The 144,179-nt window shown below is 36.7% G+C and overlaps 1 protein-coding gene across 3 annotated transcripts; it reads left to right on the top strand.

The window, feature by feature from the left end:
- Positions 1-52,799: 52,799 nt before the first annotated feature.
- Positions 52,800-117,392, top strand: LOC149531719 (ATP binding microtubule motor family protein). 3 transcript variants are annotated; one of them, XM_089807931.1, is made up of 19 exons: positions 52,800-52,887; positions 53,063-53,195; positions 53,316-53,418; positions 54,482-54,525; positions 54,609-54,638; positions 66,094-66,216; positions 66,418-66,443; positions 66,723-66,804; positions 67,191-67,232; positions 67,300-67,333; positions 67,481-67,556; positions 114,837-114,985; positions 115,072-115,133; positions 115,275-115,366; positions 115,579-115,727; positions 116,069-116,145; positions 116,227-116,433; positions 116,607-116,706; positions 116,815-117,392. In XM_089807931.1, exons 2-19 carry the CDS (start codon positions 53,082-53,084, stop codon positions 117,006-117,008), a joined length of 1,704 nt encoding a protein of 567 aa, XP_089664057.1. In that variant the 5' UTR covers positions 52,800-52,887; positions 53,063-53,081; the 3' UTR covers positions 117,009-117,392. The 3 variants fall into 3 exon arrangements, with proteins under 3 accessions (XP_089664057.1, XP_089664055.1, XP_089664056.1); XM_089807929.1 differs by lacking the exon at positions 52,800-52,887 and adding an exon at positions 54,872-54,907 and having other exon boundaries at positions 52,888-53,195; XM_089807930.1 differs by lacking the exon at positions 52,800-52,887 and having other exon boundaries at positions 52,888-53,195.
- The last annotated feature ends 26,787 nt before the right edge of the window (positions 117,393-144,179 follow it).

Raw genomic sequence — 144,179 nt, 5'->3', positions numbered from 1 at the left:
CATTATACAACTTGTTTCCTATTATTGGAGAATAGGAACTCAAAGTCAACCTATGAGTCTAGATGGCTATATATGAATGTAGATGAGTTTTGTAGGAAATTATGGATAATGTAGAGAAGGAAGTAGTAGCTAAGGATTGAAGTATTCGAGTTGGTCTATAATCTAGAAGGTATTAGCCATACCAAGAAGGCCTTACAAACCAACATGTATGATCTTCAATTAATGTAATTCAAGATATGTTGTTAATAAAAGAGGTTATTTTTAATTTTATCTTGTAAGGTTGAGAAAATATATATTTACATACCAAATATTAAGCACTTGGTCCCCGTTAATAGAGGTATGGCTCAAGATGAACTTTGATGGGGCATCTTGAGGTAACACAGGCCAAGTGGGGGCTAGGTATGTGGCTCGAGATGCTTAGGGGTCCACCATCATGATGAGAGAAAAGAGATTTCTTGATGGAACAAATAATGAAGGTGAATACAAGACAACTTTTGAAGCGGTCAGGATGGCACAACAATTGGGAGTAAGGAAACTTCATCTAGAAGGAAATTCACAATGAATTATCAATGGAATCATCAAAGGATCTATGGATACATGGTAGATCAAGAGGCACATTAGGTGTATTTGGTTTTTTTTGGAATCCTATCAGGAATTCAAAGTCACACATGTGTTGCAAGGGGAAAACATGGTGGCAAATAAAATTTCAAACGTGGGAGCAAATTGGTCCCTTGCAGACAAATTTGAACTTTTTCAAAATCCTCACCCAATGGTTCTAAATGAGTCACCATTATAGTACCTAGATGTTGGCTGGGAATTTTGTACCACTTTAAGGCATGATTACAACCTTCGTGGAAATGGAGGCAGGAAGCACTATCGAAGTTAAGTGATGTGACCTCAAATTTGTATAGAGAGGGAGGGAGGTCAAGGCAATAATAGCAGTACATGAAGGGGCATCCATGGATTTTTTTGGAAGTGCATTTAGTGTTGAATTCTCTTGGTGCTATAATGGAAGCTAATTTATCTTTGGAGACTTTGGGTCATATCCATGGATTTATTGGTCCCATTTTAGTTTTCAAGATGCAGAGTGTTTTCAAGATTGACCAGTTGAAGTTTTGGGAAGCGATGATCAAAATGCTCAATTTAAAACAATTTAAAACATTATATGAAAATTTAAAACATTTTTCCTCTTAAACAATCTTGACCATTCAACCAAAGTAAACAACAATCATAAAGAGATGCACATAAATAATTTCACTAGATATGTTGACTAGGGGAACCCTTGATTAGAGGGAAAACCCCGATGGGAATAATGCCCACAAAATGATATACTAAAATGAATATTCCTTGTTAGAGGATGAACACTATTAGGAGTCTATTACAAAATTTAGTACAAAGAGTCCCTGTTAAGAGACTTTGAATCCCTCTTAGGAGATTCCAACCTTGTTAGGAGTTATGGAAGGCAATTGAACCCACTATCCAAACAGCTTCAAGATCATATCAACGAACCCACTATCTAATTGAACTCAGTACTATTCCTTTCAGAATAATAGATGTGTAACAAGCTTTTATTCTTCCTCTATCTAGTAGGTTAGTCTCCTTCACCTTTAGATCATGGAATCAGATATGGAACTTTGAACTCAGTAACAATAACCCTTAAGGTCACTTACATGCATAGGTAGGTTACTCTACTTTTGTATCACTTTGTTGCTTAGTAATTCACAAGTCTTCTCTATTCTATATATGTAAAACATCTAAAATTTCTTTCCTTTATACCATGCTCAATATTAAATTGTTGAGTCAAATTTTCACACATTAATTAAATGAAATACACTTTTAATTTATGTTGTCAACTCATAGTTATACACAAACTTTCACATGTGCAACTTCCATACATGCACACTCTCTGATACCATCAACGGTTAGTATACTATCTCCAGTTAACTGTGCAACCCTTCACTACAATTATAATGAACTATAGAAATCATACAATAGGAACTTCTTTCCTAATACTATGTTTGCATATAGTTCTTTGTAGATCAGCCATATCTTCCATACATTATTACATTAGGTTCAACACACTTTCCTTTGTAACAAATACACACTATAGTATGTGTTGGTAACTACACATCATTAGATAAGTAATATAATGTTCTCATTACAAAAATCATAGTCTATTGCTCTATCAGTCTTTTACAAACTTATTACTATATTTTCATCAATGACAAATACAATCATGAAAACATCACATCAATGTTCTTCAATGCTCCCCAATAGCATCAACATTCATGCTAACAATGCTCTCTTTTGAGTAGTTCTTGAGGTTTCTTCCTTGCTAGGACCTCTTGTAGTATACCCATATGCTCAATTATTATTGCTACATAATTCAATTTAGGTAATAAAATCTCTTTATCGAGGCTAAAATCTCCATAATTAATTATCTCTTCTACCTTGGATGAGCTAGGACTCGACACTGAGAATTGCAGAGGTGTTGTATTTGTGTTTGGCCTCTAAAGAGTTTGACTGGAAGGAGTTCTAGATTTTGGTAATTTCACTAGTGCTTGAATTGCTACTAGCTCCTTTGGCTTGAGTCTCAAACTTGCCTCTTCAAACTTGTCCTTTTCTACCTCATTGATTTTAGTTACACCTTGATCTTGTATTAGAGGTGCAGGTGTATCTACCTGACTTGTTTGGCTTTGTGTCCCATCATTTACTGGTGTTTCCACCTTGTCTTCACCAACTATCTCAACCTTGTCTTTTTTCAAGTTCTTGTACATATTTTGAGACTAGAGTACCTTCCATGAGTGTATTGATAGTGCAACCTACTATCTCCTCCCTTTGATATACAACTAGGGGTTGTGAATGTTGCATACTTGTGACTTGAGGAGTGATTGTAAGTGTTTCTTATGTTTTCACTTCCTCCCATATAGTCATAGTCTCTAACTTATGAATTCATCTAAACTTATCAGTATAGGGTTGTCACATAATTTTTCCTATAGAGTAGATTGGATGAGTATCCTTTTCAAATCTTCCTCTATTAGGAGATTTATGTTCTAATCAATAGTATAAAAAACATCCTTTATTTGATAGTTTCAGTGTTTGCACTTATCACCTATGGAGATTTGGCACTTGCCATTTGTGTATCTTGTACACCCTATTATGGTTACTACTCATCCTTAGTTTTTTCTTAATTATCAACATCCATATCAATGCCCCCCTCAATTGTGCCTTGTTCATTATTGTCTTCTTCATCTTCTCCTACCTCAATAGGTGTTGGATCATCTTCTTTTGATGTTGTTAGTCCATATGTTAATTTCCACATTTGTTTTAACTTCTTTGAAACATCCTCTATATTGTTTTGTAATCTCACAACATATTTCTTTATGTATTTTGACTTTTCAACCTTACAAAGTTCTAGCATAACTTAGGCAAGGGATGTCTCCCTAATTTGTCTTTTTGTGTTCAAACAATAATGCCATTTTTGCTCAACTCTTTCATATAAACTCTTAGGTATGGAGTTGGCAATTTCTAGAGAAGCTTTCTTAAATGTAGCCATCATGGCATATATTGCCTCTTCTACTTGACTCTTCTTAATCTTTCTAAGATTATCAAACTCAATGTGAGAGAAACATGATAAATCAACATTTTTTCTAATTTTCTCACATAAATTATCTAGGTTTGAGGAGGAACTGTGACTCACCACTTTGAATTGGTTGTTGTCATCAGATTCAATCTTCTCCTCATCAAATTTAGCCTGAGCAACATACTTTCTGTAGACACCTAAATTTGATTACACTATTTCAGTAATCCTATTTAGTTATCTAAAAAGGCATTATTAATTAAATTTCTATTTAATTAATCCTTTGTCATCCCCTAGTTGATTAATTTAATTAATCATCTATAGTCTTAATTGATAAATCAAATAATCTATTATTTATCAATTAAATCCTTTTCTCCTATCTAATTCCAAAAATCCCCATTTATTAAATAAATCTATTTGATAAATGAAATCCTCAAATTCAAAAACCCCTAACCTATCTCTAAACCTCCATTTAGCCTAATCCACCCCATCCACCCATACTAACCAAGCTTAGCCACTAACTCACCCACCTTCATTAATGCCATCCACTTGCACATCTCTAACATCCCTAATATAATCCTAAACCCAAGCATAATCCACCCCCTAATGTTGTCACATTCCTTAAACAAGTTTAAGACTTTCCTAATCCAAACCAAAGTCTCCCCTCAAAAAACCCAACCACTAAGTCATGAGTTCTCTTACAAAACATAAAAGACTCTTACAAGCCCACTCATGACTCTTACACCCATCTTCCACACTCTTCCCTCTTCCACACTCATTCCTCTTACATCCCTCTTACATACTCAACCCCACTAATCATGCCTTTAACCAACCCTTTACCCTACCCTCTCACACTCATCCTCCTTGTGACAAGTGTCACCTTCCCATTGGTGTTAAACAAGCACAATCCATGTGCTCTCCTTTGAGTGCATCCTAGCCCTCCTTAAGCCTTCATCCATCCTTGCATCTAAGCCCTCCATCCCTCTACCCCTTAGCCTATAAATTGAATCCCATCCCAAGCCATTTCATCAACAATCTTTGAGCTAAAGTTACCATGCTATTTTGAGAACCAAAGCCATCAATCTTACCCTTATAATGCCAAATTGAGAGCTCACAAAGCTACTAATTTGCCATTACCCATCTCCATTGAAGCAGCTTTTGAGCATCTTGAGCATACATCTACAGCAAAAGGACACATCTACAGAATCAAGAAAGCATGGAGTATTTTCTCTTGTTAAGTTTGCACTTCTTTGTTTGCTTTCTTTGTCTAAGCATATATGTGAATTTAGTTTTTGGTTTGTGAATGTTTACTTTATTTGTAAATGTTCTTTGCATACTAAATCTTTTTCTACATTTTGGCACACCCGGTGGGACCCCACTATGGGTCATTTAATCATCTATTTTCATCTATATGTCATTTTTCTAACCATCTAATGTTTGTTGTTGTTTGAGTGTGTTGTGAGGGTGTTTTGCTTGTTTTTGAAGGTTAAAGAACGCACTTAGGAAGAAGAAATACCATCTAAAAAAAAAAAATCACGTTTTTCAGCTTTTTTGGTGCAGTTTTGGTGTCTGCAACCTATTCTGTCTGCAAAAATTGATGTCTGTGAAAATCCGCGTCTGCACAAATCGACATCTGCGAAAATCCGCGTCTGCAAAAATCGACGTCTGCGAAAATCCGCGTCTGCGCAAATCAACATCTGCGAAAATCCGCGTCTACGAAAATCGTCGTCTGCGAAAATCCGCATATGCACAAATCGTCATCTCTGCTTGTCACCTATTTTTTGTGCCGCAAATCTGTTCTATCGTCTTCGAATACTAGCGTCTCTGTATTTCAGCGTCTTCGTATTGTGGCGTCTCCGCTTGATAGACTATCGTCTCTGCCTGCTTATGTTGCATTTCTGTTTAAAAATCTTTATTTCTGCACTTTGTAGCATTTAGACTTTTAGTGGTTCCGTAGGATTTAGACTATTTTAAGCATTTTTACGTGTAGAAAAAACAACAAAAAAAGTTTAAAATTTTTTTCCCATAGTTAAGCTCTCATTTTTGAAGATTTTGGCTAACTAACTAAATTGCTTTTTTTTTTTTTGTCTCATTGTAGGTTGGAGCACATATGGAACCACTAACCATGTTTCTTGCAGGTTTTCATGTTGCTAAAAAATGAACTTGAATGTTTAACCATTTGTCTTTGAATGCATGTTGCTAAAAAAATGAACTTGAATCGTTAAACACATTTTCCATTGAATGAATGTTGCTTAAAACACACTCTTGAATGTCATGGATTAAAATCAACTTTTCTTGGAATGCATGCTTAAAACAAAAAATCCAATCTTGAATGCCAAGGATCAATTAACCATTACAATATCAAACACTTCATTTGGAGCTTCTAAAATTGAACAAAACAAATCTCTTTTTCACATGCAATCTAGGTAAAGTTTGATTTTTGGACATTTAAGAAACTTTGTTAAAATACAAATTTACAAAAATCAATTTGAGTAGTTCCTTGGACTCACCTCTTTTCTAATCACCCATCAAATATTAACCATTGGTTGCAATCTCAGCGCCATTTATGGGGATGGGTCTACTTGAAAAAGGTGTTAAATGTTCCACAATCTAACTCACTCACTTGGTCTTTGAACATTTTCTTTAACTTTATCAAAATTCTTAAATGGCCAAAACTCTAGATTAAATCGATCACACTTCAAGTTTGGGAACTAAAATTGAACAACAACTAACGTGGAGAGCTTCCGGGCGCGCGCTTGAAATCGAATCTCACACACTTTTGTTTTGGGCTTAAAACAAACTCACACTCAATCTTGAATGCCTTAAAGAAAATTAATCGATACTTGATGTGGAGGGCCTCCGGGCGCGCGAGTTTTCTTTTGTTGACCCTAACTCTTCTTATTGTTTGCATTCTTCGATCGATTTACTTTTGTTGGCGCTTCAAGTTGGAATTGAACATTGTCTCTTAAACATGAGTGCTTGCAAAGTCTAGATTAGCACACATAAGAGTCAGTTGGTAAAAGAACAAGCGTGTTTTTTAGCCCAAGGTCATCCGAGTCTTCTCTCCCCTTGTCGTCTTTCGAGGCCATCTTGGGTGCATAAGATTAAGATCCAAAACCTTGTTTCTTTTTAGGAGGCCTGCTTGGGGATTTCATCACCCCTTGGACGACCTCAACTCTAGCGTTCCGGCGGAGTATAAGAATCGGGAGGTGAATCGAAAGACACCTCTCTTGGGATCAAGATTTTTTCATTCGGGCTAAGCCTCAAGGAACTTTATACCCTTGAGAAGTGAAAGAGGAGAAGTGGGTTACCGCTCCTCTCGGCTGTGTGACATCCTTTTGGTCTCATCTACGAATTTGGGCCTCACGTACCTTGCGTATATCGAGGACTCCCTAGCTAAACCAATTGTCTGCCTTGCAGAAAACCATCTAAGATGTTAATGTGTTTGGAGTGACTGATCGAAACATTTGTAGAACATACACACTCCTTGGCGCAAGTATCACATTCTGAGAACCACAAACTTCTATCTAGGTGTTCCTATCTATTGCTTGTTTTTATTTTACTTGTTGAATGAATGTTTGCCAAACTTGGTCAATCCTAGCTTAGGGCACACTTAGCATAGTCACTGCCTATTTTGGAAGTTGAAAAAGTTGAAGCAAAACAACTGAGATTTTTCCCAAAGCCAAGAAAATTCAAGAATTTATGTCGGAACAACCCAAACCCAAACAGAAGTTTCACAAGGTCAAACTCAAGCCATCTCTAGCATACCAAGAACTTTCAGCCAAGAGAAAAGAAATAACACCAAGCCCACAAATTTTCAAACTCCACAAAGCAGAGGACAAAGCTACCGACGAAGCACTTCAAGAGGCCTAGTTAGAGCGCACCATCAAATTTAGCCAACATCCAGGAGTTAATCCTGCTTATGCCTTACCAACTAGGCATGATTTCTATGATTAGACACCATTGTTTCTCCACATCTTCTTGGATAAGCTTCACTCTAGAGTCATCTTTGTAGAAAAGCCAGCCATCTTAGGTTATCCCCTTAAGCATTATTAGCTCATCCATCTCATTTAGAATCATACCATCTAGCCAGTAATCAAAAATCTGCACATCTAAGCTTTCAAAATTGTTGTCACCTTGCTAAAAGTTTGCCATTCCTAAAATCTTCCAAATCCACCAATCTCACCAAGGTTATCCCTTTGACAGAGCTTTGTCTAGGGTAATCTAGCTTTGTCACTTGTTATCCCTCATCACCTTGAGCTAAAGGTTGGGATTCACAAGTGGTCAATCTCGTGTTCTTCCTAAAGGATCATCAGTCTATCCTTAAGTTGACACAATCACCACCAAGCTTGCACATAGGAAAGCAGACCTTTTGTGCTTTGACAACATATCTTTGAAGTTAGAATCCCCAACCTAATCCTCCTTAGGTTTTTTCATATAGCTTTGCCTCAACCTAGGAAATCATTTGCATAGAAAAGCCTTCCCCCTTTTGCATCCATCAGCATTATTGCATCTCATCCCTAGGAGCATTTTTCATGCCACCCATCACTCGCTTAGCCAAGAAGAAAGAAACAATGGAGCCCTATCATTTGGATCGAACAGCCTCACCCCCCTTGAGCACTCAGCCATCCTTCAGCCCAGAGCAAGCTATGCCATCACCTACTGACATTGAAGCTTTCATGAATCAACCAGGAAATGCAGTATTGGTAAACGCCATTATAGACAACAACAAAGAGACAATCATGGCTAATTTTCAAAGGGACAATGTAGGAACCTTTGACTTTGGAAGACCCCCTCCATTATCAGATCCATCTCACCCATTGTTTGGGCAGTTGCCACCACCCATAGGCTCTTATGATCCAAATTATCCTCAATATATTCCAAAAGAAGAGCCTCCAGCCAATCCATATGACCCAACAGACCCAAACATACCATCATCCACCCAAGTTGAAATATCCATGCCGCAAGCCAACCCAGCCACCACCACTCCATCCTTGGTTCATACCTCTCCGCTCCAAACCCCCTTTACCCAAAACACCTCACCGTTCACCCCCTTCACTATTGCTGCTGCTCCCCAACCCAGCCTTCCAAATCCACCCATCTCCCAAATTAGTGCTAGCATCTTTGGCCAACCTCAGCAATATACAATAGGGATGCCACCCATGGGGCCAAGTAATCAACCTTTCATCGCCCCCAGCTTGTTCACCATAGCCCAAAGTACAATCCCATCATTTCCATTAAGTCTTGGGAGCTCAATACCACCAGCCACAAATCCACAAGCTACTACCTTCACTCCACAAAGCTATCAAAACCCACAAGCTACTGCCAATCTTCTACCAAGCTCCCAAGTGACCCCAGCTCCCACCACCACTCTACCAAGCTTCCAAATCCAGCCACAAAGCTATCAAACCCCATCAGTTCCATTCCCAAGCTTTCAATTCCCACCACCTCCACCACCAACTAATCCATTACCTCCAATTACCAACTACTTTTTAATGCCACTTCTAGGAGGTAATCCACCACCCCAGCCAACCACCAATTATTTGCAGATACCATCCCAAATGGGGGAACAACCCACATATATTGGTCAAACCCCACAAGCCCTCCGATCCTTTCCCCAAGCCTCACAACCATCTTATACCTTACCTCCACAAAGCAATCCATTTATCCCATAGCCAGCTTATGTTCCTCAATCCCAACCTCAAATCCCATATCAACAGCAAGCCTCGCAGCACATGCAACAATATGCGCCACCTCCCCCTCAACAACCCGTCATCCACCATGTAGCTGCCCAAACAATGTACAATCCCTATCAGCAAATCCTTCACATCCATCCATATTCAGTGGCCCCATCCAACACATACCTACCTCAAGGCACTCCTACATTAGGGGCACCCCAACCATCACCTATCAATTCAGAGTGGGAGCAAATGAAGACAGCTCTGAAAGCCATCCAAGAAGGGAATGATCCAAAGACATTCAAGTTTGAGAATGTGTGTCCTTACCCATTTGACAGAGCCATTACCACGACACCATTTCCCAAACACTTTGAGGTACCTAAATTTGACAAATTCAGAGGAAAAGGAGACCCTGTCACACATATCAAAGAATTTTACATGCATTGCTAGGACGTGGCATACAATGATGTCTTCCTCTTGTGCCTTTTTCCCAAAAGCTTGGCTGGACCAGCTCTTGAATGGTTTTATAAAATCCCCTATGGCATAATTAAAAACTTTGCTGAATTATCTGAGGCATTTGTAGCCCACTATGCCCATCTTATTGAAACAGAGCTATCAGTAGTTGATCTTGTCCACACCAAGCAAAAAGGTGGAGAAAGCCTTGCCGAATACCTGCAAAGATGGCAAACCCTTACCACCCGCATATCCTACACCTTGCCAAAATTCCATGTGGTGAAAATGTTTATTGATAATGCACATCCCAGCTTGGCTCACCACATGACCATGAACTGTTTGCAGACCTATAAGGATATCAAAGAGAAAGGAATGATTCTTGAGCAAGGACTCATCAAAGATGGTGTGGTAAAGATTTACAAAGAGGCCAACCAAAATCAATCACATTCCAATGACAAGTCTAGGTATTGGAACAAAAACAAGCATGTTGCAACAGATGGGGTTACTTACACCAGACATGTGAATATCGTTGGTCCTTCTCAAAACCAGTCTAACCCACCATATCAAACAAACAACCAACAAGCTATCAATTACCAACAACGAAATAACCAAAGCTATCAAAACCACAATACAAGACCCAATTTTCAAGGGTCTAACAATCAAGCTAATGCCATCAATGTAGCTGCAGGGCAAAAGCCCAGATTCCAACCTGCACCTAGAAACTATGCACCCCTTGGTGAGCCATTGGATGTTATTTTTGAGAAATTGGCTAAGGAAAACCTCATCAAATTTCCTCCTACCCAACAAATTGATCCAAGCCAATCCAAAGCTGCATGGTACAAGGACAATGAGTATTGCAAGTTCCATAGGGTAAACGGTCACACCACCCTCAGATGCATGAAACTGAAAGACTATGTGCAAGACCTCATTGATCGGAAGGAAATCACTGTTGGTGCCCAAACCTCTCCCAATGCAGGCTTACAGATTTATCAAAATGCTTTTCCTCCACACAACAACCAAAATCCTGGAAAAGCACCTATCCAAAACAACACCAACAACCGCTAGCCAAACCAACATCATGAGAAGAACAATGACCACACTTTATCCTATATAGACTATGGTAGCCTTATAGGTTGTATATCTGACAAAGAGCCTTTTGTCAATGTTATCAATATCCGAGGACCAGACAATGAGTGTGCGGTAACCACTCGAAAAGCGCGATTTAACATCGCAGACCCACCAGTTTCATCAACACCATCAGCTCCATCAAAAAGCCAGTACAATATCTTGGAACACCTTGGGAACATGCCAGCCCAAATATCCATTTTAGACCTTCTCCGCACTAGTCCTGTGTACAAAGACATCCTTGATAGTGCTCTCATAGAATCCCGTGTCCCTTCTGATATCAATGCTACTGATTTTTGTAATCTTGTTGGACACCTTTCATCCTCATGTGCCCTATCTTTCAAACCCACTGACATACCCGCGGTTGAGCCAGATCACAACCTTCCACTTCGCATAGCCATCATGGTATCCAATTTTTTCATGAAAAGAGTAATGATAGATAATGGATCAGCCTTGAACATTTGCACCCTAAAATTCATAAAAAAAGCTGGGTATACTGAGGCAGATATGATCAGTGAGGTTATCACCATCAAAGCTTATGACAACTTGGAAAGGACCACAGAAGGGACTATTTTGCTACCAATCAAGGTTGGGCCAGTCATTCAAGAGACAGTTTGCCATGTTGTTGATCTAAACCTACCATTTAACATCCTCCTTGGTCGCCCATGGATTCATGCTATGAAGGCCGTTCCATCCACCTACCATCAGTGCATCAAATTTCCGCATCAGGGCACTGAGGTAACCATCCATGCCGATCCAGAACCCTTTGCTTACTGCAATGCGGTTGAAGCTTCATATACAAACCATTGCCCTGGAATAGACATCGGCACAGCCATTGCTAGCTCATCCCACACTTGTAACGACGTAGAAACCATCCTTGCCTCCACCCTATCTACCGTAAAGATCAACAACAAAGGTTGTGGAGAATATAGTCTGTCAGATGCATTTGCTGTCGGAGCAATCCCACTTGATCCACATACCCATGGACGACCGACATATAACAAAGCTAGGGAAATTCCACCTCCTTGATACAAACAGTTTGGCCCAACCACCTTTGTGTCCTCAAAAACCCCTCTTCATGAAGAGCTCACTCCAGATATCAACAATTGGTTACATAAGGATGCACCTCCAAAAAATCAAGCACGCCTTGATCACTTTAGCCAAAAGTATCCCCAGCAACATAAGCTCATCACTGAAAAATGGAACTATCAAGGAGGTGGACTAGGACCAGAAGAAAGGGGCATGCAATGTCCCATCGAAGCACATAATTGGGAAACAAATTCAGTACTTGGCTTTGGCATACCCACAACTGGGGGCACCAACGAGAACGGTCACGCTTTTTCGAACATCCACCGTGACCTTGTCAAAATTGAAGACATTCCTGAGGAAGTTGAAAAGAGAGCCTACGACGATATCCCAGACCAAATCTTCCTAGGAGACTTTGTTCTCCGAGAACTATCCATCCATCTCATTGACCTACCACTTGCTCATCCACAACTCATAGATTGGGACCAACCAAGTGTCATACATATTGATGAGTTTGCATCAGAGGAAGCGCTTCTAAGATTCATTGGAGTTGAAACTCCTCATAAGAAGACAAAGCCAGATTCTGCCTACATCTACAAGTTAGATCCCAAGGGGTATTTTGGAGAAAATCCCCAACCTAGTTTCGATACACCCAAAACTGGAACTAAGGTAAATCTAGGACTAGCTAAGGCAGCGAAGAGAACCCCTCAGTAAGAAAATCCAGAGCCACAAACAGAACATGAGGATTTAGTATTGCCTCCTCAAGATAATCGACCAGAGGTGTCTTCTATTCTAATAGAGGATACTAGAGAAGTCAACATTGGTTCTTCAGAGATCCCTAGAATTGTTCACATTGCTGCATCCCTATCACAAGACCAAGCTGACCTCCTCTTTGAGGTTTTATGAGAGAACATTGGCCGATTTGCATGGTCATATCAGGACATGCTAGGACTTGATCCAAAGCTTGTAGTTCATCATCTTGCAGTCGATCCAAAGATCAAGCCCGTCAGACAAAAGCTTAGAAAAATGCACCCCAAGGTGGCATTACTAGTCAAAGTTGAACTAGAGAGAATGTTAGTTGCTAAGGTTATCTGACCTATCGACTACTCAGACTGGATCTCCAACATGGTCCCTGTCACTAAGCCTTCCGGTGACATCAGAATCTGTATTGATTTTAGAGATCTTAACAAAGCTTGTCCAAAGGATGATTTTCCCTTGCCCAACATAGATATGATTGTAGATCTTACAGCTGGACATGAAATTCTGTCCCTTATGGATGGATTTTTTGGGTATAATCAGATCAAGATTGCAGAAGAGGACCAACATAAGATAGCATTCACTACCCCTTGGGGAACCTTTTGCTACACCATGATGCCTTTTGGCCTAAAGAATGCTGGGGCTACTTATCAAAGAGCTATGACAGCCATTTTCCATGATCTTATCCATAGCATTTTGGAGGATTATGTGGATGATATCCTAGTCAAATCTCACACCTTCATGGATCATCTTGCTGACCTGGAGAAAGTCTTTGATAGGTTGGCCCAATATCATCTCATGCTAAATCCCAAGAAGTGTGTCTTTGGGGTCACATCTGGCAAGCTTCTAGGCTTCATAGTTTCTAAATGAGGTATAGAGATTGACCCCAAAAAGGTCAAGGCTATCTTAAACATGCCTCCTCCCCAGACACTGCGATAGCTTTGCTCTCTTCAGGGAAAACTTCAATCTGTCCAGCGCTTCATCTCCCAACTTGTAGATAAGTGTACACCATTTTCACACTTGTTAAAGAAGAATGAGAACTTCAAGTGGGATCTTTTATGTCAGCGCAGCTTCGATCAACTCAAGCAGTACCTCACCAATCCCCCTATCTTGGTTCCACCAGTTCCTGGTCATCCCTTGATCTTGTATATATCAGCAACACCTACTGCTCTAGGGGCACTTCTAGCACAACATGATGATTATAGCAGAGAGAGAGCCATCTACTATATCAGTAGAACCCTAGTTGGTTATGAACTCAATTACACTCCTATGGAAAAAGCTTGTTTGGCAATTGTTTTCTCAACTCAAAAGCTTCGCCACTACATGCTAAGTCATACCATCCAACTAGTCTCCAAGATTGACCCTCTCAAGTATATGCTCTCCAGAACAGCACTTACAGGCCGTTTGGCCAAATGGATTACGCTACTAAGTGAGTTTGACATCCAGTATGTGGACAGAAAGGCAATCAAAGGGAAAGCTATAGCAGATCACCTAGCTGATGCACCTCTAGTAGATGCATATCCTTTGCTCACAAAATTTCCAGATGAGAATATCTGCCTAATTGAAGAACAACCCCCATGGAAGCTTTATTTTGATGGCTCATACACCTCTCATGGATCAGGGGCAGGAATATTATTAGTTACACCTCAAGGAGATTACATTCCAAAAGCCTTCAAGCTACAATTCCCTAGCACCAACAATATAGTAGAATATGAAGCTCTTGTAGCAGGATTAAAGATAGCTGCAGAATGGAATATCACTGAGTTACAAGTCTTTGGTGATTCCCAACTCATCATCAAACAAGTCTTAAATGAATATCAAACCAAAGATGAAAAGCTATTACCCTACAAAGAGCTAGTTGATCAGCTGACCCAGCATTTTACAAAGCTTCAGTTTACACAAGTGCCTCGAATGCAGAACAAGGTAGTAGATGCCATGGCCACTATCGGCTCGCTCTTGGAAATTCCCCAAGAAGCTACGCAGTATGAGTTTTTAGTTGAGCAGCTCCTCACACCTGCCTATGCGAATGAGGATTCAAACCATGTTTGTATCTTGGTTGGTCCCCAATCCCCTTGGTACCATGAAATTCACGCTTACCTTAATGATGGTATCATATCCCCTCACCTCACACGCACCCAACGCCAGAACCTTATTCAAAAATCATCCCGCTATGTTATCATAGCCAATACCCTATATCGTCGAGGTTATCACGATACTCTCTCTCGATGTTTAGATGAAAATGAGGCCGCGATGGAATTAAAAGAAGTACATTCTGGACTTTGCGGTGCCCATACGAGTGGTATTGTCCTAGCACGACAAATCCTTAGAGCAGGCTACTATTGGCCTACCATTGAAGAAGACTCTTTTGACTTTGTCAGAAAGTGTCTCTCATGTCAGCAGCATGCAAATCTTGTGCACGCTCCAGCACAAGATCTACAACCTATTGCACCACCTTGGCCTTTCGCTTGTTGGGGCCTTGATCTAGTTGGAACTATCACCCCTCTCTCATCTGATGGACATAAATGGATAATAACAGCTACAGACTATTTCACTAAGTGGGTGGAAGCAGTCCCCCTAGTCTCAGCTACAGGAGTTCAAGTCTCCAAGTTCATCTTGTACCACATTGTTTGCCACTTTGGCATCCCATCCACCATCTTCACTGACCACGGAGGTAACTTTGAAAATCTCAACATGGAAGAATTATGCACTTCCCTCCGCATCCATCACCGCTTTTCTAGCCCATATTTCCCACAAGGTAACGGCCAGGCAGAGGCAACTAACAAAACCCTCCTCAAAATCCTCAAGAAAGTTGTCAATGATTCCGGCTGTGATTGGCACCTTCAAATAAATCCAGCTCTATGGGCCTATCGAACTTCCTTCCGTACATCCACAGGCACAACTCCATACTCCCTAGTCTATGGTGCTGAAGCGGTATTACCTATAGAAGTTGAACTTCCCTCACTACGCATATCTTTGCGAGGGAAAATCTCAAATGAAGAATACAGAGTAGCTCGACTCACCCAGCTAGATCTCTTAGACGAGAAGAGACAACAAGCCTATGACCATCTCACAGTCTACCAAACTCGTCTCAAAAGGAATTGGAATTTCAACAAGAAGGTGCTCCCACGACACTTTCAGCCAAGTGATATGGTCCTCAAAGAAAATATGAAAGTCCAAACAGATCGAGAAAAGAAAGGCAAGTTTGCATCTACATGGCTTGGTCCCTATGTGGTTATTGCCTCCTTTGGCTCTGGAGCCTATCAATTATCTACACCAGAAGGAGAACTCTTGAATGATCCCACTAACATCATTCATCTTGAGAAGTTCTATGCTTGAAGATCCTTGGTATACCCAGCTTTTGAAAAAAAATAGTAAAGAGAAATAAGCGTCCAATGGTGAAAACTTGGCAATTCAAGCGCCTTGGATAGGTACCTTGGTGAAAACCTAGTAATTCAGGCGCCTTGTGTGCTAAAGACTAATCCATTATCTATCACTATCCTATCCCTCATCCATCCACCCACCATCCCATAAGACACCTGCTTGTTCCCTTGGTGTTCCAATCAAATATCCAAAATTTGATGGAGCTTGTCAATACCTCCTGTACAGCTTGTAAATCTTGTACCAAAGCTTGTATTATACCTTGTACATCTTGTACCATACCTTGTATATATTCGAATCTTGTCCAAAGATTTTACCATATTCCAGCTTGTAAATAATCTTGTATCCTAGCCTGTATCCTATCACATGCACACACAGAATCCCATTTTCCTTAAGCTTTTCACAAACCATCTACCTATCCACCTATCAACTATTATAGACATCCCATCCTTCACAAACATTTCCATCTCACAAAAAACCAAAACATGAACAAACTTGTACATTTGTAACATATCTTGGTCCTTCAGCTTGTACATCCTCTTTAGCTTAGAACCATTGTATCTATCCAGTGTTCGTGTCAGTTTGTCCTTGATCAACATCTTGCACACATCGCACACCTTGGTTAGCTATTCCAATACATCCTTTAGCTAGATCTCCTGTCACCAAAGTGTTATCCTTCTTAGTTCAGCTTGCCAGATGCATCACTCATCCTGATCCATTAGCTTAGGTGCTCTCCGATAGGTCCTTGCAGGATATAGCTTTCCTCTTGTCTGATCTTGGTCCGTTAGTACCTCGTCCTACCCATCTCGTTGGCAAACAGTTCTCTTTCGGATTTTCACTTTCTTTTGATTTGGAATCTTCCCTTTTGGGTCTTGAAGTATCTTTTCCAAGCAATCTCCTTGTTCCCTCCTCAAGGTTGCCACGATCTTCCATATCATGGTATGCTGCGAATGGGGCAATCAGAGCGTAAGGTCTTGATCAGGTCTTTTTCTTGTTTTCTTTTTCTTCTTGTGGGTTACCTAGTGTCATTTCCACGCTGCTTCCTCTGGGATTCATGTGTGATACTGGGGCAATCCTTGTGTGTTTGTTTTGAGTCAGTTTGTCAGTCCTCTGGATGGTTGGTAAAAAGGCCTTGATGTTCTTGGTAACCCTGGCAATTAACCAACAGTCCTATAGCAAATCTAGTGCTCAACTACATGGTGGTACTTCTCTTTGAAGTATCCCCCCACTCAAAAAGCTTCAATGGATTCCCTTCATCTCCATTATCCCCCATCCATATCCTACATCTGTCACTCCTACCCCAGCTTATGCATCAGTATCTCTTTGAATCACTCCTCACGCTTAGCTTTAGGGATCCACAATCCTAGTCTTAGGGATCCACCAATCAAATCAATCCACGAAGCCTCATCTTTCGAGATCCACAATCCTAGTCCTAGGGATCTTCGAAACCCATCTTCCGCCAGTCTGACTCTTTGAAATCTTGTTGCATCAGCTTTATCATTCTATCATCCATCTCCCTACCATGGATTCCTTTTATAGCGCTCCGCTCCTCCATCTCCCCCCCCCCCCCCCCAATCCTGGAAAGTCTTAAGCTTGCTTTACTATTGTACCTCTGATTTCCCTTTATCATTCTCCCGTAGTGAGAGTTTGAACTAATTCAGCCCCTTCTCTTCGCCAACCTGCGTCTCAGCTCGTCTCAATTTCTTGTACTTTTCAAGAAGTCGTCGAGCCTCATTTCTCTCCCCGTCGCCTTCTTGAGGGGGCATCATCTAAGTCTAGTCTCTCCTCTTCTTATCCGAGACTGGGGCAACCTTGTTGCTAAAACATCTTCTTCGTGTTGTCTTCATTCAAACTTCTTTGAAATAGTGTTATCTCAACACTATGTCAAAGAGGGGCAAAATGTAGACACCTAAATTTGATTACACTATTTCAGTAATCCTATTTAGTTATCTAAAAAGGCATTATTAATTAAATTTCTATTTAATTAATCCTTTTTCATCCCCTAGTTGATTAATTTAATTAATCATCTATAGTCTTAATTGATAAATCAAATAATCTATTATTTATCAATTAAATCCTTTTTTCCTATCTAATTCCAAAAATCCCCATTTATTAAATAAATCTATTTGATAAATGAAATCCTCAAATTCAAAAACCCCTAACCTATCTCTAAACCTCCATTTAGCCTAATCCACCCCATCCACCCATACTAACCAAGCTTAGCCACTAACTCACCCACCTTCATTAATGCCATCCACTTGCACATCTCTAACATCCCTAATATAATCCTAAACCCAAGCCTAATCCACCCCCTAATGTTGTCACATTCCTTAAACAAGTTTAAGACTTTCTTAATCCAAACCAAAGTCTCCCCTCAAAAAACCCAACCACTAAGTCATGAGTGCTCTTACAAAACATAAAAGACTCTTACAAGCCCACTCATGACTCTTACACCCATCTTCCACACTCTTCCCTCTTCCACACTCATTCCTCTTACATCCCTCTTACATACTCAACCCCACTAATCATGCCTTTAACCAACCCTTTACCCTACCCTCTCACACTCATCCTTCGTGTGACAAGTGTCACCTTCCCATTGGTGCTAAACAAGCACAATCCATGTGCTCTCCTTTGAGTGCATCCTAGCCCTCCTTAAGCCTTCATCCATCCTTGCATCTAAGTCCTCCATCCCTCTACCCCTTAGCCTATAAATTGAATCCCATCCCAAGCCATTTCATCAACAATCTTTGAGCTAAAGTTACCATGCTATTTTGAGAACCAAAGCCATCAATCTTACCCTTATAATGCCAAATTGAGAGCTCACAAAGCTACCAATTTTCCATTACCCATCTCCATTGAAGCAGCTTTTGAGCATCTTGAGCATACATCTACAGCAAAAGGACACATCTACAGAATCAAGAAAGCATGGAGTATTTTCTCTTGTGAAGTTTGCACTTCTTTGTTTGTTTTCTTTGTCTAAGCATATATGTGAATTTAGTTTTTGGTTTGTGAATGTTTACTTTATTTGTAAATGTTCTTTGCATACTAAATCTTGTTCTACACTTTCTTCTTTGTCTTTTTTGTACTCCACCTTCCTTCTCTTTAGACTTAGCTACCTCTTTAGCCTTTTGTGTAGTTACTCTTGTACTAGCCCTTGTTGTAGGTTCTTTTAGTTTGGGTTGACTAGGTTTTGCAACCTTCTTTGGTTTTGTCATCACTTGTGTCTTTGCCTTTCTTTTCTTCTTATCAATAGTTATAGGTGCTTCACCAACTTCTTCTTTCTTGGCACCTTCTACAATTTCTACTTCCTCCTCTTACTGATCTTCTCCATGACCTTGTGTTAGTGCTAATGGTGCTTGTGCTTGTGTGTCCTCTTCTTCTTCTTCCTTGGCTCCTTCACCAAATTTTTATTTTAGTTTGTTCACCTATTTTTTCTTCTTCCTTATCACTGAAGCAGCCTTCATATCCATAGTGATCTTTGATTTGGCCAATTCATCATTACCAAAAACGTTTGCTTCTTTGTCCACTTCTTCTACAAGTAATGGTGTAATTGCTATAGAGGCCTCATCAACATTGATCTCATAACCTAATGGCCTTAGCCATCTCACTCTAGGAATTATTGGTTGAACATATGTGTGATCAATATTAACTAGGAAGAAAACATCATCATAATGTTTCTTCACTAGTGAGACTAGTATCCTCAGTTTTTTCTTCATGGTTTGCTTAATATCTTCAAAATAACTAGTCATTATTGACTCAACGCTATTGCTTAATTGCTCAATAAATTCTCCTATTTGAACTATAATGATCTATTCATCTTCCATGCAACCTTGCCAAGTGTAGGAAATCCATTATGCACATAGAAGAAAATACATACAACAATAGATCCAAATTTACAGTGAGCACTCTTTGTTTTCCTTATAGCTCCCAAATTTTCAATCAATTGTTGCAACTACAACTCAGCAAGATCATAAGTATGATCCTTCTTTACAATTTTGTAGCCCATATTCATTGCAATGCAAGGTACACTATTTAATTTGCTTGATTGATAAAACTTGTGTGCTATTACTCTCATTGTAAAAGCTATCAAGGGATCTGTGATAATATCAATGGTCATTCCCCTTTTATTCCATACAACCCCTATGCTCTTTTCAATGACTTCCTTTGACTCACTTCTCATAGTCTTTGGTTGATCTAGGGTTGGATACCTTGTTACCCTATGAAAAAATTTCTTTGTGATTTTAATTGGCCCATTTTCTAACCAAACTGAGCTATCACGAATTCTACTTAAGACAATCTTAATCCACTTAGTTTTGAAGACATTTGGGAGATCTAGGGCACAAGTTAACCCTTTCTTCTCAACAATCTTGTATTCTTCCTTCAATGATCTATTTTCACATAGCCCCCCATATTCTTCTTTGATTTCCATGTCAACTATGCTTCCAATATTGCAAGTTTAACAATTCCTAACATCTTGGATCATCAAGACTTGTTGTGGTATCATAGCTAGTGCACTAGAGGGATCTTGCTTATAAGCTATATCTAGAATAGTCTTGAAAATATGTTATTTTGTTTCATTTCTAATTAATTGAACATTCAAAACCTCTTTTCCCTCTACACCTTTAGCTTTAGAAGAACTAGATACCATTACATATATCTAGGGTTTGCAAAATTTGAAACTATGTAGCTTAGCACATGGTAAATAACTTATAAATCCTGATAGAATGGTGTTGAAAAATGGTTCAAATATCCTACAAATACTCAGATGAAATTCTCTAGATCACCTTTATCTCTTTGTGTTCTATCTTGAATTCAAATGATGTTAAATGAGTAGAAATCAATCAAATAGCCCTTAAAACATTGCATAAAATGCTAAGTGCTTACACAATTGTAAGCTCTACATCCACATGTCTTTCCATATGCTTGGAAACGACTATGAGCTCAGCCTCAACTAATGAATTTCATTAGCTTGGCATACACTAACATTTCACTTGGAAACCATAAGAAACTTTTTCATGCTCGATAGTAACATGAAAAACTAAAAAAACTTAAAGATTTATCCTTGATTTTTGATAACACATTGTATCTTTATTCATGCATCTATAATCTTTTCAAAAACTAAATCCTTGGAGCTGATGTATGATATATATTTTAAATATCAATCCCACATACCTCTTGATTGCTTAGTTTGATGAGGTGTGATCACCTGACCCATTGGGTGAAGTGATCTTATCTGCACTTGATGTGTTGCAATCCTCCTTTCTCTTCCATGACTTGTTCATCTCATCATTTGACATTTTCAATATCTACCTTTCCTTTTCCCTTGTTGATCTCACAACTTGGTGACTTTGACCTCATTGGGAAATATTGATTGATGTGATTAGTCTTCAAACAGCTAAAACATGTGGTTTGACTCAACTACCTTTTGTAATCACTCTTGAAATGTGTTTTAATATAGTTCTTAGGAACATGTCCATACTCTTGACAATAGTAACAACTATACCTTGTATTATAATCCCAATTATAAGAATTTCCATTGTTCTTTACCTTTTTTTACTTGTTTAATGACCACTTGGGTTTAGATCTGCACTCAAAAGCTCCATGTCCATACTTCTAACATTTATAATAGTACACTTAAAATCTTTGAGTGTGCATAGTCTTGGTTCTATATTCATGTGCCAAATGACCTTGTTTGTTGCACTTATGGTAGTGACCCATGCTCTTCTACTTAACATTATGATTTATAGTCTTGTTTTGCACACATTAGTAGTATGCCCTTTCTTACCACAATCATGAAAAGTAGGTTTTGAGTTCTTACCTTTGTTATTTCTTTCTTTAGCACTTTTGGATGATTCTCCTCCTTTAGTACTAGTGTATCTCAATCTAGATGTATCATTGTTAGATCTAGAAGATCTCTTCAATTATTCAAAGTACTTGATGGCTTCATTTGGTTTATTGAAACTTTCAACAAACTCCTTTTCCCTTTTTAGATCATTTCTCAACTATTCATTCTACACCTTCAATGGTGTTATCTTAATTTCTTTTCTATTTATTTCATGATTAGAAATCATGGCTTGATTCATTGTTTCCAATTGCATGTGAAAAATCTTGTTTACTTCTGATGATTTTTCTTCTAGTCTGCTAGTCAAAACTCTTTTGTCATCTTTAATCATGACTTTGTCTTCTATAGATTTTTTTTTTCTGTTCAGTCACCTCACATAGTAATATGGCTTGTAATTCTTGCTCTATCATAAGATTTTTGATCTCTTCAGCTCGGGTTCTATTCTTTTCCATTAGATCTGCAATTGTTGCACCAAAATCATTGGATTTTCCATTTGTAAATAGTTTAGTAGTGTCCTTCTCTTGGTATTGTGTGTCATTCTCATCAATAAAAATTTCCTTCCTTCTTCTCAATGATTTCTTTAGATCTTCTTGTGCTTCATTCAATTAATGAAGAATGAGTTGTATTTCAATTTATTGGTTCTCAATAACTTTTCTCAACTTGTAGACTTTTTTTTCCAAGACCTTTCCTCAAAGATGTTAGGATTCACTTTTAGAGAACTTTGGTCTAATACCAATTGTTGGAATTACAATAGGAAAGGTAAACACGGGGTGGGGGGGGTGAGGGTGTGAATCAATGCTTTAAACTTTAACCCATAAAAATATTTGTCACACATCCATCTCACATATTCAATAAGTAAACTAAAATACCATGTAAAGCATGTACATCCAAAGTATGTAAACAAGTAAGAATTCACACATATATGACACAAGATATGATTGTTGGAAATATATGATAGGTTATGTTACTGAGAGGAGAGGGGTGAATCGGTAACCAATAAAACTTAATTTTTATTTATCATTTAATCCTTCATGAATATTTTGATCTAATGAAAAACTGAAAGTATTAAAACATTCATGACACTTTGACACATAATATAGTGACCTAGAAACCTTCCAAATAGAAAGTAAAACTAGGGTGGGGATGATACCCAAGAGCTTTAGTACTAAAATATAGAGTTGGTATGTTAAGGCTTACAATGATCACTTTGGATGATATACCCTATTAGGAGCAATAAGGACTGCTAGATCCACCTTGCAAAAGGATTTACAAACATACAATGAAGTATGTATTCGATAAAGAGATTTAGAAAAGACTATTAAGTCTACCTTGAGAAAGAATTCAACTATTCCACCTGTTAGGATGAACTAGTGGTTGATCTCTGATCTACAACTATGATTTTCTAAATGAGATACCCTTTGAGTGTAATGATCACCTTCCTGTGATAGATAAATCTTTGTTGTTCCTTATACTATTGTAGCCTTTTACTTCACACTTCTACTTCATAATGCTTGTTACATATATATTTGGATATGATATAATACATTACACATATACTAATCCAATTTAAAATTCATCAAAGTTGACTAAAATATAAGTTTCACCAAAATACACAAAGTCAACCCAACTATAGGAACTCAAGTTTTGAAGACAAAATCAGTGAGGTTCTGATACTTGACAACCATTATCAGTACTTGGCATCATCATGCACTTGGTAAATGTAGAAGCTTGGTCCATACTAATCACTTTTAAGTAGTCTAAACTTAGTCTACACTGGTGACTCGATGAATACTATGAAACTCAACATATAAACTAAATAACTTGATTCACACTACATATCTCAATCAATACTATCACTATGAGGTCAATATAAACTAAATCACTTGGTTGACATTTCATAGCTCAGTCAACACTAGATTCACATCACTGAAACTGTGAACTCAGTAACCACTGTAGAACTTGGCTTGCATTGAGAAACTTGGCAAACACTAAGAAGCTTTATTTACACTAATAATCACCAACTTGGTAGAAACTACTCAGTGCAAACTGAATACTATTCCTGATACTCAGTAGCAACTATAGAACTTGGTAGAGTCTGAATTACTTGGTTAACACTATTAACTATACAATAAGCTCAGTAGATACTAATCATCTAAATAAGTGTGTGTCACTAAAAAAAAAAGTTGACTATAATGTCAACACTAATTACCAAGAAACCATTCAATGAGAAGATAAAACTGGGGTGGGGATGACACCTACAAATCTTCACTATTGTAAAAATAAAGTGTATCAAATGAAGGTTACAATGTTTGATAATGAGACATGATCTACCTTGTGAAAGGTCTATCTTGTTAAAGGGTTACAAAGATTGTTAGTTCTTACCTTGTTAAAGGATTTCAACACTATGTTAGAAGTGTGCCTGGTTAAAGGACTTCAACTCACAATTAAGTAAGCATCTTGTTAGAGGATTTCAATACAGCCTATTAAGACTACTCTATTAATAGATTTAATTGATTCACCTATTAGAATGTCTCGGCAATGATCCTGTAATTAGCACTCTGTTGCTTGATGTAAGGTCACCTCTATACTGATGTGTACTTGATCCTTCTTGATTAGATGTCTCTTTGTTGTCCATTGTTTCTTTCCCCATTCTCCTTTAACTCATTCTTCAATGCAATTTAGATTATAATACCTTTGTCACCATGAATGTCCTACTTGCGCATGCAAAACTCTCCTTGATCATTCATTCTTTCCCTTTCCACTCATAATAAGTTTAGGGATTGTCCTCCTTAAGAAGACCTAGGTGACTTAGGGTTAAGTATGAATAAATGACTATGATTCATCCATATTACCACTTAAACCTTCCCTTTACCTGATTGGATGTATGTAATACATAGGGATTCCCACTTAAGATTTGTCCTTATCAAAAAAATATTGTAATTCAATCCTTAAGTCAGCCTAAAAATGGTTTACATAGTAGTTTGTGCCAATACAAACAACTATGACAAAACTGTGTTACTCAGCATCTAAAGTCCCTGGTTCTTGACACATACTATGACTTCAATACTATCACTTGTCATCTGAATAACTTAGTATATACTACCTGCTCAGCTCCTAAATCACTCGATACATACTATTTACTTGGCACTTGAGTGACTCGGCATATGAGTGACTCAGCACTCACTAATTACTCAACATGCTTTAACTTACATGTTGTGCTCAGCATATATTACTTGTTTGGTATGAACTAAGTAAAGGTCTTAAGTGTATAGATAGTCACTCAACAAATCCTATCTAAGATTAATAGTTTTCTTTGGTTTCTACACTACCTTTTGTTGTGCTTTTCTCTTCTTTCTAGTTTCTTCAGTTTCCTACTCAGCATCCTCTTCATCATCATCTTTATCCTCACCTAATCCTTGAGTCAATTCCAATGGTGCTTGGCTTTTTTCTTCCTTCTCCTTCACCAAATTTTTCTTTTAGCTTCTTCACCATCTTGTTCTTCTTCCTTATGATTGTGGCATTTTGTAAGTTAATGGCAATCCTTGGTTTTGTTTCCTCATAGTTCCTAAAGGATGTAGCATCCTTATCAATCTCTTCTACTAATAATGTAGTAATAACTACTGAAGTTTCATCAATATTAATTTAATATGGTAAATGTCTTAACCTTCTTACCCTTGGAATTTTTGCCTACACATATGTGTAGTCGACATCAACTAGAAGACATACATTATTATAATGGTGTTCAACTAGTGACACCAGAATTCTTGACCTCTTCTTCATAGACTTCTTAAAGTCTTCAAAATAACTAGTCATTATTGATTCAAAATTATCACCTAATTTCTTGATGAGCTCTCTTATTTGTTGAGTAATAAATCTGTTTGTCTTCCATGAAACCTTGCCAAATGTAGGAAAATGTATTTTGCACATAAAAGAATATGTAAATGATAAATCATCCAAACTTACATGAGGCACTCTTTGCTTTCCTGATAGCTTCTAGATTTTTTGATAGTTGCTGAAGTTGCAGCTCGACTAAGTCATAGTTGGGATCTCTCTTTACAATCTTATAGCCTAGGTCAACGATAATGCACGACATACTGTTGAGTCAGCTCAACTAGTAGAATCTATGTGGAATCACTCTTACTACAAATGCTATAATAGGGTATATGATGGTGTCAATTGATATTTCATGTGTGCTTCACGTGGCTCCACTATTCTTCTCAATAATCTCTTTTGCATCACTCCTCAATGTCTTTGGCTAGTCTAGGGTTGGATACCTTGTGACTCTATGAATGATACATTTAGATATTTTGATTGGTCCACCTTCTAACCATATTTGATTTTCATGAATATGACTCAGCACTATTTTATCCATTTAGTTTTTGTTGGTGTAAATAAGTATTCACTTATTACACTTACTTAAGTTTACTTAGGTTAATGCATTATTTTATTATTTTTATTTGTGAGACACTTAGGAGTTTGCACACCTTTATGAGTTGTCATGTAGACAACACAGGAGTACACAACTCTATTTAAGCACATGGTGTCTAGAACACTATTTTGCATGTCACACCCTTGTAGGCTTATCCTCACATCATCGCACATACTTTCATGCTTAATAGAGGATAACCCATATCTGGTGGACATGTGTTTGGTTGTATGACTTATCATGGTGTTGATTACGAGACATTCTAGATGTATCTCAGAGGCTTTTATATATAGGCACTCCTAGTGTACTTTGACATTGCATATTGCATTAATGATGACATATTGAATACATTGTCATTTTGATCATACTCTCTCTCTCTTTGGTCTACTGTGTGCTTGTGTTTGAGTTCTTAGTTCCTGGGTGAATTTTGCCCTTAAGAAAATTCTTACATGGTATCGAAGCAACTTGGAGATTTTCTCATCACATAGTCATTCGAGACCACGCTTTCTTCATCACCTCAGCCTAAATATGGAGTGCTGCTGAAATTGGGAGCGTCTAGAGCTAGATCTGACCTTGCCATTGCATTCGAAATGTTGAACCGGTGAAAATTGACTATAAACTTGGCTACCTTGGCCCAAAGTTGATCGTGAGGCAAATTTTTTTTGCAAATCGAAACTCGAAGGCCCCGATTTGCAGTATGGGTATGGTCATTTGTAGATCTTATTAATTCATTTTTGAATTTTTTATTTTTCTTTGTATTTCCGTCATATTTTTTGTCAAATTTTTGAAATTATTTTTGCCCTTTGGGCACCCAGAGATTTTTTTTTAGCAAACTAGGGCAATGACACCCTAGATCTGCCATTTTTCCCTTTTTGGAGGTATTTTTATTTGGTCGTAGGGCATCTACAATTAGATCTATTAAATTGGTGGACTACATTTCAAATCTGCAAACACTTATTCCAAATCCATAGTGGGCAAACACTACCGCACTTTTTCGACCACACAACACAAATCGGCGACCTCAAACACAAGCGCAGTGGCCAAGTCCACGCCAGTGAATGGGACAGTTTTTACCCGAAGGCCCATACTGTGATTATCATTTTGCAGCAGTCTGTATATATCGAGCGCACAAGATGCCCATCCCACACATGTGGGATTAAACCCACTTATTCTAGCCCCAGTGATTTGAGATTCCAGCGTTGCTGCATCTTTCCCACTAATCTCAGACTCTGACCTGTGGACTATTCTTTTCGGCCTCAACAGACTTTTTCGTCGACCACTACTACATTTTAGGCAACATTTCAAAATAAAATTTGGGTGCGACTCTGTTTTCCAAGAGGGTTTTAAATCCTACCTGCAGAGTTGCAATTTTTGGCCTGCGCGCAAAAGGAGATTCCAGCGGATATTCCATTTCTTCATAAACATTTCACAGCTCCCTATTTGGTGGACATGTGTCATCTTTTGGGTGGCCTGCACAGTGATTAATTTTCCACGCAGATTTGAAATCTTTGCCACGCAGCCATATTCGCATCCAACACATCATTAGATGCCCCGTCAGCTCTGGGACTGCCATGTTACCCATGGAACCCAATGGTACTTTTCACGTCATCGTACTGTCAGACACATGTACTTTCCATACTGTACGGATAATACAGTCAGCAGCCACATCATCCCAATGAAAAAATTTTGATGACATCATCTTTTTTGAGGTTAAAATTGATGGCTATTTGAATGTCATTCCTAGCCATTTCATAACTGAAGTGACCATTGTTTGACCATCAAATTTAGACTCATAGTTTCTCCTTCAGACCCCTCTCTAGATTGCTTTTCAGTTTCGCAGCCTAACTTTGCGAGCTCATATCTCGAACATTAGTACTCTGATTTAGGTGTAATTTTTTTTGAAATTGGGTAGAATTTCCTAAATTTTCTAGTGGTGGTGTTGTTTTCTAATTTTGGTGCATATATTTTTCAAAAATTGCATTTTTTGGCAACTATACCTGCATAATCTAGCATTTTGCAACTTCAGAAGCTTCGTACGGGAACATCTGATCACTTTTTCAGGTTTTTTTATTTTTTAAAGTGTGTATTTTTTTGTCTACTTTCTAGATTTGAAGTCATATTTTAGGGTTGTGTGGACCAATTTCTCACTTTCAGAATTAAGCCTTCTTTGGCATTGTAAAGCTTTGATTCTTTTTTAGAATTGTTGTAAAACTAAGCTACAGTGCTTAGTGACGGACCTCATAAGGCAATTGTAAAAGTAAAATCAAAAAGTCCACTTTGTTCATTTTGACAAGTGGCCTATTGTAAACACACTACTTATAAAGTGCCACAAGCATCTTTTTTCTTTTTTTTTGGGGGTGGGAGGGGGGGGGGGGGGGGGGGGGGGTCCTTTGGATTGAGTGAAAAGGGGGGGTGTATTGTGTTTTTTGTGTGTCTATTCTGTGCTCTTTTTGTTTTTGCATCATGGGTTTTGAATGTCCTTCTCTAACTTCACGCAACTATTCTACATGGAAAGATATTGCATGGAGTAGATTAATGGAAAAAGGATATAGTCTATATGTTGATGGTACAATTACCAAACCTACTGATGCTAAAGAACTCATTGATTGGAAAAATCAAGACTGATAGGCTTTAGGTGTTATTAGGAGTTGTGTACATAGTGATCTTCTCTTCCACATTAAAAATTGTTTAGACTCTAAAGAAGCTTTGGATAAACTTGAATAGTTGTATGGTAAAGTGGATGAAGAAAAGGGATTTTAGATTGAGGATGATCTACTTCTCTTGGATCCTAAGAATTATGACATAATTTAGGATTATATTATCAAATTCAATGAGTATAGGGCACTTCTAAAAGATTGTGGAAATCCCATGAAGGATGATAGGTTGATTCATCACATCCTGAAGAGTCTACCTTCTGAGTGTGCCAACTTTGTTTTAAGTTTTAATACTCACAGGTTGACCATGGGATCTGCTTACCAGAAGCCTTCCTTTGATGGATTTGCAGACATGTTGATTGTTGAACAATCTCACTTGGTGGATTTTGGACTTCTCAAGTCATCTAAGACCAAAGCCTTGGTGGCTAGTGATGATTACAAATCATGTCAAGGGGGAAAAAGCAACAAGAAGAAGAAGCAGTGGAAGCAGAAAACATAATCTAAGACACAACAATCCTCCTCTCAACAAAGAAATCCTTCTTCAAATAAGAAGGGAAGTAATGAAAAGAAGGACAAACTCTTTTGTGCATACTGCAAAAAGCCAAATCATGACGAGCATCATTGTAAGACAAAAATAATCGATGAGTTAGAAAATCTACTCAAGAAGAACAAGATTCAAGTGCTAGGTACTTCCAAGGATTCAACTCCAACATCTTTGAAGGGTAAAGGTCAAGCACTTATGGAAAACACAAATTCTTCTTCAGAATGGATACTTGACTCTGGTGCCTCCTACCACATGGGTTCTTCAAGGGAAGCCTTTTCTTCATTAAAGCAGTCAAAGGTGCCACACATCTTCATGGGAGATGATGCTAAGATGGAATTTGAAGGGAAAGGACATGTGGAAATGGAAAATGGGGAATTCAGAGATGTTCTCTACGTTCCAAATCTAAGCTCCAATCTCTTATCAGTTTACCAAATCACTCACCTTGGAGATGGTCATAAGGTTGAGTTCCTTCCAGATTCAGTGATGGTGTGAAGTCTCAAAGATGATTCATTGGTAGTAGTGGGGAAAGTCAATGATGACAAGAGGCTTTATTCCTTCTCCCACTTTGTGCCTAAGAGTCCTTCTCAAGCCTTGTTAACTCACTCTACTTCACAAATCAACTTATGGCATGAGCAGTTTGGTCACCTTAACTTCCGCTCTCCTCAACAACTTTTCTCTAAACATATGATCAAAGGTCTACCTAATATCAACTTTTCTAAGGGAGAATGTTCATCTTGTTTAGTGGATATGAATCTCAAGGAGAAGTATGATGAAGGGAAGTCTTCCTGAGCTCTAGTTGTTCTTCAGCTAGTTCACATGTTATTAGCAAGACCCTTTCCAGTGACTTTAGTCAGCTAAGACTGCTACATACTCACATTTGTTGATGACTTTTCAAGATTCACTTGGGTCTTCTTCCTTCATCATAAGAATGAAGTTATTCATAAGCTTCAAGACTTTAAGACTCATGTTGAAAACAAGTCAAGGAAAGCCATCAAAGTACTAAGAGTGGACAATGAGAACAAATATGTTGACAGAAAACTTAAGAATTTTAGCAGAATTGAGGGGATTGATCTTCAGAACTCACCAGCATTTAGTCTGCACAAGACAGATGTTGCAGCTATGAGGATTAGGACTCTCAAGACCATGGCAATTTACATGATAAAGGCCAAGTCTCTTGATCCTACACTAGAAGTTGAAGCCATTAGTACTGCTACCCACATACTTAACATGTCTCCTCATCCAGCCTTAGATGGCAAGACTCCTTTTGAGGCATGGTGCGGCAAAAAACTGGTTGTGAGTCACCTTAGAGTCTTCGATTGTCTAGCATGGGCTAACCTATCTTCGAGGAGTTGCAAGGCACTGACACCTAGGCCTTGTACCTTTATTGGCTATGAAGATAATGCAAAGGCTTACAGACTGATGGATCCAAAGACACATGAGATTTTTGTGGAGAAGGATGTTCACTTTGAGGAAAGTTCTCCAAGCTTGTCCTCTACTCCTCTCCACACATCATATACAGTGGAAACTGATAGTGACACCAGCAATAGTGCTTCAAAAAGTTCACACACGTGGGGTTCTATCGACAGTTGTAGTGAGAGGTCACATCAGTTCAGTCCACATGCTTACATTGCCACGGTGAAAGGTCCATCATAGCATGGTACATCTCATCTTCCAGCTCCAGCTTCAGTTGACTTGAGAGACAAACTTGAGTACTTACATCTTCTCATTGATGATGATTCTTCTACAGTTGTTGTGAGAGCTCACTTTGACCCTCATGTCCATTCTCTACATGATCAATCTAAATAGGTTTGCATGATTGTGGATCCTTATGAATAGAAATTAGTGGAGGTCCCTTTCTCAGTTGAGGAGACAGATGGTTTAGTGGAACAGGTTCAACAGACATCCTTGACTGATCTGCATTCATTCTTTTCAACACAGTTGGAAGGGGTGAACTTCAGCATCAACACAGGGATACTTGAGCAGGTTTTAGGGCCAACATACATCTTCAAGAGTGTACCTTTGCCTTTGTTTCTTCCTAAGGGGAGGAACACCATTCTGTATTCTCAGACCAGCTTCTTCATTGGAGCGACTTTCACTTGTTAGCATTCTTCTTTTGGGGGGGGAGCCTATTCTGTCTCTCTTCCTTCTTTCATTCTCTTATGTATATACTAGATGTATGTCGTAATGGGGGTCTTGATTACTCCATCCATCGATGCATCCTTATTTATCTCTCTTTTTTGGGGAGGGTTTTTCCCATGAGGTTTTCCCTCTTTCCCTGCTTTATGGGAGATTTGCATTTTCATTATGTACATGGGTACCTCACATGGCCTAGTAGTCAGGACCCATTATGCATCTTCATCCTAGTTTCGTAAGCTTAAGGGCATTCCCCTAAGTTGCACTTAAGGGGGGGTGTTGGTGTAAATATGTATTCACTTATTACACTTACTTAAGTTTACTTAGGTTAATGCATTATTTAATTATTTTGCATTATTTTATTATTTTTATTTTTGAGACACTTAGGAGTTTGCACACCTTTATGAGTTGTCATGTAGATAACATAGGAGTACGCAACTCTATTTAAGCACATGGTGTCTACAACATTGTTTTGCATGTCACACCCTTGTAGGCTTATCCTCACATCATCGCACATACTTTCATGCTTAATCAAGGATAATCCATATCTCATGGACATGTACTTGGTTGTATGACTTATCATGGTGTTGATTACGAGGCATTCTAGATGTATCTCAGAGGCCTTTATATACAGGCACTCCTAGTGTACTTTGACATTGCATATTGCATTAATGATGACATATTGAATACATTGTCATTCTGATCATACTCCCTCTCTCTTTGGTCTACTATGTGCTTTTGTTTGAGTTCTTAGTTCCTAGGTGAATTTTACCCTTAGGTAAATTCTTACAGTTTTGAACATTTGTAGGAAATCTAGGGCATGCATAAACCCTTTTCTCTCTACAATCTTGTTTTCTTCCCCAAACACATTGTTCATGTACAAATTTTGATAATTTTCTCTAATTTTTAAATCTCCAACCTTATCTACCTTGTAGGTATAACAACATCATACATCCTGAATCATTAAAACATTCAATGGTATTGTTGATAGCACACAAGATGGATCTCCTTTATATGTGATCTCAAGAATGTAATAAAATGGAGGTTGTCTCACATCATTTCTAATCAATTGGACATTAGGAACTTCCTTCCCCCCTTTCCTAGGTGTTGTTGAAGAACTTGCTACCATCTTGACTCTCCAGGGATTGAAAAACATGAAACAGGGTAACTTGACACAAGTTAAATACCTTTCAAATCCATTATATAATGTCAACTTGCAATAGAATCTAGTTTGCAAATGCTTAAATCTCCTTTCACAAATCGCCTTCATGATCTTCAAAATTTGGTAAGTACAAATGACTAAAAAATTGAGTATATGACCTTCAAAAACTTGCATTTATTGCTTAGTGCTTGTTTACGTGTCACTATAGGGTTTTCCAATATGCTCAACTATCATAGCGAGGTCAGCTATCACTACCATACCTTCATTACTCAACAATAACTACAAAAAATTCTATGCTTGGAAACAACAAAGAAAGTAACAAAATGATAGATTTTCTCCTTGTTCGAATAACTTAATTACATCTTAATATATACTGATAGATCCTTTTCATTACTTGAATGCTTGGAACTGATGCAAAATATATCATTTTAGATGTTAGTTCTACACATACCTTTGATTTCCTTGTTCAGGGTGATGTGATCACCTAATCCATTGGATGAAGTGACCTCATCTTAACTTCATGTGCTACAATCTTCTTTCTTTTTCCATGTATCTACATCTTTGTCTTTTCAACATCTACCTTTGGTTTTCCTTTTCTGGATTCATTTCTGAGTGTAGGTGATCGAGTTGGACAATTTCTACTCACATGATTGGTCTTAAGGGAACTAAAGCATACAACCTCATTCAATCATCTATTGTAATTACCTCTGAAATGTGTCCTAATGTAGTTTACAACAACATGAGCATACTCAACACAATAATGACAACTGTACCTTGTACTGTAATCCCAATCACAAGTATTCCTATGATGATGTACCTTGGTTTTCTTGTTTGATGTCCTCTTGGGTTTAGATATGCATTCATATCCCTTGTGTCCATACTTTAGATAGTTGTAATTGTATCCTTCAAATCTCTGAGTGTTGATGGTCCTGGTCCTACATTCATGTGCTTGATGTCCTTTCTTTTTGTAGCTGTGGCAATACCCCTTGAATTTTTGCTTAGGGTTTTGATCTCTAGTGTTGCTTCTACAAATATTTTCTGTGTGACCCAATATTTAAAAAGTGATGACAAGTGGGCTTGTTGATCCTTCCCTTATAGTTCCTTTGTTCACCACTTCTAGATGATTCTCCTTTCTCAATGATAGAATATCCCAATCAAATAATGTCATTGTTTGACCTTGGTGCTTTTATCAATTTTTGAAAGTACTTCATGGCTTCACTAGGTTTGTTAATCTTTTCCTTTTATGTCTTCAATTCATTCTATGGTAGGATATTCTATGTTTCCAAAGTTGTAAACTCAATGTCTTTCCTATTCAATCTTGATTTGTAATCATCAACTCATTCATCAAATCCAATTGAATTCTTGATAACTTTTGCACATTTGATGATTTCTCCTCAAGTCTATTAACTAGTAGTATTTCTTCTTCTTCAATCATGACTCTATCTTCTTCAACTTTATTTTTTAGTTTAATTGTCTCACATGACAATACTAACTGATTTTCTTGTTCCCTCTTTAGATTCCTCAATTCTTCATTTAGGGAACTATTCTTTTCCATCAGATTTGTAATAGCTACATCAAATTCATTTGAATTTTTGCATGTCCTCAAAAAATCTAGTAGTGTCTTCTTCTTCATATTGAGTATCATTTTGTTGAATGGTTGATTGTTGCAATTCATCTTTTGTCTCATTGAGTTGATGTAGAGAAAGTTGTATTTCAATCTTTTGGTTCCCAATAGTATTTCCCAATTTGTATACTTCTATCTTCAAGATATTACCTCCAAAGCTGTCAAGCTTTCTTTTCTCATACTTAAAAATTTTACTTGTAAAAAATTTCACCATACATCCATCTCATAACTTAACATGTAAAATGAAATATGTAACCATTCATCACATCCAAAGCATGAAATAAATCAACACATAACACATAAGATTTTGGTTACCCAGAATCCCTCCAAGAAGAAGGTAAAATTGGGGTGGGGATGACACCCACAAATGTTCACTACTTTAGTTGTAAAGTGTGGCCTATTATGGCTATAAAGTTTTGATCATAAACTATGATCTTCCCTGTTAAAGGCTTACAAAGATTGTTAGGTCTCACCTTGCTAAAGGATTTAAACTCACAATGAAGTAAGTGCTTGGTTAAGAGATTTACAAAAGCTTGTTAAGACTACTCTATTAAGAGATTTACTTTGTATAACTTGTTAGAATGATTCAACATTTGATCCTTTGGTTAGCACATTACTACTTGATGTTAGATCTCCTCTTTACTGGTTATCTCTTGATCCTCTTGATCAAATCTATCTTCTCTAACCTTCCACTACTTGTCTATGTTCTTCTTATAGACTAATTCTTCATTCCAAAACTTTGTCTTAGCCATCTCATGTTTCCTTCACACCAAAAACTCTCCTTAGTATCCTCCTTCACAATATATGTTACCCTTTAGGTTTACTTCTTTTATAAATATCATTGATATGAGATTAGGTTAAAATCAATGATTGTAGTTGATCCATATTGCCACCTTATGTTTTCCTCAATCAGATTGGTTGCATGCATAGCATAGGGATGCATAATATGACTCCTTCCTTATTTATTATAATAAAAAATTAATGTTCATGTCAGCAAAAAATGATTTACATAAAAGTTTATGCCATTAAAAACATTTATGACATAGACTATTCACTCAACATCAGTGGGTTCTGATGCTCGAACTTCACTGTGCTTTATATACTAATACTCAGCTTCTAAATGGCTCAACACTCACTCTTGCTTGACACCTGAATCACTTGGCACACTCTATTTGCTCAGCACCTAAGTGACTCAATGCACATTGACTTCTCAACACATACTAGTGCTCGACACTAACTATCATATTACTCAACATGTATTGTTTGGAGACTTATGTTCAACATGCTCTATTTGCTTGGTTCATACTAATCACTCGGCTTGCTCTGTCACTTGACATGCATTATGCATTCTACTCACACTATTTTTTGCTAGATAATGACTAAGTATTTTGTTACTAAAATATCAAAACCACAATGATATTAACATAATGGACTAGCTGAAATAACTAAGAAGATGATTCACAAGGTTATTGGCTATCCCACACTAGATAAGAAGAAAACCATGTGAAGTTTGAGTTGTGAAAAATTTGAAGCAAACACAGTGCTGAGTGGAATGGATGAGGGTTGTCCATCATAAACATTTCTAATCCATTGATCAAATTTTCAATGAGAGTGATTGCTCACAAATTTTATTAGTCTAGAAGATTGAATAGTGTGCCATGTATGGAAGTGGATCAAACATGGAATATAGTCATGAAAGATCATGAATATGATCTTGTTGAGTTATAAAAGCTGCAACTAGCAGAAAATCTAACAACTATTAGGAAGGTAAGGAGTTCAATGTGTAAGTTTAGTTCTCTTGTCATATGTATTTTATTTAACATTCAAAAAAAAAAAAATTGGTATTGGAAACATTGTTTGGGAACAAGGAAAACCTATCACAAGAAAAATCAATGAGTATATAACTCAATTAGGAGAGAATTTTGAGAATGTTATGGATACATATTTTGAAGAATTCAAATAGAGAATGAGATTGAGGATGAGGAGACCAAAGGAATTGGTAATGAAACATTATAATGATGTATGTTTCCTAGTAGACACAGATAACAAATATGCGTAAGAAGTTAAGCCAAGGAAGGCATGGCTTACATCATTTGACTATGAAATTGACACCGAGACTGTGAATGCAAATATCATTTCACTATTGAAAGAAGACATTGATGTTGATGTTGAACCTTTTGGGAAGCATGAAGAAGATAAGGCTAGCATTACTATAAACATCAAAACAGCTTCTAAGGAAAAGAAAAGGAAGAAAATGATTGAAGACCTAGAGGCAAAGCTAGGTACCCAAGGAAAGAGAAAGGAACCTTTGTAGGTAACACAAGGTCTTGGAGAAGATGAAGAGGGTAGTGGTGATGAGGAAGAGGAAGAAGAAGGAGTTAAGGTAGATCCCTAGTGGTTGTCACACCACCTAGCAAGAAGGATTAAAAAACTACAAAGAATCTCGTGGTAACACCCCTCTCTCTTCCACCACCTACTAAACCAAGGACTAGGGCAACAACTAGTGCCAAGTAGATTGAAAAACAAAGAGTAGTAGAGACTACTAAGCCCAATGGATCAAAACCAAAGAGAACAATATTGGTCAAAGGACTACCCACAAAGTGAACAAAATCTATTAATGAGGTATGTGTTGACCTTAGAAGATCTTTATGATTATCCAATTTTAGATTTGTGAAATATGACACATTGGATAATACTAATAGAACAAAAGTTGAGGATGCTATGATAGACATGATTGCAAATCATAAGTTAGCTCCAAATGAAATAGAAAAGAAGATACCTAAAAAAAATCTGATAGACTTGAGAGAAGGTGGCAATAGGTAGAAGTAGAAGAGAAAAAGATAAGAACTAATACATTAGTCAAAGTTATGCTTGATCTATCACAAGATCAAAAGGAAACATTTTTGGATAAATACAAGAATAGATTTGTTCCTAAGTATAGAATTTTTATGATATTACAAAATAAATTTTATGTTGTAATTCAATAGAATGAGTTAAACTGGAAAAGGTTTTTTGGTCTCACAACAAAAGTAAAAGACACTAAGACAAGCACTATTCTAGATAATGAAAGTGATGAGATGATTTTGGGTGTGTCAAGTTGCAAGGCACCATGTCACCAATTCATGCAAACACCCCTAACACTCCAGAAAGGCCCTCAGATGCAAACAAGGAGGAGCAAGAGGTAGAAGAACTTGATTAAGATAATAGTGTAGACATTTCTACAAAAGGTCAAGAAGGACCACAAGTGTCAAAACCTCACATTGATGTAAATAAGGAGGAAAATAAAAGAGATTTGAGTGCTACTATTGTTATCTCAAGTGTTGATGTATAGACACGACCAAGTGGTGATACTCCCTCACCATCTCCCAAAGGAGTGTCAAGAAACAACAGTTCAACGCCTCAAGAAAATAAATCAATAAAGGATCTCTCTCTAGATATTGAAGTTAGTTTGGATGAATTTATTGAGATGCCACAATTGGATTTGGAAAATCTCACTCTTGAACAAACAATTTTGCTGCAATAAGTTTTGGCGAAGAAGAAGAGACAAGAAGAATTGAGGCATGAACATCAACAAAGGCAATTCCTACATGATGTTAAAGATATTTTTGTTGAGGAATTTGATATTCAAAATTTTGATGGGCAAGCCCCAATCATTTCTCAATTTGTAAGTATTGTTGAACAAATAATTGTCAGTGATGTAGAGTCCAATGAAAAGTTAATGGATTGGTCTTCAAAGAAATTTGAGCATAAGGTTATAGATAAAGTTTCTACAAAAATTGCCAAGAAAAAATTTCAATTGTAGGAACATGTACAAAATACAACCGAAATAATACAAAGAGTACAACATTTGTACACTATTTTGTGTGATGTGCCAAGATTCATAAGTGATCTTCAAGAAAACATTCAAAAAATTCAGGTTGACATAAAGATGACAAGATACACCATTTTGTAGCTAGCTAATCTAGCACCCACACCTACAATAAGTTATTGGATGCTCAAGGAAAATTTTCCTAGCTACAACCAATTGATAGCAACATTAGATTGTAGTTTATATCTATTCAGACAAAGTTGATACCTCATTTTGAGGTTATGCAAAGGGAAATCAAATCAGCCCAAGATCTTATCAATGAAGATTATAATCTTTTAGTGGCTGATAGTCTAATTGATTTGGCAGCTAGGCTCCAGTTGCAAAATCACACTTTGGAATAAAAAAGAACCATTTGGGATCATGCACTTGCTATGATCACCCAAATTCACAAATCATTTCTTGAAAAATATGGTTTTGTTCCACCCATTCAACCCCAATAGCAACCATAAGTGACAAAAACAAGGGGGAATATAATGATGATTACAAATGAAGAAGAGATGGATAGAACAAGGGGAATACAATCAGAGTTCAGAGTTCATAAGGAAATCAAGGCAAGAAAAACTATAACACTAAATTAATCAGACTATTTAGAGTCATGTGTATATATTGTTCATTGTTTATTTGGCATAAGTTAAAGTTTTTAAGTTATATTTTTGAACTAAGTCATGTAGGCTTAGGGGGAGTACTCATATTAGCATTGTAACAATGTAATGATGACAAAGTGTTTTAGCCACTAATGTCAAAGGCAGATATTGTTGATCTCTTTAACTATTGTTGTCTATTAGTGTCAAACACTTAGTCATTTACTGGGCATAGTCAAATGATCATCACTATGACAAAGCTATTCTATATAGACTGATTCATGTTTATAAATTTGTATATACAGAGCTCTATAGGAGTCAAGCAAGAATGTGGTTGCTAGATATTTTCAATGTAAGTCGAGTGTAATGTTAATCGAGTAGTTCAAGTATGTTGAAGCCAAGTTATATAGAAGGTACTGAGTATAGTAGAGACCAAGTGACAACAACATAAACAATGAGTATCGAGTATCAAAAATAATATGTGCCGAGCAACGCATAATTTACATTTGAGTCAGGAATGATTCAAACTTTTAGGTAAACTATTTCAAGTCGACATGAACATGATATTTAATACTTGCAGAGTTTGTTACAAAGAATTTTATGCATTTTATAAGGTGGATCATAGATCCTTATGTTCTATGATGAACGAACTAGATCAAGAGGCAAAACATGGAAGCATCTAGAAAACTCTTTATAAAATCCTTAAATAGGGCATAACTTGAAGCATTTCGATATAGTTCAATGGTATGATGAAGAGTATGATACAAATGAGTGAACAGATTATTCATACGATTCATGTGTGAACATTACAGAAGAGGAAAAGTCTTATATTAATCTTGTAAGAATTTGGTATAGCTTTGATACCTTGTAAGAATTTTCCTTAGGGAAAAATGATGCCAAGATCGAGAAGCTCAAGAACAAAGCACAATATGGACCAAATGATGTATGATCATAATAACAATATGAGAATGAATTGATGTACATACACACTAGGAGTTTTTGAATATAAAAGCCTCTAGAATGACTAGGAGTTATCAAAATGATAAGCCTCACAACTAAGCACATGCCCACTAAGAGTGGATTATCCTCCATTGAGCATAGAAGTTAGTGTGATGATGAGAGGATAAGCTTACATAGGTGTGTCATGTAAAAAGATGTTGTAGACACCATGTGCTTAATTAGAGTGCAAACAACTATGTTGTCTACATGACAACTTAGATAAATATGCAAACTCCTGTGTTGTAGACACCATGCGCTAAATTAGAATTGCTAGCTCTTGTGTTGTTAACAAGGCAACCCATATGAGTATGCAGACTCCTAGATGCCTAACTAATAAATAATAAAATAATGTGTTAAGTAAACTTAAGTAAAGTTTAATAATAATTAATTATTTACACTAACACCCCCACTTAAGTGTAACTTAGGGGAATGCACTTAAGCTTACAAAAGCTATCATGAAAATGCATGATGGATCTCGGCTACTATGCTATGTTAGGTACCCATGTACAAATATAATGCAATACAATCTCTCTAAAAATGGAGAAAGAGTGAAAGCCTCATGGGAAAAACCCTCCCCCAAAAAGAGATGAAAAAACAAGATCCATGGATGGATGGAGTAATTAAGAAACACCCCCCCCCCCCCCCCCCCCCCAATTACAACATACATCATGTATATACAATAGAGAAGTATGAGAAGGACAAAGCACCATAAGAGGAAAAATTCCCCCCATAAGAGAGAAGAAGAAGAAGAAGAAGAAGAAAGGAGACAAGGTAGTCCCGCCCCAAATGTAGAATTCCTATCAATGATAGTTGCTCGAAGATGAATGTAGAAGTTGATCCATGACTGTTGAATAATGTTCCTCCCTTTAGGAAGAAATAATGTTATAGGTACATATGAGATGCTTCCCCAATGTGTAGAAAGAATCCTAAAGATGAATGGTGTATCTAAAAATTGCTCAACTGTCCTTATATCGATATTAACAGTCGCCCCTTCCAACACCACTGAAAAGAACAAGGTCATATCTAGCAAGATGGATGTAGAACATATCCCAAAGAACCAACTATCTCCTCAAATGATAAAGAGACCTCCTAAAACTATTGTACATAAGGATCCACAATCATATCAACCTTGTAAGATTAATCATGTAGAGAATGGACAAGAGGGTTAGAGTGTGCCCTTGCAACAACTGAAGAAGGATCTTCTTCATCAAAGAGAAGATGTATATCATCGTTGATGTATCCCAAATCTTCTATGTAGGACTCCACAAAAAAACTTGAAACATCCATTATGTAGCCATCCCCTAATTCTTGAAGTGAAAAAAAGTTGTACTCAATTGTACTGAATTACATGGACCTGTCATTGTAGCAATGTATGCATGTGGAATTTTTTGATGCTGTGACCTTGTTCTGCATCTGTCAATAGGATCCCCCATATCTGAACCTGTTGAATCACTATCACTATTGTCACTATCAATTTCCACAATGTATGAAGTATGGAGAGGATTAGAGGATAAGCTAGGTGAACTTTCCTCAAAGTGAACATTCCTCTCTATGAATATCTCATGAGCCTCAAGATCCATAAGTCTATATGCCTTAATAATTTCTTCATATCCAATGAAATTACAAGGCCTTGGTGATGGTGCCTTGCATTTCCTTGAATATATGTGTGCCCATGCTAGATAACCAAAAACTCTGAAGTGTTTCACAACTGGTTTTATTCTGCACCATGCCTCAAAAGGAGTCATTCCATCTAAGACGTTATGAGGAGACCTATTAAGGATGTGATTGGCACTACTTATAGCTTCAACTTCAAGTGATGGATCAAGAGTCTTAGCTTGAATCATGGAACTTGCCATTGACTTAAGAGTTCTTATCCTCATTTCTGTAACACTTGTCTTTTGTGGACTAAATGCTACTAGATTTTGAAGATCAATACCCTCAACTTTGCAAAAGTCTCTAAGTCTTGAGTTCATATATCTACTTTCATTGTCCATATGAAGAACCTTGATGGCTTTACTTAATTGCTTCTCAACATGAATCTTGAAGGCTAGAAACTTATTAAACACTTTATTCTTGTGATTAATAAAGTAGACCCATGTGTAGTGTGAAAATTCATCAATGAAAGTGAGGACATAGAGACCCTTGCTAACTGATGTCACTAAAAAAGGTCCTACTAGAACTGTGTGAACCAACTCAAGAACAACTGGTGCTCTCTAAGACTTGCCTTTATCAAAATTTTCTTCTAGATGCATATCCATTGAACAAGTTGAACATTCACCTGTAGAAAATTTGATTGTAGGTAAACCTTTGACCATATTTTTTGAGCTAAGTTGATGAAGATAGCGGAAGGCAAGATGTCCATAGTGCTCATGCCATAATTTACTTTGTGATTGTGAATGTTTCAACAAGGCATGTGAAGGAGACTTAGGAACAAAGTGGGAGAAAGAATGGAGCCTTATGTCATGTTTGACTTTACTCACTACAACGAATGAATCATCCTTAAGATTTCACATGATTACTAAATCAAGAAGGAACTCAACTTTATTACCACCTCCATAGTGAGTGATTTGGTAAATAGAAAGGAGGTTAGTGCTAAGGTTAGGAACATAGAGAATGTCTTTGAACTCTCCATTTTCCATCTCAACTTGTCCTTTCCCTTCAACTTTGACTTGTGTATTATTCCCTACAAAGATGTGAGGTACTTTAGAGTACTTCAATGAAGAAAAGTTTCCTTTTGAAGAACCCGTATGATATGAGGCACCAGAGTCAAGAATCCATTCCCCTAAAGAACTTGAACTTGCCATAAATGCTTGCCATTTTCCCTTTGAAGTGGATGGATTTGAATCCTTGGAAGCTTTTTGCACACTGATTTTGTTCTTCCTAAGTAAGTTTTCCAACTCATCTATTCTCTTAGTCTTGCAATGATGCTCGTCATGATTTGGTTTCTTGCAATATGCACAAAATAGTTTATCCTTCTTGTTGTTTCCCTTCTTGTTGGGAGAAGAATTGCCTTGTTGTGAAGAGGAAGATTTTTGTGTCTCTGATTGTGATTTGGGCTTCCATTTCTTTTTCTTGCTATTGGTAAAACTTTTTCCACCTTGATTTGTTTGGTTCTCATTACTAGCCACCAATGTTGTAGACTTGGATGACTTGAGAATTCCCATATCTATCAACTTGGATTGTTCCAACATCAACATTTATACAAATGCATCAAATGAAGGCTTAGTGAAGGCACTTCCTAGGGTCAACCTGTGAGTGTTGTAACTTGAAACAAATTATGCATACTCTAAAAGTAGCCTCTTCAAGATGTTATGAATCAATTTATCATCCTTCATGGGATTACCACAATCCTTAAGTAGTGCTCTCAATTCATTGGCTTTGTTGACATAGTCTTGAATTGTGTCAAATCCTTAGGATTCAATAGAAGTAGATCATCCTCAATTTGGAATCCCTTTTCCTCATCCACCTTACCATACAAAACTTCAACTTTCTCCCAAGCACCCTTGGCATCCTTAAAGTTGGAAACATAGAAGAAGAGATCTCTATAAACACAACTCCTAATAAGTCATAAAGCCTAATTGTCTTTATCTTTCCAATCAACTTGTGTAGTAGCATCAGTGGGTTTTACAATTGTACCATCAAAATATAAATTTAAACCTTTTTCCATTAGTCTACTCCATACAATATCTTTCCATGTATTATAATTGTGTGAAGTTAAAAGTGGAGCTTTAGGTGAACCCATGATGCAAAAAAATTAAAAGAGCACAAGAGAAAAAGAGAGACAAGAACACAAGACACCCCCCCCCTATTCACTCAATCAAAGAACCTCCCCAAAAGTGATGCTTTTGGAACTTTATATGTAGTATGTTTACAATAGGCCGCTTGTCAAAATAGACAAAAGTGGACTTCTAATTTTGGTATTTACAACCTCCTCTTAGAATTCAAATCTGGTACTTAGTAATGTAGCTCAGATATACAACAATTTTGAAGTTTGATCAAAGCAATACAATGCAAAAAAGGACCTATTTTTGAAAGTGGTATTTCTATCCACACAAGCCTATAATCTGATTATAGATCTAGAGAGTAGATGAAAAATTAAGCACTTTTAAAAAAAATGGAACCTGATTATGTGTCTAAGTGAGCGTAAACTAAGCCTTTGAAGTTGCAAAAATTGGGATTTGTAATTTGCAAAAAATTTTAGGAACAGAGATCTCAATCGTTTTGCACCAATGCGTAGATCATGAAATTCTACCTCAAAACCAAAAAAATTGTTCGGAAAAAGGAGTCTGTATGAGGGAGATATCACTATTTGAAAATCACCTCTACAATTATTTTTCCTGAATCGCTGTCATCGCACCTCCAAAAATCAATTGACTCTAGATTTCACCTTAGATTTCTGATTTTGATGAAGCAAAAGTCAATTTGGTGGATTTCTAACCTTTTGAATATGATGCCAATATCTAATTTGCACCAACAAGCTCCAATCTTATCCTGCAAAAAATCTCTCCTACTTGCCTAAAAGGCCAATTTTTTCACAGAATTTCAGAAATAAAATGTAAATTCATAAAGAAAAAATGCAAAGACACAAAAATATTCATATCTAAAAAATTAATTGCACATCTAAAGAGATCATACCAATTTCACAAATTAGGCCTTTCAGTGTTGGTGCCGGTTTGCAAAAAAAAATTTGCCTCAAATTTGACTATAGCCTAGGGTAGGCAAAGTTATAGTCAAAATTCACCGAATCCATGCTCCAGACGCAATGGTGAGGTCTACTTTGGCTCTAGATGCTCCCAATAGTTGTGGATACTCCAGATCTGAATCAAGGTCCTCCAAGAGGTGAAGCAAGAATGGTCTCCAATGGCTATGAAATGACGCTCCTATGGCTTTGATACCATGTAAGAATTTGGTATAGCTCTGATACCTTGTAAGAATTTTCCTTAGGGAAAAATGATGCCAAGATCGAGAAGCTCAAGAACAAAGCACAATATAGACCAAATGATGTATGATCATAATAACAGTATGAGAATGAATTGATGTGCATACACACTAGGAGTTCCCGAATATAAAGGCCTCTAAAATGACTAGGAGTTAGCGAAATGATAAGCCTCACAACTAAGCACATGTCCAGTAAAAGTGGATTATCCTCCATTGAGCACAAAAGTTAGTGCAATGATGAGAGGATAAGCTTAAATAGGTGTGTCAGGTAAAAAGATGTTGTAGACACCATGTGCTTAATTAGAGTGTGAACAACTATGTTGTCTATCTGACAACTAAGATGGATATGGAAACTCCTATGGTGTAGACACTATGTGCTAAATTAGAGTTGCTAACTCTTGTGTTGTCAACAAGACAACTCATATGAGTACGCATACTCTTAGGTGTCTAACTAATAGATAATAAAATAATGCATTAACCTAAGTAAACTTAAGTAAAGTGTAATAATAAGTAATTATTTACACTAACAATTCTTAGAATAGAGCAAGCGACCTAGTCAAGCAGTGAATGACAAAAAAATATTATTAGATCAGAGATAATGATCAGATTGGAAAGAGGAGATCCAATATCAACTTATCAGAGTAAACCGAGGATCAGGTACTAAATCAATTCTAATAGATTCAGACAGGGTAAATCTCTTAACAGAGTGGTCTTAATAGATCTTTGTAAATCTCCTAGCAAAGTCCTTACTTTGTTGTAAGTGTGAAATTCTCTAACAAGGTAAGATCTAACAGTCTCAAAAGCTTTTAACAGGACAGATCCCTCACATGATAGATCATTGGATATGGTCAAACATTGTAACCCTAATAGATTAACTTTATTACTGTAGTAGTGAAGATTAGTGGGTGTTTTTTGGGTAACCAAAGTCTTTATGTCATGTGATTACTTTCATGTATGTGATTGATAGATTAGATCTATATGCTATTATGGTTTGATCATATAAGTTGTACATGCATAAGCAATTGTATATGAGATGATAAATGTGGTGAATGCATTTTAGAATTATTGAAAAGGTTATTGTGTTATAGATCTTGATTCACCCCCCTCTCAGTATCCTAGTGTCCAATCAAGACTTCCAACATATTGTTGTTAAAATATATAACTATATTTTTATGAAATATAGTTATATATTTTAACAACAATAGATTATAATTTACAATTGTGTACCTCAATTTTAGCCAAATAAAATGAAATACAGAGAACCTTCCAAAAAAGGGCTCCTATAACAAAAAATCAACTGAGCCAATCAAATTTGCGATATTTAATTTCTATAATATAAAAATTTATAAATATTTTATAAATATTTAGAAATATGTAAACTACCCAAAAATAGTTATATGTGATTGGTAGATATTAATTGAGTAATTGATTGAAGTGAATGCAAGAGTACATTGTCTACAACAAGTACAATAACAATGCCATGAAGTAAACATGTTAATGACAAAAAAATAATAGTCGAATGTAAGAATGCCAAAAGAATGATATGTAAACTAAAAACACATTGTTACCCTAGGCTCTTATACAATAAACAAGGTTTTCATTTTTATGACAAGTGTCACATAAGTCTCGATTTAAGGCACCAAAATATCATGATAGAGACACTTTGAACAAATTGCATCTAAACACATGATAAATAATTTTTTGTTTGATGAATAGTCCTTTTCTATTAATAAATTAATATACTTGTTACAAATTCACAAAAAAGGGGTCAGGGGATACAAGATCACCCCACGAGAGTTCACATGATCGTAGTCAGAATCACTAACTATTCATAATAAAAAATATTAAGCAACCCCTCCGCCCACCAAAGCAATGCTAGTTGAGGGGGGAGGTTCATCTCAATCATTAAAACCCCAATCATCCTTGGGGTTGGCAGGTGGACTAGGAACAATCCAACCATCAGCAAGGTCATAAGGAACCTTATCTTTATCTTTATCTTTATCCTCTACTAGTGGCGGAGAGATAGCCAAGTTCAGGCAGAAATACCACTTTCCAGAAGCAACACAAGGAACACCAGGAGGGGGAGTCACCAGACCTGGGGACAAGACAAAACCACATTGAGGTAGAGAAGCTGAGCGACAACACTGCCAACCACCATCACAACCACTAGGAGATCTTTGGCGGGGAGCCTAAGAGTGTGGTGTGTGTGAGCGGTGAGGAGAGGAGTTGCACCCTTGACGACATCCCTTGGGTAGAGTATGGTCAGCAAAGGCATCAGGAGGCACTCTGGCAACCATACATAGTGCATTACCCCAATGGTTGAGTAGCTCCTGAAGGTGGGACACCTCCAAAGCCACTTTGTTAGCTTTGACATGAATTTGCATCATGCCATAATTACAAATGCATGTTTTAGTGTACATAGCAACATTGATATCAAGAAAGTTGTGAGTGAAAAGAACAACATTCCTATCCTTCGATAAAGTAAACAAAATCTCCATTTAGAAGGTATGCTAGATCTGGGTAAATTTCCTAGGAATCTTGGGGGAATCACCCAACACAACCATATGCCAAGAAAAGGTTTCGAACCTAAAAGGCTTAAAGAAATCATGTATCCAGTGCCAATAATTTTGGGCATGCCTACAGAACCAAAAAATATGTAGAAATGATTCTAGTTGCCCACAAAAAGGACACCGAGGATCAAGAACCCCAATATGCTTGAGTTGTGGCCCAAGGGGAAGCCCTTGAAAAAGTAGGCACCAAGCAAAATGGGCAATCTTGGGCTCAGAGATAACACTCCAAATTGTATCAAAACACAACCTCCATTGATAAAGAGAAGACTACAAATGATATTGCTGATTGAGTGTATCCACCATGGGAAGATGAGGAGAGAGCCATTGATATCCTAAGCATGACTTGTAACTGGTGAAGGGTGTTTTCGGATACCACTTCTAGTCCTTCCACCAAGGTCGAACAGATTGAATTCCCACCTTGTGAATTAAATGATTTAGAATTGCAGAGAGTAGAGATCAAAAGTCTATCGATCTTGACGAGCAAGACGGAACTAGACTTGAATATCCTCCCAAGATCTAAGACTCATAGAGACCCTAGAAAAAGAGGTCTTTAGGAGTTTTTATGTCATGTTTAAAAAAATGCAAAGCACTAGCACCTCGAGTCTTGGCTAGAGGAATGCCCTAAATGGCAAACAACGGGGACCACCAAAGGTTTTGCCGATTCAGAGAAAGCCCATCACGAAACCCATCACCAACCCAATGAAGCCAAGGCTTGATAGCTTCCCAAGCCTTCAACATGCTCTTGATAACAAAAGAGCCCTGGATCTGAATAGGTTCCCACATGACAAGGAGGGTTTGAAAGCCAATCCCCTTCCATGTAGGCATGTTGACAGGAAATCCAGATGTGATGTAGTGTCGAACCCACACTTTCCAAGCTTCATCACCAGTGATAGCACAAATAATCCACTTAGCATAGAGTGCGAGCCCTTGTTTCCGAGTGGAAAGAAGGCCAAGACCTCCAGACTCTTTGGGGAGACAACAAAAGTCCCAAGCAACATAGTGAAAACCATGGTGATTAGAACCAGATGCCTAAAGAAAGTCAAGGAGTAAGAGTAAGGTCCCATGGGCACCTGCTTGCTTAAAAATAGAGCAGGTGTCGTTGAGTTTTTTAAGAAACTTTTAAATGGAAGCAGTCTCATGAATTTTTAATGTGAATCTGCTTTAAACAATTAGCTCCTACAAACAAGGAAGCTAGTGGTTTTTGGTGGGAAAATGAAAACATGTTATTGGTTTTTGGTGGGAAAATGAAAACAGATTATTGACAAGTGGCAAAATTTTCTCCTAAACTAGTGGGGCTAATTCCAACCCGACCCCTTTTTCATCCGCTCAAAATGAAAAAGCTAAAAAGTAGGGGCTCCTATAAAATAGGAAAAGATTATAATTAAAGCTCTAGCCCCCACCAAAAAAATGCATGGGACCTCTAGTTCCCAAAAAATACAGCACAAGCCCCCTTCATGGGACCTCTGCCTAAGTGTTCCAACTTAAGGTAAGATGCTTTAGAAGGAGCCCAAAACGAGGAATAATAAACATGAGTAGCTGCCAACACCTTTGAACAAATCTGGAATTTCCTTGCAAGAGAAAGGAGTTTAGTGAGCCAATAACCAAGCTTCTTTTCAATTTTCATGAGCACAACATTCCATAAGTCCATCGGTGAAGCTTGGAAAGCAAAGGGAATGCCTAGAAAGAGGAAAATCTCCCCATGACCCATTTCCACTCAAATTGAGCAAGCCATGGTGAAGCTGGAAGAAAAGATTGCCTATAACAAAGTGTCTTGTGCCATTAAATAGCCAAACCAGAAGCTTGACAAAAGGTGTCCAAGCATTGCAAGGCATTAGCAATGTTCTCCTCGTCTTCCAAAAGAGTGAGGAAAGAATCATCAGCAAAATGCTCATTGACAAGTTGGGAAGAAGACTTAGGCAAGGAAATGCCATGAACCAAACTAGAGGAAACAGATTGAGCGAGTAAGAATCCAAATCCTTCAGTAGCAAGAACATACAAAGCCAGAGCCGAAGGGCAACCCTTCCTGATGGATCGAAAGAGCCAGAAGGCTTTAGATTGAGAATTGTTAATGGTAATACAAGCAGAAGCATCTCCAAAGAGCATCTCCATAGACTAAAGAAAGTTAGGGCCGAACCCCAATGCTTGAAGCATGGCCAAAATAAAGGGCCATTCAATGCGATCATAAGCTTTGGCAAAATCAAATTTCAAAAAAAAAGTCTGCTGATTGGATTTGCAAGCCAATTTCATGCCTTCCCAAACAACAATGATGTCAAGAATATACCTGGACTTAATAAAGCTAGTTTGCTCTGGCCTCACAATTAAAGGAAGGAGATGACAAATCTTAAGAGATATCGCCTTAGCAATGATCTTGTATGAGACATTCAATAAGGTGAGGGGCCACTAGTTACATATATCCTTAGGGTCATTGGCTTTAGGTATGAATTTAATGTTTCCTTTGTTGGCTCCTAGGCTCTTAGTATGGTAAGCTTCTAGATAGACTTTGTGCAGGTCTAGACCTATGGACTCCCAGAGGTGTTTGTAAAATTCACAAGGGAACCCATCACTCTCAGGGGACTTATCATATGCCATAGAAAAGACAACCTCTTTGAGGTCCCCGATGATGAGAAGTTGCTCATAGAAAGTCTGTTGCTCAATCACTAGGCAGTTTGGAGTAAAAAAAATACACTTTCTGAGAGCTTCCTCCCGAGCAACCGAATTTCCTTGTGAAGAAAAAAACATTTTCATCATGATGCAAAAAAGCTTGCAGGATGTTAGGGAGATTGGAGAGAATAGTATTTCCTTGTTTAATCTTTTTAATCCCAACTTTGGTATGACAGGCTCTAAGAGCCTAGAAGAACTCTTTAGAAGCTTTATGGACAACCTCCAACCAATTAAGGTGAGCTTTGATTTGGGCCTCCCAAGTAGCATAGTTATCCACAATCTATTTATCATGGCAAAGCTTGGCAAGTTGGATTTGTGAGTCAACATCAAACAGGTCAAGGGTAGGAGCTTCATAAGCCTTCTTGAGGGCCTTGGTATTGGTTACATAAGACCTTTTTCTGAAAATCGCTAATCGCCTCTGATAGATGCGAAGAAATATAGTGGTTCTAGTAATAACATCATTCCACCATTGAATCCAACTAGATTGAGAGTGAGGACGTGGCTCTAAATTCCAAGCATGTAGGATGTAACCAATAGTGGAAGAATGCATCAACACCAACATGTTGAAGAAAAACTATGTTCAGACGGCTCGCTGGAAAATTGTTTTCCAAAAAATAAAAAAATAAATGGGATAGTGGTCTGACAATGTCACATCCAGTAGAGGAATGATATGTAACTCTCGATCCTTAGAAAAGGCAAAAAAGGATTGTGCAGTAATCATAGCACAATCAAGACATTTTAATATACAGTCAGAGCCAGCTCGATAATTAGACCAAGTGTGCTAGATCTGCTGGCGGCGATTAGTATTGGGATCAAACATACCCAATTTATTGCGCATATAGTATCACACTTCCCTTTCCCCAGCTATCCAACAAAAAGGAAAAATGCCTTCCTTGTCAGAAGCTAGCTCAACCATATTAAAATCACTATACATCACCCAAGTTGCAGGAGGCAAGTTGTCAGTCATCCAACACCATAGTTGAGATCTTTCCATAGCATCATTAGAAGCATATACATTAACTATACCAAAAGAATGATTATTGAGAGAAAACAAAATCCAAATGATTCTGTGCATGGGCTTAGAACAATGTGAAATAATAATAGAATGAAGGCAAGGTGACAGGAGGGTAATTACACCACCTGTACCAGTTTTATGTTGAGACAAAAACATAATGACGTCTGACCAAATGACACAACATGCAGAATAAAGCATGAAACCAAAGATTTTAACCACTTGCATACAAAAAAAAACTAAATTGCCAAGTCTATGATGGGTATCCTTGATATAGTACTTTCTGGAGAGGTATGTGAGACCTCGTACATTCCATGATAAAAAAATCATGAAAACTCTTCCATATCTTTTTCGCCCTCGAGAGAGGAGTAACTATTTTGTAAAAAAGTAGAAACTAGGGTAAAACCAAAAGGAAACTCTCTAGGAACAATAGCCTATCGCTTCTCTCTTGGTTTCTTAGCACATTTAGAAGGACTGCGAGAATGCCACAAATTCTAAGTCGCAATGGAAGACACGGCAAGCGAAGTGCGAACCACAACAGGAGTGGTAGCCCTTGCAGCTCCTTGATCCCTTGTGAAACAACAGGGTGTGAAACTTGTGAATCAACATGATTTGACTTTGGTGAAACCTTCGTTGACCTTGCAATTGTTGAGGTTTGTGCTCTTGTTTGTATAGGAGGAATGGAAATTGCATCATCACACGTCTTGTTGGGAGCCGAAGAAGCCTTGCCTTTGTGCCCAGTAGTGGTCCATTCCTCCTTTTGTTTTCCTTCTGTTGGTTTAGCAGGAGCATCCTTGGGTGGGGGTTTAACCCTAGGTATTGCCAAGGGGCAATCCTCGATCTTATGTTCGGTTGATTGACACCTATAACAGGTGTTGGGCAGGTTCAAATAGAGCACCTTCTAAGAGAAGGTGTGGGAACCAATTTGAATCTCTACAAAATCCTTGAGATCCTTGGAGAGATCAACCTCAATGCAAATGCGTCGCTGAGGGTGAGCATTAAAAAAACTTCTCGTGCTCCTTAGTAACAGCTTTGCCAAGAGTGTTGGCAATGGACTCAATAAATGACCAACAAGGCAAGGGTAGACCAGGGAACTCAACCCAAACATGCACTCTAAGCTTTTTATCATCAGAGACTGTAAAGTCTTGCGACCATCGTTGGAACACAAGTAGGGAGGAGTGAACCAACCAAGGGTCATTGCTAAAAATTGCATTAGCTTGGGACGGGTTAGCAAAGAGAAATAAAAAGAACCCTTTGGTAAGGTTTTGCACAACGTCAAGGCAGACTCCATGAGGAGTCCAACTCTTGTTAACCCATTTTCAGAGCATGGCTTCAGTAAGAGTCGTACCCACAAAATACCTTATCAAAGTATGTTTCAACAATTCACATGCAGAGTCAAATTCTTGTAGAGGAAGGATAATATCAAGATTACCTTGTGAAAAACCTTTGGGATGAACTTGCGAGGACGTTTGTTCAATGGAGGCACCATGGCTTTTCGAAGCAACAACGTGAACACCAGTATCAACTATTGGGTTGCTGTTGGTTGGAGCCATTATAAACTAGCCCTAAAAACTTTGTGCACTAAATGCGGTATGATAGATGTAGAACATAGAAAGAACGTTGAGACAAAGCCGTACATAAAGAAACTCAAGCGACACAAAACTCAAGCAACACATAAATAATTTTGAATATACATAACTTTTGATTTAGAGTTGCCAACTCAGCCAAATATAAGTGCGAGGAAAAAATGTTTACACTCCAAGTCGCGACCCATAATAACTTCAAGAGTAAGGGTGCATAAAATTTTTACTCCTCTTCCCTCAAAAAATAAATGCATATGTAATTTAATTAAATAGGCAAAGGAATTTTAAATGCAGGTGAGAAAAGCGCACATTTTTATTACCGTTAATTCTAATGAGCCGTTTGCAATAAGTCCAGCTTAGACTTCCAAATTGTGCTCTATTTAAATAAAATATCAAGAACATGTTCAGTGAACCAGCAAAATTTGGCAAACTCTTTCTAAATAATACGTTCCTCTGTAATTGATTGCAGCCACAGTCAAGCTTTAAAGATGTCTAATGTCTCTGTCTGCGTTCGATTCAGGCCACTGAATGCAAGGGAATTAAAGCATGGCGCAGAAACTTCTTGCGTTAGACGCTTAGATGACAAATCTTTTGTTTTCAAGGTTTTCCATATCTTTAGTGTGTGCTTCGGTATCATGATTATGCAATTTCATGTTTTCTGAAGTTGTGTGCTTTCGAGCATAATACATTTCAGGGCTTAATTCAATTGAGAATGTTGACAGGAGGACAAGGAAGGAGAATTCACGTTTTACTTTGACCGAATATACTATCAAGATTCAACTCAAGCCGAGGTCTTCGAGTTCCTCGCTTTGCCTATCATTAAAGGTAAAATCAGGTTTAAGCAATGATGATATTGTCTGCCACGCAGCGGGATTTCTATAAAACTGTTTTTTAAATTTAAATGTCGCTGTTATTTGTAACGAATACAAAATAATTTAGCAGAATTTCTGTATATAGGAATTGCAGCCTCAAAATGTTGATATAATTTATAATGCAAACAGAAAAACGTAGCCGGACTTCTGTATAAATGCATTGTATCCGCCAATTACCACTACTATTTATTATGAAAATACACAACTAGACCAGGATTTCTGTGAAAATGTATATTATACTTAAACTATTGCTTTATTTATAATGATTATATATCGTCAGATAAATTTAGAGAAATTTGCCATTAATAAGAAGATTTAGTAATTTTAAGGAGAATTCATATAATGGTAAGGTAAAATGCTTATTTGTAGGTTTGAGTTTCCGCTTAGGGAAGAAGTAAAATCGAAATATTGCTGTTATTGATTTGAATTTCTAGCGACTATTGACGAAGAGACGATTTGTAAGGGATTTGTATGGTATTCTTCCATGATACGAGTAATTTAGGCGAGGCAAGGGTACATATTAAGTACATGGAATTAAAGAGATCAAATTTCTATAATCTATTGATTAAATATATTGATTTGTTTCTGGATATGATTGTGTAAAGATTTTTACCATCAACATTTCGAATCACACTAAGTGATAGATCCTGATCACGTAGTGTGATTCGAAACGTTGATGGTAAAAATCTTTACACAATCAAATTCAGAAACAAATCAATATATTTAAGTACATAGGAATATTTAGTTGAAAGGCAAAGCAAAACTAAGCATTCATATCTCAGGCAACTTATACGGATGGCTCCAACAATTCAAATGAATTGATTATTTTAGAGGTTTTTGGTTATTTTACGAAACGTAGATTTGGACCCCTGGCTATGGCGCAACCAGAATGCACCTACATATAGTGTTATATTTTTACTTCTATGTTATTTTTATAAGTTTATTTTATTTACACGCGGTAGAATTAGCACAATTGGACTTACTGACGAATTTACGGGCTTAAGTATAATTGACAGATGCCATGAATGCAATTAATGGGACAATCCTCACCTATGGCCAGGTAAATAATTTTTTGATGCTTACATATACACTTTTTTCGTCATTTTATGAACGTGATTTCCGATTTCGTCATGTTTGTGGCAGACTGGAGCAGGCAAGACGCACAGCATGGAGGTAGGCGATTTTATCCATTACTTTTTGCTGAATCCTGCAATTACAAAATAAGCAAGCCTGGTGTTGGGAAACCATTCGATGCCACCACATACAATTTAATTGAACTTTTTTTTTCTCCTGAATTATAGAACGCACAACATTTTCTGTTTTTCCTTGGGTCTGCACCCGACTACATATAATATTTTAGCAAGTGTTTTCTGCCAATGTGATTTCGTGCCTTTTTGATGTAACAGAACATTAGTATTGACATTCGAATAACTTCTGTCCAGGTATTATTTTCCTAATACTAAATTATTCTGGCAAACTATATGTCAAGCATTGAAATTTCATGTGTCAAAAATGTCAGTTTTGAACCTCTCCACCTTAGCAAATCTGATGATCCATGTGGCATTCAATCAGAGTTAGCTGTGGGCCTGTTGCAGAATGTCAGAAACAATGCAAAGTAGCGAATAAAGGCAAGGCAAAGATAAACTTGGAATGCTTTCACCCAGGAAAATACTCTGCTTAGCGAAATTCAAGTTTAGACAGCGAGAAATCATAAGCAGCAGTGCCTAAATTTAATGACTGTATAGTTATTTTTAGGCATTTTCCCCATAATATACAACTAAATTTCTAGGAAGACAATATCAGATGAAAAGGGATATTTTTCGACATTTTCCCCATAGAATACAACTGAAGTTCTAGGAACACAATATCAGATGAAAAGGGCTTCTTTTGGACACACTGTCAAAATTTATATTAGGTTTTTCCTAATATATTCATTTAGTTCGTATATGAATATTTCTTGAAACAAAGTATCTCTTAGAATTTGAAAGGAAACTTTGAATGAACTACCATCACATAAAATTGCTTGCCAGGCAGGGCTGGCCATCAAATTTAGGCCCTGATGAGCACCTTTAGATGATAAACTTAGTATATTTTCTCTTAGTCTTGAACTAATTAAGTTAATTTGAGAAACAGGAGCCTGGTGCTTGAAACCCCTGTCATCATCACCGCTATTTTGTGGCTAGAAGTGATTCTAAACACAACTAAGGCAGAGGTCCCACGGAGGGGGCTTGGGCTCTATTTTTTGGGAACTGGAGGTCCCATGCATTTTTTTGGTGGGGGCTAAAGTTTTAATTAGAATCTTTTCTTATTTTATAGGAGCCCCTACTTTTTAGCTTTTTCATTTTGAGCGGATGAAAAAGGGGTGGAGCTGGAATTAGCCCCACCAGTTTAGGAGAAAATTTTGCCACTTGTCAATAATCTGTTTTCATTTTCCCACCAAAAACCACCAGCTTCCTTGTTTGTAGGAGCTAATTGTAGCATATTCACATTAAAAATTCACGAGACCGCTTCCATTTAAAAGTTCTCAGTGGCACCCGCTCTATTTTTAAGCAAGTAGGTGCCCATGGGACCTTACCCTAACACACCTAGATTATAAACTAATTATATTATCCTTTAATCTTTAACCAAATAATTTGATTTGAGAAACGTGAGCCAGATGCTTAAAGTTCCTGGCGTAATCACTGCTGTTTTGTGGCTAAAAGTGATTCTAAACACAGCTGATATCTGTCACCACCCTCATCCTATATGATGATGCTAGCTGGGATGGATGAAGGTGAAGTCACCAATTCTAGATCTCACAGAATTGTTGGTCAAGACATATATGGGTAGTCGAGGACAAGGAATGAAGTTGTAAAAATATGTGTCTTCTACAGAGGGGGATAAGCCCATCATTATTTGCTAACCTTATTATAGTATAACTTAGATAGCCTACCACAGAAGACACAGTCTCTTATTTAAGTTTTTTGGGATTAAAAAAGACTTTGAGATTTCAGTGGTTATTGGGGAAATTTGGCAGCTTGAACAAGATAGCTTATCAGATAAATTTAGGGATTCTGTAAGAAGCATGTCAGATAAATTGAGGAATTTTGAATGAGGATGTTATTCTATTCCTATATGCCCTATCCTTCATCTCCGAGACATGAGGATTCATGATTCATCCCACCAAGGAAATGCAGGCTTAAAGTCAATTTGTATTTCTTTGAGGGAGGAGAGTGGTGCACATGTCAAAATATACATTCACATAAACAATTAGCATTTAAATCACAGATTTTGTGGGGGCAAACCCTGGATATTGACGCAAACTTGTCATGACTATGATTATCTGTTACGAGATTTAGAGAATTTAAAACAAGAACCTCAAGTTCATTATCATATCTCAGGTTCAGAAAATTTATAAAAAGATCCATCAAACATGCCAAAGAAGCTCAACCATAGCAAGGCAAGAATGGCTATTGTTCTATATCTGAAACGAGAGTAGGTTAAGGCTTCAGAGGTAGGGTTTGGGCTAGACAGGATAAACATTTCCTGTCTAGCAATCTTGGTACAAAAGGAAATATGCAAATAGAAGAAGTTACCATGGTGCCTGAAGCTCAAATGAGAGTAGGTTAAGGCTTCAGAGGTAGGGTTTGGGCTAGACAGGATCAACATTGTCTGTCTAACAATCTTGGTAGAAAAGGAAAATATGCAAATAGAAGAAGTTACCATGGTGCCTGAATCTCAAACGGTTCCCTACAAAATCTGGAAATTGAAGTAGGAAAGGAATTAGAGTTTGACAATCCAGGAACAATAAGTGATTTCAAAATTAACGAATAAACAAAATTTTGAATGTGTGTTTGTGTCAGTCCAAAGCTCCATCACACTTGACTAAGCTCCAAGATGCTTTACCTTTTTTAGTTATTAGGTTTATATTCAGGAATCAGAAATGCATCCTCCTCATCCTCTAGATCTGCATTTGGTAGGTCAGAAAACCCCTTAGAGCCTTCTGCTAGTTCTGAGGATGCTATGGATGTAGATAAAAAGAGGAGAAACGAATCAGGCAGAGAATTGGAGATGAAACAGACCCTGGTCAAAAAAACTTTAAACTAGAGAGTTATCTGAAATTGTAGAGGAATTTTGATCAAGATGAAGTGTTGAGATGAGCTACTAAAACAGTCAAAGCAGGTAAAAAATAACATAGAACAAATACAATCTATGTGAAAATGAATATTATCTTCTCTATGTGCAGGCCTCACTAAATCCTTTCAAGTGATTTATTAGAAAGGAGAAGTTGCAATGGTTTGTGTTGCATGAAACTAAACTGGAGGATGTAGGGATATTTAATTTCACCTGTGGAAATAGTGTCATTGTTTGGTTACTAATTCTCAACATCAATTAAATGGGATTGGTCAATGGTTCTTGTTCCCCGTATAACTATCAATCCCTATGTTAAATCAAATGCAATCATGAGTCTCTTCTTCTTGGTGACCAAACTGTACGCTGCTAAAGAGTTCCAGGAAAGTGAAGTTCTAGGGGAAGACAGAGATGGACAGATCATATAAATCAACTACATAAGGTTTTTTCACTGCTTCCTCTTAGGAATATGGAATTAAATCCCCTTAGCCCAGATTTTTCTCCTATGGCATTACCAGGCCACAGAGTGACCCTTTTGGATGAGGATGTTGGCCCTTGTACTTTGGATTGCAGTATAAATTAGACCCAGATTTGTCTCCAACAGCTTGTACACTTGGATTCACTACCTTTTTCACATTTATTTTGTGGCCTTATCTTTTCTGCCTTTGTGTAGGTTTTTCCTGTTTTGGGTTGAACCCCTATAGTTAGGATCGTCTATTACCATTGTTAGTTTTGAGAAAGAATATGTATAATGTCTAGAATTTAACTCATTTTGTGAAACCTTTACAAGCAGTTTTCTTGGGGTTGCTCACAAACACTTAGAAAGAGGGTGGAAAAGAACATAATTCTTCAAGATGATACTAACATCAACAAAGATTACAAACATGGAATTTTATACAAAATGTGGATAAAATCCAAAATGGTCGACTATGGTAGCACCAAAACTGAGATAGGAGAGGAGCAGTTATAGCCTAAATGTCAACATAAGTAGGAGTGCAAATACATTTTCCATTGTTGCAGCTGATAGGTGGGGTCTTAAGCATAATGCAAACTTTTAAACATTTGTAATTTCGCCAAGTTTATTTTTAATGTTCCCAATTCTAAAAAAGTGTCTCAATTAAATTAATTAAATAATAATATTTAATTAGTTAATTTAAATATTATATAAAGAGGTCTGAATAGTAAGTTAATAAAATAATGACAGCCTGTGATCTATTGTAACTATCTAGATGCTTGAAGGTTTTTACAAGGAGATGGCTGAGAATTGTAAACCATCATGGATTGTATTTGAACTCTTCTTGCATATTTGGAAGTTAGAGGCTGAAGGTTCTTTGTGCACACTTTCAGAGGTGGCGGATCCTCGCTATTCTGTGATCACACTTGTGATGGTTCACAACCACCCCAGTCTTCCATTGGAAATGTCATTCCAATATTTCACATTGTAAGTCAAGTTTGTGAAAGTATTCATTCGAAGATAAATCTATATTGGTCCAAAATTATTATATTGAAAATCCATTCGGGATAATCCAAAGTGCTATCATTATTGCAATTGCATACAAGCTCCTTCTTGTAATTGTGACCCTTGATCTCTGAAGTAGTCAATCATTTCTGTGGTTTTCATTGGTAACGATCATTAGATGCTTACAATTGCCAATTCCTATAAGATACCATAAGTGTAACACACTATTTTGTTGTTTTCCCACCATGTGGCTGCTTCTCCAGAAAGGTGGTAGATTCCCCAAACCACCTTGGAGGTTTCAAAGAAAAATCTGATCTCAAAATTTTGTTCTATTTCTGTTAACCAAGCCTCAGCGGCTTCACCAAATTCAGACCTTGAAAATCTATGGGGTTTAATCTTCTTGATATTAGCGGACAAATCAGTGACTCTTTCTTGTTTCTTTTGCATTTTAGATTGTGTTTAAGGAGTTCTGGTTTCTTGTGCATAGTGAGTAGATAATTCAGGCTTAGTTCTATGATGGGGTGAGGAGTAAGTATCTTCCTGTCCTCGCCCAAGTTGGGCTGCTAAGTCATTCATCCTTTTCTCCATGTTTTCCATTTTGGTTTGAGTGCCTCGTAAGACTTGGACCAGCAGGTCTGTAGAACTCTATTGGTTGGACTCACTGGTCACCTCATTCTCTATGTGGTCATTGTTTCCGTTGGTTGCCATAGCATATGTTTTGTTTTCCTGAAATATACAGTCGATCAATTTATCTATGTCATGTTTTCATAAACATGTTTAAAAAACACAATAGTAATTGTTTGCCCAAAATGAATTATGTACAAAACACCATTGGCTTCCATTATTTATTTATTTTGATTGGTACGAGGCTGAAGCCAAGGTTAATTATTATAATTAGTTGTAATTAATTATCGTGATTCAACTCGAGTAGATTCAAACCCAAGAGCTCCCAGATAAGAGGCTCACAATTTACCATTGTGTTGTAGGCTCTTGCCTTTGGCTTCCATTATTTTCAATAGACAAGATAGAGATGTTTTGCCTGTTGCAATTACAACCATACTTATTTACAAAATTCTCCCTCTTCTAAGGGTATAAAAGATCATAAATTCTTAAGGAAATCAGACACCCTATTCTTGGGTATCCTATCCATATCCTTCCTTGGCTTATCCTTCCCTTTACAAGGTACATGATAGATCATAAGTGGATTAATTTATTTGGTATTCTATGTTTGAATAAGTTGATTTCTCATAATTCTATCTTGGCAAGAGTCCACCTGACTCTTTTTGATCTAGAGGAAGGCATGGGCCAGAGTCTCATCATCCTTATGTACAAAACAGTAGGAATAATTAAATTTTAGCACTTTCTTAATAAAAAAGAAGAATATAAGATGGAGGGGTTTCTTTCGAGGAGTAATTTGGGTTTTCATCCCATCCCATTTTAAGATTACATTTTCAGTTTTCTTGAAAAGACAATGATGAGCCCAAGGTTCAATGTCAAACTGAGAACTCTGATACCATATGTAACATACTATTTTTCGTAACCATAAATAACAATTATTAAATTATTTATAAAAAATACTTTCCATAATCTCATGCATGAGAGACAATTATAACAACTATTTTACATATTCATATGAAAAAGAGATTAATGATTATAACAAATTAATTGAATTTATCAACTGAAAGAAGGAAAGGCAATTTATTTACTTAACTACTTGAAAACATGGAAAAAAAACAAAGCATTAACAAATAACTAACATAACTTCAACTGAATTTGAAAATATGCAAAAGTAAATAACCGATCAGGAGATATGGATGTCCGATCTGTTATCTATCGAGCAAGTCCTGGCATTAGGCGGAGAGGCAAAGCACTGTCAATGGCTTAACCTCTCAACCACGGACCCTAAGTATCCCCTAACAATCTCAACTGAGAAAGGCCCTCCCTGCATGGGATTGGGCATAAGACACCCCTATCCTGCCATTGAGCATCTTGGTGTTAGAGAGTCAACTCCGCAATTGGCTAGGTTGTGAATTCCTTCCATCAACCTATTTGTCTGACTGTGAGCTATCCTAACATCATAGCAGCATCACAGCAGCATCACCCTATTTGTCTGACTGTGAGCTATCCTAACATCATAGCAGCATCACAAGCCATTAAACCTACCTTGGCTAGGGATTTATATGGACACTGTGCTTGATCACCCATCGCTCAACTTGACAACAAGAATTATACCCTTTGATCACCTTGAGCTAACTCAGTTTAATATACTTTCTTATATTCATATACTGATTGGTTTAGTACTAATTATCCACCTTTTGACTTGCATGTTATTTCACATAATCATTTGTTTTCAGCCCACACCCTTCGTCTCAACCTTCCTGGTCTTCTTTGATGAATCTCGGATTGGCTATCCATGATTCTTGATTAAACTCTATTATTTACAAACATAATTTCTCTGCCCGACTTGGGCTTATAACATATTTATAAAATAATGGTTCCTTGGCATTTCATAAATATTATCAATAACTCATTTATAGTGCCTCTCCTTACCTCAGAGACATATGGATTATGCTCGTGTATAAGATTTGCACAGAACTGTAATCTTTCTCATTTATTTTAAGTTCTGAAAAGAAATTATTATAGTATACAGTAGGTGAATTCAATCAATTTTATGCACTTAAGCAATCAAATATGTAATCAGCCTATTTATTTGTGGACCCTAGTTTGTTTGGCTCTACTCATGATATTATAATTCATTTATGCTATGTTCTTTAAAACTCAAAGCTACAATCATAAATAATGAGAAAGAGATGTGCAAAAAGAATGCACGACTTGGCTTGCAAATAGAGATAATTGTCACCCCCGACTGTTGATGGATCTTGTAAATGCCTGGCATGAATCCTTGACTATATGCAACAGAACCTCTAGCTAGGACTATGAGCACTAGTTGTAGAAGAGATAGAGGAAGGCTTGGAGTGATTTGCAACTGCTAAAATAATTGAGAGCGACAATGGCAATATGGAGGTAATTGCAGATAAGAAATAATCACTAATATGGAAGCAATCACATGTATGAAAGCATTCACCATTGTAGAAGCAAACACAGATATGAAAGCGTTAACCAAGATGGATGCAAATTGCAGATAGGAATGGTTAACTGATCTTGCATGCCTTGAACATGCTCGCTTTAGAAAAATACACTCTCTCGAATGGAGTTACGAGCAAGACAATAGAAAGGTGGTGAAAAGGAGTTATCCTCTTGATTGAACATTCAAAAGCCACAACAATTAAATGGCAGATAATAGTAGAAGGCTGATGAAAATGTAATATAAAAACGTTGACACAAGATGAAAATATTAATGTCTTTACACTTCATATTTTTTTATAATGGTGCCTATCATAGTTGTATATATTTGTATGTGCATGTACACAAACACATATATACACACATAATATTCTACATACATGTACATCATATTTGAATATACGCATACATACATATATATGTATGTACATGTACGAATGTATGTAAGTACTACAAGTACCATTATACTAGAACATGTCTGATATAGCATGACTGATTAAACCGTTCATAAAGGTAACATTTGTTCTTAGTTTGTTTTATGTTTAAAGAATACTTTTTATCTTATTAAATGTGTTGACTTGGTTATCTCATGGTGATCACTTGGTATACCCTTGCTTGCCTAGTCCAGTTTTCCCTTGACCAAGGTAATTTAGGATTCATACCTGTTAGCTCAATGGCAGGTTGTGCCCTCATGCCCTTTCCCTCTCTGATAATTCTTCTCCCCTTTGTCACGTTCTTGCAAAAAGAAATTGACCCTTGATAATAACATATTTCCAAGTCATTCTAATCAAAATTAAATAATAATTTTGCTAAACCTTTTTTTATATATCATAACGAAACCAATGTTTATATTTCTCATGGATCATAATAAATAACCAACACTTTCATTTCACATGAACCCATAATGGACAACTAACACTATGAAACCAAAATGAATAACAAATTTAACCAACCAACTCAATTTCACTTGAAGTCTGAACGAAATGTTTATAATTAAGAAAAAATAGGGATGTAATAATAAGACATCGACCTAGTTACATACTTTGCTTCACCACACCCATACAAATCACAGGGAGAAGTTTTGTGCATCATAGAACTATCATCATATATTGAGGCCTCTCACTAATTGAATAACCTATTATACATACCATATGAGTGGAACAAGTCAGTCGTATGGCATTACACTAGAATACTGCACCTACCATACTGGTAAACATTTGTAGGTCCATCATATGGTTGGGCATGATGTCAAACCACTTTGATCAAATTGGGGTGTACAGATAGGACCCTTGGGATCTCTAGAAATGTAGGCTGAACCATATAAACCTAACGCCAGAGTGTAAGGAGACATATGTGCATACTTAAATTGTACAACAACTGACTTGGCCATATGATAGCATAGAAAGTCTATGCATCATCACGAGAAGTACACCAGGTTTGACTTAGTATAGAGGGATGTTATGATAAGGTGACTCAACCATAGGATATGTTATTGGCTAATTGTTTATGCATTTTTGAAAAGATAATAAATGAGACCAAATCCTCTACAAGGTTAGACTTGGAGCAAATATAATTTTTTTTATCTTTTTGACATATTCTCTTGGACTTGTTTTTATTCAAGAGTTGTGCACAAAGGAATGTATAATGTAGATCCTTCAGAAATAGTTTCCTTTTGTATGAAAACTCTATAAATACAATTTGTTTTTGAAGAGATGTGAGAAAGAGATGAGGAGTTTGTTACACAGGGTTATGTTGCCGGATTTTCTCTAAGATGGAAGAAGATATAAATCTCCATGTGAAGGCTGAAAATGTATTTTAACTTATTGTTGAATAATACATTAGCTTGTTGTTTTGGAGTGTGGGTTTTTTTACCTAGAAAGGTTTTCCCCACATATATTTGTGTTTCTTATCATGTCTCATTCTTCTAGTTTTATGGTTCTAGAATATTAAATTTGTATGCTGTAATGCTGCTGAAATTTGTTAAATTTGTAAATTCCAATCACTTTCCTTTAACGTTTTAATTGTGGGAAATCAATTATGTATGTTTCTGCTTTTTATGACATAGTAGGATGTACTTGTATTTGCTTATTAGAAGCTATTGAAGAAATCATTGGTTATTGGATTTACATAGTGATATCAGAGAGCTTTCTGGGATGCTCTCATTTCCCTTCAAGGGACATGTATTGCCTATCTTGTGTCTTCTACATGAAGTGTGGTGGACATTTCAGTGGTATCAAAGCTGGTGACCTTGCCAGTTGGTTTGGAATTGAGATCGATTCATGGTATTGAGTGATGGATTGGAAGATGCATTGGGGGAGCTAAGAAGAAGTCAATAGAAGCTTCGATAGAGCCTTGCAAGAAGGTAGGAGTAGATAGAAGAGACGCTCAACCTCTTGATAGAAGCAATTCTTACAAAAATCCTAAAATCCACCATATCTTTGCTGAAAACATTTTTATATCCTCATGTATTACAACAACATCTTCCCCTTCTCCTACTCTACCTCTAATCTAAGGAACAAGAGCTAATTATATGTCTATCTATCTATAAACTTGTCTTCTCTAATCCGATGCATTACAAATGAGAAGGCATGGCTAGTTTAAATTGAAACAACATCAAGGCCCTAGATATTGCCATCTTACCCCTAATTAGGGTTAGCGAAAGAGAGAACCTATCTTTAATGAGTGGGTTCAAATGGACCAATTAGAAGACAGGTGTCCACTTAGTGGGAGAGTGGTCAAAGATTACCCATAATGGTTGAAGGTTCCCATCAAGCATTAAATAACCATCTTCCCAAAGCAGCCTACCCTTGATTTTGTTACTTGAGTGTAGTGAATTTGAATTTGTTGACTAGAATACTCTTGATTGGCTAGTGAAGGTGACTGGGCTCTATGTTAGCATGCTGGGTGCCATGTAGACTTAGGTATTTTCTAACTGCATCATTTTTTGACCAATATCCAACTTTGATCACTTTTGAAATTATCTCCTTTTGATCATTTTCTTCTTGAAATAGGTTGGACCTTCTAACTTTTGACCTTGGATTTCTAGAGAGACTTTAAGATGTTGCACGTTTTTCTTCTACATTTGTACTTGAACTTTGATCCTCAAGGTCTTGAATCTTGAATGCCTTGAATTGGATTGCTTGAAACTTGGACATTTTTAACTCTAGAACTAGAATTCTAAAGCTTGAATGTCGTCCTTAAACATTTGGAGTCGTGATTCTCCATCCTTTCTTCTTAAAAGCTTGGTCCTTCTCTCCATAAAACTCTTTCTCTCTCTTCAAAATTTTCCTTTCTCTTCTTCCAAAAAGTGACATTTTAACATAATATTATTTATAAGCTCCCAATAAAATAATATTTCACTTTTAATTTCTCTATTAATGTTGAGGCTAGCATTTCATTCATGATATCTCCGAATTATTCCACTAGGATGATGAAAGGCTAATAACCTCATTGAGTGATGACTGAAGAGAAAGGGACATTCCGCATCCAAGTTTGATCTACCATAACAAAGATTGTCCCACTAAGAAATAAAGTGCCAAGCAAATCTCGATTGTTTTTCATTATGTGATATTTCTCTATTCTAGTTTTTTCCCTATATTTTCTTTATCTAAGAAGTGGAGCTGGTTGAATAAGTTTAATCTCCCAAAAGCTAAATTTCCCATGATTATTATCTTCCGTGACTATAAGAAGAAGAAAATTTCAATGGGAATTGTTGATTTTAAAAGGGAATGTATTGAGGTTAAAAAGGCAGAGGTACCAGTAGCTATTTTAGGTACTAATTTAAATGCCATCCTAGTAAAGAATGTCCCAATACTAATTAAGAGTAATGTGCAAGTTCTGTTTGATTTACATATATCCCTGTTTGAAAAACGTGGAAAGCAGATTGAATTCTTGTGACTTGATAAATGTTTTACTTTTTTAACAATATTGTAACTTGATTTACTAAAGAAGGAGAATAGTCTGACATGGAAACAGGGTCCTAGTATCTTAACGACTGACCAGCAGCAAAAGGGTATTCTTCCTCGAGTTATAGAATGTATATTTAAATCCATTGAAGCTGCTGACACCACCTCTGAGTTCATTATCAAACTCAGTATGGTATTGTTCTAAACTCCCAGGGATATTCTTTCTTTCAATACCATATATAGATGATAAAACTGCAACTCCTTTTGAGCAGGTCTGTTTCAATATCATATATTATAGATGATATAGATGCTGGCATATTTATAACACAAGATTATAGATGATATAGATGCTGGCATATTTATAACACAAGTCTTCTGTTTTTGATTTGCATAGGTGGAAATCTACATGGAAAGAATAAGGTTGGAGATATGCTCAGATTATTGATGATAGATTCCTCAATACTTTCAAAATTCACCTTAGTTTTTTATGCATCTATTTTTTCTTTCTTTTCTGATCTACAACTATGAAGAAGCAAGCACTTGTGCCTCTGCTTAATATAGGATGTAAAGGATAATATAAACAAGATGTATAGAGAGAGATTTTTTCTGCCATCTGGGTGTGATATTCAGATACACAATTACAAGATGTCTTAATTTTTATGAATTTTGGTGACTGATGTTTCATGCAACTTTTACCAGAGATTTATTTGATCCCTCAAAGGACAACCTACAGGTGAAAGAGGATAAAGTACATGGAATCTTCGTTTCAGGAGCAACTGAGGTACGAACCTTGCCAGAAGTAGAACAAGTGACAGAATGTTTGGATTAAAACATTAGGGATAAGAAATCAAATAGCATAACTAACATATTTCAAGTTTCTTTGGTAATGAATAGTGCCCATTTAGAAAGGAATTGTGGTAAATATGGGCTTTTATGATGACATAATGATGATCCATCATCACATGATGAGAACTTTAAGTTTTAAACTTTTAATTATAGAAGAAGAATGGAAAGATTCTTTTAATCAGTCATTATTTGAAACTGGAGTAGTTGATTGAATTGGATTATTCTTCTAAATCCCCAATTGTAGGCAAACACACTATTTAACTCAATTAGCATTTTTAGTTTTTCTAACGATGATTTCTTATTCATTATCTTCTGTCACAGATCTATGTCCAAAATGTACAAGAAACACTCAAGCATATATCTGTAAGCAATGACATCCCAAAAGTGTACACTTAATTTTATTGCCAAAGTACTAAAATTTTAGCTGCAGGAAGGCATTGCCAACAGAGCAGTTGGAGAGACCCGTATCCATTTCTACCATTTTCAGTTTATGTTTCCTGTATAGATATAAAAGCTGCAGGAAATACAAACAAGAAAGGTTTGATGTGGTTTGGTTCTTCTGAGAAATCTTATACACTTTATATTTGTGGTCGCTTAATTTGATTGACCAGAAATGAACTCCACAAGTAGCAGAAGCCATTGTGTTTTCCTTGTGACGATCCATCAGACAAACACTGAAGACAGAAGGTAATGACAAGAATTCAGTTTTCAAATTTATAGCAGGTGTATTTCTGTTGAATATACCCTCTTTAATTTATTATTCCTTCGTGTGTTAGAGAGAACAACAGGCTAATTTTTTTCAACCTATTCCAATTCCATGAGGAATGTTTGAATATCCCATGCGTTTGAATTAAAATCACTCCATAAAAATTACAATCATACTCATGTTTCACAAAGCTGATGTGATTCTTGAGTTACATCATCATTTGCTTTGGTTGCATTATCTGTTGAAGCAATTGCATCCCCATGGTTATTGGTTGCAGTCCAGTTGTTCTTGTTACCTCTTAGTTTGCAAGATAGATGGGACTATGGTAGTTGTTGATGACCAATCTGAGTGGTTTGGAGCTCCTGAAAATATAAATTGGTTACCATAGGTAAATCTGGTTCACTTGACACTTTGAAAAATTTGTAATAATGAAGAAATTTGATACCAAAATGTATGTTCAATTTTTTATATCATTAAAGTATCTTAACTTTCTACTTCCAAAAAATGTTCTACCTGTGAATTTGTTTTTGGTTGCCGACAGTTAACTAGCAATCTCCCCAACATCTCTGGCCTGCAAGGTGCTGGCTACATAAGGATTGCTTGGTGGCGATGAGACACTCTTATAATAATTGGCTTTTGTGATGTTCAGAATGCAGCTGAAAGTAGAGTTTTTAAGCTCAAACAAAAGGAAATTGCAAGTTTATTGTTAGTTCTCCAACTTATTTTCAGGGATCCTAAGAGTTTGTGAATCTCGATGTTTTTGATCACTGAGAGGATGGGCCAACGAATGACTTATAGCTGGATCTCTCCTGCAGTTTAAACTCTACAAGACCTAGTGGGTATCCATGTCAATGTTCATTGGATTTTGAATAGGACACAAATATTAGCATAGTGACAATCAAATGAACTGCATGCATACAAGGAAAGGGTTCTTGAAATCTTGCTTATTTCTTCACATCCCTTTTACTTGTAAGGCTCTAGCATGAACAAACAAAAATCAAGATAAAAATAGTTTATTTGGTAAGGGTATTGTCATTTATAATTTGTATTTGACTAGACTTCAGGCTAAGTCACAATGTTCGAATTCGAATTTGAGTTCGTGGATCATAAAATTCGGGTGAAATTTGGCAAAGGGTAAAAATTTGGAAAAAATTCGACATTAAATTTAACTTATATAAATTTATTTATTTTAAAAATATAATTAATATATCCACAAAATTGTCAAAATAGTTTGACATTGCTAAATATTAAACTAAATAACTCAGTATTATATCAAAGTTTTATATATATTATATATAACACCATTATATTAAATATCATAACATTCGGATGAAGTTCGGAAAGGGTATAAGTTCACTAAAATTTGAACTTCATGGATGAAATTCAGCAAATCCTGTGACATAGACTTCAAGTACAAATTGGTGCCTATTTCTACAATAATATGGTTTGTTACAAGTTCTAAAATTTTGGAAGTTTTAATTGTCTCAGAAAGGGTCTTTTTTAAACCTAAAACTTATGTCATGGTTACTTCATTGTATTGTTTCTATTACATCCCATCACTTTTAATATAATTAATAATATTTAGGATAATTCGAAATGGATGATTAGATTAGTTGCTACATTTGCCTTTGTTTTTCACATGAAAGGGAATGTTTCTTATTTGTTATATGTCTTGTGAAAATGAAGATGTGGTTTGTCGTTGTGATGTTTCTTGATGGTTAATCAAGCTAGTTAATAATTATGATTAGATTTCTTTTGAAAGACCAATGCTTTCACCCTGTCAATGCGGCAAGGGGGGTGGAGCATTGTCAAAGAGGGAATAGGGTACGAGGGCACCCACCTACTGCTACTGAGCCATCAGGTATGAACCTAAGCCACCTTGGTTAGGGAAAAAGCGAGCAAGGCAACAAGAGTATACTAGGCATCCACCATAAGCTAACTAGGTTGAAACCAAATATACCTCTAAATAATAAATGAAATAAATCAGTTGTTACCTTTGTACCAACTAGTTGGATGTACTGGAATTTTTCCCTTCTCAGACATGAATTACTCTAATACCACCATAGTATTTATGTAAGATTGCATGTGCTACGTACACATATATGTACGTATACGTATATTTAAGATATGACGAATATGTAGTATTACGCATATTCAAATATAATGTGTATACATATATACATCTATATAATTTGTGCAACCGTATGCAGATACTACAGTTTTATTAAAATAATTCATGGGGAAGGATTCTTTTATCTTTATTATGACTTTTGTTGTCAATTTAAAATATTATGGGGTATATCACCACCCTTAAGTTTTTTTTCAACTTAAGCTCAAACATGTAATGCCGCCACCTTCTTTTTTCTTTATAATTTTGAATAGACGCATTTTATAACTGCTGCCACCTTGCTAAGCTTCCAAGAACTGTAACTCCTTCAAGAGATATTGAGCATTAAAGCAATATATGATTTTTCTTCCCAATGCCACACACACTCCATTCTCTCCTTCTCCCTCTCTCTAGGAATCCTATTGACAGTGTGCAAGTTACTGTCTCCATTTTCATATTTTGTTATCTTGCTAAGCTATTCCAGCCGCGGTGATACATCCATCTCCCTATACATTGGCGTGGAACTAGTAGCGACTTTCATTATAACTCCAGAGGCTCGTGGGAAGACTTGATCATAGCAAGAGAGTCTAAGATTTCACTCATCACAGGTCATGCCTGGTAACACCTTTTCTAGCTTTACTGTTTCATACAATTCTACTCTTACATATTATTGGCCAGCTTCTTAAGGTCAGATTGGTAGCGATATCATTGCAGAGTCACAAATGTTCACAACTAGTGATGTTAAGGGACTGTTCATGTGCATGCTGATTAAGTATTTCAATAAATATCAGATCATAAACCATAATGATATTTTTGTAGCCTGCCCAATCTTCCATGACAAATTTTTAATGCACGTTTTCTGCAAGCATGGCTAGTAGTCTTTCAATTATAATCTCTTGATCACTCTGTCCATAATTTAATAATGTCATGTGTGATACTTCTCTTGTACAGGGGTATGGTTCCATAGGCCTTTGAGACAAAGGAAGCTTTTCTCAAGGAGAAGATGTAGTTATCCAAAAAAAAATTCATATTATTTTGCTTCCGTGCTAGTCCCCTTCTTGTGCAAAAAATTTCAATGATTGTAAAGGAAATTAGAACTAAGAATAAAGGATAGTCACACCTAGGATCATCCAGGATGAGCACGTATGGTCGAGATGAGAAGTGTAGATTGATAACTGTAGAGAATTCCTTCAAGAAATGAAGTTACATCAGAACCTGATAAACATTAAAAATAACTTAATATCTAAATCTAAACCAAGTCATCTCATGGTAGGAAATGGGTATGGTCTTGTTGTCAAGTCGAGTTGTGGGTGATCGGGCACATGGTGTCCATGTAAATCCTTGGCTAGGATAGGTTTAGTGACATATGGTGTTTCTACTATCACTAAAGGTTAGGATAGCTTGCAGTCAGATGGATGGGTTGATAAAAGAAGTTCACAGCCTAGCCGACTGTGAAGATGAGACTCTAACACCGGGATGCTCAGTGGCAAGACATGGTTGTTCCCGTGCCTTATCTTGTGTAGGAGGGCCTTTCTCAATTGAGATTGTGTGGGGATACTTAGGGTCTACGGTTGAGAGGTTAAGCCTTTGACAACACTTCTCATCTTCACCCGATGCCAAGACTTGCTCAACATAGAATGGATCTGTATTCATGCCTTCCTCATTTACTAGGTATTCCACTTCTATATTCTTCAAGTTCAGTTGAATATGTTATAGTTAGTTGCTGATGTAATATAATTTTTCAGTATTTTCAATTCAATTAGTTAAGTATTTAAATTACTGTCCTTCGTTTTGTTGATAAGGGCAACTATCTAGAATTCCGTTAACCTCTTTTCACATGACTATGTAAATTAAATGTTATAATTGTCTTCTCATGCTAGTGAATATGAAAAGTAACTATGTTTAATAATTTAATAGTTGTTAGTTAAGGCCAGGAATAATAGTATATAACATATGGTGTCAAAGCTCTAGGTTCGACACTGAACCTTGGGTTCATTGTAGTTTTCATGGAAGCTGAAAATGAAATGTTGAATTGGATAGCATGAAAATCCAAATTGCACCTTGAAAGAAACCCCATCACCCTATATTATTCTTTATGATTAAGAACATGCTAAAATTTGACTCTCTCATTGTTCCATGCCTAAAGATGATGAGACTCTAGCCCATGCCTTGCCCTAGATCAAGAAGGAAAGAGTTAGGTGGACTCTTGCCAGGGAGGCAATCATGAGAACCCAACTTATCCAAACTTGGAATGCTAAACAAGCAGATCCACTTATGATGTATCATGTATCTTGTAAAGGGAAGGATACGCCCAAGGAAGGAAACATGCATAATGCCTAGGGATAGGGTGTTTGATTTCCTTAAAGAGCTATGTTAAAATTTTGTACTCATAGTAGTGAGAATTTTTTTAAATAAGTTGTGGGCGCAATATAAATCCATTTTTTTTAAATAACAAGAATTATTGGAATCTTCTAAATTTTATATTTTGTCCCTTCTAGTAAGCAATAAAATTCTTGTTTTTCATTAACAAACATATACATGAATGTTTAACTAATAAATGAACTTGTTGGTGTTTTAGAATGTTACCCATTTCCAATTACCCTGATGAGAACAAAGCACATCTAGGGGCAGCTAACTCCCATTTTCAACATGCCCATTCAGACACCAGGCCAACTATAAGGCTATACTCCTTCTGCACTTCAGGCTCTGCAAAACCTAGGCGGGTGAACCTATAGATTCTTTATATGGTACCAGTTATCAAAGCATACACTGAATCTATTAAGCAGATTGAAACCCCTAATATCTCCTAATGGCTTATGAAACAACACAGATTCTACAATAGCTAGGTGCAAACCTATATTATTCATAAACTGAGTGAGGGTTTAAACTTTAATGTCCACTTCAACATGAAGGGAAAATGATTGATTTATATTGAGAAAAGACAGCATGTCCAATATGCAACAAAAACTTAATGATCCTACAAATGACCAGTGCCTTATCCATTAGGGCAATCCTATACTCCAAAATTATGCATCCTTGAACATCACTCAACATATGGCATATGTAGAAACATTCATGTTCGGTCTGTTCACCTTATGAATCAGACAACAACATCCAATATAACCCCATACTTTCACGCATCCTTCTCAATGAATCTGCAACCCTGTCTGAAACCACAAGCAATTATATGACTCCTTGAGTCAAAGGCAAGCAAACCTCAAACATACAACCGGGCAATTGCAAATAGGTTCAAGATCTTTGTTCTTGAAAATATAAAATTACAAATTCAACAAGAAAGGAGACAGAATTATATTGAAATTCAAAACCTTCTGCACATTGTATTTATCTCCTTGAAATAAGTACATTAGGAATGCATAAAACAAGATACAAGATCACACTACTGTATCAGAACTATCTATGAAATCCATATGCTGTTCATACGAGATATGCTGGGTGTGTGGCTTTCACAGCCTGAGCAGAGCTCAAAGAACTGGAAAAAAAAAACCAACCAACAACCTTTTTTTAGAGAAGAAGACAGAATATGTATGGAGAAGGCAATTCCCGGATTTGATTTGCAATTGACACTTGTCGATCTGGAAAACCTTCTTAATAGGTTAAAACAACTCTTTAATCTTTCCCCTCAACTGGTGAATCAAATCTTTTCATTTTACCTCTCAAGAGCATCAAATATCTCAGCAACCTAATGATGAAATAATGTAACTGATTTTGATGAAATAAAAGAACTCAATGTAAAAAGTGAAAATCAGTTCATAGTGACCTCCAAAATGCAAGAAAACTGCTGAGAGTTGATTTTTCTCCATATTCAGATCTCGAAAAGCTTTTAAAATTGCCCTCTAACTAATTTTTGATGCTCCAGAATCAAGTCTGCTCATTCTGTCGCCAATATCCCAAGAAACACAAATTGACCTATAACTCGAACTGGTGAGCACCTGTGCAAGAACCAACCTCAAATTCGAAAAATTCAGATCTTCCCGGTTCCGATGGTATATTGGAGTGCCCAATTTGGTTAAAAATTGCCCCAGATATTGCCTTTTGAAAATCTCAGTCTTGTTCATGACTTCCATGTAGTTTTGCAAAAATTTTAACTTTTATATAGTTTCAAACTATATGATAAGTGAAAATTTATTTAAAAAATCTACCCCACGTGATCTTTTAGAAAAAAATTTAAAAAAATAATTTTTTTAAAACCTTTGAAAATTCCACCATATGTTTCACTCGGGTCAAACTTGGTTTGACCATATCGCCATGTGTCACGTGCTGATTCGCTGATTTGACTCTTGCCGGATTCCTGAGTTTTCCGGCGACCTCGCTATATCGCTAGCCGGATTTTTTGAGATTTTCCGGCAAGCGCCATAGCGACCTGCCGGATTTTTTGAGATTTTCCGGCAAGCGCCATAGCGACCTGCCGGATTTTTGACTTTTCCGGTCGGATTTGTTGACGTCATCCTTTTGTCTGCACATTTTTCTTCAAAATTTTACTTGTCTCCAGCCAACCACAGGCCCACCTGCACTAGCTTTGGCTTTACAAAAGCCTTTGTCTTGTTGACACTAAGCATTGCTAAAGATTTGTATTTAAATAATCAAAACTTCTTTCCCACAATGAATATGGGATAAAACAATTTCAATGCTTTTTTGTTGTAGTGAATAGCTCCCTTGTTCATACATGGATCATGTGCCATCTTTGATGGGCCTCCCCATTGTGTAAATTCATGCACTTATCCTCACATGGCCCCTCTCAAAAACGTGCATTGCTGCATTATTTGCTGCCATGGACTTGCCTTTTAATTGTGGGGCTTCATTCAGTGTGTGAGATGCATTTTTCATGGTCCCTGTGCCAAAACGTGGAGCCTTTTGCTGTTCCTATTGCCTCGGACAATGGCATTTCCCTTTGTAAGCTTTATTCTGCTCTTTGGACGCCTTGCAACATATGGATGCCCCAAAAACGTGGGCTGCTCTGTGATTTGCTCCACACATGGAGTTCCTTGCTGGTTATCTTATTTAAAACGTGAGACTCTCAGCTGGTGCTTCCCTTCTTCCTTGCCTGTGGATGAATGACTCTTTTCCTGGTGATGCCTTTGTTATGGCATGAAAGCCCTCTATTTTGCTCAATGCCTCTGCACATTTTCTTAGTTTTCTTCTTGTGTTAAAACATTATATTGTCAAAACAAAGAGCCCTTCACATTTATTTGATTCTTTAATCATTGAGAAAAAGTCCAATCTCATACATTTAGTGAACTAAGATAATGGCAATGACTACAGTGAAGCATTGTAATGATTGTATGTAAAACAATCAATTTAAAATTTCATTTTAAATCATTTCCGCACTAGTGTGAAATTTGTGTCTGAAGGCCTGCCAGGTGGCCGAAAAAACTAACTCAATCAAGTAACCAGGCCATGAAAATTGGCATGATTGTTCAATCCTGCATACTCTATCACACTGCAAATTTTCAACCCATGATGGATTCCCAGTCAAAAGATTTTAATTGCCGAACATCCATACTTAAATTACTTTGCAGGCAAACAATGTTAAAAAACATAAACTGGGCTCGGGTTCGGCATTATAAACTGGATTATTGATCACTTGAGGTTTTGAAAACTAGGATATAAGTTCTTTGCCATGAAGAGAATATAATTCCATGTTTTGGGCTCATGACGAATCACAGGGCACATTTGGCGAATTTCCGAAAACAGGCACTTGGAAATTTTAATTGGCAAATGTGTCAAAAAGTGATTTTTAGCAAATGTATGGACATGTGAAAGTATGTAGAAGGATTTGTCATGACTTAAGAACTGGCATACTTTAAGGATTTTCATGACACAACACAATGGTACAATTCACTTAGGCTTACCAATCATAGGATCAAAGTTATAACGTGCCGAACAGGGGTACGGATCAATCAGGATACCTTAGCCGTAACAAAATAATATAAACTGAATTTTTAAGCATGTTACCAAATTGATCAAATGGATTCGTCATGATCTCAAAATTGGAACATATGAAGTGTCTGACCCCTGGAACACAATGCAAAAAGAATTTTTTCATTTGGGTCAACTGGGTCAAAGATATGATTGGTCGAACAGGGCTTCCCAGAATTGTGAACAACTAGTCAAATGCACAAAACAGTAAATGACCAACTTTGGGGGGTGCAAAACCTAGTCAAACGGATTCGAAATGACTTGAAAATTGAAACATAGGTTCTTTGATATGCATACTAAACATCTCCAAAGTGGTGAGCCATGACACATTCTTGGGTAAAAGATATTCAAATGCAAACTGGGCCTTTGGTTGCTATTTGACACTTGGGTAGAATTGCAAATTTTGACACTAGCTCAAAATGGGACTTCGCAGAATAGTTCGAAATGTCAGTTTAACTTCATAGAACACATAGATGCACTAAATGAAAGGTGTTAGAAACATTAAACACCTCTTAGGCCTCAGACTAACAACCGGGTACAATCTCATTTAAAAGCATTTAAGGGCTTGATTTTCACCAACGGTTCTCAAAATTGACTATGCAATTTTTAGTCCCAACAGTGGCTCTGTCTGGGGATGCATGTCCCTTGTGGGCATGGCAAGGATTTAGATCTCTAGGAGAAGTAGACAATTCCCAAAGCAGCAAAAACTTTTCTCTCTCGAACAGCTTTATTGAAAGCAAGGAAACAACTACACTATTATGTACACACGATGACCCTAGGCTACCCAAAATTTTCAAAACTTCTTACCTCTATCAAAAACCTGATTCTCATTCACATGTCCCTGAGGTAAACTGAAATTCTCATTATCATTTGTTTCACCCAACGTATCAATTTTTGCAATTAGCTCAATAGGCAAAACAAAACTATCATCATCTTCATAGTGCGGATAAAAATCAGACATACTTTCTTCATCTTGCCCACTATGAAAAAATGGATCAGCATGACCATAACAACTGATATCAAACTGAAACTGATCACTACTGATTGAATCATGGATTCCTTTAATCGGAAACACAAAAGCTTGGTACTCTATTTCGTTCAACGAGTTACATGGAGCAGATTGTAACTCACCTTGTGCTTCCATAAATGAAGAGTATGTGAAATCTAATCGTTGCCTACTTGCAACCATGTTACACTTTGAATCAGATTTATCTTTCGCTGAAACCTCTTCACACTCAAAACATTGATTAGTCACCATATATGAAAATTCATTCTGAAAGTGTTGATCTAGACTATGTTGTGATGTGAATATCAGGATTTAACTGTGTGATTTTTGAGTCAAACTCGATGACCCATGTTGATCTAGACTATGTTGATCACTATCATTTTCTTCATCAAACTGAATGTTGGAATACACCTTGAACTCATCTTTACAAGACTTATCAACACATGAAGAAAATCTATAATCTGATTGACAACCTTCACTATTTTCCTCCTCATCATATGAAAAATCAAAACTTATTGTACCATAACCAGCATGGAAAGAATCTGAAACAGCATTAAACTTCCCTTCATTAACATAATCAGCATTCAACAAATTGTCATGTGCAAAGACATTTGAGGTACTGTCATCTACACCTCCAAAATCTGATAAGGATTGTTCAGATTCTAGATCTTTTTCTACATCAAACTTTGGGGAATTGATTTGACTGAATGAGAAAGTATTATGAGAGAACATATGAAGATCCTTAGAGATACTTACGTGCTTTTCAAACTCACGAGCCAACAAAACAGAGATTTCATCAGAACTCAAGAAGACTGCCCCACAAATCTTCTCCTGGCTGTGATTGTCATCTGGATAACATGAAGAACTTACAACAGCAGGATCCTTAGTGTAACAATCTGGAAAATCAGAATTATTACAACATTCTTTCTTATCATGGCAATCACTGGATCTACTGTTGTTACAACTTTCTTCAACTTCATATGTACTGTAACTTAATTTATCTTCTCTTTTATATCCATCCTTTTCATGCTGATCGCTATTACCTGATTCATTAACATTTGAATCCACCTCTTCACAATCGGAAGACAGATTATCTTGCTCTATGGACTCATTGTATTCATTACTACCTTGGCTTTCAGCACACTCATTATCATCAAGAGACATAATATGAAATCTGTAATCATCATCTTCCATCTCCGGAATGAATCTTTCAATTTGTAAAAACTTTTGTAATCTTATAGGTGCTGGCCAATTGACTGAATCAAGTACTAGAACATCAAGGAAAACACTAGGCAGTGAAGATTCCTCAGGTCTACAATGAAAAGGCATTTTACTGATTACTGACTTAAGCCTTAAATAACATTGTTCGACACTTAGACCTTGAGTACTGCCTACTTCAGTTCTTATAATATTGATAATCCTTTTGTAAACCATTGTATTCAACATAGCAATGTTATTATTCACAGTTTCTAGACTCTCAGAATTTGGCAACCTAATCTCAGATCTGAGATCTGACTCCATTATAAAACAAAATTTCTACCTCTTCTTTCTAGTGCTGAAAATCACTGAATAGAGGCAACTTTTTTAAACACTTGACTTCCATGAAAAGAAGCATGAAAATCAAAATACCTCCAATGCTGATGCTGAACTTCGATTTGCTGATTTGGCACAGGTGCAAGACTGGAATTCCTTCACACCATTGATCAAACTTTGTAGAGTCGCCACCTCTTTGCAAGAGGAATAAAATAATCACTGCTGTGATCTACTTTTACATTTCAATTATTTATAACAGCAGATTGCAACCATCACTTAAAAACTTATCAAGAATTTGAAACTCCTTTTCAAGAAACTACCAAAAGCTTCAGATCTGCCCATACAACTGAAAGTCCTTCAAAATTTTGCAATGAAATCAACTAAGAGATTTGAGAGTCGCCACTCACACTTGGTGAGAAATAAAACATAATTTGTCACTTGACAAATCTGAACCAGACCTTCAATGTAGGAGAAACTTGCAGATCACTGACATCCTGAAAAGAATTTACACTTTATAAACGAATTCTTGACTCTGAAACTTTCTCAACAATATTGGCAAACTAGATTGATTGAAGATAGACCTATGATAGTCATAGAACACAATTTTCATCCAATTTTACAACCTACTGCTGATCATGAATAAAGCTTAACTGGGGAACATGAAACTTTAGCAAAGAAAAGGGAACACATCTTGCTCTAGATTTGCTATATCCAATCTGTTTCATGGCAGAGATTTTTATTCTTTCTATATGCAACTCCCCAGCAGAGTCGCCATTTTTTTGGTGACTCGGATGGGCAAAATCCAACTAAGAGTAGGACTGAAATTTTCAATGAACACCAGAGATTCTTGTCCTTTCAACAAAATGGATTGCCATCTTATCTTCCCCAGCAGAGTCGCCATTTTGTTGGTGTTTTAGAATGTTACCCATTTCCAATTACCCTGATGAGAACAAAGCACATCTAGGGGCAGCTAACTCCCATTTTCAACATGCCCATTCAGACACCAGGCCAACTATAAGGCTATACTCCTTCTGCACTTCAGGCTCTGCAAAACCTAGGCGGGTGAACCTATAGATTCTTTATATGGTACCAGTTATCACAGCATACACTGAATCTATTAAGCAGATTGAAACCCCTAATATCTCCTAATGGCTTATGAAACAATACAGATTCTACAATAGCTAGGTGCAAACCTATATTATTCATAAACTGAGTGAGGGTTTAAACTTTAATGTCCACTTCAACATGAAGGGAAAATGATTGATTTATATTGAGAAAAGACAGCATGTCCAATATGCAACAAAAACTTAATGATCCTACAAATGACTTGTGCCTTATCCATTAGGGCAATCATATACTCCAAAATTATGCATCCTTGAACATCACTCAACATATGGCATATGTAGAAACATTCATGTTCGGTCTGTTCACCTTATGAATCAGACAACAACATCCAATATAACCCCATACTTTCATGCATCCTTCTCAATGAATCTGCAACCCTGTCTGAAACCACAAGCAATTATATGACTCCTTGAGTCAAAGGCAAGCAAACCTCAAACATACAACCGGGCAATTGCAAATAGGTTCAAGATCTTTGTTCTTGAACATATAAAATTACAAATTCAACAAGAAAGGAGACAGAATTATATTGAAATTCAAAACCTTCTGCACATTGTATTTATCTCCTTGAAATAAGTACATTAGGAATGCATAAAACAAGATACAAGATCACACTACTGTATCAGAACTATCTATGAAATCCATATGCTGTTCATACGAGATATGCTGGGTGTGTGGCTTTCACAGCCTGAGCAGAGCTCAAAGAACTGGAAAAAGAAAACCAACCAACAACCTTTTTTCAGAGAAGAAGACAGAATATGTATGGAGAAGGCAATTCCCGGATTTGATTTGCAATTGACACTTGTCTATCTAGAAAACCTTCTTAATAGGTTAAAACAACTCTTTAATCTTTCCCCTCAATTGGTGAATCAAATCTTTTCATTTTACCTCTCAAGAGCATCAAATATCTCAGCAACCTAATGATGAAATAATGTAATTGATTTTGATGAAAAAAAGAACTCAATGTAAAAAGTGAAAATCAGTTCATAGTGACCTCCAAAATGCAAGAAAATTGCTGAGAGTTGATTTTTCTCCATATTCAGATCCCGAAAAGCTTTTAAAATTGCCCTCTAACCAATTTTTGATGCTCTAGAATCAAGTCTGCTCATTCTGTCGCCAATACCCCAAGAAACACAAATTGACCTATAACTCGAACTGGTGAGCACCTGTGCAAGAACCAACCTCAAATTCAAAAAATTCAGATCTTCCCGGTTCCGATGGTATATTGGAGTGCCCAATTTGGTTAAAAATTGCCCCAGATATTGCCATTTGAAAATCTCAGTCCTGTTCATGACTTCCATGTAGTTTTGCAAAAATTTTAACTTTTATATAGTTTCAAACTATATGATAAGTGAAAATTTATTTAAAAAATCTACCCCACGTGATCTTTGATCTTTTAGAAAAAAATTTTAAAAAATAATTTTTTTAAAACCTTTGAAAATTCCACCGTATGTTTCACTCGGGTCAAACTTGGTTTGACCATATCGCCATGTGTCACGTGCTGATTCGCTGATTTGACTCTTGCCGGATTCCTGAGTTTTCCGGCGACCTCGCTATGTCGCTAGTCGGATTTTTGAGATTTTCCGACAAGCGCCATAGCGACCTGCCGGATTTTTGACTTTTCCGGTCGGATTTGCTGATGTCATCCTTTTGTCTGCACGTTTTTCTTCAAAATTTTACTTGTCTCCAGCCAACCACGGGCCCACCTGCACTAGCTTTGGCTTTACAAAAGCCTTTGTCTTGTTGACACTAAGCATTGCTAAAGATTTGTATTTAAATAATCAAAACTTCTTTCCCACAATGAATATGGGATAAAACAATTTCAATGCTTTTTTGTTGTAGTGAATAGCTCCCTTGTTCATACATGGATCATGTGCCATCTCTGATGGGCCTCCCCATTGTGTAAATTCCTGCACTTATCCTCACATGGCCCCTCTCAAAAACGTGCATTGCTGCATTATTTGCTGCCACGGACTTGCCTTTTAATTGTGGGGCTCCATTCAGTGTGTGAGATGCATTTTTCATGGTCCCTGTGCCAAAACGTGGAGCCTTTTGCTGTTCCTATTGCCTCGGACAGTGGCATTTCCCTTTGTAAGCTTTATTCTGCTCTTTGGACGCCTTGCAACATATGGATGCCCCAAAAACGTGGGCTGCTCTGTGATTTGCTCCACACATGGAGTTCCTTGCTGGTTATCTTATTTAAAACGTGAGACTCTCAACTGGTGCTTCCCTTCTTCCTTGCCTCTGGATGAATGACTCTTTTCCTGGTGATGCCTCTGTTATGGCATGAAAGCTCTCTATTTTGCTCAATGCCTCTGCACATTTTCTTAGTTTTCTTCTTGTGTTAAAACATTATATTGTCAAAACAAATAGCCCTTCACATTTATTTGATTCTTTTATCATTGAGAAAAAGTCCAATCTCATACATTTAGTGAACTAAGATAATCGCAATGACTACAGTGAAGCATTGTAATGATTGTATTTAAAACAATCAATTTAAAATTTCATTTTAAATCATTTCCACACTAGTGTGAAATTTGTGTCTGAAGGCCTGCCAGGTGGCCGAAAAAACTAACTCAATCAAGTAACCAGGCCATGAAAATCGGCATGATTGTTCAATCCTGCATACTCTATCACACTGCAAATTTTCAACCCATGATGGATTCCCAGTCAAAAGATTTTAATTGCCGAACATCCATACTTAAATTACCCTACAGGCAAACAATGTTAAAAAACATAAACTGGGCTCGGGTTTGGCATTGTAAACTGGGTTATTGATCACTTGAGGTTTTGAAAACTAAAATATGAGTTCTTTGCCATGAAGAGAATATAATTCCATGTTTTGGGCTCATAACGAATCACAGGGCACATTTGGCGAATTTTCGAAAACAGGCACTTGGAAATTTTAATTGGCAAATGTGTCAAAAAGTGATTTTTAGCAAATGTATGGACATGTGAAAGTATGTAGAAGGATTCGTCATGACTTAAGAACTGGCATACTTTAAGGATTTTCATGACACAACACAGTGGTACAATTCACTTAGGCTTACCAATCACAGGATCAAAGTTATAACGTGCCGAACAGGGGTACGGATCAATCAGGATACCTTAGCCGTAACAAAATAATATAAACTGGATTTTTAATCATGTTACCAAATTGATCAAATGGATTCGTCATGATCTCAAAATTGGAACATATGAAGTGTCTGACCCCTGGAACACAATGCAAAAAGAATTTTTTCATTTGGGTCAACTGGGTCAAAGATATGATTGGTCGAACAGGGCTTCCCAGAATTGTGAACAACTAGTCAAATGCACAAAACAGTAAATGACCAACTTTGGGGGGTGCAAAACCTAGTCAAACGGATTCGAAATGACTTGAAAATTGAAACATAGGTTCTTTGATATGCATACTAAACATCTCCAAAGTGGTGAGCCATGACACATTCTTGGGTAAAAGATATTCAAATGCAAACTGGGCCTTTGGTTGCTATTTGACACGGGCAGAATTGCAAATTTTGACACTAGCTCAAAATGGGACTTCGCAGAATGGTTCGAAATGTCAGTTTAACTTCATAGAACACATAGATGCACTAAATGAAAGGTGTTAGAAACATTAAACACCTCTTAGGCCTCAGACTAACAACCGGGTACAATCTCATTTAAAAGCATTCAAGGGCTTGATTTTCACCAACGGTTCTCAAAATTGACCATGCAATTTTTAGTCCCAACAGAACTCACTATTTATTTTCTTTCTTAACAAAACATACACTATGGCAAATAATGGGAACAATGACTTCTTAGAAAATGAGCTATCCTATGAGGCCAACCCTCAGAATTCCATGGACCTACTGGTTCAAGTCTTATGGGACACTCAACCTGGAATGGAGAATATGGAGAAAAGGATGAATGGTTTAGTAACCCTGTTACATCCCAATTTTTGACCTAGCTTGAAATATAACCGTTGAGGTTCGCATGAAGTCAGTTGGTAGTTTAATTTGATATAATTTGGCGAAATGGTAAGATAGTTGGTCATTATGATTTCAAGTATAGATGACATGTTAGTTGATCATTAATTGCGAATTCATGGAATTAAGATGAAAGGTTAACTGTTATGATTATTTATGATTTTATAATTTATAATTTAATTACAGAGGAATTCCTTGCAGGGAGCATGTCAAAGGGGTGGAAGCATTGTCAAAAAAGAATTAGGCAGGGCATCACCATCACTGGGCAGACGGGTAAAGGACCTAGCGATTTGAAATAGAATACATCTGTAGGAATTGTATGAGTTATTTAATAATTAAATTAAATTAATTGAGTTTAAATATAAAATGTATCTTAAAGGATTTTAATTTATCTCTCGTTATATTATTTTTAATAAATATTTAATTATGTACATTTAAATATATAAAAAAATGATTTGGCACCATTATCATTTAATAATTATAATAATGCTCGAATTATAATAATTGTATTATTATAATCTTCGAATTTTAATCTTCAATTCTTTCCAACTTATTCTTTTCTTTCTTAGTCCATTTAATAATTGGAATCCAAATGGTCATCTTGGGATTTCGTAGGGGTTATCTTGTAACTATAGGTAGTCGTAGAGACAGGCTTACTCTATATTATGGACTTCCTTGGCTGTCGGCATCCATCCTTCTTCTTCCTCTTTCAAAATTCATTTCTCTTGGCAATCAAACCCTTGTTAGATATTCTCATAATTTGCAGAGTGAACCCGAGTTCATTATTATTGATTTCCTCTTCCTTCTTTTCCATGGGTTAGAGCTGGACAAAATTACCCTCAGTCTTTAGGTGGTGGAGTCACGTAAGACTTCTGATCTATTTATTTGCAATTTGAAATTGTTTTGTTTTTACATCGGTTCAAGTTGTATTCTCAAGGCGTGTGATGAAATGATACGGTTTTATGCATAAGACAGTTGTTGTTTCCTATTTAAGTTGGACGTTTTCTTAGAGAGCGATTAATGTATTAAGCATGTTGTCTTCTTGTAAAGTCTATCATATTCCTTATTAAGTTTGTCATTTTCCCTGAAAAGTTTGCCGACTACTGTTTATGTTGTTTAATGCAATGATTTACAGTCAAGTTTGAGTTCTTTTTATATCGGAATGTGTAAAAATATCTCAGAAATATTTAAGAAAGTTATCATCTTAGATAAAATCAATTTCATTCTGATATGAATATACATAGCTGAGAGAGAAATATTGAACCCAGAATACCAAGGAAATGCAATGAAGTTTAGATTCCAAATTATTCCATTTTTACTCAATCTAGTGATGAATATGAAATCATGAGAAAAATCCAATGTAATGGAACTAGTATAAACACAGACTGAAATATGGTGGACAGTAATAGATTTATAGTTATTGGAAATTGTTCTTATATTATAGATGAATCTTAATTAATAAGAGTGTATCAATCATGCATATAAGAGATTGAAATGCTATGAAAGCTGTGAGCAATTGAATTTAGCTTAGAATGTTATACATTCATTCAAACCATACAAAGATGGAAATATTGTCATAAATCCGAATACCACGGAATTCACCAAGCATTATGGTGAAGGGGTGGAATTAATTAATTAGACAATCAATTTGAGATCTTTAAAGAACATAATTATGTAATCACAGTTAGTAAAATGCTGGATGCATGTAAAATTGACAAAACTGGTTGTTCAGAGAATCCCGAATACCTGGAACCATAGTTCTAAAAAACGGCGAAATATCGCAGATCTCACAATATTTTGCGAGCAGATTTCCTTGCCAAATTTAACGCGGCATTTATCTGCACCAAAATAAATTAAAAAATTGTGGCGCTTTAATCTGAACATTTCGCAATAAATCCAAAAAACCGTTGAAAAGTCTTTGTTGGCTCCACATCCAATTTGGACTCTGCATTCGATCTGACCCTGCATTTGATTTGGACTCCTCATGGTCAACCCGGAGTTTTTCGTGCTTTCCATCTGACGTGGAGTTTTCGTGTTTTCCATCTGACATTTCGTGTAGGCAACTTACCACGTTTGACTTTGATTTTCATTTGACATATCAAGTTAAAGTTCAGCAGCTAAGATTTATAATGGATTATCAATCTCAGCATGATGAACAAGGCCCACAAACCCAAATGCATGTCTCTTTTTGAACCTTGTTATCAAAATTGAGTATAAAAGGATTCACAATACTCACAAACCCTAATACAGATTTCAATGATTCCAATTACATCAACATAATGCTACAAAATGCATCTATATCCTTGGACATGGGAAAACAACAACTACCAACTCCCATTCTCCCACAAGCAAAGCAGGGAGAATCAAATTTTATTCAAGGTCAAATGCCCATTGTCAACATACAAGACCAATTGGAGGTTTAATCAAAATTAACAAAATGCTAAATAAGTAGCATGATTTTAAAATTCAAACTTAAATGTTACACTTACAACTTAATTTATTTTGTAAAAATTTAAATATAAATTATTTAACTATTTTATTTTGATAAAAATTATTAAAATACTACATGTTTACAATTTTAAAAATATACTAATTTTTTTTTAATATTTTATTGTTTACTATTTTGTAATATTATAAATTTATAATATTTAGTATTAAATATTTTAGTGTTTTGTTAAGAGATACTTGTAAAAAATGTAAAAAATGTTAATAGATCCCTGTTTGAGAATAAATCATACAATGACATTTAAAAAAAACCAAGCTTGCGTGTGTTTTAAGAATATTTTAAGAAATTGTATATTTTCAAATGTTCAATAAAAGTGCCAATTTATTGTCGAAGTTTTCGTCGAGTTATTGCCGATTCTGAGTTTTTCAAAAATTTGGGCCAGCCAAGATATTGCCGATATCGAGTTTTTAAACTATGCTTGGAACTCACCCGGTTGCATAGCCAAGAAGATGGGTGATGAGGTGTGAGAAAGGGATCATCAATAATAAGAATTAATATCAATTATGACATATCAATATTTATCATTTAATATGAATTATTTAATAGCTCATGTACATTCCTGTTATTGTGATCTCCTACTGCCAAGTCATATGGTGAGATAATTATCCAGAAGTCCAGTGGATGGCAAGATGACCCCTACCACTTCCGGGTAGGGAGGGCCTTTCTCATTAGAGATCATGTGGTGATATGTTGTGGTTCGAGGTTGGGTGGTTAAGCCCTTGACAATGTTTCACCTCTCTCAAGATGTCGAACATGCGTAGCTACGCATTCTATTGTTAATGGGAACAGGTAATATCATTTTTTATTTATGAGGAGGTAAGATTAAGTTGAGCTAATTTATTGTTAATGTTAGATGCAAGATTTTAGAATCATGGATTGTTTTTCATTTATATGGATATCAAATATAAGTATATTTCTAATCTTGAGTTACTGTCATAGATAAGTAATCGGAAGGAAAAGAAATTTGAAGCCCTAATTGATTGTGTGACAGTTGGAACCCTAAATGATACAGTGATATTGTAAGCCCTAATTGAATCCGTGGTATTGAAAGCCCTAGTTGAATCCGTGGTCACGAAAACCCTAAATTGAATCCATCATCATGAAAGACCTAATTTGAATCCGTGGTCGCAAAAGCCCTAAATTGAACCGATGGTAAATGATGCCCTAATTGATATAGTGGTATGTGATGCCCTAATTTAAAATATAGTGGTATTTAATTATAATTATCATATGATATTAAGATAGCGGTTTGTAGATGATAGTCATCATATGAAATTGTTATAGTGTATTTGTGGACTACCCCGGGTGGTTGCAGAAGCATCCCTAGTTTGAATCTAACTCAGTATTACGAGGTATGAGGTTTTCAAATTTCTGTAGTAATTTCATTTGATTGTAATTCAAGATTTTAGTTAAGAAATTTTGTTTTACAGGTTTTTAATGGTAAATCTTATTCACATGAACATGTATGATATAATTGTCTTCCTATGAAACGAAATAGTAACTATATTCCTTGAGTATGTTGAATGATAAATTAGACCCGAGAAATCGAGTTGTACAAACCCAACTTGGACAAGAGCAGGAAGACACTCACTCCTCACCTCAAACTGTAAGTCCAAGCAACTAAAAGGTCATTGATATATCATCATAAAATTCTACAAACACATATCCCTTGTTGCAAATCTTTGCATACTCATAGTTTCAAAAAAATGATGGGTGCTATATCATCCAGAACCTATAGTAGATGCCTTTGTATAAAGGATACTTGCTCCTCTGAATGTCTAAGTCATAGACTTGTAGTTCTTGCTTTGAATCTGTTTGGAACATTTAATTTCATGGATTTCATGTTCCATGAGTTTGGTATGTATTTGAGAATAATTATATATAAAGTGTGTTGTTTCCTAAAGCTACAATTTGTGTTTATAGTTTATACTTATGTATTTGATGCAAAATTGTCTATGTGATCAAATCAGCTTCTATTTGATGATGTTATTTTTTTTTAAGGCCTATTTAATATAAGGTGCATAAAACAAGTTTCAAATCATTAAAATATATGGATGTATGTTACTAGTAGGTCCTTCAATCTCAAGGTAACTAGCTTGTGCATGATCGAATGTGGATTTCCACATTGCCAAGGAACAAGACCAATTATTGGAATCATATGCACTCCCTTCTTCAATTTTTTCTTCTTGAATGATTGTTGATGTAGCAACCTTCCTTAATGTTTTGAGGCGTGGAAGTTTCTTCTTTTGAACTGTTCAAAATTCCCCCCATACTCCTTCCAAACTTTGAACATTGTTCATGAGTAGCATAGTCCTATCATATGCTTATACCATCTTAGTAAGGAAATCTTCCAGTTCTCTTGAAATGCCCTCAATCCACTATTTCACCTCTTGAAGTGTATTCTTCATTTTCTCCTAGGAATTGAAGGATTCTCGAAAATAGAGATATGTGGAGCAAGTGGAACATTTTTTTGCATCATTGGGTTTATTATCCTTTAAATATACTCCTTTAATCTTTTATTCTCCAACTCTTGATGTTTCCCTTTGTTTCTTCAATCCTATCCATTGTAATGTTCCGCAGGTGAACTCGGCCTGAAGGCAATCTTGGCCCGAAAACAATTTTTTTGTGTTACACATCCTTAGGGTAGAGTTGTCTGTGCTACATAGCTTTAGTTGCCCGTGCTACATGGCCTTAGTTGTTTGTGCTACACAGCCTCAATTGCCTATGCTACATGACCTCACTTGTCTGTGCTACACAATCTTAGGGTGTAGTTGGTCCATGCTACATGGCTTCGGTTGCTTGTGCTAGACGACTTCAGTTATCTGTGCTACACAGTCTCAGGGTGGAATTGTCCATGCTACACGACTTCAGTTGCCCATGCTAGTAATGTTTTTGTTCCCCTAAATTTCAAATGATGGAACAATTGTGGAGCTCGTACGGTCTCAGTGGGAAGATGTAAGGTTGGAGTAGGATGTCGTACGGTCATAACCAAAGGTTGTATGGTGAGATGTTGGAAATTTGGGAGCTGCATCGAAAAGTCATACAACGGTCAAGTTGGGGAAGCAGATTTGTCTGTATGGTGTGTGGACAGTTATGTATGGTTTGGGTAGGCCATATAGCCGTACGGTGGAGACAAGGGGGTCCATATGACTTAGGCTCTAGGTGATGGTACGGTGGAGATTGTTGGTGACAGATTACCAATTCCTCCTATGCCAGTGACAAAATGTAAATTGCTAGAACAATTTAGTTTCCAATTGAATTGATGGAGCTTCATTGAACAATATTAATAATTGCAAACAAAGATAGTGCATGGATTTGCTAGACCTGAGCAAGTAATACCAAAACAAAATAGGGCGAGGATTGAATCCCATCGAAATCGAAATAGCCAGGTAGGGAAGATATTTCACTTCCAAAATGATAGACAACAAAGAATCCCAATTGGAATTTGTAGTACAAAGAAGAATAATCAAAATTGCATACCAACTACTACCTACATGACATGCTTAAATAACCTTCGGAGGAACTTCCCGAGGGTTTACAAATATAGCCGACGACCACACCTAAAGAAACAATTAAATAAAAATGGGTCCGAGATATACTAAATCAATTGGCCCATAAACAAAGGTTTGATTAATTATTAATTTTATGACGGGAACATTATAGTCCTCCCTTCCCAAAATTTGCTTGTTCTTAAGCAAATGCAATGCCAGATGCTACAGAATGTGTTCACCTTCCCAAGTCACATCGTTCAATGGCAAGTGTTTCTAGTGTATTAAGTATTCTCTCAGGGTGTGGTTCCGCAGTGTCTTCTCCCATACATTAATGATCTCTGTTGGTTCTAACATGAGCTTCCCTTCTTTATTGAGTGGCAGAAGATTTGTGGTTACAGCAATGTTCTCTCCCATGACTTTCTTTAGGCAGGAGACATGAAAGACGTTATGGATGCGGCTTCCTTCTAGAAGTTCCAATTCGTAGGCAACTTCACCGATGCAACAAGCTACACGATAAGGACCATAAAAATGCAGCTTCAATTTTTCTTTCCCTCTTGCCTTCAATGAGGACTGCCTGTACAGCTGGAGTCCGAGATAGACCAAGTCTCCTACTTCGAAACTTCTCTCGATCCGGTGTCTGACAATGTAGATCTTTTGTTGATTTTGTACCCTTTGTAAATTCTCCTTCAAGAATCTTAGGATGTCTTGCCCTTCCTAAAGCCAATCCCTCGCCCTTGGTGCACGACTGTCACCCAGTACCATGTCAACAAATGAAAGGGGTTCATACTCGTATAGTGCTTTGAAGGGTGCCATCCCAATGGAAATGTGATAAATGATATTGTAACAGTATTCCCTTAGATGCATCCATTTGAGCCATGCTCATTGTTGTGCCGAAACATAGTTTCGGAGGTAGCCTTCTAGCCAATTGTTCACAATCTTTGTCCATCTATTTGTTTAAGGGTGGTAGCTAGTACTTGGTGACAATTCTATTCTTGCCAACCGAAACAATTCTGTCTAGAAAATACTGAGAAACCGACCATCCCTGTCACTAAAAATGTTTTGAGGTAACTTGTGCAAACGAAAAACTTCTCTAAAAAATAAGTCCGCTACCTGTTAGGCCTGGAAATCTGAAGAGATGGCAAAGAAGTGTGCATACTTTGTCAGTCTGTCAACCACAACAAAGATACAATCCTTCCTGTTTATCTTAGGAAGTCTAGTGATGAAGTCCATAGAGATGCTTTCCCACTTTTGTTCTAGTATAGGCAAGGGTTGTAGTAACTCGACAGGTAAAGTGTGTTCGGATTTATTTTGCTAATAGACTGCACATTCCAGTATGTATTGCAATACATCTCCTTTAAGTCCCTTCTATGAAAACTTCTCCCAGAGCTGTCTATAGGTTTTGAGAAAACTCGGGTGTCCAACCAAGGGTGCGACATGTATCTCCTTCAAGATTCTCTTCTTTAGTTTGGATTCAGGCACTAAGGATATCCGATCCTTATAATAAATGACATCATCCACCACCTTGTATTTGTCGTCCTGAGTGTTCCCATCCATTAGCTTACATGCAAATGTGGTTTTGGAATATTCCACTAGTAAGTGTGCTTTCCAGTCAGCTGAAATCTAAAATAGTAAGTAGATGGCGGGTTTTCTTGACAAGGCATTTGCAACCACATTGTTCTTTTTCTTCACATATTCAATGTCAAAATCAAAAGCCTGAATCTTACTCATTTTTGTTGCCTCTAGTTCAGATCCCATTGCTTCATAAAATATATCAAACTATTATGATCGGTACAGACGACAAACTTGGCACCTACCAAATACTGTCAGAATTTGGTTAGTGCATGCATGATGGCCAACATCTCTATCATAAATGGAATATAAACGCTCTACTTGTATAAGCTTTTGACTTTCATAGGCTATAGGGTGTCTATCTTACATTAATACCACTTCAATGCCTTCTCTAGATGCATCACATTGTAGAATGAATGTTTGAGTGAAATCAGGTAAGGCGAGAACCAGGCAAGTGCTCATTGCTTCTTTTAACTTATCAAAAGTGTGTTGTGCTCTTTTATTCCACTGGAGGAACCTTTCTTGGTCAAATCTGTCAATGGTGCACTAAGATGAGAGAAACCATTTACAAACCTTGGGTAATAACTGCATAGTCCCAAAAACCCTCGTAACTCAGAGAGCTATTTTGGTGGGGGCCAATCTAGGATAGCTTGAATCTTCTCTTGGCAGACTTGCACTCCATATTTATTGACAACGTGCCCTAGGTACAATATTTTTGTCATCCCGAATTCAAACTTGGATTGCTTGGCAAACAAAAAATGAGCTTTCATGATCTCTAGGACTTCATCCAAATGTCTCAGGTGTTCTTCCCAAGTTTTGCTATAAATAAGCATATCATCAAAAAATACTAGCAAGTAATTACACAACTATTTGTTGAAGATGTGATTCATGTAAGACTGAAAAGTAGCCAGTGCATTTGTTAATCCGAACGACATGACCAGGAACTCATAATGCTCATCGGGACAATGAAAAGTCATCTTCTCCACATCTTCCCGCATGTGGATCTGATGGTATCCAAAATGGAGATCTATTTTAGAAAAATAAACCACATGATGCAACTCATCCAATAATCCATCGATCCTGGGAATAGGGTATTTTTTGTTTTCTTCTTATTCAATGCACAATAGTCCACACACATGCGCATCGCCCCATCCTTCTTTTTTACCAATACTACTAATGATGCAAAAGGGCTAGAGCTTGGACAGATCCATCATTTCTCGAGTAGCCCCTGAATCATCTTGTCGATCTCATCTTTGAATTTTTTTGGGTGGGGGTATGGCGTGTTGATAACTGGTTTGGTGCCAGCTTCCAACTCAATGGTATGCTTGAACCTGCGATGGGGGGGTATGCTAGGAAGAATGTCTATAAATTTCTTATCATGGGTACTCAAGATATTCTGAAGATCATCACCCCAATGGGGTGTCTATTGTCCTTTTATTGGTTTTGTCGAAATGAAAGAATGTGCAGCCCATGCGATGTCATCATGTCAAAAAATGGCCTCCATCTGTTGTGCTGAAACTTCCTTTGGCCCCTCATTGGCCATCCCATGGAGAACAACCTTCTTCCCATTGACAACAAAATGAAGTCCATCCGCTTGAAACTCTGTGTGTATTCATCAAGTGTCTCCGTCCACTGTATGCCCAAAATGATCTCCATATCATCTAGGTCCACTATAAAGAAATCCTCTGTCACACTATGGTTAGCCATGGTGATACTCAGTTTGGGAACAAGGTGTGTATAGGGAAAAAGTATTCCTCCGACGACCTTGACTTGGAATCCTACATGTATCTCAGTAGATAGACCTCTTCTTTTCACCAAAGATGAGCTTATGAAGTTTAGAATGGCTCTACTATTGAGCATCACAATGACCCTTTGTCCTTGAAGGGTTCCCCGTACACGAAATACTATACATCTTGGGCTCCTAGCTAGGGAAATGATTCCCCCATGTTGTACCAATGTGGTGATCCTCTCCGTATGGTTCAAATTAACCATTTTGGAGTTCTCGTGGGGGTGATCATCGTGTATGGGTAGATTCTTCTGATCGTCCTCATCATTGGATATGACTTCGATGCAGTGTATTTTTCCTTTACCGAGGCATCCATGCCCAGGTTCCCATGGTCCCTTCTAATTGAAACATAATTTCTTCCTTCGGAGATCTTGTTTGGTAGCTTCGTTGAACGAAGGTTTCTTCAGTAGAGGTTTTTTATATTTGTCCCTTGGAAATATTGGTGGTTTGGAGTGGGAGTAACCTCGAGAGGATTATGTCGATGATGATGCCATGCTTCATGCCTTTTTTATAGCCTCCGAAAGGGTGGCAGTTTTGAAACCTTTTACCCAACCCTTCAATGGTTCTGTTAGACCATCCATGAAGAGCACTATCCGTCTCCTTTCGGAAATGTTTGTAACCAAAATAGAGAGTTTCTAAAATTTTGTGATGTACTAGACAACCGATCTAGTTTGTCTCAATTGTGCCAACTCTTTGAAATTAAGCTCTGAATCTTTACCATCAAACCGATCTATCAATATTTTAGTAAATTTCGCATAAGTATTTACTTGGTCATGCCCCAGCATGATAGTGCCATGATGCCACCATTCATGTGTCACTCCCTACAAGTGGAGTGCTGTAAATTTAATTGCTTCTTCTTTAGGCTTTGGATTAAGCTGGAAGTAAGTATCAGCCTCCATTACCCACGCTTGGGCAGATACGGATTCAAATCCATTAAATGGTGAGATATTTAGTTTACTTAGCTTTCTTCTGAGATTTTCGTTAGAATATCCTCGATTTTTGCCTCTGAAATGTCGCATTTTCAATTCTACGTAGTCTTTGTAGGATATATCTTCTTCCTATCATGCCCAAAATTTACAATACAAAAATATAATATAAAAAAAAAAAATTATTTACTTAATTATTTTGAAAGGTGAGCTTATGAAAGATTATATATATATCAAAAAACAACTATACAAGTTTAGGTTATCAGATAGGTTTTTTTTTTCTTAATACATCTGCTCCGAGTCTTTGAGTAATAGTTGTGATTATTAAAGCATACATGTTTCAATCATCTGATGGATGATGATCCTTAAGTTGGTTGATAGAATATACAACTCTATTTGGTGTCATGAACAGATGGCTCAAATTTTTCAATATCTCATGCTTCCACAACATCGTTGCATTGACAGACACAAGATATTATAATAAGTTATGACCCTAGCATATATATTAGAGTTCACTTTCTTTGACACATGGGCTCGGTGATATTAGTTCCTCGGAAGGCAGGATTGGAGGGTTGCTAGTAAATTTACTTTTGTAAAGGTACTTGATTAAACTCTTGTTTGGACAAAGATTCACGAAGTGCCTTTGGTAACAAAATCAATTACTCAAGTCAAATCCCATACCGTTTAGTTATCCCTTTTATACTATATCTACATCGCACAAGCCATATCCCTAGGTAACTACCCCCAACAACCTTGTTACAAGGCATCTAGATGAACAACTCCTACATCATTGCCTTCATCATTCATAATATGTAATATATATACATATGAAACTTCTTAAATGTTGTCCAAGTTATCAAATTTTGCATGACTATCAAAATTTACAATTATAGCGATAGTAGAATTAAGTGGTTAAATATATATGCTGGAATGTTGGCATTCATATAATTATTAAACCATTAGGCCACTATTCCTAACTAAATTGATTTTGATTATCATCCATTTACTATCTTATTACCTTACTAGTATGATGTACATTATACACATTACTATACTTTAAGTTTTTACACTAACTAATTTATGACTCTACTAACAACTTTATAGTTATTTCCTTCCTATATGATATTAGGTCTGTGATCAATTGAATGATATACTATTATACCATATCCTTACCTAATTAGACATTACAAAACTTAGTGACATATCTATCACTATCTGAAAATTGAACATATACGTATACTCATATACTTGATTTCTTCATTTCTAAAAGTTCCCTTAGGTTATATACTTAAGAAATTATTTATCTATGCAAAACAAATTATAAGAAGCATAGCTCTCTTAAAAGGATTTCTCAATCAACCACTACTATACAAAATGGAGTAAGGTTATCATATACCAATTGTTTAAATTGATTTGTTACAACTTGTCTTAGGATCGATGTAATTATGTTGGCCTAAATCCAATATCAATATTTAAATGTTCTAAGAAGGCATTGTTTTCTTAATGATCTTAATTATGACTATTAATTTATTTATTTATTTTAATTTTCCTATTAAACATTATCCATCACCTTGCTAAGATTTGCCTCATATTAATTTACCATCTAAATCTAACCCCAAAAAAAAGAAGCAACTATCCATACCTACCAAATTTCTAACTAATTCTACCTTACTACCTCCTATACAAATCACTTTCCCAACCCACATATTTATAATCCTTCCTATAATATTTACTTTTAACATTTTAGTCCTAATTCTTTCTAATATCTCCCGCCTTTAAGTAATAATTTAATTCAAAAAAATTATTAATCAACCCATAAAAGGGTTAATATGATCCTAATAACTACTAACTCCTAACCCTATGCAAAATTATTATCCTTAAAACATTACTACCAACCCTCTCACAACACAACATATCTTTATTTAATACAATAAACCCAAAACACCTTTACGTATCCCAACAACAACTTCCCACCTTTTCTTAACTACATATTATTTCTACCCCCAAATCTAGCGCCTAATTCTTCTCTTTCCAAGACTTCTCACTTTCCTCTACCTACCAACACACATTACCTTTTTCAAGTATGGAGATGCTTAAACAACTAACCCAGCCCATTTTCTAGGTGTCTACCACCCTTCCTAAGGTGTGATGGTGATGTGTGGGGAGGGGGACCACTTAGCATATCTTTTAAAAAGAAGCTTTAATATCTTCCCCAAAAAGTGGCGCCTAAGATGAGAGTTCTAAACCATGTTAGAACCAAGGCAGATTTAATGTATTATAACACGCGCATACCAAGGTGATACGCCTCGGGAGGGTGGGGCCATGTCCTTGTCAAGACTTAAACATTGTCTTCCCTCTTTTAAAAGATAGGCACCTAGGTTATGTCTCATCATAATATTTTCATTTGTTTTTAATTATTTTCCTTTGTTTAAATTTTGTGCTTCTCTTTTTTCTTATTTCTTGTAAATGGATAATGATAAGTACCCTTTCCTTTCCTCCTAGGTCTGAGGAATAAGCTCCTAGGTACTAGACTTGACATGATTCTCTTTGTCAGTCTACATGATTGTGACACAAGGTCATATGACTCATATGAGTCTTTCCTTACATTATATAGGACTAAGTATTTTATTAAATGTTGAATCTTATTCCTTGGTGAGGTTATTGTTTAATGAATATTTTATGCACTAGATTCCTAGCATATTCTCCTTGAACAAAATATTGGTCTGTAATCTTGGGGAGTGAATTATTTTTTCCCATACATTTTCCAGAGGCTTAATATGCACCTTCAGGCTTGTCTCCTTATGGGTTTTCAACTATGTATTCATTTTCAAGCTAGTTTTCCTTTAATCTTACCATGGTATTTTAGTGAATAGGTTGGTGGATGTGATGGTGTTATCTAACCTAAGAATTAGTTGGAACTTGAAAACCAAATGATCTAATTTTTCATACACATAAAATGAACTATCAAAGTATGATAACTTTCTTCCATTACATACCATGTGAATGTTCAAAACAATCACCTATATTTTTTAATTGAGTCAACTATATCAATGATAATCTTGTATACAACAACTATGCAATGTTCAAATGAATCATTTATAGACCATCAAAGAAAAAGGGTTTCATTTCATAATTTTCTCCCTATTATGTCCAATTACATAATGTGGAAACTTACAATGAATATTTCCTTGCAAGTAACTTAATACAATTTCCCAACCTTTCCTTACACTTTTTCAACAACATACAATGATAAACAAACTCTTTTTCATCACAATGAAATAACAATGAAGAATTGATAACTCAACACATTTGAGATGACATGGAACATTGGTCTCTCTTTACACACTCAATTTTTCAACATTGTCAAGGGTGAAACCCTAATATCTTCAAGAAATCCATTTTCACAAAACCTACAACACAACACAAAACTTGGAACCATGGAGGCTCACCTCCCATCGTAGGCTTCTATGAAGCCACCCACCGAGCAAGGGAAACAAGTCCAAATGGGATACTTACGCACACAACACTTGCCAATACATAAAACATATCTCATAACACTGAACAATCCCTCCCATGGCTTACACATTGATTGACCATTGGAACGATTGAACATAGGATGAAGGTGTGCTTTAAAAAAGGAGACTTGCCATATCATCACATATTTGCCATAATAATTTCATGCCCTTTCGGGGCTTTCACAATTCAATAATTTCATGCCCTTTTGGGGCTTTCACAATTCAATAATTTCATGCCCTTTCGGGGCTTTCACAAAAAAAATCCTCCAACATATTACCATTAACCATAGCATCCTTGAATACCCATACTCCATAATCTTCCTTGCTACACCATCTTTTCCCTTATCACCCCCCAAGCAAGATATGAATGAATATGGCATACAATGGAGCCCATACTCCAAGGTTCTCAACTATATTTCAAGCCCAACTAAGCCCTTCACCCTAGACTTCTCTTCCCTTCCCAAAGGGTGAGTGAGGCCCTCACACCCATAACAATACTTGACATTCAAATCAAAAACCAAAAGAGTCAAGAAAGAAATACCAAGAAATTTCATGAAACACAATGCACATTCATACCACCACAGCACAATACAAGGATTCACAATGGCACAACACAATACCAAAATCCACCATCCAAAGATTCACAATACAATGCAAGATCCCATAACAAATGCTCCATGCTTGTAGATTTACTATGCAATACTAAAAGGAAGAAAATGTACATGGTTTGAAACACCAACCTTGGTCCAAACTAAGACAATGATATTTTTTGTAGAGCTTCCTCAGTCCTTCTCCAAACCCTAACTATCTCTAAACTTAGAGAGTGGGCAAACACCTCACTAGTTTGTCCAAGACTCTCAAATAGGGCCTTCCCACTATCTATTTTTGCAAAGACACTAAGCCACTCCCCCTTACAAACTTGTCTCCCTCTAAATTTGCTATATTTGACTTAGTGAAAACATGGGAGAGACCATGTGACAAGTCCATTTTCAAATTGGTGGGAGAATGCATGGGTAAAAGGGCTCCCTAGGCTATCTAGTCACTATCATGGTCAAAATTAGATCCCTAACATGTTATACCATCACATGGGTAGCTCATTTTCGCATAAAAGTCAGTTTGGGACCACCTAATGACCCCTCAAAACCCTAGCCAAGTCCAAATTCGAATTTCCTTTGATTGTGACCCATCTTACCCCTTGTCAAGTGGGTTTACTTACTCATTAACAAGGTAATTAGGTCTAGGGTAAAATGCGACCATGACCAAAACCCTAATTGACATGAAATTATACACAAAATCCACAAGTGTCAAGTGACACATAAAAACACATTCCACATCACCATGACATGTCCCTAATGCATAAAATTTCCACATACAAGCAAACTTACATTTACGAAATAAAATACATCACAATGAGGGCTTTTCGAATCTTCCAGAGACTTGCCTTGGTTAAACTGTATTCACATAGGTTTGGATCTTGTTCCCCCAAATTTTCCATGGTTCCACTTCTTGCACATTAAACTCGAGCATCAGTAGTCCAAGGAGGTGATATTAATATATATCATAAATGCATATAATTTCAAATGTTACAAAATCTTATTAACATAATTTAATTTAATTTCCTTTCCTAATCATTTCAAACAAGTCATCCAAAATGTCAAGATATCAAGATCTGCATATCATAAACCATCATAATCAAATTAATATTTATTTGCATATCACATTAAATCATAATCGTCATTATCAAATTAACATTTATCTACATATCTCATTAAATTGTAAACCATTATGATCAAATTAACATTTATCTATGTATCGCATTAAATCATAATCATCATATCATAATCTAATTCTATCATGTCATAAAGTTGCATCCATATGTGTTTGATCATCCCATTCACAATATTAGGTTCATAGTTCATTTCATAGATGTAGATCACTACTATAACTGTCAAAATCAATAGTTAAAATAAGCCATTGTCCTAGTAAGTCTTGAGTTTTTTCAGAATATCCAAATCCCGAATATCAAAAAGCAACATACCCGCACTTATACATTACAAGCATTTCTAAAATTCAACTTCTATCAAAGCAATTGAAAAAGGTTAGTACATGAATGAGAACATTAATTATATCATTTAGGTCTCAATGTGCAAACATAAGTGTTGATCATCAAAATGCAGAGATTAAAATAGCATAACCCTATGGTCTTGAAAGTATATCAAAACATCAAATTAGAAGTATCACAATGCAAATGTGTCATCTTTACTTATGATGGATCGGGTGAGGCCTCACACTTCCAAGTTTGCATTCTTCTAGTCTTCTTTCAATTGTTCTTGGATCTCCTCAGAGGTTGGTTGCCTTCCTTCGTGTGGTACCTCCATCCGTGTAGGAAAAGTTGACATGGAAGGTCAAGAGCATGTCAGATGAGGATTTGCCTTTCTTGAAACCAAGTTAGAACTGTGACCATTTTGTTCCCTAGATATCTTATTGTCTACTAGTTTCTGAAGAGTTTCTTCCATAAGTCACTGAGTGTCATTGATATGTGCTTGATTTCTTGATCTGTGCTTGATTCCTCGAAAGATCCCTCAATAGTGCCATGACTTCCGTAGGAGTGGGTCCTTGATCTGCCATTCTATCAACTGAGTGGGACCTCTTTCTCTTTCGGCTATAAAATTTCATTCACTATCCATAGGCTGGCAGAATCTTTGGCTTTGATACCACTACAATGTTCTGAAGGTGAACTCGCCCTGAAGGCGATCTTGTCTCGAATGAAATTGTCTGTGTTATAGGTCCTCAGGGTGAAATTGTTCGTGCTACATGGCCTCAGGGTGGAGTTGTCTGTGCTACATGACCCTAGTTACCCCTGCTACATGGACTTAGTTGTCCATACTACATGGCCTCAGTTGCCTATGCTACACAGCCTCAAAGTGGAGTTGTTTGTGCTACATGGCCTTAGGGTGGAGTTGTCCATGCTACATAGCCTTAGTTGCCTGTGCTTGTAATGTTTCTATTCCCCTACATTTTAAATGATGGAACAATTGTGGAGGCCATACGGTCTTAGTGGGAAGCTGTATGGTTAGAGTAGGATGATGTACAATCCTAAGCAAAAGTCGTACGATGAGATGTTGGAAATTTGGGAGGTGCATTAGAAAGTCGTATGGTGGTCAAGTTAGGGAAGCAGATTTGTCCATATAGTGTGTGGGTAGTGATGTATGGTTTGGGTATGCCATACGATCATATGGTGGAGACAAGGGAGTCCGTATGGTTCAGGCTGTGGGTGACGGTACATTGGAGAATTTGGGTGACAGATTGCCAATTCCTCCTACACCAATGAATAAATGTAAATTGCTAGAACAAGATAGTTGCAAATAGAATTGATGAAGCTTCAATGAACAATATTAATAATTGCAAACAAAGATAGTGTGCAGATTTGCCAGACCCAAGCAAGTAATACCAAAACGGAATAGGGTGAGGGTTGAATCCCATTGAAACCGGAGTAGCCAAGTAGGGAAGATCTTTCACTTCCGAAATGGCTTTTTATTGTTCACCGTTTACAAAGGTAGTAGTTGGGCTTCTTATTGTAAGTAGTTCCCAAAACTCTTTTTCCATCAACTCTATGCCTATACTTTCCTTTTTCTATAAGGATCATTTGAAAGGGATCAAAATGATCTCTAGCCTTGTATACACCAAGCTGATAAAATTGCAGCTTTGTAGGAACTGTCTCAACTACTAGTGTTGTGGAATACCTTCACCTTGTCTACGCTTCTTCTTCTAAATTTGGTCGAACTCAGACAACTGTGCCACCATCTCAAACAACACTAACTTATTTGTAGGATACCGTGGAAGTTTGAAAGGCTGACAAGTGTATCCTTGAATCCTTATGTTGGTGAAAGACTGGAATTGAATGAACCATGGCCTATATTTCTCCACCAATTCAATTGTTTCCTTGGATAACCTCTTATGAAATCCTCCTTGTAAAAAGCGAGTGATATACATAGAAAATGCATCATTTGCCCTCTTGTAGTTTTCTTTTTCAAGAAGCTGAGGATGATAATCATTTATCTTAAGTTGTCCCTTCTTGTTCTCTACTTCACCCTTGCACATAAATCTGTATACTTGATATTTCTTGCAACAAATTGATTATTTAAGAGCTCATGTAGAAGAATTTTGTGCTCTCCAAGTTTGTCAATTGAAAATTCAAGTTGTCACTTATGACCTCTGTCCAATTTATCATCACTATTCCAGCTGAGATCTCCTCCATGGAGTGAAACATCCAATTCTCAAAGAGTGCCCCTTGAAGAACTCCCATGATTTCGTTCAATAGGAAGATCATATCATTGTATTCATCCTTGAAGTTTGTACTTATGAGCTTTTTAGGTAGTTTGGAATGATGTCTAGTAAGTTCAAGAACCCATCCTTTGTTCATGAGGTCCATAGAGGCACTTGGTTTCATTTCAAACATGGCTTGAGTTTCCTCCTTTGTCCTCATTTACATCCTTGGATGATAAGGAATCCAAATGTTTCCCTTGCTTCCTCCTCATTGAGAAATGAAAACATCACACTTGTAGAAGATTTGACTGTCCTTGATTGCGGATCATAATGCCTTGCACATTCTACTATAAGTTCATTGCATTGGACTGACAATGGAAAGCCTATTGTATGATATATCCCACTTTTCATGATGTGGACAACCATTGGAGAATGCATATGATCTTGAGTTCCATACATCTTTCGCTTCATCTTCTTCATGATCAGGTACTCAAAGTCATTATCACTAATCTTCTTCCACTTGGAAGACATCCGAGACTCTGGATAGTAACCTTCAATGATCCTCTTTATCTGCATATTCCTAGCTACAACTTAACCTTTTGCCTCAGCCATGCTTCTGTACAAAGCTCAAAATTAAGAACTTTACATGAAATTCATTATTTTAATTGAGAAATGATTTTCAGACTTATGAATTTATGATTTTGTGCATGTTTCAGATTTTTTTGACTTAAAAAATCAGAGAAAAATCTGAGAATGTACATCTGAAAATGCTTAGATTTGGAAAAGAAATTCAATTCCCAATTGATTTAAACTCATAAAATCAGATCATTATACCTGCAAAACAATGACTTAGGGAAGATATTCTGAAAATCTGAAGATGGAAATTAAATTTCTAAATATAGGACAAGATCTGGTTTCTGAGGATAACTCTAAATTTTCTCTACCTGGATGAGTTCTTATTTAAATTTCTGATTTTTTGGTGAAAGAATTGCTTGTCCTCTTGCCTTAGGTCGAATCGAATGACAGCACTTGATTTTTTCCTGATTTCGCCAGAATCACCCTTCTTGGAGAAAGTTTTTTGACTTTAGTCTGAAGCTTGAAGTTTGTGGCCTCCCTTTAATGAACTTCTGATTTTGAAATTTGCAAATTCAATAATCAGAATTGGGTTCTTCTTGTGAAGATCACCTTACTTGGTTTATTCTTTAATCTCTGATTTTATCTTCACATATCTGATATTTTCTTCTAACTTCTGGTTTCTACCAATCAGCCATCTCCTCCTTGTTGTCTTGTCTTCAATCTATCAGCCTTCAATCCTTTCTTTCAGCCTCCCACTTCAAGTTGCCCCTTGTATTGTGTTTAATCATGATGTTCAATGGCAATTTAAAGTGAGTTTACCTCTGTAATGCAACTTCACAGAAAACGTGGGACTAAAAATGACCTCTTCTGAAAATTCACTCAGCATAAGGACCTCTTTGTCTGCATTCATTCTTGTAATCATTTCTTCATCATGCTGGTGGAAAATTGACCAGCATAGGGACACCTTGGGTTTTCAATTTTTTGCATTCACTTTAACCTTCAAATTTCCATTTAAATCCATCAAGGAAAATTGATTGTCATAAGGACAAGTTTAGTCTAAAATTTTTCCTTTTAAACTTCACCAATTTGCTTAGGCGGGAATTTGATGCTAATAGGGACATATCCTAAATATGTCTTAGTCTTGTTTTACACCTTGTCCAGCTGGTGGAAAATTCATGGGCATAGGGACAAACTTGGTTGCATTTGAACTTAATCACTTTCCTTGCATTTTGATCTTCATGTAAAATTGACAACCATAGGGATATTATCACACTTGCATTTTCATTTAGCCAATCTTCTCTTTCTGGTGTAAAATCGACTAGCATAGGGACAAATCAATTGCTTTACCCTTTTCACTCTTTTGTGCATAGTTGGAGGGAAGTGGAAGAATGACCTCATAGGGACTCCATTTTTGTTTCTCACTTTGGTGCTTAATGGGAAAATCAATGTCCATAGGGATTGGTGGATATTTCACGCTTAGAGGGACAAGTGGAAAATCCATGTCTGTAGGGACAAGTGGAAAATACATAGTCATAGGGACTAGTGGAAAATATCCGTCCATAGGGACATTCCCCTTTCACACCATTTCCAAGTTTCTCCAAGTCTCTATCCTGTTGAAAATAGACCTCCATAGGGACTTTTTATGTTTTAGCCTTGATCCTTATGTCTAGGAGTGGAAAATCAACCTCCATAGGGATTTTATAGGTTTTCAACTAGAATTTCATTTTTCCTTACCGTTGAGGAGTAAAAAATTCGGCCTCCATAGGGATTTTTCGTAAGGACTTGGTGGAAAATCTATTCTATAAGGATCCTTGGTTCAAATATGGTGTAAAATCAATCCTCACAAGGATTTTCACTTGCAATATTTCATCATTTTGGTCCATATTCACAAGTAAAATAGGGCATTAATACACCACGGTGACTAGTAGGTTGACCAAAATAGCCTGACATGAGGGAAATTTCCCCTAGAATTTGACATTTTTTTCATTTTGTCCCTAATGACTTTAAGCCCTTAAGACCTATTTATGCTTGCAACCTTCGTGACTTGAAGATTTGATCATTCCTCAATCCTTAGATCTCATAATTGACTCCTTGTTGCTAAAACCCCACAACTAACAAGAGAAAGAGGGGTTTCCCCATTTAGATGAAGCGATGGTGTGAATAGGTCGCGATACATCCCAACATAAATTTGGACTTGTTGATACTCTAGATTATAATGATCTTAAAACTAGATAACACTATGCCTTTTTTGCTTCTATTCCACTCCATGGAGTGGATCAATTCTTCTCCACAATAGAGGTAAATGAAAAGCATCCTCAACTGCATTGTATCCTTCTAGTGTGATGTTCACCATCCAATAGGGTCAGTTTGAACTAATGTAGCTCTATGTTCCCTTTTGGTTTGCTCAATGTTGGATGATGGAGATTTTGGAAGGAAAGCCATTGTGAGAAAAATATTGTAGACTTCGCAATTGAATACATCTTTCGAAAGACCTTTGTTTTCCCTTCTTTACCTCTTTGCCATCACAAGGAGGCAACTCTCTAGCCTTTGGTGCATTCTATTTGGGATTAAGAGAAATGGTTGTCATATGAAGTGGGGTGTTCGTTGTGTTCCACCTCCACATAACAATGAACTCAATACATTGCTCATATTATCTCAAATTGTTATCCTTATCCAAAATATTTTCTTTATCTTTCCAAACATGCCATCAAATCTCTCATATATCTCTCAAAGTCTAGGTGAATTTGCATCAGCACATTAAAATGGGATATACAATAGGTGAGATGAAATAGCAAACATATTTGTGAAATGCAATGAAAATTTTCAGGAAGTTAATTGACAAGTTAAAACTTTCAAAGTTGAAACATTGAACAATAAAAATTAAAAATATTAAAATCATAAATTTAATAAGAAAACCAAAAATTTGATACTTAATATTTGATAAAATTAGAAATGCATTATCCCATAGTGGACCAATTTTTATCAATGACCCTTTGTTTGATGACTTTTTTTTCAACATAGCTTGAATTGAGCCATCTACTCTATTTTGAATTCACCATATTAGTCGTAGATCCTCATGCATCACAATTATTCTCTCTAGCAAAATGAAGTAACTAGAATATCTTGTTTCCGCAAATTAGGAGTTCCTTCTTTGCAAATCTCCCAAGAGAGCAAGATGTGGTGGTTACAAATATTTGGATATGTTTAACTTTTGCCAGTACTTTCTTCACCCAATCTATTTCCCTATGTTTTTGTTGCATTGTGCAATGCATGACACAACTTGGGGTCTAAAAGATGTTCTTTTAAAATTCTCTACCGTCATTCTAGCCAATTTGCATATACATGCTGAATTAGTTATCGCTTGTACAATGTTTGAGGCCACAACCTCCTCTATGGCCTTTCTTAAAAGGCTAATTTGGAAGTCTACATTCACAGACTTCCCTAATCAGTCCATAACAAACAAAATAAGAGGCAATTGTGCATTTGACTATGATATTGATGAATGACCAGTGTCTAATGTCAGCCGACCTATCAATCACAATGGGACAAGCCATCCCAATACAAGCTTGCCTCATATCATCCTTTAGCAAATTAAAATATAATTATAGAATATTGTTTGTCTACGAGGATAGTGAGCAGAACATGATCTCGAAAAGGTACAAATGAGGGATCAATAGGAGCTTCATATTTTGATCATTTATTTGAAGTCAGAGAAATGAGCTGCTTGAAATGGGAGGGCATGGGAATAAAAGAATTTGGAAATGCAAGACTCAGTCTTAATCGTGCATGTACATTAACCATGCTTGCAACTATTCTTGGCCCCTCGCTACTAGTAATCTTCCTCTTTCCTCTCTTGGCAATATCACTACTATTGTGCTATCACCATGGATGGCATAGGCATAGATGCTCATCCATTTCCAATTAAATACATTGGTACTGTCACAAATTTAGGCCTCTTTTCCTTTTCCATATGCGATTGATGAGTCTCTATCTTCTCATTCTACTTTATGTCTACACAAACGTTAACTCCACAGCCTTTAACATCCAAGGAATTAGACCATACCTCATGTAGATACCTCTAATATTTGTCTTGAAAATGTGACATAACTGCACCCTACTCCCCCCGCAAAAATCCTTTTTGACATCTATGGCTGTCATAAGTTAAAGAAGAGTTTTTTCTGGGTTAATTGGGCTATTCGTGCAAGGTTTCAACGACGGAGAAGCAAAAATCACTGAAAGAACCTGATTATACCTTTTGTGAATCAGTCCTGCAAATGTAATTTTCCTGTAAAAGTCTTGTCTTTTTGACAAAATTGCTTCAATTTCAACAATTTTCTCGTGTTTAAATTGCTGTATGTTGAATCTTTGAAAATGCATTATTCATGCGTGTTTGACTCTACTTTTTATGATAAGTGGTTTCTCTTTGATAGACTAGATTTTTTATGTTTCGTACTTGAATTTTTTTCTGTGATTAAAGGTTTTTCTTATGCTTCTGGGATGCAAACATACTTAGTGTTGTTGTTTTGAGGTCTTGACTAAGTGTTTTAAGGTATCAAAGTTTTTTATAACAGTGCAGTCTCTATGATTAGACACTTTTGATGTTAATAATAATTTGGAATGCTGTGTTGTTAGTGGCATTTAATTCATCTGCTCACATCATACAACAAAACCAGAATTTTACTCACATCATCTATTGCAAAGTTTTATTATTAACTTAGCAATAACTTTATCAACTTTGTAGAGAACTAGCCAAAGAATCATTTACTAGTAAAGCTTATGTGCTACATTGAGTTCTGCTATTTTAGACAAACCTATCATATGGACAATTCATGGGCTAAATTCTCTATTTGAGACAATTAATCAGCTGATTTATCTGTTTTATTTCTCTGTATATCTCTGTGCTGTGGGAATGTCTTTAAATTTTAAAAACAAGTGGGTTTTGTCTCCTTTTCAACATTTTTTATATTTTTAAAAATTCAAAAATTTCTCATTCAAATCCCAAGTTTTTTGAAAAAAGAAAAAAACGTAATTTTAGTTTGTGTTTTTTTCCCCAAAAGATTTATGCTGCTATGCTCTCAAGGCATAATAAGGGAAATCAAATGGATTTGGTGTTTATTTACCTCCACCCCCAATGCTTTCAAACTCTGATGAGGTTGAAAGTCTTACATTTATTACAGTTTCTTCCTCTTCATTGGCACTGCTACTTATGTCGTTCTTGTGAGTATAATGCAACTTTAAATTGACAAATGAATTTTTCCAATAAACTTTGAAATTTGTGTCTTACTGCCCCTAGATTCATCTTCTCTTCCACATGGTTCTTGGGTTTCTTTGGCACTTTGTCAATGAATTATGGAAGCAATTAAACAATGATTTATTCAACTCTTATTCGAACTCTATTGTTGTGTATAAGAGATTCTATGATGTATATGCTGATATGACGAATGCCTTATCATTGTTATCAATGTTATTATATGAATATTTGAACTACCTTTATTTATTAAAAAATCGTATTTTTCAAAGAGCCATCTGCTTTGTCATCCCCTGCTGTCCCCCCAAAATGGTCTTCTTTCCATGAAATGTGTCACCCTGTCCCCAATTCCTTGTTCCCAGATGCTGGAAACTTGGTGGAACATAGCAAATCAGAGATAAATTTAACCTCCAAACATAGTTTTCATCAACTTTTTACTTGCACAGAGACGAGTCTTCCTTTTGTACAATTATTTGTAATGTCTGTAATACATAATTTTTACTTTAATGGCATGTTTGGTGTTTAACCATTTATGTTTATGCTTTTATCATTTAACTTGTCGCATAGTGCTTCTTTTACATATTGGAGCTTATGATTTGTCCTTCAAACCTTGTTGAACTACTTTGGTTATCTGTGGACAAGAATATGATCTGTGTGCATGTAAACATAATTGTATCTGTTCCATAATTAAATCAGATATTGCCAATGTGCTGATGGTACTGAAAACTCACATGTTACAGCTATGGGTGTTACTGCATCCTTTATTTGAAACTTAATGTGTACATGTCCATGTCCCTACAATGATATGAATCTGCTTTCATAGAATTCTTCATTTATTTCATAGACAAACGGCACTCAGGAAGCACTGAATTTAATCATGTTTTCTACAATAAATTAAGAACTGTGATAATCATTCTATCATAGATTTTGAACATTTGCTTAATTTCTGGAAATAAATTCAGCTTGCAATTTCAAAACAATTGAAGAAGTAAGAACAAAAAACAATATAACAAAAGAGGAGGGATGCAATATATTCCATTAGAAACACGATGTAGGCTGATACTCCAAGAAAATGAATTTGTGCATCATCCTTATGTCAACTGAATCCAGAAATGTTACAGGTCAATGCTCTTTGTTTGGAACCATTAGGATTCTCTGAGACTATGTATCCCATTACAGCCATCTCAAATGCCCATGGAATTACTGGAACCAACTCTGGATTTACTCTTGATGTCCAAGTATGCCAATTACAATTACATGTTTGTATTTTGCAAACATATCTTAATGTCCATGCAAGTTCTAGGTATGTGAACATGTAAGTATGTACCTTTAAGTGATGATTTGACCATGATGAACATGCCAGATGTCTTTGAGCATTGGTGATACCATGAGAAATTCAGCCACTGAAAATTGTTTGATTGACATGTTTGGCTTTTATTGAAATTATTACCTTTTTAGCATCATTCATTAGACACAAACCAAAACATTTGTCGAGTCCATTTACACTTATCTCATCATTATGCTTTCATTATATGCCCCTGCTTTCAATTCACAGCACTACTCTATGCCATTCGGGTGTTTATTTTTCTTACCAGGCATTGGTTTTGGATTGTTCATATTTAATGTTAGTTTTGGACCCTAATATTAGCCTTCAAATTGCAGCATATTAGCCTTCAAATTGCAGCAAACCATCAAGATGAAATTTTTACTGCATTGGACCTTTCATGTTTCTCTTTACACTTTCAGTTTCACCTGTCAATTTGTATAGAGAGTCTTAATAGGTAATCCATAGCAGAGATTTTGAAATATGTGAATTGCTCCTTTTATCTATGCTGTTAAATTTGCATGCCATCTAACCATTGCTAAAAGAACGTATATTTTAAGCATCATTATGCAAATATTTTTAATGAATATTTTAATTTATTGCTAATCATAGAAGTGAAGTTAAAAAATAAGGAGAGAGAAGTGGTACCAGGCATTTGCAAGGTCTACAATTAGAAGGATCCCAAAAAGCAGTATAAGCATTGTGAAATGAATAATTTGTGAGTGATTGAGGATAAGATAAGATAAGATAATGATATTAATGTCCAACAAAAGACCAAAAAGAGGTCTATGGGACTGAAAGATTACAACAGTCAGGCTAACACCAGCAGGAGCACACAAAGGTGTTTGAAAATAAATGAATACAACCAAAGCAATAACAACCAACAAAGAACAAAGAGAGCGCTATGAGTCATTCTTGGCGAGAAGAAATCAGTCACTGAATGATACACAGGCCGATGTGTAGAGGCACTGGACTGTCTTTGGCTACTCATAGAAGAGTGTCACTGGTGCAAATATCCAGAACGGGATCCGACACATTTGGAAAGCCTAGAATAACGAATAGAGCTGGAAGGCCTTTTTACACCCCGCAAAGGAGATAATGGTGTAAAATAGGCAGTGATGAGCTAAGTAGACAAGTGCCAGTGAGGAAGCAATGATTGGATCATGCTATCGCGGAGTGTGGTGGCCTCACGAAGATAAAGTGCAAGGCATTTCTGATCATAGTAACTGAAAAAGTCATAGAGATAAAAGGACTCCTAGAACAGACAGAAGAATCTCCCTTTGATCTCATAGTAAATAGGGCATCGAAAAAGGAGATGAGCCTCATTCTCCACTTCCCCTAAAGTACAGAGCATACAAATCTGCTCCCCACTAACCATATGATGATTAGTTTGAGCTCAAACACGGTGGGAACCAACTTTGAAAGAAACTAAAGAGATTCGTAGGGCATGAGGCCACTTCTATAAAAGGTAGCTAGGACGGACAATGATCCCATCAGAAATCTCCAAAAAATGCTCTGTATAAAAAAACATCCACGGGCGTAACCCGCCAAGAGGGTTAACCCAGGTAGTAGTAATGTGCCATCTATAGATATCAAGACGAAAATGCTCATTCAACTCCTACCGTGAGGGGAGAAGATGAGCAGGAGCATCCAAAGAGAACTAAAAAGGGGGGAGACACCCAATGTCAATCCCAATCTAACACTGTAAGGAAGAAACTTGTGCATACCAACATCGTGCGCGAGAACCAGACTCAGCATTCGCAGTAGAAACAGAAGAACAATAAGCTAAGTAGTAGCCGTACTGACCCCCAACATAATTCGCAAACCCATGAAGACGATGAAGGAACCAACCAAATAAAAAATTACCACAAGTTTGAAAGGATGAGCACCAAACTTAGCAAAAATGATACTATGAGTGAGCCCATGACATCTAATCATGTGCCTCAAGAACAGAGTCTGAACCCTCTCAATTGAGGCCCAATCAGAGCTAAGAAGAGAAGGGCCCCAGACCACAGATCCATAAAGAACAGTCAGCCACTCAAGAGCATCTAAGAGAGAGCTTAGATGGGGTATCCTGGAAGTGATGCTCGAAACACTGTTTCTGGAGCAAAGCAAGAGAACCCATACCCTTATTAACTTTGGGCTAAATAGCCGATCTCATACCGAACTGCAAACTGGAAAACATAACCCCTAGATATGTGTAGGATGAAGTGATCTCAATCTCTCGGCCTTGAAAAATGAAGTGAAGATGAGAAGTCTTTAAGCCATTGAAGACCATGACCCGAGTCTTACCCAAGTTAACCACAAGCTGTCGCTGATCACAAAATAAAGTTAAGCCATCGAGAAGTCTTTGTAACCTGTTTGGAGAGGAAGCAAGAAGAGCCACATCATCCACAAAAAGGATGAAGATAACAACCATCTCCCACAAGCGAAGACTTTAAGAGGAAATCCTCAAGCTCATCGATATATAACCCAAATAAAGTAGGAGAGAAAGGATAACCCTGCTTAACCCAATGGTACTATGGATCGGATCTGAGAAGCTCTCAGGAGTCTGGCATCTGCCAACCACAGTCTCATACAGTCTCATAATAGCAATACGTAGTATCATAGAAATGCTAATCTCCCTAAGTCTCTCAAACAGAACCACCCTAGGAACTGAATCAAAAGCTTTGCGGAAATCAACAAAGCAACAATAAACCTTCTTCAATCTATGTTTGGCCTCCTCAATAATAGCCCGTACTGTGAAGATGTGATCCATAGTCTGATAATCCACCCGAAAATCGGCCTGCCCTCTAGCCCTACAACCATTTCTATCAAGCTCTGTAGATAGCATAGCATCAAGAGCTGTCGCATACAGTTTGGCAAAAGTGTGCCCAATCTTGATGGTTCTATAGTTCCCTGGATCTGAGACAGGGTTGGTCTTGTGAATGGGATAAATCAGATTCCTAGACCAAGAAGTTGGAAACCCAGTATGAATCACTCTATTAAAAAGAATAGAGAGATAGGGGCCTAGAACTGAGACACCAAACTTGAAAATTTCAGCCGGGAAACCCTTTTCATCAGCAGCTCTACTACACTTCATGGATCTGATCGCCTCATAAATATGGGAAGCGGTGAAAAGGTGTACATAAGGAGGTGAAGAGGGATGAATGGAAGGCTACCCAGGAATGTCATAAAGAGCCATGATGTGCAAGGTAAGGGAGCGAAAGTCGAGGGTGGAAGATGGAGGGGAATTATGAGGGAAAAGAGTGCACCAAAAGAGTTGGGGATTGCGGATCAGCGTGGAGCAAAGAGATTTGCACTTAGAAGCGGCAAAGTTATGCTTCTTACTTCGAAGAAAGCAGAGATAAGATAAGCAAATATTGGCAAATTCAATGGAGTGAGCCTCAAAAGTAGATCGCATAAAATGAGGAAAAGATTTGCAGTCCAAATCGAACCACTGGTTCATGGGGCAGGTATTACGATGAGTGTTGTGAAGGAGTAATGGAGGACGATGAAGAATGGAAAGGGAGGTAGACTTAAAAATAGCCAATGCAAGTAAATCAAACATGGAGGCGGCCTCGTACGAGTCTGAGAAGCACAATGGACTAAGGAGTCTTGAAAGATGAGAGGAAAAGAGCTCACAATCACCATCAAGAAAATGGAAGTGAATGGGCAAGTGAGTTGTGATAGATGAGAGATGAGGCAACATGAGAGGGGAGAGGCAAAAATGAACATTGAGGAGAGCATGATCAGCCAAAGGAAGGCACAAAATGGTAAAATTGCGAATGCAAGGGATGAAGGAGGGACAGGCAAGAGCATAATCAGCAACACTAGCACCACTACAATGAGGCCAACAAGTGAAGAACTCAAACCAGGGCAACAGGGAAGGCCGTTCAAAATCACCAAGCCAGAACACTCACAAAGCTACAGCAGATGTCTACCATAAACGGATAACAGCCCAGAAACATCCTCGGAACATCTCTGAAGCCCTAAAAAGCTAGATCAATCTTGGTGGAGCATATGGAATTTGGACTACGATCATATAGTGGAGTTTGGAGTATTTTGGTTCTCGCATTGAATCCCTGAGAATAATAATGTCCCCAAGAACAACAAATTGAGAAATAGTCTCACAAAGATCGATAAAAGGGTCCCCGTCATCGGTAGCATGAATAGCATAGTGAGAAGAAGCCGGTGGAAAGTAGCAAGCAGCCAAATAAAAATCTCTCTAACAGTGACACTTACGATAAATGCGGACCCACATAAATCTGGCAAATGAGTCTGAGTGTAGAATAGAAGTGCTACTGAAAATATCATCCTTAATCAAACAAGCAACACCACCAGATCCCCGTACACCACCAGAAACACGAACCTCCTCTCTACAAATAGACAGCCACTGAAAACCAATAACACTTGGGAGAGGATATATAGGACTCTCGTGAGTCTTAGTTATGACAAGAATCTTTGTGAATCCCACAGCATCACGAAGCAGACCAGGTAATGACCATAAAGATCCATTACCATTCCAGCAATTAACAAGAAGGGAGCAAGTAGGGTTCTCCCTCTTGTCAGATTGCTGGTGGGACCATCATTTGGCCTTAGGGGCCTATCTCTCTATCCAACCACTAGGGGGTGAATCTCTAATAACCGCTTTCAGATTCTTGATAACTCCCCATTTACCATCTTGTCTTGCATTTGCAACAACACCGTGAGCATGTTTGAGCTCTACAACCTAAGCCTTTGTGAGATCTTCATCTAAGAAGATCTTGGAAGGAAGAGAAAAAGCTTCCTCCTAGCACGGAGAGCTCGGAGCCTGTCAGCAAGTGAAAGGAATTTGATAAATAGGACATCCCCATGTCCAAACCAGCACCTATCCAATGTGATGTCAGTAAGACCAAGTTGGTCACAGAGAAACGAGTGTCCAATTGTGAGAGGATCATGAGAAGAGGAAAGTCCACGAACCCGTAGGTTAAGCTCACGAACACGTCTCACCCTCTCATCCTTGATCTTACCTTGTACCATTTTGTCAATATTAGCTAGAGGTTGAGAGTCTGTGTTACCACAGAGAGAGGCCCAAGATTTGACCTTCAGTTCAGTTTTAGAAATAAGAGAGGAGTGTTTAGCTGCAACGATGGATTGCTGTTCTTTGATGGAATCAAGTCCTTCCAGTTGTGAAATAATAGAGCTGATACTGGTTTGCAGTCCAGCTGTTTCAGTAGTGAAAGCATCTGAGAAACTTTGGAATCGAGCCGTATTGGAGGTTGTGACATTCTTAAGTTCAGTAATGGTATCATTTAGAGAGGTAACCTGCTCTCTCAGCTGCAAATTGTCTAATTCAAGTTTGCAAATCCTGTCGCATAACCTCTGATAAGTGAGAATTTTCTGTCCATTGGTTGAAACTGAGTCAACACTGTCCGCCATATTCAAAGAGTAAGAAATACTGAAGCAAAACCCACCAAAGAACCGGCAAGGGACAGAACTGTAGACCAACCAGCAGAAGAGGGTCAGAATCAGATAGTACCCAGCAGAAATAGCAGATGCCCACAGAAATAGCAGATGACGGCAAAAATAGCAGTAACCAAAGTCGCAGACCTGCAGTTACAGGTAGAAACCCCGTTCTCCAATGGCCGTAACAGTTACAGACCCAGCAGAAGAAACAACCGGCCACTAAAATAACCCAGCCAGCTATAATAGTAGCTTCTAAATTCTTGAAATCTGTATCCACTTCAGTTGTTGCCACTCTAATTTGAGATGGATTGGGTTTGTACTTGCTTCTGTGGACCCTGCCATGATTTTACATTTGATCATATTGCACCAAAGAGGTAAACGTTTTAAGAATTTCATCCTTCACACTATAACAGATTACAGTTCTTCAATAAGTTACGTGGCTATGTAGAGGAAGTAGAGTGTTTAGTAATTTTCACATTGAAATCTGGACCTGGTTCTCAGTCCCTAATAAAGTATCACTTGCATATGCTGTAGAGAGCCCCATAGACAGGTACTGTGTAAGATGTATCTATACTTAAAAGCCTCAGAACCAGTAAAGTTAGGAGCTTGCATTTTTCATGGTATAAAATTTAAACAGCTTCAAGAATATTTAGGGAGATTGTCTAAGAAAATTTCCTTGATACCCAATAGACTCTTGCATATTATTATTTTGTTATCAGGAACTGGAAGAATAACATTTAAACTTAAAAGGGGATACTGATATATCCTTGATATAGACAATGAAAGGAGAATTTGACTGCATCTGCTTCTTTGGGAATTACACAAGAAAATAAAATCCTCTCCTCAGTTCCATGTAATAATTTATTCATTATATTAAACATGTTCTACTTGGCCAAGCATAGCAACAGCTGTGTTCTAGTTCTACAAGATGGATGATACCATGAAATGATGCAGTGTAAAAACTGGCAAGCTTTATCTTGTGGATCTCGCTGGCTCTGAGAAAGTAGAAAAAACAGGTGCTGAAGGGAAACTATTGCATGAAGCGAAGACAATAAATAAGTCACTGTCTGCACTCGGGAATGTAATCAATGCATTGACAACAGGTGGGCAACCAATGATAACATATTTTTGTTACAGATTAATTGCCATATAATGATGCCTGCATGCCTTATTGGAACTCTGCCTACAGAAAAGCCCTGCCATATTCCCTACCGAGACTCAAAGCTCACCCGCATTCTGCAAGAGTCTTTAGTAAGTTAACTCTTCTCTAGATTAAGCAACAGTGCATACATACAAATGTAATGTTTGTTTATACATCATTGCATATGCATTTTCCATAGTTGGGTACAGTGCAGATTCATTTACTTTCATCTGAGAAATTTCCATTGACAGGGTGGAAACTCACGAACAGCTTTGCTCTGCTGTTGTTCACAAAGCTCTTTCAATGCCTCAGAGAGCTTGTCTACATTACGATTTGGTACCAGGTATGAGAACATACTAATATTACGTCTTTCCTAGATATTTTGACTTTTAGTATCTGATTTGCATTGATTAAAATATGTGCCCAAAATCTTTTCAAGGTTATAATGTTTGACCAAAGAATAAAGCATATCAGTGTTTTCATAGCGTAACTAGCTTTTGGAATGCATATCTTCAAGATTTAGCAGTAATATTTCCAAATGCAATTTTCCTGCAGAGCAAAGCAAATTAGAAACAAGCCCAAAGTTAACACAGAACGAGGCCAACATGAGTTGGAACAATTAATTGTCAAGTACGAACAAGAGAGTGAGCAGCTTCGTCGACAGCTTCTTATGCTTAATGCCCGTCTGCACTCACTTGAGAAAGGTCATTTTCCAACTTTAATGAAAGTAAGGTACATCTAATAATAGAAATTTGACAAATCTACTGGAAAAGTCAACTTGTAAAAACACAGGTGTGAGATCATGAGATCATTGTGTATAGGTAAATTTATATGGTTTTGTAGAGCCGATTTCTGAACCATGACATGTCAATTACATCAAATGCTATATACTCAATTTTCTCAACGAGTTAAAGATTCAAGAAAGTAATGAAATGACTTTGTACAAATAAAATCTAGATTATGATGTGATGTAAATTCCTGTTTGAAACTGCTAAGAAAGTTTGGATACTGGAAGATTAGTTACAGTTTTCTGTTTTGTTTTCAGGTGAAATGAGCAAAATGTCTACAAATTATCCAAACTCTTGTATCAAAACTGATAATAAGAATGGACTTTTAGGAAAGGTAAGTCCCACCAAAACCACTTGGCTGGACATGATCTTATTTTGCAAATAGTGGGTCTTTAATATGGTGTTTAATTAACAGTTAAAGGAAAACCTATCCAAAAGAACCCCAGTTCTTGAAGAGATTATCAATTCACTTAGAGATTTACTGGTAGAGGAGGGAATCATCCTAGACTTGTGCAATACTGAGCCCCGGAAGAACCTTTTGGTTTCTAGTGAAGCGGAAATCAACAAAACAATTCTCATCTTGCAAAAGTCATTGGAACAACTATCAGAAAGCAATGAAACAGTAAGCACCAGTGCATGTGTTTTTAGTTCACGAAATACATAATCATAAGATGTTACCAGATTCAATTGTTCTAATTTTTTAGCATACATTTTCATCATTTGTTCTAGCAAAAATGTGTTTGGAAAGAAGGTAACTATATTTGTGGTGAATGTGAATATTTGATTGTAATGCAGCTTGCAAGAGAGAATGAGTCCATGAAGGTTGAATTACGGGCTGCCAGATACTTGGCAGTTAACCCCAAATTCACTGAAAACCCTCCTTCATGTAGCTCAGGTAATTTCCAGTGTAAGAATAAGGTGAAAGTTGACATTTTAACAATATCTAGAGAACACTAAAAAATTGTGAACTAATCCTTCCATATTCTTGAATATGTCAAAATAGGATCTGCAGCATTCACCATTTGTGAGAAAGCAAGAATAATCCGACCTCTTAGAGGTGGCGCTCAGCATACACAAGGAGCTGATTCTGCAAAGAGCCACAGAGAAAATGCCAGCAATGTTGCTAGCCTATCTTTTTTGCAGATCATATTAGCAAATATCAAGAATAGATTTCTGTTTCTGATGGGCAAAGTTTAGGTTAGTGACAGAATTTCCAACTATGTCTGACTGAATGGATTTTTATGGCACCAATCCAAGGTATCTCGTTGCAGTCACTGCAAGCAACTTATAAATGCTGAGTTGGAAAAACAAATTGGTGCCCACAATCTTTCTTGTACATAGGGCGCTATGGAACCTGAGTACTGCTCAGGGTGTTAGATTCTCATACTTGTCTCTTTCTTTTGGCGATTTCTTTCTGAAGCGTCAATTTACACTACAAACTTCTGCCAGATATACGAGTATTCTAGGTTCTTGAAATCGCATATTTCATCTTTAGTCTATTATCCACAAAGAATATTATGTTGTGCTGGTATACCTATATTTTTACATTCATCATATGTCTGAAATGTTAATGTTTGCCTTGCTGTGAATCCTAACAAGATGGAATTGAAATATAACATTTTAGATTTTAAAACTGACATATTTCACAGGTTTAAGAAAAATTGCCTCATGGAAAATTAACATGCTTTCTTTATGTGCCAACATACTGCGATGTAAAAAGGAGAGGGTTCAACATTTATGCTCTGTTCAAAGATCAACTGGTTCAAATTTGTGGAGTTGTAAAAAGGAGAGGGTTCAAAACCACAGCCTTCTGCTTTCAAGCAGGCTAGCTTTAACCATTGAATTAGTTGATCTTTAAGTGAAACCCTTCAAAAGGAAAACTCAGACTCTCTAAATGTTACAATATAAGAGATTTGTAATTAAAATGGAGCCACTTTTTCATTAGTAATTTAAACATGATAAGATTTTAAAACATATTCTCTGCAGAGATGATTGATAATTCATATAGGACCAAAGCACAGATCAATTACCATATAAAAGTGGACAATAGCAGAGATAAAGGTGAATGTTTATGGCAAGCATTTATGGTTCCCAATGATTCACATGAATTACTTCCAAATTGTTTGGAAATACCTTGTTGCTTCAACAAAAATATAATAATATTTTGTGAAGAGGGATAAATTTAATTATCTCAGAAGAGGGAGAGCTGACATTAGGAATATGATCTCTCTCATTGGTTGCTCAACTCCAAAGCTTTCCAGATTGGCTAAATCTGGAATTATTTGTTACCAATTTAGTACCCAACATGTGTTGCCTTGGTCTTAGTTATTGCCATGTTGGGGCTAGAAACGAGGCAAGCTAGGGTGAGTCAAATCCATTAGGCGTACACAATTGCTTCCAAAACACATGTATTGGGTAAGTTTGATCTTTATAGTCAAACTTGTAACCAATGGGGAGAAAACCAACTTCTTTACAGTCATTAAATATCAGTTTACCAATCTTTGTTTGGTGGTTTATAATTCTATCGTTAAGAACTTAGGCCCCGTTTGGTTGCTGGAATATGAGTGGAATAGGAAAACGAAATTAGAATATGTTTTATATTCGCTGTTTGGTAAGCTCAATCGGAATTGGGAATAGGAAGACATATTCCAATTTTGCCCCTAAAATGAGCATATGTCTATGCCAAAAAATATCTGTTATTGGAATAGGCCATTTCCATTCCCATTCCGATTTTCCATTAAAATTTTTTTTTTTTTTTTTTTTTTAAATTTTTAAATTTGAATTTTTTTTTTTCGATTTTTTTTTTTTGAATTTTTTAATTTTATTTTTACTTTTTAAATTTTTTTTGTTATTTTTTTTAAAAAAAAATTTTAAATAACATTTTTTAAAACTATATCTATTTGTTTAAAAAAATGAAAATGAAAATAAATTAACTAAAAAAATAATAAATTAAAAAAAAATTTAAGAAAAATGTTTTTTAAAATACAAAACTTAATCTTATTCCTATTCTATTTTTGTACAACCAAACAATAGATTAACATATTCCCAGTCGAATTCCAAGCGCACCAAACATGATTGAAATTGCCTATTTCTATTCCCATTCCTCATTTCCATTCCCATTCCATTTTTCTATTCTAATTTTCTATTCCTATGCCAACAACCAAACGGGGCCTTATGTATTGAAGAATAAACATCATAAACTATTTTTTAATTAAAACATATGTAGAATTCCTTAGAAATCATAATATCACTTGGAAAAACAAGAATTAAATGTTAAAAATTTAGGCACGCTATAGTTAATGCATATAAATATCACTCATAATAAATATCACTTGGAAACACAAGAATAAATGTTAGGCATGATTTGTGTAAACGCGAAATTGGATGTAGGTTGGAGGGGATGCAAAATCGCTTTGCTTGGGTCTCGCATGTGGTACGACTTTCTTGCTGAGACCATCTCTTTGTTTTGCACCTGTCATACCGCATTTACTGCGGGAGCATTAGAGGTTTTTTATATGGCCCCAACCAACTTTGGCCCAATAGTTGATATTGGTGCTGGAGTTGTTGTGATAGATGCTTATGGTGCCTCCTCTGAACAAACGTCAACACAAGTTTGTTTCGAAAGTGTTTCACGAGGTAAGGCTCCCCTGATATTGTTCTTAATATTTAGGATTTTGATAATGCTTTTGAATGGTTGGAGAAACATACTTTGATAGGGTATTTTGTTGGTAAAACTCCTTCTGAAAGCATGCTTAAAGAATAGATTGCCAAGGGTTGGACTCCTCTTTGGGTCCGGCTTGAAGGTGTTCAAAGCCTCACCAAGGGATATATTTTAATTTTGGTTTGCAAACCCTTCCTAGGTCTATGCAGTTTTTAACCACAAGCCTTGGATAGTTAGGTCTTCTTTGCTTGTTTTTCAGCAGTGGTCCCGAGACTTCACTGTCTCAGATGATAAGAAATTGAAAGAACCTATGTTGGTTGGGTTCCTGGGTCTCCCTTTTCCTTATTGGTTGTTTATTCAAGCTATTGCACAAACACTTGACAAGGTGGTGTGCATGCAAAGGGACAAGTTTTTCAATGGTCATCCTCAAAGGAGGGTTTGCATTGAAGTCGACCTTTCTCAAGACCTCAAAGAAACTGTTGACATTCAAGTTGGGGCTCAAACCTTCACTTAGAAGGCATTCAAAGCCTCACCAAGAGATATTTTTTAATTTCAGGTTGCAAACTCTTCCTAGGTCTATGTGGTTTTTAACCATGGGCATTAGGGGATTCTTATATGGCCGTAACCAACTTTGGCCCAATAGTTGATGCTGGTGCTGGAGGTGCTATGACAGATGCTCATGACGCCTCCTCCAAAAAAATACCCACACAAGTTTTTTTTGAAAGTGTTTCATGAGGTAAGGTCCCCCTGATATTGTTCTTAATATTCAAGATTTTGATTATGCTTGTGAATGGTTGGAGAAGCATACTTTGATAGGGTATTTTGTTGGTAGAACTCCTCCTAAAAGCATGCTTAATGAATAGATTACCAAGGCCTAGATTCCTCTTGGGGTTTGGCTTGAAGGAATTCAAAGCCTCACCAAGGGATATTTTTTAATTGCAATTTGCAAACCCTTCCTAGGTCTATGTAGTTTTTAACCACGGGCCTTGGATAATTAGATCTTCTCTGCTTGTTTTGTAGTGGTGGTCTTGAGACTTCATTGTCCCAAATGATAAGAAATTGAAAGTCCTTGTGTTGTTCGGGTTCCCGGGCCTCCCTTTTCCTTATTGGTTGTTTATTCAAGCTACTACACAAACCCTTGACAAGGTGGTGTATATGCAATAGGATAATTTTTTAATGCTCATCCTCAAAGAAGGGTTTGCATTGAATTCGAGCTTTCTCGAGACCTCAAAGAAACTATTAACATTCAAGTTGGGGTTCAAACCTTCACTCAGAAGGTGTTCAAAGCCTCACCAAGGGATATTTTTTAATTTCGGTTTGCAAACCCTTCCCAGGTTTATGCGATTTTTAACCACAGGCCTTAGACAGTTAGGTCTTCTCTACTTGTTTTTTAGTGGTGGTCCTGAGACTTCATTGTCTTAGATGATAAGAAATTAAAAGTCCCTATGTTGGTCGAGTTCTTGGGTCTCCCTTTGCCTTATTGGTCATTTATTCAAGCTATTACACAAACCCTTGACAAGGTGGTGTGCATGCAGTGGGACAAGTTTTTCAATGCTTGTCCTCAAAGGAGGGTTTGTGTTGAAGTCGACCTTTCTCGAGACCGCAAAGAAATTGTTGACATTCAAGTTGGGGCTTAAACCTTCACTCAGAAGGTGCTTTATTTGATCCTGTTGAATATTTGTTAAAGGTGTCAATCTGCCAAGCAAAAGATCAAGGATTGTTCTTTTGCCGCACCTTGTAAGTCAACTCTTGTTGAGGAAACACATGCTAAGCCTGCCAAGAATGCTAAAAAAGATGAATGGACAACTGTAGTGTGCAAGGGTAAAATGTCCTTTCCTCCTAAGCAACCATCATCCCCCTTAGCCTAGCCCTCGCTAGAGCTTGTTCCTATGGCTCCTGTTACTCCACCAATCATGCCTCTTTCGCTACCACTCGTTTCAAACCCTTTTGGTCAAGGGATGGTGGCAACTGCGAGTGTATCTTGTCCCACTTGGGCCCACACTTTGCAGGTGCCCTCCATGATTGCTTCTCAGCCTTTGTGAAGGTCCTGCATCCTAGAGGGCCATGGAGAAGATCTAGATGGAGGATCTGAGAAGTGAAGAATCATCTTTGGCATAGATTCTTATCCTAGCTTCACAACCACTTCTTTCTTGCACAACAGTTTCTCCTCTATTGGGGATGAGGATGTTATGCAAGAGTTTTTATCATGAATTTTCTCTTTTAGAATGTACGAGGTCTTATAGACATCCCTAGAAAATACTATGTTCGTGATACCATATGTCAACTTAGATTCCTAGATATTGTCTCCAGGAGGTCAAAATCTTAGGATTTTTGCTCATTGCTTCTTGTTGTGTTATTTGGCTAGACAACATAGTTTTTTCTTCCCAGTGTGAAGCTGGTCGAGGTGTTATTGTTACTTTTCTCTTCCCTTGTTTGGTTTCTTCAGTTATTTCTCATGGTCCTAACCCCATGCAGAGAATTGTGTGGATTTTGTTGTCCTTCAATAATCATTCTTTCGGTATAGTTAATGTTTATGCTTCCAATGATGTTGCTGAAAAATCATAGCTATGGCATTGGATGGTGGATCATCTACCACCAACCACTTGGGTGGTTTGTGGGGATTTTAATATGGTTGAGTTGGCCTCTGACAAAGATGAGATTTTTTCTTTTTGATGAAAAGATGAGGAATGAAAGGCTTGGTACTACATGCACAATAAATTGGGCCCTTTTGATCTCAGTGCTCACCGCTGCCAAAATGATGGGGTTTGGCATATTTGGTCTAATTTTAGAGTAGATTTTGATAGTATTTTCAAGAGGCTTGATTGTGCTATGATAACTGCTCAATTCTTTTTCTCTTTTTCTAAGGAAAGAGAATTACCTATCATTCCTTTGCCTGATGTGACTTTGTTAGACCACTATCCAATTTTATTTACTATTATTTGGAAAACAACTAAGAAACTTCCTTCTAAGACGTAGTTTTCCCTCAACACATCATTTCTTAGTCATGAACCCACTATGGCTCATATTTTGTGTGTCTGTAAATTGGAGCCTCAGCTCCACACCCACATTGGGTGGATTCAATGGTCGAATGATGCCATCTCTCGTATGGCAAGATTTCTCCACATCTATGGTTGACAACTTGCCATGTACCATAGGCGACCCTATGACACTAGCACCAAGGACTTGTGTGTAACTTCTAAGGCCTTGGCCATGAATCATTTGATTTAGACCTGTAATTTTGGCATGTTAATCTCTACCATCAGAAGAAAATTGTTGACAATTACACTACTGGGGGTGTCTAGATTAATATTACAAAGTAATTAGTAAATATTTTCTTGATATTAACAAAGACCGAGAGATCAATATATACAAAAGAATTAACGATGTTTCCTTGGGAAACAATCATAAATAATAGAAACATTCTATTCTAGCTAAAAGAAAATCTATTGTTAACTATAGGCTAACTAAATATTAGAAATATTCTAATATTTACAATAGATCACAAATAGATAACCATTAGATAATAATAGACACTATTTATTGTCATAATACCCTTCCTTAATGGTTAATCTAGTTACAAAACCAAGCAATTCTATGAGTTTGACAAACTTATTAGGACCAAGAGGCTTGGTGAGAATGTATGTAGTCTAATCCTCTAAAGGATCATATTGCAAGTCTTTTGTCTTATCTTCAACTAGTTGTCATATATAGTGATAGTGAACATCCACATGCTTAGTTCGTTCATGGAAGACTAAATTCCATGGTAATTTGATAACACCTTTGTTATCAACAAACAAAGTGGTCAGTCCTACTGGTGACATCTGCATATCCCCAAGCATCTGACGAAGCCAATCAACTTCAAAACCTACCTTAATTGTTCCTCTGTATTAAGCCTCTATGGAGGAGAGAGAAACTTCTTGCTGCTTTTTATTGGTCCATGTGATGGCACTAGATCCTAAACTAAACACATATCCAAAAGTTGACTTTTTATCATCAACAGAGTTTGCCCAATCTGAATTTGTGAACCCATCGAGTTTAGGATTAGAAATCTAAGAGTAAAGAAGTCCATAGTCTATAGTGCCCTTCACATAACAAAGCACACACTTTGTTGCCATCCAATGATCAACCTTGTGAGCTATCATAAATTGTGAGATGTAACTGACTACGAAGATGACATTAGGCCTAGTAGTAGAGAGGTAGATGAGACTACCTACTAGTTGCCTGTATGTAGTATTATCAATGGGAGGAGATTCAAATTTGGTTGATAACTTGAGACCTTTCTCTATGGGTGTAGATGCAAGCTTACAATCCTACATACAAAATTTGTCTAATAGAACCCTGACATATTTGGACTGACAGATGAATATACTAGATGAATGTTTCCAAACCTCAAGACTTAGGCAATAATGCATGAGCCCAAGCTCAACTATATCAAAAGACTGGCATAAAATATGTTTGATTCCCTGAATCAAAGATGCCAAATTGCCAGTGATGATCAAATCATCCACATAAATAACTAGAAGGATGATGCCACTGTCAGTGGTCTTGATGTACAAATTTGAGTCTAAAGAACTCCTTTGGAAGCCTTGATCACTGAGGTACTTATCAATTTTTATGTACCATGCCCTAGGGCCCTACTTCAAGCCATAAAGGGCTTTCACTAATTTGAGAACCTGATGTTTTTTATTAACAACCTTGAAATCAAGAGGTTGCATCATGTAGACCTCTTCTTGTAGGTCACCATTCATGAAAACACTCTTGACATTCATACGATGGGCCTTTTAGGCAAATTGTGCTTCCACGGCTAGGACTACTATAATTGTGCTCATTTTTGTAGTAGGAGAAAAGGTCTCCTCATAATCAATGCCCTAACGTTGAGAAATGCCCTTTGCAACTAAATGAGCTTTGCACTTATCCAAAATACCATCAGATTGGTATTTGATTTTGTAAACCCATTTGCAACCAATGGGTTTCTTTCCTTGTGGAAGATCAGACAGGACCCAGGTGTTATTCTTCAGTAGGCTCTGGTGTTTAGATGTCATGGCCTGTTTGCAATCTAGAATTCCTTTAGCCTCAGAATATGTTTGAGGTTCAAACACATTGTGTATGTTGGCTATAAGAGAAAAATTAACAGACTTTGTAGGTTTTCTCTTTTTTCGAGTAGTTCTCCCATCCCATCAATGAGCACATCATCACGAAGATCAACAAGCGTCTTAGCCCACCACTTAGGCGAGAGAGGAGAATGACCAACATTAGTTTCAAGAGATGCTCTATGATTAGGTTCCTCATCAAAAGAATTTGGATCAAACTCAAGTGAAGCATCTAAAAATCTAGGTGATCCTGCAACAAAAGTTGGAGGTGTCTGTACAGGGATCACAGGCATAACTAAAGCTTCATAAGCTATTGGAGTCTGCCCATTAGGTAGACCTAATGGAAGGCTAACTGCCAAATCATGAGCCTTCATAGGTTGGTCTATTGGATTAGGAACATGAGAAACATGCATTAATGGTCCTTGCTACTCGTCAAAGACTAAATTATGACTATGCAGGAGATGAGATGTCTTAATGTCGATCAAGCGGTAGGCTTTGTGAAGACTATTGTATCCAACAAACATGAGTTTCTGACTCTTGGCATCTGACTTGGTGCGTGATGCATTAGGGATCCAGAAAAAAGCAAGAGAGTTAAAAACCTTTGGGTGATTGATTATGGGCCTGCAACATGACCAAGCCTCTATCAAAGTCTTACGTTTGACAACCATAGTGGGTGATCAATTCAAAAGATAAACTATAGTGTTAATTGTTTCTACCCAAAACTTCTTTGAAACATGTTTGTGTTCGAACATGGATCGAGCCATCTCGGTGATTATTCTATTCCAACATTCAACTACACTTTTATGTTGTGGTGTGTGGGGTGTGGTTAACTAGCCTTTAATGACATGAGTATCCAAGAAGCTAGAGAATTCATTAGAACAAAACTCCACCCATTGTTTGACCTAAGAATAATAAAAGATTTCCTAGACTCTTTTTCAACTAAAGTTTTGAACTTCTGAAATACAGTAAATACTTCTGATTTCTTTTTAAGAAAATATACCTACATTTTTCTATTGAAATCATCAACAAACAACAGAAAATACCTATACCAAAGAACAAAAGGAGTTGCCATAGAGCCACAGAGATCAACATGAACAAGCTAAAGTACCTGATAAGCTTGCTATGGATCGCCACTTGTGCAAGGTGTGCGATGTTGCTTCCCAGCTTGACATGTATCACAAACTCCAAGCTGCTGAGTTTGAATCTCTGGCAATCCGAGGACAAGCTCTTCCTAAGAAAGTTGAGAGAGATAATGCACATTTAAGTGCCAATATTGCTGATTCCAAAGTGTGCTAACATAAGACCATTGAGAAGCCATAGCTAAGTTCTGAGAATCACTAGAATCTGAGAGTCTGAAAAGACCATGATCCTCAAGACCTACTATAACAATAGATTGAGTTGCCCTATCAATGATGGTACATTGATGTGAATTGAAGGTGACATTCAACTATGGAGAATGTCACAGTAACTGACTGACTAAGAGTAGATTAAGTTCCATCTTTGGAATGCAGTACACATTGAGGAAAATGAGATTCCTCCCACCAGATTGGATCTTAATGTTACCTTTGCTGACAATGGAGTATTCTTCTCCACCACCAAAAATAATAAAATTTGAATAAGAATGGCAGTTAATGAACTAGTCTCTATAGTGGGTGAAATGATTAGAGGCACTTGAATTAATATACTATACATACGACTTCACATGATTTGCAAGTCTTTTAGTCACAAAGGCTTAAAAGACATTTTGACTACTCAGTGTGCTTTGCATTGTTTTCTTTGGGATGTGAACCTGATTGTGTATATTGTGTAGCTAAGCATTTCCAAAATTCAACCTGTTGGTGGTCAAAATCACATTCTCATTTTGAGTGTCCATTCCAAATTTTGAGTTACTTTGAGCCTCTATAAGTGCATTTTCTTGCTTAAGTACCTGGTTGTTGTATTAATGCCTAACTGGTGTTTTATATTTCTAACACCCTTCATTCAGCCTATGCATGTGTTTTGTAATGATCAACTGACATTTTGAGCCATTCTGCGAAGTCCCATTTTGCGTGGTTTTCAGTTCTACATTTTTTGCCTAAAGTGTCAAACAATGATAGGAGGGCATGCTTGCATTTGAATATCTTTTACCCGGTGAATATTTATGGCTCACCAATTTGAGGATGTTTAGTATGCATAAGAAAGAACCTATGTTCCAAATTTCAAGTCATTTCGACATGTTTTGACTAGGGTTTGAATGTCTCAAATTTGGTCAATTGCCTCTGTTATAAATCTGCATTTTTGTTCATATTTCTAGGTAGCCCTGTTTGACAAGTTATAACTTTTGACCAATTGAGCCAAGTAAGAAATTTCCTTTTACACCATATTCTAGGGGTTAGAGACTTGCTATGTTCCTAATTTGAGCTTATGACGAATTTGTTTGATCAGTTTTCAAACGTGATTCCATTTGCAATTTATAAAGTTTCAGTGGTAATAAAAAATGCAGATTGATCAGGAGCCCTGTTTGAGATGTCATAACTTTAAGTCAGTGATGCTTGAATCAAATGGTTTATTCCCCTACATTCTACTCTAAAAATACTTCAAGTGTGCCAATTTTCGAGTCTTGATGAATTCATCTGCACACTTTTCCAAGGTCATTCCATTTGCAAAAAACACTATTTTACTGATGTTCATTGTCTTGCAAATCTAGGTAGCCAACTTCAGACCTTCGTACAATTTTTCATGTGATTCGTCATGAGCTCAAATCCTAGAATTAGATTCTCCTCATGACAATGAACTGTTGCTCCAGTTTTTAGAACTTCAAGTGATTGTTTGCCCAGTTTTTGAAGCTCAAACCAAGCACATTTTCCAATTTGCAACATGTTTATCTGCAGGAAATTTTAAGTATGCAACTTTGGAGGTTGATATCTTTTGACCCTGATGTTTTCATGTGACGAGATTTGGCAGGCCTATTGAATGTGTCAAAGAGAACATAACTCTAGAGTTGTGGAGCCTGGCCAGGCGCTTATGTCTATTTTTAAAGCCAATTATCAGGCCTTCCTGTCAGTGAATCACAGTTTAAAGAACAATGATAAAATGAGGTTTTAATGATGATTCAACATTCAAATTGGATTCCAATCAAGCTGAGATGATTAATGGATCAATTTTCCATGATAGTTGTTTGGAAACAAATTTTTTTTAGCTAAACCTGCTTTGCGGCTTGATTGATTCCATTAGATTAATGATGATTGTGTATGAATATGGGGATCCATCTTTCCATTGTCGAAGGAGATTATACATTTGACGTATAAACCTAGTTTCATGTTTATAAATCCTGATGGCACACCTTCAATAGTGGAGCATCACCTTTTTGATTATTCAAAAATCCTTTTCATTAGGATATTAAAAAGGGGTTTGAAAATCTTTGCCTTAGAGAGAGATTCCTACGGAATTTTTTTTTGAATATCCATGTTTCTAGATTTTTGAGTCCAATTTCTTTTAGCATTGACCCATCCTCTTTTTACATCGAAACTCACTTCCTCTGCAAGACTTCTTGTTTTCTTGATCATATTATTGTTTTGGTTTTGTTCGTGCTTTGTTTTGCATCCCAGGAAAGAGGATTGGAATGGCTTTCTAGCTCAACAAATGGCCCATGGTGAAATCCAATTTAAGAATCTGAGCATTTCCACCCAGCTCCACGCCTATGGTTTGAAGTAGGGTATGTAAATGAAAAGGATGGGCATTTGATGAAGGGAATTTTCCATGAGCACCTATGCTAAAAGATAAGGTGGGGCAGTCACCATCAGTGCATCCACATTTTGGAGAAGGCAACCAACATTTGAGATCAACATGGCACCACCTGTAGATAGGGCCCCCACGTTTTGATAGGGGGGTTTCTTTTCAAGTTTCACACCACAAGATAGAGCAGCAACCTATGTTTTTGAAGCCCATGGCTTCTCCAGGGGGATCCCCATGCATATGAAAGGGAGACTAAAAAGGAGCAACAACATCCCACACTAAAGAAAAACATCCATGACATTGCAAGAAAATCCACAAACCACGGCAGGAAATGTGAGCATGGAGCAAGAAGTCATCCAAAGAAGATCAACTCCACATCTAAGAGAGGTCAGGGCATCCACAAGAAGGCAGCTTCATGCAAATGGGAAGGAAATCACATAGCAGCAATATCACTCCTAGGCATGAATGAGAGGGAAGCCACAACTGTGAGGGAGCTCCACGTACAACAAGTGAATGATCCATGTTTTTGCAGTAGCAAGGAAGAGGTCCATGGTTTTGCAATGGAAATCCACATTTTTAGAAAGAGCAGACACACCTAGATGTGGTAGCTCATGCATGAACAGGGCTCCCACATCCAAAATGGCAAGCTATCCATCACTAAAGCAACATGACTCAAATCATTGCAAGAGGACTTGGAAGGAAATGTCCCACATTCATTCGAAGTTCACGTTTTTGATGTTTTAAAACACACTAGCTCTAAAGCAATGTAATTCAAGATGCATGTCTTGTGTGACGTCAAACCTAATGAGTGGAGGGGCCCGCCCATAGCCTATCGCGAGGTCAACATAGTTTGACTACCCTCGTATGGTCGAGGCATAAGTTTTGGAGTCTTGCAATGTTACGTCATTGGTGTAAGATCAGAACGACATAAAATTGGGAATGCCAAAATTAAAGCTTGAGATGCTACAAATTTGGCCTTGTCATATGGTCAAAGGAAAAAAAACTTGGGGCCTGCGATGCTACAACTTTGTTGTATGATTGGAGGATGGAATAAAAAGAAATAAGATGATGCAGCGATGAGGATTAATTAAAATATTTTAATTAATTAAAACACTTATCATTGTCTCATCGTATGATCGGGAATTCAAAATATATGGGCTACGATGTTACGATTTCATCATAATATCGTAGAAATCATAATATCATAGACCAATAATATTCAAAATTTCATACATTTCAAATGGGAAGATAAAGTGGGGCTCGCTCGAATGATGATTGTCAAATTAGAGATTGACACTTGGCACTCTGGGATTGGAGGGAAAAGGGAAATGATATAAAAAATAAAATCCAAATGTTTTCAACACTCAGAATTTTGAAGTTAATTTTTTTTAATGAGTTTTAAAGTTTTATATAGTTCAACTATATAAAAAATTTTAATTTTTAAATTTTAATGCTTTGATTCAGTTTGGGAGCCAGTTTTTTGAAATGGTCTCAAGGGCACCATTTTTGTCTAGAATAGGCACTATAATATATCGTTGGAATTGGAAAAAGACAAATTTTCCATTTTTGTTGTCAAATTTTGTACAGGTATTCGCTAGAAACAGCGACAGGCAGATTTGTGTTTCTAGGGGCTTCTTAGTGAAATTTGCAGATTTGTGTTTCCAGCTTGATTTAATATCAAATTTTGATCAGATTATATCAGATTTGACTTCATCATTAGTTGTAGGGATGAATTGAATGTTTTAAGGGTGGTTGGAAGTAATTATGTTTTTTGCCAGCACAAGTTGATCTCACGACAAAAGTAGAAGTGACATGCTAGAATCAAATTTTGAGCCTCTAGCTTAGATTTGATTTGTACTTGATACTTCTCCATGAGATATTTTGCTAATTTCTTTAGGGAGATATATCAGATATTTTTGCATCATTTATGGTTTTTTGGTTATAACCGAATGAGGAAGATCAGTTTCAACAACTTTAGAATGAAGAAATTTCAAGGGGACAATTGTTAGTTTCAAATAGCAATTCCTAAAATATCTTCTCTCCTATATATCTTCCTTTTCTGCTCTTTGTAATGGTTCCAATTCTTTGGAGATTTTTTAAGAATTGTGAGACCAGTTAGATTCCAATTCTTTGAGATTTTTCTCATAGTTGTGATACCATGTTTCTCAGTGTTCCTTTGCTATGAACATAAGTATTGTATTTATTTTAAGCATTTTTAGCTTATACAGTCATTCATTGTGTATTTTTTGAATGTTAACATACATATGGTGTATTGGTTTCGAGGAAATTAATGCAAGAGTTTAACCTTCTTAGTTTCATTCTGATTCTCATCTCCTCCTTTTGTTATCTATAATGTTTTGTGTTTGAGAACAAAGAGCTTGAACTCAGTTGCAATCCCTTAAGGTTGCATGTTAGGATAAATTTTCTATTGGAACAAAGATCCATGTAAATGCTTGTTTACATTGACAAAGTTGTAGGTTACACCAAAAGGATTTCATCATAAGTATGAGAGTTGTTATGAAGATTGATATCTGGTTGCAACTCGGATAGATAGATTAGATATTTGGATATACGAGTATATTAGGATGTCCATTTGTGTGTTAAGGTTTGGTTGATGCCCAATGGTTAAGGGATTGGTCATCTTAGAGGTTGCATGTTTTTTACTGTTACATACCCGGGTTATGCTAAGATTACAAATCTTAATTGAATATCTTTCCCTTTATGTTTAAAGAATTAAAAGAGTTTCCCTAACTTGGTTTATTAGGTTCATGTATTCTATTATTAGCTATTTCACCCATGAATGCTTGCATAAACGTAGAAGATTAAGGGATTTTATCTATTTTCTAGATTTAGTTGTATGCCTTTATACTGGTACCATATAAAGAATTTGAGGTCTACCTACCTAGGTCTAATAGAGCCTGAAGAAGAAGAAGGATTTATCCTTATAGTTGGCCCAAGACTGTAGTCAAGTGCATCCATCATAGGAATTTGCTAACCTTAGATGTATTGGTCTGGTTTCTTGCTTATTTTCAAAACTGTTAAATCAGGAGCCAACACAACCTTCATGTGACCATACTTGTGGCAAGAGTTACATTGAATGTTCTTTTTCCTAGAGCCTTCTGAAGTTGGAGCATAAGACTTCTAAGACTTGCCTTTATCCTTCTAAAAGGATTTAGCAGCAAAGGCTTGCTCTATGGAGGTGGAACTGGAACTGCTACCAAACTATTGTTTCCACCAATCTTATTGAAGTAGAAGTGTGTAGAGATTTGTGAACTTCAGATCAACACCAGTAGAAGTGATGTTGAGAGTCGATAAAATGCTCATAGGACTTGGGAAAATTTTTTAGGGTTATGACCACAATGTCCTCTTCTTCCATCTTGCATCCAATGGCGAGCAACTGATTGCAGATTTCTTGAATCCTGTTCAAGTGTTTTTGAAGTGATTTCTGCTTATCCATGATGTTAGTGTAGTTTTTTATTTTTCCTATTTTGTTAGGTTTTTCCTACACTTTTAGTAATCTCGCTTAGGTTAATAAAGCATGTCTTATTAGGTGAATGGTTGTGAGGTGTCACCTTCCTACATGTGAGCATCCATTAGCTATCTTGGGAAGATACTTTGCTATCTTTAGTCCGATAGATGGTTACTCCTCATTGGTTGGTGTTGCCACCTCCTCCCTCTTCCTAGCCTATATAAGCATGCTACCTGGCTTGTATTTGTATCTCTTGTTTTTGCTTCCTCTTAATGCTATTTTGCTTTCAGCATTTGCATTACTCTCTTGGAGACTAACTCTATGATGCTATTTTGATTTTATATCATTTGCATTCATAGTTTAGATATTTACTCTTTGCACTAGTTTTCTGGGTTATTAATCTTATCAGATTCTAACATGGTATTAGAGCTTTTCTATGTGCAAGAGTAAATTTTAGTTTCCTTATTTGAGAGATTCGGGGGGGGGGGCAAATAAACTTTATTGTAGTTTTTTGGAAAATAAAGTATGCTCTTCTCTTGCATCTTTGGATGATCCTGAGAATCAGAATTTTTTTGACAAAAACGGTTTTTCTCTGGGGTTTCAATCTCAAATCTGACAACCAACTTGCATATTTGGAGTTTTCAATCAGTTTTGCAGATTCTAGCATGCCATTGATGGACTTAGGAAGCTGATCCAGCATTTGCATGTCATATTCTGGTTGCTGGGGTCGTTTTTTGATTTTTGGAGCCATTTTTTACTATTAAAGGCATTTGATTTACACTACAACAACATCTTCTGTACACCAGCAAGAAAAACGCTTTCTGGGTTTTGTTTGCAGCCCCGAAAAACCATCTGGGTATCTTTTAGATATTGCATGCAAGATGTATATTTTGCAGAATCGAGCATGCAAAGCTACAGCCATACCCCTCTCCGTTGGCAGTCGCAGATTTGAACGCAGTTTTCAAATGTCTCATTCTTTCTCATATGGACTCCGATTTTGATGATTCTTGTTATGAACTTGGCTATTTTTTTGTGCTCTATCCATTAGTGGAGTTGTTTTTTGATTTTCATACATTAATTCTTCAATAATTGCAGATTCTCAACTGTGACTGTGCACAGTTCTCGTTTTGAAAACTTCGAAGGATCATAACTTTCTCATACGACCTCGTATCGAGGCGATTCTTTTTTTGAAAGTGCATGATTTTTTGAGTAGATCAAAGTGGTGCTATTTTTTCCTTGATTATTATGCCCAAGTTTCACTTTTAGCATATGCTCTTCATGAGGAGGCCCTATCGATTTTTCTTCCGTAACTTGAGCATACGGACGTATTTTTTCAATCCAAAAAATGCGTTGGAAAGTTGGTTCTAAGACAGAGACGATGGTACAATTTTTTTTGATTTTTTCTATAGTTTGGTTACCTATTTTGGTAGTCAAAGCCAAATGTTCTATTTTGCCTTCCAGGAGCCATATCTCGCTCATTCAGACTCTTTTCTGGGCTTTCCAGATATCGTTGGAAAGCTGGTTCTGTGAGTTATTCAGTTGCAGAGGTATTTTATCTAGATTCTGCTCCAAGTTCTTTCTCCTTCGAGTTTTGCACTTTCACACTCTGGCAGATTACTTGGATTCTACAGGTCCTGGAATCTCTTCTTCTGTTCTTTTGGCTCACTCTTCTTTTTGAGTTCTGAGCATTGTATTCTTCTATTCTATTGCATTCCTTTTTGTGAGATAAAATGTCTACTTTTGCATATCTGGGATCTTGTACACCTTGTGTTTGTTTGTACTTGCACTTAGTTATAAAGTGCCATGGGGGGTCATGATGTTTTTCCATTTTGTGCTCATCCACCTTTCTCAAGTGAATTTTCCTTCTATGACATTAGCCCATGTAGTGTGTCGGTGACACCGCCCTTTATCTAGTGCTTGTACTTCTATTGCACTATTGGTGTTCCTGATTCTTCTTGTTGCAGATGTTTTTTGCATTGCATTTCAGTGTTCCTATCACCCCTCTCCCTATTCAGCATTATGGGGGGGGGGGGGGGGGGGGGTTCACTTGTTGGCTCTTTTGCTTCCTTGGTTTGATTGAGTGATCTACGTATTCAGTTTTTGTTCCTATGTACTAGGCGGATGTAGTGGCTAGGCACCTATGCATTTCGGTGAGATGGTTCATCTACTATATAGACACTCATTCATTCCTAATTTTGGAGGTCACCTCTTCGATTGATTAGCTCTTCAGATTTTGTTTTCTCTACCTGGTCATGCACTATTTCAGTGGGGGTTCCAGCAGTTTCTTCTGACAGTGTTTGCAGCTTCATGCTTCGGAGGTGCTTCATGCTCTTTTTTGTTCCTCTCTTTGGGACATTTCCTAGATTGGAGGCTTAGTTTCCTTCATCTAGTTCTTTTTCTTGTATTGGGTACCTGATCAGGCCTTGTTGCCGGGACCCATTTTCCTGCTTTCATAGCTTTGCTAGGTTAGCATCCACCTAAGCTTCAGTTATGGGGGGGTGTTAGTGTAGTTTTTTATTTTTCCTATTTTGCTAGGTTTTTCCTAAACTTTTAGTAATCTTGCTTAGGTTAATAAAGCATGTCTTATTAGGTGAATGGTTGTGAGGTGTCACCTTCCTACATGTGAGCATTCATTAGCTATCTTGGGAAGATACTTTGCCATCTTTAGTCTGATAGATGGTTTCTCCTCATTGGTTGGTGTTGCCACCTCCTCCCTCTTCCTAGCCTATATAAGCATGCTACCTAGCTTGTATTTGTATCTCTTGTTTTTGCGTCCTCTTAATGCTATTTTGCTTCCAGCATTTGCATTACTCTCTTGGAGACTAACTCTATGATGCTATTTTGATTTTATATCATTTGCATTCATAGTTTAGATATTTACTCTTTGCACTAGTTTTCTGGGTTATTAATCTTATCAGATTCTAACACATGATATAGAGAACTGAGTGTTCTTGAGAAAGAAGGCTCTGCTTTTGTCTAAAGTCTCATGAAGTTCCTTTATATGCTCCCATATATAGGCAAATGTCTTGTCAAATGAAATCTAAGGGAGCTAATCATCAACTGTGGATAATTTGAGAAACATCACTACCTCCCCATTAGTTACATCCCATTTATTTTGATCAGTACCAGGTGCATTCACATGCTATGCAATGCTTGGAACAATCTGATTAGTATTTTGATATTCAAAGATTGCTAGTATTTGTTGCTTCCATATGCTATAATTCTGACCATGCCCTTGAGCATAATATTCGTCAGAGATGTCATAGCACAATTTTGAGTGAAAAAGTGTGAAAATATTTGAAGGCACATACTTTGAGACAAAGCAATGGAAGATCCATAAAAAATGAAGGGGTACCTAAAAAAGAGCTTGAAAAAAAAAAAAAAATGTTGTTAGTTTTTGAATCTGTTGGCTTGAAAATTGAGGCACAAACATTGAGGCACCTAGATAAATCTGACAACCTAGTTGAGCTCACAAAAAAAACACCAAGAATTTGTAATTAGAAAAAAAAATTGAGCCAAAAAAATAAGGGTTCAAGCCAAAAACCTAGCTAATTGCAAAATGAGCTCCAATAATAGCAAATTTGGGCAAAAAAATTAGAGAACTAGATGAAAAACTTGTTGGATTGTAGAGACGACATGTTTTCTCTAAGGTCACATCAAGAGTTGGACAAAAAAAGGGTGTTTCCCATAATGTTTGTAGCTCCAAATGTAAACACTCAAGACACCCGTCATGAGCTAATTGAACCCACAAAAATGATGCATGATTTGCAGTAAAAAAGGAGCTAGAGAAATCACATACACAAGTAGACATGAGCCAGTTATGTCATATGTGAGAAGAGGTTGCATGAAGGTTTGCAAAAAATTAGACACAAGCCAGTTAGAAGCCAAAGAAATTGTAAATTTTAAGTCATTTTCCAATCACAATTTTGCAAGCACTTGTATAAATCTAAGGCCTTTGGTCTCTTCAGGTCCATTAGCTAGGGATGTCCTCTTGCTTTGGCTTTGTATGTTCTTGGTATTGAAGGTTTTGGGTATTTTCTTGCCAATGCCATTTCTTCTAGTCGAGTCAGAGGCATTTCCCTACCTGAGTCACCTACCTAGGTTGTTAATGGGTGTATTGATGATGACTCCTTCATCACTCTCATTGAGGACAAGGATAATGTTTCCAATGCTTTCTAATGCCTTGACAATTTTTGTTTGGCTTCTGGGTCCACTATACAATGGTACAAAACTTTATGCTACAGATAGTCCTTCCTTCCTCCTCTATCTTTGCCTGTGTAGTACAATTGGAAATGGATTCAACATAGAGAGATCTTCCATCTCTAGGTATCCCCTTTGCCTTCCAAGCTTTAGTTTTGGATTTTTGGAATGTTGTTATTGCCAAAGATTTTGAAGAAGCTTGATTATTGGCTCACCAAGCCTCTCTCTTTGGCTAGTAAAGTATAGATTTGTTCTAAGGTTCAGGCTCCTACCCATGTATGTTATTCCTCTTATTGGGCTCCTTCCAAGGCCTCTTATTTGAAGCTGGAGAAGTTCCTTAGGGATTTCTTTGGGCTTTGAGGTCAAATCACCATGGATTTTATAGTCACCTAGGAGTATTATTACTTGCCCAAGGAGTTCAGTGACCTTGGCCTTATCTCCACTTAGAAGTAGGGCATTGCACTATGTGCCAAATGGCTCATCTGTGCTCTCACTAGAGATGAAGCCTATAAAATTCTTCTCAAGAATTGCATTTCTTTTGGATTCCTAGACAATAGACCTGCCTGGGAGGAGATTGGTTTTCAAACCCTTCTCATCACACCTAAACTAGTACAAATCTAGGGTAGTTTTGTTGTCAAAAGCATCTAGAGAGCCTAGGAAGCCATCAAGTCATGAGTTTGTTGGGTTGGTGATGGTTTCAAGGATGGGTTATCTATTAACCAACATAATATTTAGTGGTCTCCCCTTTTTTCCATACAAGGGGTTTTACTTGCTAAAGTGTAGGGTGCCAGTGCATTGTGTTTTTTCAAGCATCAAGACATCTAGGATCTCTTTTCCAGAGTTACCATGATCCTCAAAACATGAGCATACATGCAGGTCCATTTTTGTCCGACCTATCCAAATTGTCAGACATTTGACCTACTGGTCTCTGCTTTGCCTCATCATTTTCTCCACAAGTTGGGTGTTCAACTAGTCAAGCCACGGTGGAAGGTCTGGCAGTGGTATCTATATACTCCTCTTGTTAACTACAAGCATTTAGGAGTTCCTGACCCTTGGTGTCCCTTTAGTGGGCAACTTGATTCCTTCCTACATATTTTTTGGTTGTCATAGAGCCCAATAGTATTGGCTCTGGATTTATGATTTTTTCAATCCTTTTATGCTAGAGCCAAATTCTTGGCATATGATCTTGCTGGGAGATTCATGTAGAATTCCCTTCAAGTATACCCAAATTTGGCATGCTTTTACGATGGGGATTCTATTCACTCTTTGGAAGGATAATAATGTTTTTCTTTCCACTCACAAAGTTCTAGATATAATTGTCTCTATGTATACTAAAGCTTGTATATGTAACAATGTAATGATGCAGATACAAGTACAAGAAAATAAGGTGGCCCACCTAAAGGAACTGCTCAACCACTGGGGGAATTCTCCTTGTATGGTTGCTAGAGTGCTATTAGATTTTGGTTCTATTGAACTCACTCCAACCTGTGGCCACTACTGAGGTTGTAGTTTTTCCAGCCGCCGCTCCTAGATACCTCAATCAGAGGCTCCCCGCTACTCTCCTAGTAGTGGGAATGATGGCTTGTGTCACTGCTCATCTTCTCCATCATGGCATGGTTTTGACTGCTCCCCAAGTCTTGCTCCTAGTGCTACTGGTTGGCCCACCTTTGGTGGTGGTTTTGCATACTTCTTCCAAGTGGTCCTTTCCTCGCTTGGCCTTAGCTATTTTGCCTCCTAAGAATAAGGAGGAAAAAGAACAAGAGAAAGAAGATAATGGTGATAGGCAGTCTTTTCTTGACCAACCTATTAACCCCACTGATGTATGGGGTTTTGATGATCGCTAGGATCCTTCTCCCTTAGCTAGCACTGCTCTTTATAACTCAAGGTTGCTTATGCTGGTTTTTTTTTTTTAATGAATAATTTATAGTTTTTCTAGCCTTTTTGCTATGTGTACTCTTGTGGGTGATCTTGTATCCCCTGAGCCTTTTTTTTGAATATGTACCTTAGTATTTAATTAATAGAGAAGGGACAATTCATCAAAAAATATCACTTCAAAAATAATAAACACAAGGGGCACAAAATCATGAAAGTAAAGTAGGCACTATATTGGTGTTACTATATATGTTAAATATTTAATAATTTTATCTTTAAAAAGTTATATAATAGTATTTTTAATTTTTTTCTTAAAAATCTACAATCAAGATATCAAGATAATTCACATCTTCAAATTCTTAGATATCTTAGTTGCTATTGGTGACATAAAGTGGAAATTAGGTTCAAAATGTTGTTCAATATACCCACTTTGGCCAAATACTTGAACACATTATCGTACAATCACCATAAAATATGTCAAACCCATTAAATATGGTCATTGATTTATGATTGATATAAACCATAGTTCACCAATTTTACTTTAGGTTTGGATAAAAAATGAAAGCCTCTAAAATTGATTTTATTTTAATTGTAATTGGTATAGTGATTTGTTGAATTGTTATAATTACAAAACTTACTCACAAGATGTGATACGACATATCTAGATAATTGTGAGTGAAAATGTTGATGGTATAACTGATTAGCATAAGAGCAATGTAATGGATTTTTGTTATGGATGTCATAATAAAATATCACACACAAGTATTTACCTTGCATTGAGCCTTTAGATGTTTCCAGGTTTCCTCTTAAGGGAAGAGGCTCTATGGTGTAGAATACCCTCAAGATTGGTGCTCACCTAGTGAAGAGAAGTCTATTTTGGATCAGCAAAAGGGGCATTGAGGCTCTATTTTGGAGTGATTCTTAGAATGGGCATCGTCCTCTCTTGTCCTCTCATTTGCACTTACAACCTCTTTGTGATTTTTTCCTTTTTGCTAGATGGAATAAGGTGGCTCATTATAAGGAGGCTCATAACTTGGGCCTTGTTGTTGGTTATAGATAGAAGAATTATTTTTATTGGTTGCTAGGTGGTTCTCTAGGGGATTGATTGGAGCTTTCTTAGATTTTGGTTTCTAGGGAGTGTAGTTCTCTACACAAACTCGATGTTTTGGTCCAGGGAGGTGCTTCTTTTGGCAAGTATTCTATTTCTTCAAGGTACCTTGCACTAGCTAAGCAACTGTTTGGCAAGATGGAGGTCTCTTGGTGGAAGAAAGCTTGGAATAGCTTTTCTTGGCCTAAGTGTAACTTTTCCCTCTAGATTCTAGTTTACAATCACTATCTTACTTGGGAGAATCTTTGCAAGAGAGGCTTCTAGGGCCCCTCCATCTATTTCTTATGCCACAATGGTGAAGAGATTGTTTCCCACCTTTTTTTCCAGTGCCCATTTGTCAAGTAGATTTGGTACTTGTGTTGGAATGTGTGGGGATTCACGTGTTGGCATATTTCTTCTTTGTCTAAGTTTTGGGACCATATGGGACATCCCCCTTGCAAGACCTCTTTTCTTCAATTTTCTTGGACTATTGGCCCTTGCCTTATTTTATGGAATTTTTGGCTTGAGAGAAATAGGAGGATCTTTCATGATGTGCAGGTGGGGATCAAGCACCTCTGGGGGAAAATTGCTAACTCTCTTCATGAAACACTCATAGCTAAATGTGACTTTGGTGGAGGTTTGGAGCCTGGAGATGCTAATATTTACTCATTCCTTTCCTTTCCTCTTCAAGTCAGACCTCCCTCTCTCCTCCATAGATGCTTTGGGAATAGAGCTAGGCAATGCTCTCAGTGTGTTAATTGTGAGGGGCATTAGACTCCTCCCTAGGCTATTGTTCTTAAAATCAACATTGGTGGATCTTCTTGGGGAAATCATGGATTGAATGGCATTGGGGGAAGTTGTGCATGATAGCTTTGGTGATGTTCAATTTCAATTTTCTATCTACAAGGGTTACCATACAAATAACCTCATGGAAGGCCTTGCTATCTTGGTTGGAATAGAATAGTGTTGTCGACAAGGATGGAGAAGAATTATCTATGAGACTGACTCGTAGGTGGTTTTGAATTTATTGAATAGACAGAACCTTGTGGATGTGTATTGGCGTCTAAGTCTGGTTATTCAATAGATCACTTAGTTATGCAATTCTCTAGATTCTATGTCTTTTATGCATATCCCTTGAGAGTGGAATGGTGTGGCTGATTGCTTGGCTAAATGGGCCTCCAAGCATGCGTCAGATTGGAAAATTGTTGACCATAGGATGCTTCCGCTAACTTATCTCATAAGATGGCTCAATGTGTTGACTAGGATAAAGCTCTTTAGTGCTCTTTGTTTCTTGTTGTTTTGTTCTCTTTGGTATTCAATAAAAATTTTACCCCTCTTTTAGTTTGATAATAAAATATCACAATTATAGTGTTGTATAATTGCCCCTTTCATAGAACATTGGTTCCTCAATCTCAACAATGAATGATGATCAAAAGCACATAAATTGTGTCAACCAATTTTTAGGTGCAATAATGATTCACAAGTACAACTTTTACTTGCAAATTCAATCTCTCCAGATCTGAAAGGTGGAATGAAATCACTAAAGTAAAATCATATACAACTCTTGAAAGTAATTATCTGAGATGGAGATGAGGGATTTTATCATCAAATTCTATGATAATTAAGATGCTTTTCATCCTTCAAGATCCTTAAAATCCTAATGATGTTTATTTTCAATTGTGAAAATTCAACACAAAGCTTAAATTCATAAATTTTGGACTTGCAAATGATGGCAAGATGATCTCCTTAAAGCTAAGAGACCCCTTTAAATATCTCTCTAAATCAAGAATAATAAAATATGAAAGTTATCATGAATTTTCCACATCAACAATTTTAGTTATTCACACACTGTACTAGAGGATACATTTTTTTTGGTTATTTTCTCATGGGTCTCAAAAATGGTTCTTTGTGATCAAAATAGGGGGTCTTCTTTAACTAAATATTACCATTTTTTTAACCTTAATTTGATTTACTCTATGATTTCTCCTACATATTGATAGACACAATTATTTAGGGTTTAAGGATTTTATTTTTTATTCTAATAAATTATGTCGAAGGAAGTGAAAACCTTTGTTTATATGTTGTAAGATGTTTTTGGATTAGATTGTTTTAAATTCTTTTGCATCAACTTTTTTTATCACACTTTGTGATCTATCACTAGGATGAAATAACAAAAGAGAGCACAAGGAAAAAATCTCATAATTCATTGTTTATCATATGTATATTTTCATTTCATAATATTTTATAACAGATCTCTATTTTTTCTTTGATTTTGCTAGGTCTTTAGATCATTTAGTATTGGTGTTGTGCTAACATTAATGCACAAGTAAGTACTAACTTTATGCAAATTATTGAAACTCTAGAAACCATTAATCAAATATATAGAACAAGAGAAAGATATGATAGAAGAGTCATTAAAATCAAAGGAGATTTTAAGAAAGAAAGGGTTCAAGGAAAACAAGAAAAAAATAAGTGTTATGGAGAAAAACATTTTGATGATAGATGTAATGAAGCAGAAACATGCATAACACTATCTATAGATTCATTAGAATTCAACATGATATAAAAAAAACATCAAGAAATCCATTGGTTATTGTTGGAAATTTCTTTATCATTTTGGCAATAGGAAATGAAAAAAAATATTGTGTAAGTAAGATTCTGGTCAATGAGAAATAATCTACTTTATATGTAGGATTGGGTCATAAGTTTGATTCAAATAAGTTGTCACCTCATGAAAAGCCACTATAGATCTGATTATATAATCTTCCAATGTAGTATTGGGCTATAGAGTTCTTAGAAAAAATAGGCAAAACACTTAGTACTCTAATGGACATAAACATGCCAATCATTGAAGGAGACAAACATATGCTTAACTTCAAATTGTATAAGTAAGAAGCATTCAAATAAAATTGCATTAAAAGTTAATGGTTCTCTATGGATCTAATCAATAGAGATTGAGAAAGAGAAAAAATTTAGTTTAATATTCAAAATGAAAATGAAGGTCCCAAACATGGTTTGAAAGAAAAAATAGAGTATCACAAAATTAGGTGCCAAGGTGCTAGTTCAGAACCTAACAGATAATGAAAAAAAAGTTTTAGATCAAAATTAAAATCAGGTGACACCAAAAGTTGTATAAGAAAATAAGAAAGAGCTTAAATTGTAGAAGCAAAGCCAAATAGCTAACCAATCATCAATTATATCAAGTGCTATTAGGAGTGATGATGAAAATAGAGATCTAATTACTATCAATGATGAAAGGGTCAAAATTTTAGATGATATTGATTAAATCACTTAGACAAAAGGAAAGGACATTGGTATAGTTTTCAAAGATGTTTTTGGGAAATCTAATGGAGGTAGAAGGCAAAAAATCACAAAAATAGAAGAGAGAGAATGAAGAATTGTAAAAGGGCTATGTTAGTATCAAGAAACATATGACAAGAGATGTCTCCCCTAACAAACATTGAAGATCACAACTTGGAATGTCATGGGTCTTGATGACCCTGACAAGAGGTGCTTACCGAAGTATCATATTTAGAGGTTATTAGAAAATATTCTTTTGCTTCAGAAAACCAAATTAGGGATGAAGAATTTTTTTTTTTTTTTGAAATATTGTAAATCATGGTCAAACTTCTTTCATTATATTGAAGGAAGTGCAAGTATTTTGAGTGTTCTCTTAGAAAGATATTGTTGTTTCTGTAGAGTTGAAAATTGCATACCCCATTTGCAACTTATGCCACACTTTTGTGACCATTTTAGTATCCATTCCCCTAGAACTTGACTAGGCTCATGTCCCCCCTTGCATTTTTCCTTTCCTTATCAGGATGATCAATTTCCCTTTTCAGTAGCCATCTTCTAGCATCACCTTTTGCATTAACCGCATGTTGTCTTTTTTACCTACCTGTTTTAGCATGATTTACTTGGACACAAGTGTTTCATGTGGACATTGGCACACCACACAACATTTCTCTATGCATGCTTTCCACTTAACAACCTTTTTTGTCAGTGAGAATCTTCTAGAATGGCTTGGAAGCCTCTTTCTTACCTCTCTTTTCTATTAATCCATCTTCTTGCTTTATTGGAGCTCTCTCTCTCTCTCTCTCTCTCTCTCTCTCTCTCTCTCTCTCTCTCTCTCTCTCTCTCTCTCTCTCTCTCTCTCTCTCTCCCCTCTCAATTATTCCACACAAAACCTCTTCTATTGTCTTGGCTTTACTTGATCTCTTATTCTCTTACTTTCTACAACAATCTCTCACAGTAATATTGATAGCTTTGTTGGCTTTCTCAAGCATATTTGATAATATCCTTCTATCTCTCTTGTTCCTTTGAGCATTTTGGGATTTATCACATCCTTATCTAAAAATTATCTCATGCAATAAGAGTTTTCCTCCATTAAGTGGGGTTTGTTTATATTTTGATGTCATCCATTTATTTATCTTTTTAATCTATCTATTTGATTGTTGTGGAGGTGGAAACACCAAAGCAGGGACTTGATTGAGTCAACTCCCTAAAAAGCTTTCACATTTTCCTCTCATGTAGTGTAGGTTCACTGGATGCATTCAAACACACGACAATTTGCTTATATTTTTTTAATTTCCAATTTATTCATTTTTTTTTTCATTTAATACCTCTTATTAAATTTTTGACATTTGGATTGTGTAGTTTATATGAAGAACATAGCTAGGTTTTTCTCAATATGAGTTTTTCTTGTTTACAGTTTGTACAAGACTACAATGTGCCACATAGACGTCTACATGCCACACTTGCGTCATTGGATGAGATGCTCAGATTTGGACCAATGATTCCCTAATATCTATATTTTACTTTTCTATAAATAAATTATTCATCATCTTCATCTTTAATTAAATATCTTCACTAGTTTGGCTAGTTGGAGATGTCTAATGTATGTTGTGAACCTAGCTCTCAAGGGAATATAGTTTTCCTTTGGCAGGGTCAAATTTACTACACTACAATCTCAATTAATTTGATTGATAAAAAATCAAACGTAATAATTTTCTCTAATAGATTGAACAACCATTCTAATAGATGATAAAGCAATTACATGTAATTACCTTAAATTTTTTAGAATCTAGATGAAATCCTTCAGTGATAATTGATGGTGATTCTAATGCTATTTTAGATTCAAGTGGAAAGAATGGAGGGTTGAATAAGATCAAAAAATGCATTCAAAATTTTAAGGACTTTGTGATAGACTCAGAACTTGTTGGATATGTTATATCTAACGAGATATATACATGGACTACTACAAGAAGTGGATTCA

This window comes from Cupressus sempervirens, chromosome 11 (assembly GCF_028749045.1).
Source record: "Cupressus sempervirens isolate cs-2001-9-10 chromosome 11, ASM2874904v1, whole genome shotgun sequence".
In the NCBI taxonomy this organism is placed as follows: Eukaryota; Viridiplantae; Streptophyta; class Pinopsida; order Cupressales; family Cupressaceae; genus Cupressus; species Cupressus sempervirens.
Note: the sequence above shows the minus strand (reverse complement) of the source record. Positions and strands in the feature narration are given on the sequence as shown.

Bases quoted from the DNA above. Each gene is read 5' to 3' on its own strand.
- LOC149531719 (XM_089807929.1), top strand. From the start codon at position 53,082: ATGTCTAATGTCTCTGTCTGCGTTCGATTCAGGCCACTGAATGCAAGG. The intron at 115,134-115,274 runs GTAAGTTAACTC...TTCCATTGACAG, and splicing joins GCATTCTGCAAGAGTCTTTA to GGTGGAAACTCACGAACAGC. The intron at 116,146-116,226 runs GTAAGTCCCACC...TTTAATTAACAG, and splicing joins AGAATGGACTTTTAGGAAAG to TTAAAGGAAAACCTATCCAA.